General features: G+C 43.3%; 7 protein-coding genes and 1 pseudogene across 9 annotated transcripts; 7 read left to right on the forward strand and 1 right to left on the reverse strand.

The window, feature by feature from the left end:
* Positions 1-15260: 15260 nt before the first annotated feature.
* Positions 15261-23487, forward strand: pck1 (phosphoenolpyruvate carboxykinase 1 (soluble)). Its single transcript, XM_079510004.1, has 10 exons — positions 15261-15363; positions 16735-17019; positions 18357-18541; positions 19172-19375; positions 19837-20024; positions 20165-20327; positions 20787-21011; positions 21440-21571; positions 21681-21776; positions 22143-23487. The coding sequence occupies exons 2-10, from the start codon at positions 16796-16798 to the stop codon at positions 22598-22600; spliced, it is 1875 nt and encodes a 624-aa protein (XP_079366130.1). The 5' UTR covers positions 15261-15363; positions 16735-16795; the 3' UTR covers positions 22601-23487.
* Positions 23488-24189: 702 nt separating this feature from the next.
* Positions 24190-36896, forward strand: ccndbp1 (cyclin D-type binding-protein 1). The gene is made up of 11 exons (XM_079510005.1): positions 24190-24424; positions 24885-24944; positions 26983-27062; positions 28405-28486; positions 28671-28767; positions 29448-29521; positions 29907-29983; positions 30218-30477; positions 35287-35347; positions 35529-35575; positions 36565-36896. Exons 1-11 carry the CDS (start codon positions 24325-24327, stop codon positions 36674-36676), a joined length of 1050 nt encoding a protein of 349 aa, XP_079366131.1. The 5' UTR covers positions 24190-24324; the 3' UTR covers positions 36677-36896.
* A 5558-nt stretch (positions 36897-42454) lies between these two features.
* tgm8 (transglutaminase 8) lies at positions 42455-71020 on the forward strand. The gene is made up of 15 exons (XM_079510222.1): positions 42455-42516; positions 44261-44440; positions 45953-46222; positions 47050-47168; positions 47445-47573; positions 48156-48330; positions 48600-48735; positions 61272-61381; positions 61928-62043; positions 66144-66270; positions 67893-68080; positions 68398-68572; positions 69694-69857; positions 70425-70558; positions 70780-71020. The coding sequence occupies exons 1-15, from the start codon at positions 42501-42503 to the stop codon at positions 70952-70954; spliced, it is 2214 nt and encodes a 737-aa protein (XP_079366348.1). The 5' UTR covers positions 42455-42500; the 3' UTR covers positions 70955-71020.
* On the reverse strand, positions 58587-59363 carry LOC306929233 (nicotinamide/nicotinic acid mononucleotide adenylyltransferase 1-like; the record flags this gene model as incomplete). The annotated part of the gene is made up of 1 exon (XM_079509675.1): positions 58587-59363. The coding sequence occupies one exon, from the start codon at positions 59361-59363 to the stop codon at positions 58587-58589; it is 777 nt and encodes a 258-aa protein (XP_079365801.1).
* Positions 63558-65735, forward strand: LOC306929234 (N-alpha-acetyltransferase 35, NatC auxiliary subunit-like; the record flags this gene model as incomplete). Its single annotated transcript, XM_079509676.1, has 1 exon — positions 63558-65735. The coding sequence occupies one exon, from the start codon at positions 63558-63560 to the stop codon at positions 65733-65735; it is 2178 nt and encodes a 725-aa protein (XP_079365802.1).
* A 2200-nt stretch (positions 71021-73220) lies between the features above and the next one.
* Positions 73221-89269, forward strand: tomm34 (translocase of outer mitochondrial membrane 34). Of its 2 annotated transcripts, XM_079511293.1 has the most exons (9): positions 73306-73459; positions 75266-75332; positions 75869-76024; positions 80302-80398; positions 81327-81479; positions 82988-83142; positions 84039-84186; positions 84825-84951; positions 86444-89269. In XM_079511293.1, the coding sequence occupies exons 3-9, from the start codon at positions 75889-75891 to the stop codon at positions 86543-86545; spliced, it is 918 nt and encodes a 305-aa protein (XP_079367419.1). In that variant the 5' UTR covers positions 73306-73459; positions 75266-75332; positions 75869-75888; the 3' UTR covers positions 86546-89269. The 2 variants fall into 2 exon arrangements, with proteins under 2 accessions (XP_079367418.1, XP_079367419.1); XM_079511292.1 differs by lacking the exon at positions 75266-75332 and having other exon boundaries at positions 73221-73459.
* A 4952-nt stretch (positions 89270-94221) lies between these two features.
* LOC306929076 (E3 ubiquitin-protein ligase Itchy-like) lies at positions 94222-103737 on the forward strand. Its single transcript, XM_079509467.1, has 13 exons — positions 94222-94282; positions 94503-94631; positions 95435-95507; positions 96560-96631; positions 97176-97264; positions 98647-98806; positions 99253-99386; positions 101418-101558; positions 101678-101798; positions 102124-102228; positions 102943-103039; positions 103223-103295; positions 103466-103737. The coding sequence occupies exons 1-13, from the start codon at positions 94251-94253 to the stop codon at positions 103563-103565; spliced, it is 1326 nt and encodes a 441-aa protein (XP_079365593.1). The 5' UTR covers positions 94222-94250; the 3' UTR covers positions 103566-103737.
* Positions 103738-110856: 7119 nt separating this feature from the next.
* Positions 110857-118487, forward strand: LOC306929414 (alpha-2Db adrenergic receptor-like; annotated as a pseudogene). Its single transcript, XR_013792541.1, has 3 exons — positions 110857-111605; positions 113449-113631; positions 116429-118487. The product of XR_013792541.1 is annotated as an alpha-2Db adrenergic receptor-like (transcript).
* Positions 118488-126210: the final 7723 nt, after the last annotated feature.

The following is a 126210-nucleotide window of genomic DNA, read 5'->3' on the forward strand; positions in this document are numbered from 1 at the left end:
GAGGGACCACCACCCTGACTTCGAATCAACCTGGGGACCACTATTGTGTTGGGTGGGGATATGGGCTAAGATTAGTGCTTTTGTAAGTTAACACTTGCTATGCATCCATACATCCCACTGTTTCTCAACCGTTGACTACTACTGGTAAAATGTCCTAATAACTCAACCAGACAATCCGGTGCACTTCCCCCTTCTTGAGATTCTAACTCCCTTTTTCTGTTGAATTTCTTGAACTCCAACTTGGATGGACTCATCATGGGTCACTAGGTAATTCAGTTCACGGTTTCTCAACTAGTGGAAAGAACATTTAAAACAAATCAACAAATCCTACATTACTAAATGCATGGCCAGGGACCATATGATCCGATCGGGACAACCCTACTTATAATGCTTAATACCATGCCTAAAATTGAAATGCCAGGTTGAAACACAAAGGCATGGATTTTGTAACCTGAATACGACCAGGGTGCTCAATAGTTCAGATGAAAAAAAACGTCAGAGACCTTTACAATATAGATATAGGCCTACAGTATAATGAGAGAGATAGAGATTTACAGGTCGAAATATACAAGGCGACATACTCATAGACATATAATATAATATTTTAAGTGTTGCTTTACAGTGTCATTTTAACTGTGTTAAACAGTGACCCATTCCTATCCTCAGAGTTAAATGAACACTGCTGTGTTGTGTAACAAGCATGTGTGGACATCCTCTATGTTTAGGTTTCCTTTATTTTTCTTCTTTTTTGTTTTTTTGTCTTTGTCTTTCTCCCCAGTTGAGTAAATTGATTCCTCCCACTTGCTTGCCACATGCTGTTGTACTCTACTGGCTCACCTGTCAGTGAGGAGCTCCCACCGGGAGGACATACAGCGCCCTACTCCTCCTGCTTAACATTCCCTGCCGACAGGCCCCAGCCCGTACAGCACACAACCCAGTGAAGGACCCCTGGGGGTCCCCCCCATGACCTCACGTTGAGAACCAGTGGTCTAATTTGTCAGACCTGTCTGTTGCATAACTGAGAGGAATATACACTGACTGTCTGACTGCTGCAGAAGGGCAGTGTGCCTGCCGCCGCCTGGGCAGTATAGCAGCTGGCACAGTGCCCAGCTGGCACAGTGCCCAGCAGTGTGTGCCCTCTATATGCAAGCTATCTTATCACCCGTCTAACCGAATCCACTCCTCATGATACATGTTGACCGGGTCAACATGTTGTCGGGTGGAAACTTTGTGTGTACAAAATGGTAACTTTTTCAGGGAATGGAATTGTCTGTGTTCTAATGGATGCAATGTAGATATTAATTAATCACAAGCTCTTGTTAATACTTTTCATTGGTTCAATATATTATAAAACCCACAGATACACTTAACCCAGGGGGCTGGAAAAGAGAAATGTAGAGTTTACATAGTACACATAGTACATGCATAAACTTTCCTTAATGATTATATCTGGTTTCAGTATTTATTCATGATGTATTTTCACTATTATTATGGTTATTGTAGCGGCCAATTTGTATTGTTGGGGAGGGGGGCGGGGTGGGGGTCACGAGACACGGCCAAAGCATTTCTGGGGGTCCCCGGCCAAAAACGTTGAGAACCCCTGACTTAACCAACCAACGTAATCAACCAGCACTCACAATCCTTCTGGTGTTTTGGGTTTGAAGCAGGAGGTGTCACAAATGCATTCGTTTGGGTATGTAGGTGAAAGAAGAAAGTATAGAAGCTTTTCACAGTTTTTCGAAATCTTTCTAAAATGGCAAAAAAATAACAGATAATAAGCTCACAATGTTAAATGAAGTAGGGCATTTGTTATAACAATTCGTTATTGTTATTCGCTATTTGCCTATACTTTTCTGTGCCACTGTCTGTCATAAGACGAAGTAGGGTATTCATTTAAGAAACAAGAACCCTCACAAAAAACATGCAGTAATCCTGGTCTCTAAACTACCTCCCCCTGGCCAGCCGGGGTGCCTGATGGAGGGGAAAGGAACTGGTCAGAATAACGTGTTCCTTCCACACGCTACGTCCGGCCGGAGAAACTCTCCCCTGTCAGGTGAAAAGAAGCAGCTTAGACTCCTCATGCATAGACGGAAGCATGAGGTCAGTCCGCTGATAAAAATAAACAAGAACCCAAAAGGTAAAGTGACAAGGTTTCTGCCCAACAGCAATGTACAGTATACAGTAATGTAGCCTATGTTATTTGAAAGAAATAAAATAATCTTTATTTATACTAGAGATGTCCCGATACTGTATCGGTATCGTAAAAGTATCGGTATCGGCCCTTATTTGTCATATCGGGTCATATCGGTATCGGCGAATATGCCAGTCTAACCACCGATCCGACACAGGGGTAAGGGGTTGACACTATGGCAGGTAAATAAAATGTTTTGGCATGTGGAGTTTGCTTTCGAGTTTCCCTATGATTGAGGAGTCTCCTATAAACACAACATGAGATATATAGCTACAGTAGATAGCTATAAACACAACACGAGATCACAACATGGTATCGGTATTCGGTATCGGTATCGGCTAACACAGAAATTGTGGTATCGGGATCGGGACATCCCTAATTTATACTATACTAAAATACAATATATTTTTTGACATTGTTTACACCCGGTCACGATGGTATTATCATCATGATCGGGTGAAAACCATATGTCCAAAATCATTACTTTTCAGGAAATGAAAGGAAAGAACTTTATTCCAATGTATCCAATGTAGTTATTATTTAGTCAAAAGCTCTTGTTGTCTGGGCACTCAATGCAGCCTGACAGCGCATCACGTTTGAGTCCCGAGCCCGACTGCCTTTACTGCCGGTTTCTATCTCTCTCTCTATCTGTGTGTGTGTGTGTGTGTGTGTGTGTGTGTGTGTGTGTGTGTGTGTGTGTGTGTGTGTGTGTGTGTGTGTGTGTGTGTGTGTGTGTGTGTGTGTGTGTGTGTGTGTGTGTGTGTGTGTGTGTGTGTGTGTGTGTGTGTGTGTGTGTGTGTGTGTGTGGTCTTATGAGGTGACATGGTCATATAACCACTCAAAGATAGCTAGGCCTTACAGCTGACTTACTGACTTCATTGTCCTATCACAGGTTTACAGGTGTGGAAAAAGTGTGTGAAAAATTGCTCTGTTTAATAAATAGAAGCAATATAAACGTCAACTTGTAAAGTCCATCACTGCGGAGACATGATTTTGATTACTTTGTGGTGCTTCTGGCTTGGCTGAGCGCTCCAACAAACAGGGGATTTTGTCCTCTACTCATGGTGTCTGTTCAACTGTAGTCCAGTAATAATGTAATTTGACCTCAATCTAATTGCAAAAAAACTCATTGGGCTCACAGCCCAAATGTGCTGACATCATCACATTTGGGCAAGTTGCTATGGCCGAATTTAGCCCAATGAGTGTGCAAAACTAATGCTTGGAATGGATTCAGCATGAAAAACCCCTAGTTTGACATGTCACATGCTACTTAAAGCATAAGGAAATTTAGAAAATATTGCCTTATAATAGGATGTCAATGGTGGCCATACTGTACAGGCCATTTTAAACACTTTCCCCAACACTTTTTTCTGTTATTCAGGATATATTGAAGATGCAAAATCAGCTGAGTTTGTTTTTTTTGCAATTCGATTGAGGTTGATCCTGTATTTTCCATAGATTTATTGTACTACTGGGAGGGACAGCATGTTCTTTCACACTCCTGTCAGGTGAAAAGAAGCGGCAGGCGACTCATGTGTATTGAAGGACCTTCCCCTGACCAATAATAGCATGGGTATTGCCTGTAGCCTAGGTGGCGGTCTGGGCTACACTGTATACTGTAGCCTAGGTGGTGGTCTGGGCTGCACTGCACATTCAAAAACACCCCATTATGAAACGTTCCATATCTTATCTCTCTTCCAATTTAGGTGGAAAAAGCATATCCCTGTAGTTTAACTTTGACCTGTTCAGATAAGATACAGGACACACAATGAAGATTGTTTGTAACTGTACTGTATGTCTGTATGTCACAATTATTACATAATTAATTCCCTTATTGCGGTTATTTGAGAAAATCACTTGAAAGGCTATTTCTGCTATTTTTAACACATTTTGAGTATAAATAAAATGATTAAATATGGTCTATTTTGGCCATAGTACATTATTTATTTTGAGTACCAATCATTGTCAATAATGTCTTTGTATTTAAGCTATTTGTTCATGCGCATGCATGTCTAAACACTTTGTGTGTGTAGATGAGAGGAGATGAAGTTCACATACCAGTCTTGAGCTCCAAAATGTTTATTTAGGGAAGAGATACAACGTCTCAACCCCTTTGGGTCTTCATCATGAGATTCCTGAAATGTTCAGGTTGATTGATTGATTGATTGATTGATGTATTGATTGTCTTATTAACAGTTTGCCCAAAAAAAGCACAGAGGTACAGTTCCATACAAAAGGATGCTGAAAGGATAACCCAGAAAGGGATGGTTCAGATTTTTTTAATTTAAGCTGCATGAAATACTTACCATTAATATAATGGTTGCAACTGTATTGCCCGAGTCCAGTGGTGGAAGTTCTGCTCTGCTTTTGGTGAAATATGAAGTAGTTCCGGTCATTTTGTGGGGGGCACTGTCTGGGGCCACGCATACCCCTCTATCACACAGAACTATGTGTCCATATCACTACGCCCAAAACATAGTTCCTGATAGAGGGGTCAAAGTTGAACGAAAGTTGTGCTAATATTTTAGAAATAGGTCAACAATACAAATTATTATTTTTGTGAATTCATTTACTTTTACTGCGTGGCCCCAGTGCCCCCCACAAAATGACCGGATCAAAGCAGAACTCCCACCACGGGAATCGGGCAATCAATTAATACAGTTGCAACCACTATATAAATGGAAAGTATTTCATACAACTTAACTTAAAAAAATCTGAACTATCCCTTTAAGCTACCTCGACGTATGTTAATGCAACACCTGTGGGTGTAGCCTATATCCCAAGTGTTCATTTAACTCTGAGGGCCCTATTTTGCTCCAATTACCCTCACTCCTTATCCCTAAATGTATTTGCCATTTTTTACTATTTAGATTTTTTTTAAATAGTTCAACTAGCCGATCTACATTGACATGTTGCGAGCTTGTAGATCAGCTATTTGAACTATTTGAAAAGGTTTTTCAAAATAGTTAAACATGGTAAATAATTTTAGGGATAAGGGGTAAGGGGTGGCACAAGATTTAGGGCTAAAAGTAAATGATAAACAATATATAGATGCAACACTTTAGTAGTACAGTCAGTACTACTATATAAACACTCTCAGTGCTCAGTGGAGTCACAAGAAGGAACTTGTGTGTTGGACCCCCATTTTGCAACCTTTTGCATTTTGCAGCTTTTCTCACAGAGTGGTCAGTGTGGGAGCACTCCAAGTGCTCCCAGGGTGCAGCGTTCTCAATTTTCTTCATATCAACAGCTCAGTCCCTGCAGGCTGCCCATACCCACACCTGGAGATCCACATGCCACCTAGTCTCTCAAGACAGACTGTTGGCTCACGTCAACTCAAAGGAAAAGGGTGCGCTGTTTTTCCTTTATTTGCCGATGGGTTCTCAGATTGCATGGCACCAGGGAATAACTCACTTTAAGGAGCAGGCCTCAGAGAGGAGAATACAGTGACATGTACAAAGGACCATTTGGTTAAAGTTATGCCATGGAGTCTAGACACTAGTCATTTGCATCATATTTTCATATCATATTTTATGATTTATGACGGTGATTTGCAGAAATTCTGGCATGGGATGCTGAGAAACAAAATTGAAGAAAGAAGGAAAAGCTTTGTTGGAAATGAACATCATTGATGTGCCAACAATACATCAGCAAAGAGGGAGGAATTAAGCCTGGACTGTGGATAGTACAGAAAATGATTGACCTGTAGCAGCAGGTCTGGATGTGTTAAAATCACAGTACCTGAGACTGAGACAGACCTTCGCTGTGTCCAAAATCATTACTCATTATATAAACAATGTTGAGTTTGCCATTTGGCATTGTTGTCCGAATGTATAGTGAGTTATACACACTGACACAATACATGTTTATGTTACAAATACAATGCAACATAAATTACATTTGAAAATGTCTCATTTCACAGCAAGAAAATATAAATTCTGCACAGTTCAGTTGTCATCTGGGGATGTCTTTGTCTTACACACATTTTTAGATCGTCATCAATCAAAATATGTTGACTACCTAATAGGTTGCTTATGTTCACTTTATGATTTTTCTTTCTTCTTTCTTTACACAGTTTATGACATTGTAAAACAACAATAAACAGAAAACCCACAGAGAGCTTAATTATCCAAGGCCAAGCAGCACACGCATTGAATTACAGTAGACCGCTCTGTAAGCTCTGGTTACATATTTTCTTCAATATACTGAAGAGTCTGTTGTTTCCAGATAATCATCCACTACAGATTTACTGGAGGTGGAAGAAGGCGGGTCCGATTCCAAGTCATTGACTGTACACTACAGAGAGACAAGACACCAGATAATGCATTTGTACAGTATAGGAGATTAACCAGCATCGTACGGTGAAAAACAGCCAGGGTGAAGGTCCATTCCTCTGCTGTTGTTCCAGAGACAGAATATTATCAAATAATATTAGATAATTGACATCGGGTGACAACAATGGGTTACAAAAATGATAAAAATGTAATTACATTTTTAATTAACAAAAGTTTTCACTCAAAACACAGGCCGTCTGCATGGTCACTTATGCAGAAGGTCTGAGACACGGGCGCGTTATATTATATTATAATATTATATTATAATAAGAAAGTTGTATGTAAGTACATGGAAACTAAATATTTGTTCTGTTTCATGACGACTAGCCCTTTGGGCCCTGGCCTTCTCGAGAACGATGCATGCCCCACCCGGTTATGCAATACCAGCTGTATCCATTGTCAGAATACCCATTGTGTCCCTTTTATGCTCGTATATTGAGATCTCTGAATGTGCCTGTCCTTTTCCCTTTCATGTCTATATGGAGATCCCTGATGTCATCCCATATATTGGCATATCGATTGGATCAGTGGTTCTGGACAACCAACCATAGGTATGGGCAGTTAGTTATGCACAACCCTCGGGGCCTCGTGGTATATGCATGGCAAGTTTGAGATGACACGTAGAGATTTGGAGAAAAAAAAGAAGCGCTTCATGGGTCCTTTATATAAAAAAAACTGCACGTAGAGATTTGTCTTGTATTTGTTTTACTGAGGATAAGGTTAGAAATACGTTTAGTGTTAGGCTGACGTTCTGAGGATAAGTTTAGGAATAGGGTTAGGTTTTGGCACCTTTTTACCGTCCTAGATTAAGGGTATGGAATAATTGTAGGTTTTAGGCATAGTTTACTGAAGTTACGTTTAGGATTACCAGATAGAGACCTCTCAGAGTTCGCTGGAATTGCGCCCAGGGCAACTGTGTTTTGAGGCGAGCATTCTGGTATTGGCTGGTATGTGGACGTTAATTCCTCCGTTCACTCCAAATGTGCCAGACCTCTGACTGTTCCAGGTGTACATGGAAGAGGTTTGGTTTTGTGCCAGGCTGTTGTGTCCTCTGTGGAAGTGCGTCATACAGATTCTGGAATGTTTGACTTCTGACATAAGATAAAACCACACAATACTGATATATCTACTACTACTACTACTCAAATGTCCTTACAGCTCAGTCGGCAGTTTACGTTCTGTGTGAGGCCGCATAACGTCACCTCACCCAGATCATGGTGTTAGGTAACATGCCCTCCTCCTCTAGGGACACAGATAACACTAGGTTTGGAACAAACACACAAAAACACACACATTCTCCTCCTGTTTTCAACGCTTTGTTTTTAGCCACAAATGGTTTGGCTCTCATGACCTGCTACTATTACAGTAAGACAAACGAAACAAACAACAGCACAACAAGCTTCTGAGTTTTATATAACTGTATGCTGAATATGATCCTCACACATTACATTAATTTTGATAATTCTGCTTTTACACACTTACTTTAACGAACAAAACATTATTTTAACTAATAATTATTTCACGCGCACTCGCGGGTATGGCCCGGTACGGTGCATGTGCGTGCACGCTAGAATCCCAGCGTCTGAAAAGGTTGGGAAACAGCTGGTGTCTTACTGAACTGAATGCAAAACACGGCGAGCAGACAAACAAACCACAGTGTGCTCTGGAAACCAGTTGGTGTAAATGTCAATAAGCTAAACATGGTATACGGTCCTTTAAAATAGTGGTAGAAAGAGAGAGAGAGAGAGAGAGACAGAGAGAGAGAGAGAGAGAGAGACACACACAGAGACAGAGAGAACATCATTATAAACAGAGCAATTACCATTAAACAATTTTGAAAAAGTATAGGATACTGTATAACAGCGTGTGTACACATCATTTCTACCCCCTTTCAATTGTACATGCATTATATAATATTGTTTTGATTGTGTTGTTCCACTTTTCCTGTAGTTTGGCAATATTAAAGTACATATGTTTTCTCATGCCAATGAAGCGAGAGAGAGAGAGAGAGAGAGAGAGAGAGAGAGTAGAACTCTGTAATGTGTATAGTGTTTGTTTACTCTGATCATACATGATACTGCTTTGAACGTATTCTGTGCACAGTGTGACGCATGACAGAGAGACAGATTGTGAAAGACAGACAGACAGGCGGACGGACGGACGGACGGACGGACGGACGGACGGACGGACGGACGGTTGAGTAGGGACATTAACAGTAGCAGTGAGACAGGAGGACAGCCATTGTTCCTACTCTTGTTTTTCTCTTTATCTGTGATTTATGATCTGAGCACTGGAATGAGGAGTTTTGTCTTGATACATAATGTTTTCAAGAACTCCTGGAAAAATACCACACAATACACAATCACTACATTTCTCCATGTAGAGCTGTCAATTTCAGTGTTTTAAAACTGTTCTTCACAAACTCAGATATTTAACCCATTTAGGACTGAAATGTTATGTTGCTAACTTGCAGCACACACAAACTTATAGAATCTCATCTGTACAATCATATTCAGATGAGATGTCTTCCTATCTAAATGCTGCTTCTGAGCAATTCCATTTTCCTTTATGGTGGGTGATGGGTATTTTCTTACATTATGATTTATTGTTTAATATTTTATGTTCACATCTTATTACTATGTTAAAAAAGACCTTGTAAATCTTCTTGTATCTGGTGAACAGGACTGCCCTGTCACACCGTGATGTCATATCAATATTTGCGTGTGTATTAATTCCACTATCAGCTGTCGCCCACTCCAGATTGTCATTGTCATTATACCAAAAGGGAAATAAGATTAAATGGAAAAACATGGAAAACAACACGACAACAACCTTGCTCTTAAAGATGAGGATAAACATACACTCTCACCCTATGAGATAAATGGACAACAACAGAATCCTAATCACGGAACGTGATTAAAGTCGAAAACAGGATTCAGACCATCGGACGCCCATGACAGCCTGATGACATCTTACACTGATGGGACCTTTCAACCTATTGAAATGTGACAGCTGAATCCTAATCAATGACATGTTTTTCAGTATATATGTTTGTGCAAAATGATATGTTGACATTCAGAGCACTTAGGAGAATTCTCTCTCCTCTATCCTTTACCCTTGTACACGCTCTGAATCTGAAGAAAGAAACTAAAGAAATCTGAGAAATACTTTAAGAACTTGTGTCTTGTGTCAAACATTACTCTAAGTTCATCTTTTGGGTTTTTGATACTTGGTGTTCTCACTTTTCCAGTGAAGTCTTATAAGGTCGAGGTATTTGCTCTCTTGGCTATTTCCATAGCCTCAGCTATATATCTAACAGTGGGTATTACAGGCTTTTTAGCTTTTACATTGTGCCGGCTGCATCCTTATCGAGTAACCTGCTCAATTTGGTATGTTTATGAACCTTTTATTATAAAAGCCATGTTTCTTCTGCTTTCATGTTTAGTCACCCTGGGGAAGGCTGTGTGTCCCACAACACGTACAGTAGGTGTTTTATTTTTTAGTCTTGCCATGCAGTAGCCAATTAAAAAAATAAATCTTCCCTTTTTTGCCATGTAATATTATATACTTCCTGCACTTTGGCTATGTGAAAACGGGGTAATTGTCACTGTAACAGGTACGGTCGCCCCTTTTCCATCTCGCCCCACTACTCTACCTATAGCTTGTTCGTTCGTTCGTGTAGGGCTACACAGGCAATTTGGACATCAGCCAAGAAGTGGTATCATCGTCCAGTTCAATTCGGCCGCTGACTCCATGTGGTGACTTGAAGATTGGGCATTCATTGATGATGTGTTCAACAGTCTGTGGTTTTCCACATTCGCAGAGATCAGTGGCAGACACTCCAATCATGTGCAGGTAGAGTTCGGTCTTAGCTACTCCAGAGCGAAGTCTGTTGAGGTTGACCCAGGCATTCCGTGGCAAGTCACACACAGGAGGGCTGGTTGAAGGAGAGTTGATGAACTTCCTCAACGTGTATGTGGATGTGGTATTTGGACCATTGGTTGTTCCAGCAGTCAGGAATCCATCCAGGGTGTGGAGGGCTCGTGGTAAGGAGTCTCCTAGCCTCGGTGGAGAAGTGTTTGTGTTTGAGTCTCTGGTTGGCATATTCAGAAGGCGGGGGAATCAGGCTCATCTGCACTCTTGCAGGCCAGTTTCAAGGTCAAGAAGTTTCGACAGAGTTCTGGAGGTGGGATGCCAGACAGTATGGGGAGAAGCTCAACAGGGGTTGATGGCAAGGCACCACTGATTACGCGGTGTTGAGCACAACATCAATAGAGGCTGTATGGCTGCTGTGACTCCATGCAGGGGCTGCATACTCAGCCGTGGAGTATGCAAGGGCAAGGGTGGAGGTGCGCAGGGTGGTGAAGTTTGCACCCCACCCGTGCCAGCAAGTCTCTTTAGGAGGTTTACACGGGCAGCAGTCTTTGCAGCGACTTGTTGGATGTGTGGCTTGAAGGTGAGGCTTCTGTCAAGTGTGACACCAAGGTACTTGGTGTCCTATATAGCTGTAAATAACAACCATAATTCATGTTGGTGATTATATAAAAGGTATTATAATATATATGTATCATTGTTAAGTTCACTCTGTATATCCACGGGCATAATAGCATGATGATGCCATTACAAAACATGGGCTACATGGAAGAAATGTGTTTAATAAAACGAAATTAACTGCTAGAAGGTCCTAAATTAACTTAATTAAGCAGTCACCGTCTCTGTGTCATGTTATTCTTTCTTAATTTTCCAGAGTATAGAGATCGACTACTATACAATTAAATAAATCTGTATACAAGATAATTTCAGATTTCAGAGAGGGAGGGAAATACTAAATTAACTGTTAACTCTTAACTGTATACATTAAAACATTTTGCGGGGGCGAGTTGGTAAAGTGGCGAGTCGTTTGGTATTCATTGTCACAGAGCATCTTGTTTTGGGTAAAAAAATAGGACTCACATTTCCATTTTTTTATTGGCACACACCAAAAAGGAACGATTATGCGCTTTGGCTATGCAGCCTTCATCAGATCCCATCTTGTTTTGGGATTTGTAGGCCTACTCTTTGCCAAAAAGACATGCTCCTTTCCTCTGTTTTCTCTCTGAGTGTTCCAGTGTTGTGATATGAACCAGTTTAGCTTGTATGGGTGTTATGTGTTACCTGTCTCTGTGAGCACTGGCTACTCGTTTAGGCCGGCAGAGTCAGGGGTGAGGGGTTGGGAAGAGCGTGTTCTCTCACGAAAAGGTCCCGCAAGTTCAATCCTCACCGCAGGACATTGCGTTACGTCAGCAGTCATGAGTCAACGGTCAAGTTTGTCCTCTCACGGTTGTCTTTGAGCGAGACTCTGACCCCTACCTGCATGCCTACCTGCACAGCAAACACCTCACTGTTTGTGTAAAACGGTAACCTTATGGTAAGCTCATGGTAGTCACATTGTGAGCATGTAGATTGAGATTTTTCTGTATTTTTTGGGGGGAAATTAAATACAAACTTAATACAAACTAAGACTAAATATATATAACAAATAAAAAATCACACCCGTGTGAACTGAGTGGTGTAAGGTCTTATATAGCCTGATCAGCTCTGATCTGACGTCATGTCTGACGTAATGAAATCACACCCGGGTGAACTGGGTGACCGTAGCAACCATGCTCATTTTCTGGTACGAACAGACAGACAGACAGACAGACACGTAAACTAACAAAGCCAGTCGTAGGAGTGGTTTACACCACTCAAAAACTAGATTAAAATGTTAGGGAGGGACTATGGATAAGAGATAGAAGAAGTAGAACTAAAAGCTTGGGTGTTGCACTCTTAAAATAGTAAAATCAACAGGAAGTTAACATTTTTATTAAAAAAACACAGCACTGTTTGGGTGATGCTGATGCTCAATATTGTCTGACCAAATTTGTTTGTGTTCATTTATGTGCTAAAAGAGTGACTTTGAGAGCTGTTTCAGTGTGCAATGTGCAAAGTCATATTTTGAATTATGAATTTCTAATCAATGGAGCAAATATTTTTGATTTCCTGTCCACAGGGTTACATCATGACAAGTTAACTATACAACTTAAACTTCATAAAGGTCTTGCCCTTTAACATTGTTTCTTTCCTTCTTTTTTTTTTTTTTAAAAGCCAATGGCGCTCACACACACACACACACACACACACACACACACACACACACACACACACACACACACACACACACTTGTGCAACTTTTGTCCATGCAGCCTAGGACAAGCCCCCTTCAGTCAGCCAATGATGAGTTGGCAGCCGGCCAAGGATCGATGGTCATAACGTCACAGTGTGTGTGCAGGACAGGACAGGCATGATGCATGATGTGGCTGCAGTCCAGATTACATCATTGTACCTTGCTAGTAGGTGCATGGGCTGCGAACCCATAGTGACGAGTTGAGTTTTAAAATGACCAAGTATTGAATGAAAAGGTATTTTTCCCGTTTCTTCATAAAATTGCTAAATTCAACGCACAAGTAGTAGCCTGGGCAGCATTCCTTTTCTGGTTTATGATCCGGTCGGGAGCGGATGATATCTTACGTCATGTTGTAGTCATTGTTTTGTATAGTCATCAGGCCGGAACCCTCAAACCAGAACGTCCTTACCCTCAGACCGGAAGAATAATACTTTCCCAATAAAAGCGTGACTCGCTCTCTCTTAGCCTGCGATGAGAATAGAATATCCACATGGGATAACAAAGCTATACAGACGCTAAATAGTCTCTGGAAATCACACTCACATTTATATCATTTTGTATTTTAGAAACTATGCCATCAAGGGTTTTATTGGGAAGATATTATTCTTCCGGTTTGAGAGAACAAATTTCCCATTGACAATGAATGGAGAATTTTCGTCATATGTAGACGAGCAAATCGGCTATTTTTGTCCTACACAAAGATTAAATTCCCATTGACAAAGAATGGATGTGAGTTACCATGTGGGGGTCCCCGGGGGGTCCGTGTGGGGGTCCCCGGAACATCCAGAGCCCCAGGAACGGCCCAGGGCTCGTACTGTAGTGTACTCTGTGCCACTTTACTCTGTGCTGTACTGTACTGTACTGGCCACTTTAGGTGTTGCAGCTTTCCGTGCTCGGACATACAGACACAGAGACAGACATACGGACATACGGACAGACAGACGGACGGATATAGCTCCGTAATATCACCGGTGTGAAGTGAAGGGCTCTCTTATCATAGTACATCATCATACATCATCTCATTCCGGCCAATCACAACTTGCGTCCTCTTCGTCACCAATGTTGCTTCGTCATCAATGTTGTCGTCAATAATTTACACTATGATGTAAAATTGTCCATTCATTGTCAATGGGAAATTCATGTTTGTGTAGGAGAAAGTTTGTGGACACACACTGACTAAAAGCTGCACATTAGGGGCTATAGCGCCCCTCAAAAAACATATCTGTAAAAATAACAGGGACCCTCTGGGCTGATTAAAATAGGAAAGGTCAGGGGGCAGGCCTCTTTAAGAGGGACTGCGTGCTCTGGCATCATCCACGACCCAGGGATCAATAAAGGATCTACCTTGTTGGACATAAAAAGCCTTTTTCCTTTAATGAGTATGACCTAACATTTAAGAAGACACCCATGACTGCATGGGGGTGGTATAGGCATGCATGCTTGTTTGGGATGGGTATAGAAGGTCTGACTAGGTTATTGAAGTTAACACTCACTACCACATGGAACAAAGTACTGCTACAGCCTATAGGCTACAGCAGACTACAGGAGACAAGAGACTCCCAGTAACGTGAAACCCAGATTTATAGGCTAATAAAAGCATTGATTAAAACCACATAAAAACGTAGGTTTATTCATATAAGACCTGATCATCATTTCTTCAATGTGTTCATATCACTTTATGCTTAGAGCATAAAGTGATATGGTGATAGAGCTGCCAACTAGGGATCATATAGGACTCCTGCGTTCTCATTTCTCCTTACATCTGGCTATTATTAAAACGTTTCTGGGGGAGGACCCTGAGGGTACAGAGATGTTCACTTAAAATGATGAATGGTTATTATTAGATGGGTCTTATATTGCTTCAGTCATCAAGTCATGTTCTGTATTTTTGCGTTTTAATTTCTGAAACTGTACCCATCATTTTCCAATGCAAGCCCATATAATTACCAAACTCCCAAAATTCACCAAAACACAGCTAGGAAATTACATAGAATCTGTTAAAAAAGCTTCTGGGAGAGGACCCCCAGCTTGGGGATCGAGTCCCCCCCGCCCCCCACAAAACTATCTCCCGGATTCTCACAGTCCGATTTGGCAGTACATGTTCTCTACCAGACTAGTAAAGAAGAGTCAGAGAGAGTGTCAGACACACTGACAGAGTTATGGACGAACTTGGCATTGGAAGAACTTGACAATGCACAGCGCGGGCGGGGGGGGGGGTCAGTCAGGACTGGAGTGGACATAAGCTTGCTTGCGTCACACGTGTGCTCGCTGCTCGATAACCCTTAACGACGTAAATTTGTCAGATTAATTATTAACTAAATGCGATATGCGCGTGTTGTTGTTTTTTTCTTCATAGGCCTACGAGTACGTTCATGCAAATAACACCCAGCCTGACCCAGGAGGAGTGTACACGTCACACGAAGAGTGCGCGGCCGTGGAGTGCCTCCCCCCCAACCTCCTCCTCCTCAGGGGGACATCCAGTGCATAAAAGCAGCGACCGTCAGAGCTCTTCTTTGCATCCCAACTCAAGCAACAAGCAGCTTGAATAATCCTTAAAAAAAAGAAGCAAATAAAGGACCTCGACCGATGAGGTTTTAATAGGCTACTACTCCGCCGCTCAAACAATAACAAGGTAATTATTTGTTTAGTTGTGTATTTATTATTTATTTACTGATGTAGGCTAGTCTATTTCGGTTGCACTTGCTATTATGTTTTATTGTTCTGTTCTTAAAGATGCGAGGTTGAGAAATTGACAAGTTGGTGGTTCTCTGATCAGTGATTCTATATAGGCTATATGGTATATGCTATATTATATTGTATTCATACAGTTTTAGTGAGAGGCAGAGCAGTGACCAGGTAGAGGAATATAGGCTATAGGTGAAGGTTATATATAGCCTCAGCAAGACAGAATGTGTGTGAATGAGAGGAACCCAAGAAGTGGAACAGTGAGGCAGGGAGTAGAGTAGGGTCAACATTTCAGAGCAATGGAGAGTGTGGAAAAGAGGTGAAGAAACGAGTGCAAGCAGGTTGGAATGGGTGGATAAAAGTGTCAGGTGTGTGTGTGTGTGACAGGAAAGTATCAGCATCATCACACCTGACACTTTTCTCCACCAATTCCAACCTGCTTGCAAGACGGTGGTGAGACCAGCTATGTTGTTAGAAACAGTGGCACTGAGGAAAATACATGAAGTAGAGCTGGAGGTAGCAGAGACTAAAATGTTGAGGTTATCTCTGGGAGTAACAAGGATGGATAGGATCAGGAGGGACAGCGCATGTCAGATGTTTTGGAGATAAAGCCAGAGAGGCCAGACTGAGATGCATCTAAAAGACCACCGGAGATGGTTTGGACATACAGTACAGAGGAGGGATAGTGAGTATATCCATAGAAGGATGTTGAGATTGGAACTGCCAGGCAGGAGGTAGTGAAGGTGGACATGAAGTTAGTTGGTGTGAGAGAAGAGGAGGCAGAGGACAGGGTGAGATGGAAGCAGAAATGTCACCCTTGCAGCCTAGCCTTTTTTAATTTTTTTTTTTTTTTTGTGGCTTTTGACTTTATTTTATATTTTATGGAGGGACAGAGTAGGCTGACAGGAAATGGGGAGAGAGATGGGGGGGGTGACATGCAGTAAAGGCCGTCGGGATCGGGAGTCGAATCCGTGGCACACTGCCAGACTGGACCGCTGAGCCACGGCCCAGGCCCAGCCTAGCCTTTTTTGAGGGAGAATAATGCATTCACATTAGTCTCTCAGAATTAAATTGGAATAAAATGTATTAGATGAATGCTCTGTGCATGCAGGGATGTTATTTCATCATCCATGATGAAACATCATAAGCTGTTAATGTGAGTCCTTGAAATTAAAAAGTTTGAGAACAACTGACTAACCTAAAGTTTTTGTTTTCCCTCCCATCTCTTATGATCTCTATCTCATCCAATTCTCTCTCCTGTCCTCCTTTCCTTTCTTTGCCCCCTTTCTAAAACCCTCCTAATTCCGGCCACCTCCAGTTTTATCCACTCCAAGCTCTCCACTCCTCTTTCACACACATACTCTCCATATAGCTCCAGAATGCCTCCCCAGCTGCAGTCTCAGAACCAGAGTGGTCCCAAGGTGGTGCAGGGGGACCTGGGCTCCCTGAGCACGGCCGTCAGGGACTTTGTGGAGGCCAACATGGTGCTGTGTCAGCCCGATTTCCTGCACATCTGTGACGGCTCCGAGGAAGAGAACCAAGCCATCCTGGCCCAGCTGGAAGAGCAGGGCATGATCAAGAAGCTACGCAAATATGAGAACTGGTAAGATGATAGACAATCAATAGACAATCGAATAAAATGAAGCATAAATAACCAGAACCGGATAGAATTAAGCACTTAAACTATACTTGACCGATGTCCCCCAGGGGTCTATCATTATTGGCTCCCTCCTTTTATTCCCTACAGTACACAGATTTGTGATACGTACGTTGCGTTGTGAGCTTGTGGATCTGCTATTTTCACCAAATGTTCAACCTTTCTGACATGTCCATGCAGTATATAATAGGGACACTGTAGGATAGAATAGAAGAGAGCCATGAGCCCAAAGTCAAAGTCATGCCAATGTACAGTAATGCAAATGTTATCTGCATATACAGTAGTAGTAGAAAATGGAAAGAAAAGGTTGGGTATATTGCATAATTATTATTTGGAACCAACATTGTTTCAAAAGCTATACCCAGTCAGCAGGTCAAAAGAATGTATCCCAACCACAAAAACAACATACCTGCAAAGGTCATGATTAGTGGTTGGGCTGGTTCTGAATGATACGGTACACTTATGTAATGTCTGCAGCAAGGGAACAGCGTGTTTTCACTATACACACATTATTAAAAAGAAATGTGTTATATGAAAATATAATTACACATTAAATGAGCACACCTCCCTCCCTTCCTTTTCTCTCCCCCTGCCCTTTATTTGGCAACTGGCATGCTTCACTTCACGCCACCAAATTAAGAAGTTTAACAACATTTATTAACAAAAATAAGAATGCATGAAACGATTAACGAAACGAATAATGAACAGAAATGAAGATGACCCACGACGGGTCATCTGGCCATTCAGCTGGTCATCGGGTAATTTAAGCCGAGGTGGGGAGGCTTCGGGGATCCGCCGTGGCTCCCGGGCACGACGAACCCCCCTTTGGGACCTGTAAAAAAGGAGAGGTTAGAGAGGGAGTATAGGATGAGAATTAGGGTGGAGGGGAGGGATGACGAAAGCGAGAACAGAGGGAGAACCGTGGGTTGGATGGGCTTTTATATACGGGTTATATAGTTCATAAAGTTAACATAACTAAATGCATTTGAAATGAAATAAAAATGACACTTTTCAGGATTCCAATTTGAAAATATAAGATCTACATTCTACAAGCTCTGATGAGGATTTGAGCTTGCAGATGAGCTATTTTTTGCTACTTTTGTGTGACATGGAATGACAAAGTAGGGTATTTATTACCAAAAAAGTTAAAATATGGAGGTTTCTGCCTGACAGCATAATATGCAATGTGACCTTCTGGAGTGAGTGTGGAAATATAGTGGCCCTCTCCCATCATCAAAGTTGCCCATCACCCCTGCCTTAACTACTCGTCTCCTCTCCTCCAGTTGGTTGGCGAGGACAGACCCCAGGGACGTGGCGCGGGTGGAGAGTAAAACGGTTATCGTCACCCAGGACCAGAGGGACACCGTGCCCCTCCCCCGAGGGGGCGGAGTCAGTCAGCTGGGTCGCTGGATGTCCCAGGAGGAGTTTGACAAAGCCATGACGGAACGGTTCCCCGGGTGCATGCGTGGTAAGAAGACTGACTGATGCAGATACATCCTGTCTTCACGCTGAAGTTCATTCTATGCTTTCTTTTGTCAGTTGAATTTCTAGAAATCTATTGTTTATTGGTTTAACCACTTTGTACATGGCATCCCTATTTCGGGCATGTACATATGCGCATAAATAGAAACTCTCGTACAGTGTCATCAAATGCAAAGAAATCTGAGATTCTTTATTGGGAAAATACAATATTTCGTTCCTGAGACCTTCATCAGATTACCTAGTTTGGTCCTCTCTTCTGTGGTTTTGTATAGGTTGTGCACTTATGTCTAATTGGGCACAGTATGACATAATAATAGCACATTATCCGGACACCAATTTTGTCCAATAAGGAGAGAGAACTCATACAGGAATCAGGATACAGGAAAAACAAGTGAAATTGGAAGTGATGACACAAATAAATGAGCAGACAAATTGGAATTGGAAGATGATGGCCTGAACAAAGGCCCTGAACAAATCAACGATTACTATCAGATTATAGAGCTTTAATGTATACATTTTTTGTATTTGTATTTTATACCGCAAAGATCACATACAGCACCATCAAGGGACATCAAGTTGTTATCTCTCTCTGTAACTCTCTCTCTGTCTTTCTCAGGTCGCACCATGTACGTGATTCCCTACAGCATGGGTCCGGTGGGTTCTCCTCTCTCTAAGATCGGTGTGGAGCTGACAGACTCTCCGTACGTTGTGGCCAGCATGCGGGTCATGACACGCATGGGGAAGGCCGTCCTCAGCGCTCTGGGAAGCGGGGAGTTCGTCCGCTGTCTGCACTCTGTGGGATGCCCACTGCCTCTCAATAGTAAGCTAAGGCCGCCTGAATTCTGTCTCTGTCTCTGTCTCTTTCAAACCGTTGTTCAATGCCTGCCGGACACAATGATAGCACTTATGTATTTGTATTAGTTGTTTCAGACTGAGGTAGTGACTGTATTTGGCTGCAGACCCCCATCTCAAAAATATGTTGTGCCAGGGACCTCCAGAAGCAAATATTTGAGTATTGTTTTGCTTTAAAAACGTTTATATTCAAAGATTTGCAAAATAAATCATGATTTTCAAAAAAATCAAAAATAGCACAAGCTTTTATATCTGCTATTTTTGCATATATAAAATATTGTTAAAGTGGTTAAAATGATTGTGATGCTATATTAACTAGTGTAGCTGGGGACCCCCTGATATCTCCCCAAGGACCCCACTTTGAGAATAATAAAGATTCTATGAACTGATGAGTTGTTCTGACCCCCATGTCTCTCTCTCTCTCCACAGAGCCTCTGGTGAACAACTGGCCGTGTAATCCTGATCTGACTCTGATCGCTCACATCCCAGACCGCCGGCAGATCGTGTCGTTTGGCAGCGGCTACGGAGGAAACTCCCTGCTGGGGAAGAAATGCTTCGCTCTGCGCATCGCCTCGCGCATCGCCAAAGAGGAAGGCTGGCTGGCCGAACACATGCTGGTAGGACTTGTCTCAGTACAGTCTGTCTATCTGTATCTATATCCAGGAGTATCTGCCTTCCCTCATTAATCTATGCATCCATTCATCCATCAGCATATTAATACAATGTTAACATATCACTCTCTCTCTCTCTGTCTCAGATCCTGGGAGTCACCAACCCAGCCGGTGTAAAGAAGTACATGGCAGCGGCGTTCCCCAGTGCGTGTGGGAAGACCAACCTGGCCATGCTGTGCCCCACCCTGCCCGGCTGGAAGGTGGAGTGTGTGGGGGACGACATCGCGTGGATGAAGTTTGACGACCAAGGTGAGGATTTTTTAACGATTAGACCGGCGATTCACTGGTTGGGCCGTGAGGAAATTGCAAGTGGACCTCCAAATAATTGACAAACACTACGATTTCATTTATTTATTAATATAAAGAATGTATGTATGTAAGGGGAAAAAAAGGAATAAATCATGACTTGAAAATGAGTTTTCAATGTGATGGCGATAAATTGGAACTTGATCATTAAAATAAATAATTCTCTGAAAATGGAAGCGGTCACGGGGACCACCCATCGGATCACTCAACATGTCAGCCACATGGCTGAACGCTTTTGAGATTTTAAAGTGGGCTTTTGCTGTCCATTGGCTTTGAGGCAAAAACAAGATAGATAAAACAAGATAATATTGATAAAACAATAAATACACAGAAATCCAAACAAGCGCAAAATAATAAATTAACCTCATCTCTTGTTCCCCTTCTCCTTGTTTCTGTTGCTAGGCAACCTGCGGGCCATCAACCCAGAGAACGGCTTTTTCGGCGTCGCCCCAGGCACCTCGGCCAAGACCAACCCCAACGCCATGGAGACCATCGTCAAGAACACGGTATTCACCAACGTGGCTGAGACCAGCGACGGGGGCGTGTATTGGGAGGGAATGGACCAATCACTGCCCGAGGGAGTCACCGTCACTTCCTGGAAGAACAAGCCCTGGAGCGCTGAGGATGGTAGGTCCACCTGTCAATCTTAACCACAGTCACCGTTTAATATTTTAGACATGTAATACATTGTACACATAATCACACGCCTAAATGCCCAAAATAGGGACATCAGGTTAAAAAGTGATCATGTGATCATGATACATTCGAATGATTAAAAAAAGAAAGAAAGAAAAAAATAATAATGAATAAACAAACTATGGTATTACTGAATGCTTCATTCTATTAGTGTACCTGTCAATAGAGTGAATTATAGCTGATTATTTCACAAGGCTTCTCACTCTCTCTCTCTCTCTCTCTCTCTCTCTCTCTCTCTCTCTCTCTCTCTCTCTCTCTCTCTCTCTCTCTCTCTCTCTCTCTCTCTCTCTCTCTCTCTCTCTCTCTCTCTCTCTCTCTCTCTCTCTCTCTCTCTCTCTCTCTCTCTCTCTCTCCTCCAGGTGAGCCCAGTGCCCACCCCAACTCTCGGTTCTGCACCCCCGCTGGCCAGTGTCCCATCATTGACCCCCTGTGGGAGTCCCCTGAGGGCGTCCCCATCGAGGCCATCATCTTTGGAGGCCGCAGGCCTGAGGGTGAGCAGAGACAAGACAATAGAATGGAATAACATAGGACACATTTGAAGGTGTGGAACATAGCAGCTTATTCTCAGGTCCTTATGTGTGTGTATGTGTGTGTGTCCAGGTGTTCCTCTGGTGTATGAAGCCTTCAGCTGGCAGCATGGAGTGTTTGTGGGAGCAGCAATGAGATCTGAAGCCACTGCAGCAGCAGAATACCAAGGTCAGTACCTGACTCTAGTCTGACATTATTTGCCATCAGTCAGTTTACTTAGTACTTGTTTACTAGTCTCTGAAGCCAGGCAACTTCAAATGCTACTTCCACATAACAGCGGACCACCGTTAGGTGGAAGCATTAAAAATCGTGTGAGCCAAAAGTCTGTCTCTCTATTTTACTTACAATGGAATGGAATTTGTTTGCTGTGTTAGGAACAAAACATTGAGTCACGAGATACTATTGCATCTTGAATTCAGATTCGAAGCTAAATTCAGAAACACTCATGTCAACAATCTATAATCTATGGAAATATAGTCAAAAGTGTCAAAGATATCTCAGTATTAACAACCTCTCTACCTCCTTTCCTTCCAGGCAAGGTCATCATGCACGACCCCTTCGCCATGCGCCCGTTCTTCGGATACAACTTCGGCCACTACCTCTCTCACTGGCTCAGCATGGCCGAGCGGCCCAACGCCAAGCTGCCAAAGATCTTCCACGTCAACTGGTTCCGCAAGAGCCCCACCGCCGGCTTCCTGTGGCCTGGCTTTGGCGACAACATCCGCGTGCTGGACTGGATGTTCCGCAGGGTGAGCGGCGAGACCGGCGCCATGCCCTCCACTGTGGGTTACCTGCCCTCCGCCCAGTCCCTGAACCTCGAGGGCATGAGGGACACCGTGGACCTGGAGCAGCTGTTCTCACTGGACAAGGAGTTCTGGCAGAGGGAGGTGGAGGACGTGAGGAGGTTCTTCGACACCCAGGTCAACGACGACCTGCCCTGCGAGGTGGCCAGACAGCTGGACCTACTGGAGCACAGGGTCAACCAGATGTAGAGAGAGAGGTTAAGGGGAAGATACATGGAGTAATAGGACAAGGACATTGTTTCTCAAATGTTTTAATTTCAAGGCCCTAATGGTTTGCATTAGGGCCACAGACTCCCATAACTCTGAGAGTGTGCAAATGGAACCAAATCCATTGGTTCCAAAAAATAGCTGATATGCAAGCTACAAGATAATATATATAATTAAAAAAGAAAATGCCTGCAATGACAAAACCAATAGTGGTTGCCAGAGTGGAAATAGTTAATGATTCTAGAATAAAATGTTAAAAGTTCTAGATGGAATTCAATATTGATAATTGTAGAATATGTTTTTGTTTTGTTTGTTTGTTTGTTTGTTTGTTTTTGACAAAAGGGCTCTATTTTTCAATTCTTTCAAACATTCATTGTGGCAATTCAATATTTCAATTTCACTGAGAGAGAACAATATTTTGGTTTCTCTGATGGTGTTTTATTGTAGTTAGTTTAGTAAAGGGACTTCTATGAGTCACTGATTCAAACAGACAGCAGTCAGTGACATGTTTCTCTAACCTACTGGACATTCTCCAGATGATTTATGTATCTCTTTTCTTAGTTATTGTTCCAATGCGTTGCTTCACAGTTCAGACCTCAAGCCTGCTGCTATTTAAAATATAAATTATTGAAACGCACAGTATTTCTATCACAACTATATGGATTTATATGGTTGTCAGAGAAATAATAATGCCAAGGGGATCTGGGTTCAAATGTTGAATCTGGAACATTTTTGGTTTTTCTTTACTGTTTTTGTTATTATTTTATGTTAATTTATTTTTATATTGTATCGTTTTATTTCATGTTTCTGTATAGTTCTCCAAATCTCCAAAGAGGGGAAACAACAAGAATAAACTTTATTTAAATGTATTTTTGACTATTTTTGTCATTGCCATTGTCTGTGGTGTGTGTGTGTGTGTGTGTGTGTGTGTGTGTGTGTGCGTGTGTGTGTGTGTGTGTGCGTGCGTGCATGCGTGCGTGCGTGTGTGTTGTGTGTTTGTGCACGTGCGTGCGTATGTGTGTGCCATTATTACACATGCCATGATAGTATGAGTAATTGAAATACATTATAAGAATAAAATGATGGCACTCCATCGATGTCGTTGGAGCAGTCTGAAGGTGAATAATATCAAAACCACATAGAAACAGATTTTTGTGGATCCGATTTTAACATAGGTGGTTTGAAAAGTCTGATTTCTAAGGATGTATCCAACAAATGTACGTGAAATACATCAGCAATCAGTCACTGTATAGCTGAGAGTGTACAACTGTACACAGAAATCAAAACACGGATAAGGAAAGTAGCTCACATGGTAGCTCTGTCATTTCTCTACCGTTTCGGACGCGGGGCGGCTCGCCGGAACCGGGCCGGCACCCTGGGTGCGTTCCTGTGGGTCTGGAACCCCCACACGGAGTTGCTCCACTCACTTCACACGGTGTGATTTTTTTTAGAAGAATGAAGAATCAGTGGCATGCAGCTTTCTTAAACCTGTTACAAATTCCAGTGCCTCGGTTCTTCCACAAGATGGCAGCAGTGTAGTGCAGTTGCAGAGTTGCAGTAAAAAAGAAAATTCTACGTGTCGCTTTAATTTCCTTCCGACTAGATGTGGTGTAACAACTGCAACGGTCCCCAATGCAACGTTCCACAACAACAACACGCACGTCCACCAGACGTCTCCTCTCGTGTGTTAATGTTTTAGCGTGAGGATGAGTGGTGCTAATAATGGTGATAATAGTCGTGGAGATGTTCGCGTTCCTCTGAGGAACCTGCTCAACTCCATCCAGTGTGTCAGAGACACGGTCAGAGGTAGGACACGTTTAGTCACAAACAGCATGGCGTTCACATGCATGCTAATGCTAACGCAAATCTGCTAACTAGCTCTATACAGTTTTTAGTTTTTAAGAGGGCCTGAAATGTGTGTCTGTCCATAAACAGACAAACAAACTAATAAATATATGCATTCATTTCGGCGGTAGTTGGTAACCTTTACTAAACCATTTGACAGTTACTAGACTGCTAAAGGACCTTTAGCAGTATAGTAACTGTCAAATGGTCCTGAATCAAATCTGTCTGTCTATATCAAGTCTTGTCGGTCTTCCTCTCTCTGTCTGTCTGTCTTAGTTGTCTTGTATATATTAGTTCTTCCATAGCAGGATATAATGACATGGTGGTCTTTGTAAACACATTACAGTGTTGTTCAGACTCTGTGGTTCTCATAATAATAATAATTATAATGTTTTGGTTGTCTGTGTATTTTTGTCCACAGATGGCGAGTCCAACGAGTCTGACGGAGCGTTCAACCTCTCCAACTTCTGGGATACGCTGAGTTGAGTTGTTTTCCTGTTCATTCTCATTGAGCATGATCAATCATAGACCTAGAATGCCTGTGATCATTTAATTAACTTCGTAAATTTTCATGTATCATAGGCATAGAACGGTCGCTACTGTCCCTGGTTGAATTCAATTGTGTGCGGCCTGAATGTGATAAATGCTCCGTTTGTACTCACCCATTAAATAATTCCAAAAACGTGGAGTGAAATATGGTCCTCTAGTTTTATATCCATGTGAAAGTTCTGGCACAAAACGTGTATTTAGTAAATCGTCTTTCTCTCCGGGCGAGGGGGGACTGGAATGATCGATGAACTGATTTTAGACTTCATCACCAATTGACAAGGGAAACACAAAAGTTTGGGTCACACAATTGGCAGGTGGTGTGATTAATTACCCAGCACCTATCGCAAGGCACCTGCCAATTGTGTGACCCAAACTTTTGTGTTTCCCTTGTCAATTGGTGATGACGTCTAAAATCAGTTCATCGATCATTCCAGTCCCCCCTCGCCCGAAGAGAAAGACGTCCGTGTGCATCTCTTGAAAAAGTGGAGATAATTTACTAAATACACGTTTTGTGCCAGAACTTTCACATGGATATAAAACTAGAGGACCATATTTCACTCCACGTTTTTGGAATTATTTAATGGGTGAGTACAAACGGAGCATTTATCACATTCAGGCCGCACACAATTGAATTCAACCAGGGACAGTAGCGACCGTTCTATGCCTATGATACATGAAAATTTACGAAGTTAATTAAATGATCACAGGCATTCTAGGTCTAGATCAATCATTACTTACAGTGGCTTATTTATCAAAACATTAAGACCTTGGACCAGTGGTGTCATGGTGTTTTTTTTTTACTGCTAGTACCAGTGGCGTTTTAATGACGTCACGTGCACGTGCGTGCGTGTGCGCGTCGCAGAGCACACAGAACAGCTGATATAGCCTAAGCCTATTGTTAAATAGTGTATGAGAGTTTTAGACACAAACACAAAAGTAGACTTAAAATAGTCAGACTTTACTGCACACTAGCAAAACTAAAAAGTTTGCTTTGGACGAATGAATCTGTTCTGGAGGAGGAGGCATTCTTCTTGTGTGCAGAACACCACACAGCAGCAGCAGTAGCCTACTGGAGCCATAGCCTACTGCTTTAAGTGTGCATGCTTACCGTGCGCTCAGGTATAAACAGTTAAAGCTGTCCTGTTGTTATGCAAAGTAGTATCCATTTGATTCGGCACGGTACTTGTGAAAATAGGGGAGGGGCGCGCCAGTAAACCTAGACCACTGGGTACTTTGTGCGTCTTGGACAGTCTGGTGACGTGAGGTTGATTAAGCGTGCACGCACATGCACAGTTTTGTTCCGTCCCTGCGCGTACACGTCAAAAAATGACTGGTACCACGGCGTGGTACTGCGTTCTACGAGCATGACACCACTGCCTGGGACCGATTCTACAAATATCTTCTAAATCCTGACAGTTTATGAATACAAAATTCAAGATCAGATCTACAAGCGCATAGCGTGGCACGCTGTGAGCTTGTATATCTGCTATTTTTGAATAGCCAAAGTATAAAATGTGGTTGAAGTGGTTTGAAATCTAAAATGACACAGATGCTTTCCCAAGTGTAATGGATAAACCACATTCAACCTCTATTTTGGGCCTGTCATTATAGGTGAAAACTGTCCAAAAATAAATACATTTAAACATTTACTAAAACCTTCAAAAGTGACAAAAAGCTCACAGTGCATTTCGATGAGCTGTAGATCTGCAATGTTTGCTATTTGGTCAACAGCAAAGTATATAGGGTTTATGTTTTTATCATTGTCTCATCATTGACATTACCTCATAAGCGTGTGTTGTTCCCTCACGTCCTCTCTTTTGCCCCACATCTCCTTTCCCTCCCTGGAACGAGGGAAATGAGATGTGTGTTTCTATGTTGTAATTTTCCGTAATGTGGGCTGACCTTGTGGGCCGTCCTTTATGTCTTCATGTACAATTGTACATCAAAGTAAATGTCTCTTCTGTTGTCAGACCAGGCAGTGAAGACTGTGTCCCAGGAAGCTACTAAACTCAGCCTGGCCTTCTCCAAACCCCCAGTGCCATCACAAGAGGTCAAGAGCAATTAGAGCATTATTATTATAGTAGTAGTAGTAGTAGTAGTAGTGCTACTACTTACTGTAAGTCGCTCTGGTTATGTGTGTCTCTAAATGCCTGAATTGTAAATTGTAGGTAGTTAAAACCATATATGTATATAAAGGCTAGATGGCTCAAGGCTGGAATCTCTGACGTAGTTCACCTGGCGGCCATCTTACTTCGGGGCTACAGTACAGTATGTTCAATGGCAGCTCAAACAAAAACAGTCATAACTCACTCAAATGGGTTGGTTTATTACAAACGTCAACGTGGCTATGATTCAGAACGCTTATCTGCTTAATTTTGTTTTTTTTATATGACCGTCGTATAAAAGCATATAAGGATGCAGCCGTCTCTGACGTTTATAACAAACCAAACCGTTTGAAAATAGGTTGAAAATTGAGCAAGTTGTGGTTATTTAAAAGTACATGCCCCATAGACACAATGTTATGTGGCCCCGAGGTAAGATGGCCGCCACATAGCAACGTCGCTCTCCATTGGCCAGAGCGCGGGTGAGCCATCTAGCTTTCTTATATATCTATGGTTAAAACGGGTGCTATAGGCCGGTAGCCGACAGGCACAGGTCTAGTAGTTTAAATGTCATTTGTGATTGCAGTTAGTAATAAAAGTTAAAGATGGAGTGCCATGATTTATTTCCACCCTAAAATTTGATCATCAGTTATTATAACTTTTTCCAAAAAGTGTACAGTATTTGTTAAAATCATGCTTTTATGTGGACACGCCCACCAGTTAATTAAGTATGCCTGGTTTGCCTGGTGGGTGGTGATGGGTGGTGATCCACCTGAACTGAAGCCGCACCCACAGCTGTAGTTGTATGATAAAGGGAGTTGTTAGGGGAGGGGCTGATAGTGTGATGTCACTATATTACCGTTTATTTCATTGGCCCGTTTGACTGTCAAGGGTTCAGCCTCCAGGAAGAAACCCTAAATACAAAGTTAATACAACATTGCACATAAAAACGACTCCAGTGTGTCTAATGAAGTACTGTCACCTCATAGACACATGAAAAACTGGAAAAATACAAAAATTGTGGCACTCCCTCTTTAAATGATCCAATACAATTTCTGGGCATCTCTGGGCTGGCAGCTGATTGATCAATCGGTAGTTCGGTCATTGATTTGGCTTGATGATACCATTGTACAGTACTAGAGCATTGAGTTTAGCAACGAGTGATTATGCTTAGTATTAAATGTCCGATATCCCTTGTTTTCATTCTCTCTACCTCCCTCATCCCCTCCATCCTCCCTCATCCCCCCCCTCCATCCATCACTCTCTCCTACCACCTGTCCCTCGCTCCAGGATGGTGAGAAGTTGTCCGAGTCCATGCAGAAGAGCATTCTAACTTTGTCTACTGTTTACTATTGGCTTCCCAAAAGTCAAGGTACGGTAACAGCTTTGTATAATTATCTGTCTAGCTGTACAATCCAGTGTTTGTCACACTTTAAGTTGATTCTACGAAACCGGGCAGCTGGCGTAGCCGTCTGGGCACCAGTGTGTCGCGGGTTTGACTCCTGATCCCGACGACCTTTGCCGCGTGTCACCCCCCATCTCTCTCCCTATTTCAGGTAGTAGTCTGCGACGAGCGATCAGAAACGCCACAGTAAACGTATTGCGGGGAGTCATACAGCTAGTAGAGGTCATCCTGAGTTCACCCCTACAGAGGTACACGCGTGCGCGCGCACACACACACACACACACACACACACACACACACACACACACACACACACACACACACACACACACACACACACACACACACACACACACACACACACACACACACACACACACACACACACACACACACACACACACACACACACACACACACACACACACACACACTGAGACTCACCCCAGACTGGGATCAACTTATTTCGCAGTTTTGGTATCCAGTCCAGAGTGGACATAACGGTGCATCATCGTATCCAGTCCAGAGTGGACATAATGGTGCATCATCGTATCCAGTCTAGAGTGGACATAATGGTGCATCATCGTATCCAGTCCAGAGTGGACATAACGGTGCATCATCAAGCATGGAAACCAAAAACGCGCTCCTCCAAAATGACTCCCCTCGATGACAAGAATGAGTCATTTGACGAATCTGACAAGTTTCTTCAATTACTCCATGGAATATGTTGTATACATCTTTTATTCCAAATCGTATCGCGACCGGCGATACTATAATAGACTAGCTACTTGATTCGGCATTCGCGTGGGGGAACAAAATGCTTTTTATTTACTCACCCCTTTTCATTGTGCTAGTTGGAAAGCACTTGCTAACTTTGTTTTCAAAATTGTCTGTCTGTCTGCCTGCATGTCTGACTGTCGTACTCCAGTCTGTCTCAGGAGCAGTTGAACACAACAGGAACTGTGTGGTCAGCATGTGACCGCTTTGGGCAGCTGCCTCAAGGTCAGTACATCAAACGGACCAGAACATGTTATTATTCATTGGATTCTTTCACGGAAATGATTGTATTATATTATTGAGGGGCGCTAGCCCCTCCTATGTCCAGCTGTGTAAACACAGTACACAAACATTGAAGTGTGTGTAAAGTGTGTACACAAGCATGTGTAAACATTGAAGACAAAAGTGAGGACGCAAAATCGCAAATTGTGATTGGCCAGAATGAGATGATGTATGATGATAAGAGCGACCCTCACTTCACACGGGTGTGATTATATAAAAAAAATATATATATTTTAAACATTTAGTTCATGCTTGCTTCAGTCCAGGTAACTGTCTCTCTCTCTCTCTCTCGCTCTCTCTCTCTCTCTCTCTCTCTCTGTGTCTCCAGATAACAAGGCAGCAGTGTTGCTGGTCCTGTCTTCTCACATAGGAGTGGTCAAAGATGCCATAGAGGAGATTGAACAGGTGTGTAAGAAAGAAATTAATTACGCTATATTTGCCATTTTTGAATCATTTTTGAAAATGTGTAGAGACTACTGTACAGTTACAGGAAACCAATAAGCCTCAGCTTTTTCTATGAATTGAATATGAAGGACCCCGTCACTACAATGGAAACAAGCCTTACCCCCTTTTTGAAACTAGCTCCCAATCGATGCTAATGTGCCCTCTCCTCTCCTTCTCTCCTCCTCTCCTCTCCAGGCTCTGCTAGAGGTCAACGACCCCTTTGGCGACGTCATGGACGACGACATGGAGGGGGCAGGGCCTCGGGATAACCAGGACACCTATTGGTCGGAGCAGGACCGGCGTGTGATTGGTCCGTGCCAGGGTCTGATGAAGGCGTCGGCGGCCTGTCTTCGGAAGCTGACGGCGGCGGTGAAGAGAAACGGTGACGCCGCCACCGCCCAGAACATCGAGCAACTGGACGACCTCGCTGATGTCACCAACCACATCAGTCCTGTGTGGGTACCATGCAGCATGCACGCACACACTTCAATTCAATTCATGAGAAAACATACGTTTACATTGCCAAAGCAAAAAGTGGAACAATACAATCAAAACTAAATGTATGTACAATTGAAAGTCAGTATATATATATGGGGGCACGGTGGCACAGTTGGTAGTGCTGTCGCCTCACAGCTAGAAGGTCCTGGGTTCGATTCGCGCTCGGGATGCTGTGGGTGCTGGCGCTGTGTTTCCTCCTCCGTGTCATCAGTGCCCATACCCGAGGGCCCTGGCAAAGGGCCCTTCTGTGTGGAGTTTGCATGTTCTCCCCGTGTCCCCTAGGGTAGGTACCCTCACAAAAAACATGCAGTAATCCTGGTCTCTAAACTACCTCCCCCTGGCCAGCCGGGGCACCTGATGGAGGGGAAAGGAACTGGTTGGAATAACGTGTTCCTTCCACGCGCTACGTCCAACCAGGGAAACTCCCTAACCTCCGCCAGATGGGGCAGCAGAGAGTACACTGGGTTCCCCCCCTCCTGCTCCCATCTGGGAACTCTCAGGCAGACTCGATGCTCCGGCCACCAAACGGCCTGGCCAATCAGCGGCAGCTAGAGGCGGGATCAAGGCATACACAGTGCTGCCTTGATCCCACCTCTAGCTGCCGCTGTCGGATGCAAAGGAGCAACTTGGACACTCAGGCATGAAGGAAGCATGAGTTCAAGTCCGTTGCTCTCCCCATGTCCCCCATATATGGGGACTAGGTTGGCGGAGGGTGTGTAGAGCCCAGGATCACATTAGATAATTGACACGGGGGTGAAAAATGGGTTACAAAATCGTGGGATAAAAAAAAATAAAGTCAGTATATGCAATAAATCAATTCCTATGTACTGAGTCCACTCGATGCAGATCGTACAGGGATTATACACACTGATTAGTAGTCTTGTTATTTTTGCGCCGGGTGTGTGCACGACCTGGTGGTGGATGGTCTATAAAATGGTTTAATCCCACGGCAGCTTTTAACATTGGTTCCGGTTGCTATGGCAACGCCCCACCGCTCCAGCTATGGGATTGAAAATATAATCACTGTGTAAAGCAGTTGAAAGGAGGATTTTCAAATGTCCATAAATCGGAATCCAGGAGAGCTGTCCTTGGTGGATCTTCTGCCATCCGAATTTCGGATTTAATTTGTGCCTTTGTACCGCGCCGCTCCCGACTCCCGATTCTGACGAAAGGTAAACAGTGAGTGCTTGTGCCAATGATACTAAAGTGTGTGTGTGTAGTGAGTGTGTGTGGGGGGCAGGGCGGCGGCAGGGCTGGACTGGGACAAAAATTCGTCCCGGTCATTTTTGCACAAATTTGGCCCAGACCAGCTCACCACAACCAGCACACAGATAGCAGAAACTATACCGCACGCTCCGTCGAGGAGCGGGCGCCGGGCGGTATACTAACCGCTAACAAACAAGCCCTAATACCACCACTTTTACAGAACATAAATGATACAAACCAACAGACACAACCCTTTGTTGCTCTCACAAGAATGATGCTGGCAAAAGGATTCAAGATAGAGGGTTTATTTGTCACTCACTGATACAGGTACAGTGAAATTATCATGATGGCACTGGCAGAATGGCAGCAGGCCCGGACCTTTCCCGGTGGCCTGCCGCCTATTGGCCCACCGGGAATATGCCCAGTGCGTCCTATGGCCAGTCCACCCCTGGGGGGCGGGCAAACTCCGACCCTTAAAGTGAACGCGTATTTAGCCAATGCCTTAGCTCTCGGCTTGGGCATTGCTGCAATCTGCAGGCCTCTAGTCTCATGACTAATTTATGGACATTACCGAGGCTTCCAAATATGAACACAAGCATACATTTGTAATCAAGCTGTAATAATAATAATAGCTCAAATGTATATACCGGTATAGCGCTTTTCTAAATACCCAAAGCGCTTTACATAAGAACACTAGGAACAGACTTTATTCAGACAAAACAAAGCAAAACGGATACAACATCAGTGTGAAGTATATTCTGTACCTAAGTGACCCTGTGTTGTAGCAGCGGCGATGAGGGAAGAAAGGAGTCAGGCAAGAGGATCCTAGTCTATGAATTCTGGTCATTTTATTGAACAGAGTTCTCTCAGTTACAAAGCGCCACGGGCAGAAGGCCCTGCGACATTATGGAGTCACATCTGAGCAGATCTCAATGTGAACACATTACAGTATATACTAACTTCAGAGTCCCTCCTCCATGGGAACTAGCAGACAGCCTCCGCTGATGGGAGCCAATCAGAATGTTTACTCACAGGATGTTGTACGAACGTTTGTTTTCTATTGTTGTATTGTTTATTGGATCTTGTTTAGTCGATACACTTAATTGTTTTAGCTCATGCTCATTTGATTTAGCTATTTTGTCTCATCCGGTTAAGGAAATAGGTAGCTGATATATTGCACTTTTACCTTAGCGCTAGGTATACTCTTGGTTGCTTGTTTTTGCAGAAAATGCACTAAAGACTTCTGGTGATTAGTAGTTTTTGTTCCCTACCTATGTTGAATACACTTATTGTAAGTCGCTTTGGATAAAAGCGTCTGCTAAATGACTGTAATGTAATGTAATGTTCCTGTGAGGGTAGGAGGGACTAGCAAAATGGCTCATGTGACTACATTATATATTTTACCAATAAGACAAATGAAATACCTGTACTATATGAAGTATGCAGAACATTGTTTAACACATGTAATGAAAAAGGTAGGATGTATTCTTATCTCCAAATGATTAAGCACAAATACTGTATATTTAGACTCTTCTGAAGAAGAGCAGAGAGTTCTCTCAGCACAGCTGTTAAGGTTTCTTAGATAAGTTACCATGATAGAATCTGCACCCGGACCCATGGGCTGCTTGACTGCATCCTGACAAAAGGCTTTGTTTTTACAGGCTTAATGGTAAATAAGTAATAACTGATGTCTTCTTGAGGGATCTCACAGTCTAAGCAAGTTACCACAACCAAACAGTATGGGGGATATACAGCTGTCTTAACTTACACCTCCTGTGTGTCAGCCATATGTGTCTAGATCTGATCCATCAAGTGCACGGTTAAAAAGATAAAGGGATAAACGAGAGAAGGGGGGACATCTTAACCAGACCTCAGCTGGGGAAAAGCTATCCTGAAATGGTGGGTTTTGAGTGAGGTTTTGAATAGAGGAGAGAGGGAGCAACTGTAATAGCGTCCTTAAGGCGTTGGTACTCGAACCTTCGCTCGTTAGGGTTGGCACTCGAATCTTAATTAATGGGCTTGAACCATTGGTTTTTTTAATTTTTATTATTTATTTATTTCCCCCTTTTTTAACTCGAAAATATTTCTTGGCGAGAATGCGATATGCATAATAAGAGTACTATGTTCATGTTGTGTTTACATGTTACATGTTTAGAGGTTATTAATAATCAGGGGGGCACACAACCGATGCGCCAGTGTGCATACGTCGTCGAAATGTTTTCTGCGCGTAGATCAAAGGCATGCAAGGCGCATTTGCGCACCAACAGCTGAGACGGTTATGTAGAGAAATCTGACAGGCATTCAAAAGGAACTCAAATGTGATGTTAATGTCCTGTAAATAGACTTAGAAATAAAACTAGTGTTGACTAATCATTACATGTGGCTCTTATTTTGAAGAGGAAGTTAGGCATAGGAAGTCCGTTTCAGTTGTAAACAAGCTACTATGACACTTTCCCAAAGTTACGTGCTCAGGGCTCGAAGGTTATTTTTAAAATGAATTAGAAACTAATGGTTCGAAGGTTCGCTCGAAAATTCCTGCCGAAGTTCGAGTCCTAAAAACAGGGCTAGGGTACAGCCCCGGGTCTAAAGTAAAGCATTAAACAGTTGAATATCTATCTAATAATTTAGCGGACGCTCGCTCGCTGTCTATTTCGCTCGGTCGCTGTCTTTCAGTCAGTCAGTCAGAGTACTTCCTTAGTATAGAGCAAGACAGCTGCTCGCTTTCTGCGCCTCCTCACAACGCCACGACGCACGGACCGCCTCACGGAACCTAGCGCCGCACAGCCCTGTCCTCCAACCTCAATCTGCCCTGCATTACACAGGCCAAACATTCTAACTAAAAAACTGGTGACCAGTGTCACCAGTGAAATTCATGTTGGGACGGACACAGATTAATACTGGGACACACTTTTTGCGCAACAGACCCACACGGGGAAAACAACTCGGACCCTGATACTACAGCTACTCTTGCGTCAGTCGACATAACTTCTTCTTTGGGGAAGCATCGCGGCCAACGTGCGGGTTCCGTGGCACAGGCACCTGAAAGCCAGCTCTGACAGTTGGACGGGGGCATGTTAACGTGAACGAAAATATTCAATAACTTCCATTTATAGGCAGAATATCACCACCAAATTTACATCACACATCAATGGTGTACTTATGATTGTACTACAGCATTTACTTGCAAAAGAAACGTTTAATTAGCCTACTTTTGTGCCCAACCCAACTTCCCAACACCATCTGTAAACAATCCCCCCCCCCTATCACATTACCCACACTGAACATTATTTGCTGTTCATATATTCAGAACGGGTAAGGACTAGTCTATTCAACTTGTTTCTCATGCTCATAAAACACTCGTACTGTTGCCAGCTGTGAGTGTAGACGGGATACTCGTCCTTATCTAAACAGATAACAGTCTACTCTAAGCCCTGTTTCTCAGCTCACAGTTTATGGAAAAGCTGATCAATGCTAAAGCAATATAACGATATATAACAATATTATTTCACTTCCTCAATGGTTAATGAATGTAAATCTCTCTCTCTGTCTCTCTCTCTCAGTGTTGATGACCTGGCACTGAGTCTGTATCCTCGTATGGACTACTGTGGAGTGGAGGACAATGTACGCAAACACACACACACACACACACACACACACACACACAGTTCATGTTTGTGCACAAGAATGCAAGTTGCAAGCGTAATACCCTTGATGTTGTCCATTGTTATGCAACCTGTGTTCTGACATTAACGTTGATGTGTGTTTGAAGTCCAGTCTCATAAAAACGTGTTTCTTTCCACAGGCTTCTAAAGTGGCATCAGTGTTGAAGAAGGTTCTGGACATCACCAGGTGAGGACACTGGATTATTTACACCTACAGGACGCGGCTGTTAACGATCATGACATTTTAGTTGGCAATTAATTGCCTACTATTGTCCAGTAATTGATGATTTAATTGTGGTGTTGTCATTGAACATTGGAGCATGTGTATACATAGAAATTACATTCTTGTTTCCCTTTTTAAATTTGACAAATTGTACATATGACAAATAACTTGACAATAATAAATATACAAAGAAATGACTATTGATCCACTAAGACCTGAGGCCATTTCTACACATGCCTTCTGAAGCAGCAAACGTTTTTGTAAATTACTAACCCACCTAAAAGAGGAGACTCTAGTAAAAAATCTATGTACTGTATAATCTCTGAAAGAGTTTCATCCGCAACACAATTGTATACAATATGTAGTGGTCCCTAATCTGTCTCTCAGCTAAGAGGTCCTTGCGCTGAAAATCATTGAAGACCTCGCTCTATAGCAATGATTAGTATCAGAATATAGCTTTAACAAACTTAAAAAGAAAACATCAGGTCCAGTCATGTGTGGTAAGTCTCTCTCTGTCACTGGCCAAGTCACGTAAAGCAGTGGTTCCCAAACCTTTTCATGTCAAGGACCCCCAAATTGACACTAATTACCCCCGCGGACCCCCATTTGAAAATATATGCCAGGGACCCCCATAAGGAAAGATTTTTGCGGCCCGTGATTCTCAACCCGTTAAATTTCAAGGACTCCCAGTTTGACATGCATTAGACTAAGGACCCCCATTTAATGACATTTCTATCTCTGGGACCCCCAATTTATATTGTAAAATAAATGTAAATTTAACATGAGAGTGTACAAATGTACAAACACATTTGTACACTCTCAGAGTTACAGACCCATAAGGGTCCATTTTGGTTACAAACTATCATTTAGTTCCAGGGACCTCCCTCAAGGACCCCTGGGGCTCCCCGGACCCCTCCTTGGGAACCACTGACGTAAATCTCTCTCTCTCTCAGGTCCAGTCATGTGTGTGGAGAGTCAGAGCTGACCTGGGTTGAGTTCCTAGAAGGAGCTGCCGATCACAATCTGCAGAAGACCAGACTCCTCATCCAACAACCAGACAGCTAGCGTGTGTGCACGTGTGTGTGTGTGTGTGTGGGGGGGGGGGGTCGTGTGTGTGCGCAAAAGCAAGCCAAGTGCATTAATACAGGAGTACAAATGTGTTTTTATGTGAGGAATGCAGAGGAATATGAATAAAAGTGTTTTACACTTACAGTATGTGGAAATCCTTACTAATTAATTTACAGACTTTCAGTCTAATCATTTCTAGCAGAAATTAAAACTCAAATTATTCAGATAAAACACCCTAACTCAGGTTTCAGTAATAATGAAAGAAATAATGATAGAAATGCTTATTTACAAGCGTGTTGTGATGGAGTGATTTCAGGAACCAGACGTAGACCAGAATCCTCATTGAAGCACAGGTTTAAAAGACGCTGTGGCGAGTCGACACAAGGTACAGAGGTCATTGCCGAGGTTAACGGAGTGAAGAACATGCTTTTATAGCTAGGGCGGCCCTTGCCTTCCCTTTGAACCTCCTAACTACATCACATGCTGAAGAATGGATAAGTTAAATTTGGATGCTACTTGGTTGCTACATGTCCTTCCCAGCATCCTGCTAACATATGGTGCCACCCTCTAGCTTGTGTTGTCAGCACAGCTTTTGTTACTAATTACTCCTGGTGGCAGAGGTTGCTTACCCTGATAAAACATGCCATAGGGTGTATGTATGTGCCTATTCTGATTATTACGATTATTACCCATTTTAGAAGAGTACGACGTCATCTGCTGAGAGCTAAGACCTTGACTCACACGACATTAGATACAGTAACACACACACCCGCTCTAGGGATGCACATCCTCTATTCAGGGTTCAGAAACCAGTTAGAACATGTTTAACGGCCTGGGCTCAGTGGTCCAGGCACCTTGGCTGGTAATCCAGTCTAGCAGTGTGCCGCGGGTTCGACTCCCGATCCCGACGGCCTTTACTGCATGTCTTCCCCCCCATCTCTCTCCCCATTTCCTGTCAGCCTACTGTCTGTCCCTCCATAAAAAATATAAAATAAAGGTGAAAGCCACACAAAAAAACATTTAAAAAAAATATATTGTTTAACAATATTAATCAGCTTGGCTACATGTAATGATTGAAGACATACCATATGATTATATATTAGACAAATGAACAATAATGATTCAATTAAATTATACAATTATGCAATAAGGTCTGGAAAAAAGATAGGCGATACGGGCACTCAAAGTTAAAAAAGAGGCAGGCCTTTATTAAATTAAAAAGGCAACAGCCAACATGTTTTGACCATTAACTGGTCTTCATCAGGGTGAGAAAGATCATAAGGTCATTGACTGCAGCAAAACACGTGTATACTACAGCAGAAAACACTTCTGTATACTATAGCAGTAATAGTAACGGTAGCTAGTATACTAAAGCAACACTAGCCTCACATCAGCAAGACAAATGTGCTTTGTATTATCAGAAACAACAATTTCCCTGTATATTTGTTTATACTATAACGGCGGTAGTAACATGGTAGTACAAGTATTTGCATAAAAATAATATACTTATTAATTAATTAAGTCTAGTGTTAATGTAAGAATATCATTGAAAGTTGTTATATCGGTATCAGGGGGTCGATAATATCGACTATCTATATCGACTCAATATAGATAGATATACTATAACGTTCTTGCCACTTGCAAAAAACGAACATGAAGGAATTTCAACAAAGGGATTCAATATCAGATGAATGACGCTCAAGAGAAAGGTAATCCCTAACAGAACTGAAACCTGTTATGCACATTAATTGACACACCACCTCCCCCTCTCTCATTTTTGTTGATTCTGAAAGCCATGTTTCTGAAAGAGTAATGACTGAAAATGCGTTATTCAGTGAAGATAGATAATGTATAAGATGGTCATACAGTACTTATTTGTTGGGAGAACCCTTGTCAAAATGTGTGGATGCTTACATGAACCCCATTCACTTAGAGACCCATCAGACCTGATCGTCAAGCTACAAGACTATACTGGCATATGATATTGAATCACTATGAAAGAATCGACCAAATGACTTCATCATTAAGCTGGCCTCAGTTGTTATGAACAATAACCTTTTTATTTTTGAGAAAAACATTTACAAACAGACAAAGGGAGTGGCTGTGGGTGCAGCACTGGCCTCGTCATCAGTAGCAAATGTCTACGGACAGTTTGAAAAGGAATGTGTGCTGAAGCTGTACCTGTCTAGTCCTAGGCTACCACACATCTGTATGCTTCCGATACATGGATATTTGATTTCTGTTCTGTTCTGTGATCCTATACAATTTATTATAGAAATTCACAATGGAACATAATGTGCCTGAAACCAGTTTTTTTGATATTCTGATTAAGAAAGACTGATACATTCTATCTACAGAAAAGACAGACAGACCTTAACACTGACACAATGCTAAGACATTTGTCTTCCAGCTGCCACCCAAAAACTCTTACGAATAAGACCAGTGAGTCAGTTCATGAATATTTTACCAATGAGTCAGTTATGCTCCAGTAGATCTGAATACATTACCAAATTACAGAATAGTGAAAATAGCCGCGTTGTGAGCTTGTAGATATACTATTTTCACTAGTTTGTGTACCGCTCAAACATCTCATTTCTCCTTTGGGTCTTGCAGCTAAAATGTTTGGGAACCACTGCCATAAAGGAAGTGATATGCAATGCCAATGTCCTTGTCCTTGTTGTCCAACTGTATATAGGAAAAACCTCTCTCTAATTGAAAACCAGATAACACCCATACCTCTAGTGTTAAATAAAAATGAATTTTGATGTATAATTATTAACCCAACAAGTTCGAAGGACCAGGCACTAACGCCAAAATGCAGAAGACCCCTCTTGCAAGTAATTAGAATATTATACTCAGACCATATAGGCGTTCAAAGCCATAAACCATTAAGATAACGGGTAGAAGGTAGAAGAACGTGGAGTTCAACCATTAATTTAGTTGTGGGAAGAGTAGTTGTATAATGTAATAGAGTAAATGTACTCAAGTCAGAATGTACCTTTTATCGTACAGGGATGTACGATAAAGGCGGGGACATAGCGAGCGTCTATCACTCTGCTGAGCGGTGGGTGTGGTCTTCTTGGCTCCACTCTGTCTCGTCCCCACTGGCTCTCCTGGGCATAATGCTCACCTGGCAGCTTCTTCTTCTTTCGTTCGCGTTTAATGGCGGTTGGCATACCTTTAGAGGTGAATTACCGCCACCAACTGAACTTGTGTGTAAAACTTTATACATAAAATAAAATAAACCAAAACCCCGACTAGCTCCCCTTCCCCTTTAGGACAGATTGCCGCTCCTGCACCATGGCTTGATTGTTTGATTTATTTATTAACAGTTTGCAGAATTACAGTACATTTCAAGTACAGCTCAATACAAAAAACTGTTAACTGTGAGTGGACGACACCATAAAGCATTACACTTGTTTACACTGGATGCACCTCTCCGGTACTTCTTCTTCCTCACATTTCCTATCAATACATTCTGTCTTTCGTCTTTCCACATCTCCTGCATCTACTGGCTCCTCTGCACAAGCAACATGGCCATATACTCCTGGCAACAGAAGCACCTGAGTGGCGCTTGTTCATATGGCCTGACTCTGTAGCTGATATATCCTAGATAAATTCTTTCAGGCAGTTCCCCTTCGAACGTCACACAAATCAAATTACTTTCCTCCTTCATCCCGTCTCTGAACCGTGTCATCCTCCTAAACTCAACCACACCATCAACGTCATCAAACAATCCTAGAGACTAGAGTCAGTGGTACTCCACTGATAACTCCTTTCCTAAGTTGCTTCTCTCCCATTCGGAAACATGATACATACAGTACAGCATCAGGTGTATGGGTGTGGTGTGGGGGAAATTAACCTTCCAGATTAAACTTGTGATGCTGTTCATTGCAATTTTATAAGCGAGCAGCGAGCAGACATTACATTTAATTGATTATGGGATTATTTCCTTTATAATGGTGACTCACCCAGGCAATCCGGTAGTACCGGTAGAGTTTCCCATGGGATTCTTTTCTGTGGAAGTTCTTGCATGATGTCCGTCTTCCCAGTAAGTAACATACAACATTGATGCATCATCACACAGGGATCACATGCAATACCTTAATGGACCATTACACTTTAATCTTCAGTTCATTCATCAGTTCAGTTCAGTTGTCATGTTGTAATTTATTGGTAATTATTTCCATCTGTCATTTCATTCTTAGCATATTATATGTATAGTATAGTTCTGTGCACATATGTAAGGTTTATCCTGGATTCATTTAAAGTTGTGAATCTGCTATTTTCTGTGCAGGCAACTGTCCTGTCACTCAATGACAGACAGGCCTGCACCCTCTGGTTGGTCAGTAAATTGAGACTCTTTCTCACTAAGGGCAGACTCTCGGACCCAGATGACATCATTGAGAGACTTAGTTTGTATTTAAGCAGTCAATTTCTGTTTAGTCAGTGTGATTTTTACCCCTCGTCATTTTGGATTTAGACTTGTTGGGCTATATCTCCAAATTGCATGTGACTTTTCCATGTATTTCTGTAATGGTATGTCTCGCTGGGAATAAATGTATCCCACCTAGATAATTTGACAAAGTTTCTGTCTCTGTTTATTTGCGTAATCTTTACCATTCAAACAGAGAACTATTACAGTAAATTCCCATCAACAGCTCTACACCTGTTTCTGTGTCACTGTCACATCAAGCAGCAGCACGGTCATAAAAAGATGTTGCACAACTGAAATCATCACTCATCATCATTCAACACAAACCACTCTTCTCATGGTGAACCTATAACTATTAAGAATTATGAGACACTCATAGTACTGACACATACAGTATACTGACGCACATGTTTTAATGACTACCGGTAAAATGTATTGCATAAAATCACTTTGGCAATATTGTTTCAAACAATGCCAATTAAGCCAATTGAATTCAATGAATTCATGTGCATTCTATCTCTTCCTTCCTTCAATTTCTCTCTTTGTTGCATCGAACGCATTCTATCCTTTCTCTCTGTTCATTCCATTTATGTGTTGCGTTTATTCCCTGGCTGCACAATATAACCATGGAATGACAAGCCACGTTACAGTTAACACAGGACTCTTATTAAGCACCTTGCTCACTGAAAATTATTCAATGAAATGTAAATCAGGCTTCAGTGTCCCAGTGTACAGACTGTACTGTGTGTGTGTGTGTGTGTGTGTGTGTGTGTGTGTGTGTGTGTGTGTGTGTGTGTGTGTGTGTGTGTGTGTGTGTGTGTGTGTGTGTGTGTGTGTGTGTGTGTGTGTGTGTGTGTGTGTGTGTGTGTGTGTGTGTGTGTGTGTGTGTGTGTGTGTGTGTGTGTGTGTGTGTGTGTGTGTGTGTGTGTGTGTGTGTGTTTTTTTTCCCCTCTGATATTTGTCTCAACTCGGGACACAAAACTGTGACCGTCCCAGTCAAACCAGGACGTTCAGCTACCCTAGAAGCCCACAATAGTTTAAGCACTTAAAAACCTTGTCCCTACTTAGTTGACTGGAATACCCCAGGCCAGGGCTGGTTGAATACCCCAGGCCAGGCCAGGGCTGGCCTGAGTAGGAAAGCTACAGGGTTCATCTAAGTCACCTCTTCACCCCAGAACCTGTGTGCCTGCATTGAAGGCACACAGGTTTCTAACACTGCAACATAGATTTGTATCATGAATCACATTCTAATGAGACGGGTTGGGCAGGTATTTATACGGCTGCATGACAGCAACACTACCAGACACAGACACACACACCTACTGTACACACTGTACACACACTGCTGCTCCCTGTGACTTCCACCGCAACACACTGAACACAGACATGGCTGTGGATCTGAGTAAGTAAATAAACAAATTATTATTATGAATTGGCTATTTGAATTGATTAAAGTTGCAATCCAGAATTATTTTTAATTAATACAATTTGTTATCTGTATGGTGTAGAGTTCATACAGTATAACGTTGCTGTCGGGTGAAAACCTCATATGTCCAAAACTGTTACTTTTCAGGATTCAGATGCATTTTGTGTTTGTAGATCGGCTATTTTTGCTACTTTCTCCCTACGACCCTGGTGTATGGTAGGACACCCACTGGTTGGCAAGTAGCCCTGTCTGAAGCACATGAACCCAGAGGTATCCCGCTAGATATTTGGTCTCGCATGCAGGAGAAACCTGGGTTTTAATTCCAGGCGTTTCCGTTGCAATTAACTCTCTTTGTTATGAGAAGATATTACGGACGGCAGGTTATAACTTGATTGATTTTTACAGCATTTCAGATCTGCTGCTTTAGATGGTGGAGGATGAAACAGTGAGAGAGACGGACACAGTCCGTGGAGCTTGAAGATTAGCTATTATTTTTCAAAATATGTTTTAATACATTTTGAACATTGATGGATGGCTGGATGGATAGATATACTTTACTTAATTATTTGTTTATTTGCATTCATATTACATATGAATGCAACGTAAATACACCGGATTAAGAAAATATGCTAGTTTACATCTGCTATGATCCGCAGTCCCCACACAAAACATAAAAACCAAACAGGCAGACAGTGAAGCACATTACATTAGGAAACAAAGCATAAAAACATACGAGAACAATGTGCAAAGGTATGAAGTACCTATATGGTATCTATATGGTTAAGCAGCGTTTTTATAGGGCAATACAGATTGTAAAGTAACTTGTCATAGGGTATTAAATGTTGTTTGTCCAAAGGGCAAGTCAAAATCCTTGCAGAATAGACTATAACGTGTTTTCTAGTGCTTATCACTCTGTAAATGTTTATTTTTACGGCGTGGCTGCAGAACTAGCCCAGTGGTAAACTTAAAAGTCAAAACATCAAGGCACACTGCATTCCTGTCTGTCTGTCTGTCTGTCTGTCTGTCTGTCTGTCTGTCTGTCTGTCTGTCTGTCTGTCTGTCTGTCTGTCTGTCTGTCTGTCTGTCTGTCTGCGTGCGTTACCAAACGTCCCCATAAGTATAGTAGAATTTGAGAAATTAACATTGTGAGGAATGAGGATCATTTTCCTGCTCCTGAGTCCGAAGCTAATCTCGGAGACCAGACGTTTTATATGTCAAACTGCCATAGGCCAAGGAAGACTCTCATTAACCAGTGGTGGAAACTGGAAAGTAACATATATACTTAAGTACAATTGTGAGGTATTTGTACTTTACTTGAGTATTTCCAATTTCTAATACTTTCACTTCTACTCCACTACATCTTAGATCCAAATATTGTACTTTTACTGCACTATTTATTAAAAAACTTAGTTTTTTAATAAACTAATACACTTAATAAACTATAGTAACTAGTTACTATAGTTTCTTTGTAGATTTAGATTATTATTACAAAATATACATTAACCAATTCAGCCATGTATACATTTTGGCCATTTGTAAATAGCCGATGTGACGCATTGTGAGCTCAGCTAGTTCGGCTATTTCAAAAGACATTTTGCACATTTTAAAAACTTGTGAAATATTGTATTGACACTTTTACTTAATTAAAAAAATGTGAATACTTGTTCCACCACTGTCATTAACACACTGGTATAACTCTTGAACCTCTTGTCTTGTATAGGTCGTTCAATGTTCAATAAGGTGGACTTCCACTGTCAGACCAATAACTCCTCCCACCACACCAGTGACATCACAGATGACCAGCTGATTGTGCGGCGTGGGCAGTCGTTCGTCTTGACCGTTGACCTCCTGCGACCTTACAATCCTGACACCGACCAGCTCCGCTTTTCTGTTCAAACAGGTACCGCATGAACTTAGATCTGCTCTTTTATTTTTGTTTGACATGGTTCTTCACAGGATAATATGGTATTGGTATTACAATTTGAAATTGAAAAATAAATTAGTTTTCACAGTTTTAGAGCATATCTGTGGTCATAAGAGATATAATTCACTTTTTTTCCCCATGGTATTCGTATTTTCATGTCAAAAGTCCCTAAAAGTCCAATCTCTCTTCCTGGTATGTCAAACAAATGTGTTACTACATCATCAGGTCTGTATTTCATCAGGTAACCACATTCCACCAATTACATCAAGAAGATAGATTACTCTATTTTACTGTTGTGATAATTCAAGATGATGGCCAGGCGGTGCATTACAAAAAACAGTACACTAAAATATTATAAAATATAGACTGTATAAAATATATATGAAAACATTTTAGGTGAGAAATAGGCAATGCAGTAACAAATGGGACCCCACCCAACATTTGGGAAACAGTGGTGTTGTGCACAGTCAGATGAGATTAGACTGTGATTGGCTGAGACACAACCAGCCTCTGTTTTACGAGTCAGAAATATCACAATGAAGGTTGCAAAAAAAGGCCATTGAAGCTTGACCTTTTTTGTGTGTTTTTCGACCTTGTGTGGTTGTGGTTCCTCACAGGATTTGAAGAAATCTTTTCAGACTCCATCTCAGCCCTTAGCACTCCACCTGGTTATGATCACCATGCAGACTAGCTCTGATCCATAGCTCTAATGTGTTAGAGCCATGGACCAGAGCTACATGCAGACATACCTTGGTCAATAAACCTGTTTTTGCTTGACAAAAAAAGATAGCATGCTATTTAGATCTAGACCTGTTATCCTATGGTTTCAATGTGATATACATTTGTTTTATGAGTATATTGTTGTTTAGACTGATGCTGCAAGGTTCTTGGTTTTCCTGTGATCCTATAGCTTACTGAGGCACTACAGTGTAGCCTAGTGTAAACTATAGTGTAGTGACTACACTGTCTCTCTGCCTTTGATGTACAGCATGTGTTGCTTACCTTGCCTGTTGTAAATTGCTCTGGATAGCTAAACGCCTCAATATGCACAGCAGCCATATTGGAAAGAAATTGGGCCTCTTCCATATTTTCTTCACAGGTGTTACCATTACCAATGAAGGCTCAGTTCCATAATTCCATTTAGTGTAGCTTTGTGGTTCTCAAACATTTTAATTTCAACAAGGAGCCCATAACTCTGAGTGTAGAAATGGAACCAAATGGACCCGTTACACAACCCTAATTAACCCAATCAAGGGACAATGAGGGTCCCTCGACCCCAATTGGAGTCTCACTACTGGTGTAGCAAAGTCTTTCCAGTCAGCACAATATCAGCACCCTGACTCTGTTTGACCAGAACTGAATACAGCCTTCATTAGAATCATTGGTAACACCTACGAAGGAAGTGAGGAAGAGGCCCAATTTATTTACAATAGGCTGCTATGCATAGAGCCTTTAGTAAATTGTAAACTTGTATTGTAAATTGTATAGTTCCCAGGGGCTCAGAGGAGCTCGGCACGTGGGCTGTGTTTGGTATCCGAGGCCTTGAGGGATTCTGCACCAGTAAGGCCAAATGGAAGGCAGTGCTTAACAAGGGTTCTGCCCTTCAGCAAGGCCGCGTGGTCTTGGATGTGACGCCCCCTGCTGACGCTCCCGTAGGGTCCTACTGCCTGTCTGCAACCAGCGAGAAATTCATGTCCGCAGCCGAACGGGAAGTCATCATGGGCAAGCTGGTGCTGCTCTTTAACCCCTGGTGTAAAGGTACAAATGGAGGGAGGGAGACACCTTTGAACTTTAACAGATCCATTAATTGTCTCATTAAAGGACATCAAGAAGGGGCACTCGGGTGCACTACTGCTGAGATTGTGGGTTCAAATCCACCGTGGTGCATTTGTCGGACATCTATACGAATACCATTGGCCCGTGTTCGGGGAAGGGAAGCTGGGCGATGAGGGTGTTTTGTGCATAGATATATATAAGAAAGGCTAGAGGGCTCACCCGCGCTGCTGGCCAATGGAGAGCGACGTCGCTACGTGGCGGCCATCTTACCGAGGGGCAGCATAACATTGTGTCTATGTGCATGTACTTTTTAAATTTCCATAACTTGCTCAATTTTCAACCGATTTTCAAACGGCTTGATTTGTTATAAACGTCAGAGACGTCCGCATACTTATATGCTTTTATATGACGTTCATATAAAAAATAACATTAAGCAGATACGCGTCCTGAATCATAGCCACGTTGATAACGTTTGTAAAAAACCAACCCGTTTGTGAATCTGTCAAGATTTGAGCGAGTTATGACTATTTTTGTTTGAGCTGCCATAGAACATATTGTACTGTAGCCCCTCAGCAAGATGGCCACCAGGTGAACTACGTCAGAGACTCCGCCTTGAGCCATCTAGCCTTTATATATGTCTATGGTTTTGTGTACATAGATAGATGAATAGGTGTGTGTGTGTGTGTGTGTGTGTGTGTGTGTGTGTGTGTGTGTGTGTGTGTGTGTGTGTGTGTGTGTGTGTGTGTGCATATTTTCTTGTTTCTTGTGGTTTGTGTCGATTGACTGGATGTTTATTGTGTTGTGTGTAGATGATCCAGTGTATCTTCCTGAGGAAGCCGAGAGACAGGAATATGTGATGAACGAACATGGAATCATCTACAGAGGAACAGACAGATACATTTCTGCTATGGCCTGGGATTATGGACAGGTAAACATTACATTAGATGATGGGGTTGGATAGAGGACAGACAGACAGACAGACAGACAGACAGACAGACAGACAGACAGACAGACAGACAGACAGACAGACAGACAGACAGACAGACAGACAGACAGACAGACAGACAGACAGACAGACAGACAGACAGACAGACAGACAGACAGACAGACAGACATCTGATAATGAGAAACAATGATAATGAGAAACAAAACAAAACGTGTTAAACTTTATTAAACTCAATATTTTGTCTCTCTCGCTGTCCAGTTTGAGGAAGACATGGTGGACATTTGTCTGAAGTTGTTGGACGTCAACCCCAAGTTTGAGAAAGACCCCGCTGATGACCTCTCCGCTCGCTGTAACCCCATCTATGTCAGCAGAGTGGTCAGTGCTATGGTAAGGCAAACGCAAGGTAGGTAAGGCAAGGCTTATAGCCCCTGCTAGCCTGTAGTGTAGACCAGTAGCCTCGGAAACCCAGACGTTTTTATAGACCAGTTGCTCTCAAAGGGGGTGACGTGGCATTCTAGGGTTTATCAATGTCACTTCAGATTAACCTCTTAAACCCTCTATACTTACTAGTACGACAGACCTAAAAAGATCAGCTAAAATTGGTGAATCTTCCCCCCAGAATAGTGATGCTGGGTTTCAAGTGGATAAATGTCATTTAAGTTCATTTCAATCGTCGTAATATCCTAGGGTACAGTTTACAGGTAACTTTTACTTTAAAATGATGAATACATAATGCATTACTACAATCCGATAATATTATTCTGAATTCTGAAAGGTCATTTTACAAAATGAGTAGGCTACTTTAATTTTTTGTAATAAATATATAAATATATTTTGAAGCCAATACCTTTGTACTCATTACTCAAGTACAATTTTGAATGCAGTACTTTTACTCGTAACAGAGTATTTCTACTTGTGTGTTATAAGTAAAAGTACCAGTCTTCTACTATTGTGTATTTATTTGTGCAGATCAACTCTCTAGATGACAAAGGAGTGCTGGCCGGCTCTTGGAGTGATTATTCCGGTGGCGTCCCGCCCACTCATTGGAACGGAAGTGTCGAAATCCTGCGGAAATGGCGCAAATATAACTGTCAAGCGGTGAAGTACGGGCAGTGCTGGGTGTTCGCCGGGGTCATGTGCACAGGTAAAGAACCCATGAAGCTAATGTGAGCTATAGTGTTTAGTTACGCAAACTCCATTCACTTCATGGGGCCAGTCCAATGGCGGCTCTTAGACTTAGGCTCCATAAGGACAACCGGAGGTTTATGGAATGCATTGGAGTCTATGGGCTTGCGCGAGTACATGGACCATGTGACCAGGCTGTTTTCTTGACAGACATATGACATAATGACATGACAACAGGGCTCAGTGCTTGTTCTACTTATATAAGTCTGCGTTTTTGTTTTTCCCCAGTGATGAGGTGCTTGGGAATTCCATGTCGTGTGGTCACCAACTTCCAGTCAGCCCACGACACAGACGGCAGCCTGACCATTGACGTGTTCCACGCAGGCTACGGAGTTCGGCCCAGGGACTCCAAGGACAGTGTTTGGTGAGTTCATACTCTCATCGCACGACGGTGCCGCATGCAGACAAAAGGTGATCTCCAACTAAAAGCCCTAGCTGTCACCCTGGCACACTACAAACAGACCTAGTTATGACGACCATGCAGACAGTTTACCCTGGTCATTTTGTTCTTTGGTATAGGCTTGTTTTTTCTAACCACAAGGTTACAACGTAATTTAAATCTCATGTTTATTAGACAGAAACTAGGTTAATCGTTTACCTGGTATATAGTTTCAATGTGCTTATTATTATTTAGTAAATTGTTGTTTAGTCTGATTATAGGTTCCTGCATGGATTACCTGTAATCCTACTTTACTGAGGCACTACATGCACTGTCTCTCTGCATTTTATATAACTATGTCCTTACCTTGCTTATTGTAAATCGTTCTGGATAAAATCGTCTGCTAAATACCTAAACTGTTCTACGTGCATCATCAAATGCACCCATTGTTTTCGTTTTTTGTTTTCATTGATAAGGTTACAGTAGCTTGACAGGAAAGGGGGAGAGAGGTGGGGGGAAGACACGCAGAAAAGTTCGTTGGGCTCGGGACTCGAACCCACGACAGACTGTAAGGCTGGATTTCCGGCCTATAGGTGCCTGGACCGCTCACCGCGGCCAGGCCAAATGCACCCATTATTTACAACGGATCTATTTTTGGAGTGCCGACGTATGGCACAGACCACGTGTGTGTGCGTGCATGTGTTTTGGTACGTACTTCGTTTAGGGTTACACAGATACAATAGAGTGCTACAGAGGACTGTTTCTTTTCTGACAGCTGTCCGTTCTGCATGGAGGCTCAAAGCAAAAGGCGATTATTATTCCTCAATAATATAAACACAAACATTGAAGACAAAAGTGCGTAAATGTTACAGGTCTGACGTGGAATGAATCAGCCACTGTATCATTTAATTATTTTGATTTATTTCTGAAAAACAGAAGAAAGGGCACACTGTTTATCTCTGCTGCACATTTGCACAGAACACCACGTTGCACAGAACCCCACATCTGAAGTATTCACTTCCTGTTTAGCTGTGAGTGTGATGTGTGTTTTTTACAGACACCTCAGATAATACATTACCATCCATTAATTAATAACCACATTACAGAAAACAAATATAAACCTCATTAAAGATTCCCCAAACATTCTTAAGTAGTATAAGTAGTAGTAGTAGTATCTTCAGTATAACTCTTAGCCATAACAATCATAACATTTTAACATCTCTATTTTTAAACACCCTCGCGGATTTACCCTTCTCACATTTCCACAGACCAATTATTCATTTTCCCTTTCATTCATATCAGTAGGCTACATCCCTATTAATGTATTAACTCAGTGGACTACCAATACAATTACCATACAGACACATTCTGATTACATTGATCATTCCTACCATCATGTTGCATCAAACTACACCTGAACTTAAACAGATAAACAGACTGTTCTATTTACTATTACACTATTCTACCTTTCTCATTACATTTACCTGAAAAACAGAAGAAAGGGCACACTGTTTATCTCTGCTGCACATTTGCACAGAACACCACGTTGCACAGAACACCACATCTGAAGTATTCACTTCCTGTTTAGCTGTGAGTGTGATGTGTAGCTGCGTGTGTAGCTGCTAGTGTAGTTCCCTGCAGTGTAGGCGCCCCCTACTGTCAGGAGGTTGTTAGGACCTCTCCATTAGTGAACAGGAGACTATTCAATTCAATTCTCATTTAAATTCAGAGTGCTACACCCTCCCCCACTAGAGAAAGAAAAAAAACACATCACTTTTTTTTAATACACTTCTCAGCTACCTTGGGTTTACTTCTCTCATTTTCTTTTCAGTCCATAGTCATTCACAGTCTCAAATACACTAGAGTCTCTGTGGTAAGGAGTGACTGTGTGAATTAGTCCTTGCTGTGCTTCACATCTGCCATGGTCTCCAAAATCCATTCGCTGCACTCTGGTTGCAGGATACTATCAGACTCTGTACCCCGGCCCCTCGTTGACCCAGGGATGGCTGTCCTAAATTGTCATAGGTCAAGGTCAACGGTGCTCTCCTATTCCTGGTAGGATACAGTCTTTGATCCTGTCTGTCCACCGAATCAGTGGAGCTGTCCTGTCCTTCCCCATCTGAAGATTCTTCGTCAGACCCGGTTGATTCCGGGGCTATTAGGCTGTCCGTCTCCAGCTCTGGCTCACTTGTAGATTCCTCTTCCCCTCCCGTTGCCTCAACATTACCTTCGTGCCTGCCGTTATCCATATCCATGTCATCTAGCATGGTGGTCATTGAACTGTTTTCTTTTCCCACTGGAATTACAGGAATGAGAACACCTTCATACTCCTCATCTGAATCATCTTGTCCCTGATAAGTTGCCACATGTCTTTGCTGAAGATGCCTTCTTTGATTCTGCCTTTTCTTTGCATCAACGTCTCGACTCAGTGGGAGTGAGTCACAAGGCAAAAGGAGATTCCTGTGAACTATCCTGTTCCTTCCTTTTCCATCCTCTGGTCGGATCTCAAAGACGGGACTGTCTTCATTTTTCTTGCCCATGACAACATGTATTTTGTCTTCCCAATGGGATCTTAATTTGCCTGGGCCACCTCGCTCATTAAGGTTTCTGATGAGGACTCTGCTTCCCGGCGGTAGGTCTGTGCCATACACTTTCCTGTCATAATGGCTTTTCCCCCTTTCAGCATGTTTCTCTACTGCTCTGGATGCGATCTGGTAGGCCTCTGTCATTTGCTCTCTCCATTTTTGTACATATTCCGCATGTGTGTTCTCTGAGTTATCTGGATTCAGGTTGAACATTAAGTCAATTGGAAGTCTTGGGGAGCGCCCGAAAAGTAGGTAAAAGGGGGAATACCCGGTTGCCTCATGTTTTGTGCAATTATAGGCATGCACTACTTTGGGGAGGGATTTCGGCCAATCTCTTTTCTGTTCTTCAGGTAGACACCGTAACATTGACAGCAAAGTCCGATTGAACCGTTCCACCTGCCCATTCCCTTGGGGGTGATACGGGGTTGTCATGGAGTTCTGGATGCCACACAGTTCATGCAATCTTGCCATCATTTTGTTATTGAACTCAGCACCTCGGTCATGGTGGAACCGGGTCGCGAATCCAAACTTAAGCACAAAGTCCTCGAACAATTTTTCAGCCACTGTTTTGGAAGATTTATTCTTTGTGGCATAAGCCTGGGCGAACCTTGTGTAGTGATCCATGATCACTAAAATGTATTCATAGCCCTGTCTGGATGTCTCTAGGTGCAAAAAATCAATTGACACCAACTCAAAGGGGTAAGTTGACTTGATTGTTGTTAGAGGGGCTCTAGTGGGTTTATTCGGCTTCCTACGCTTAAGACACTCACAGACTTCAGTCACATAATGCTCAACATCACTTTGCATTTGAGGCCAGAAGAATCTCTCCCTTACTAGTGATATAGTCCTCTCAGCTCCCAGGTGCCCCATCTCCTCATGCAGCTCCTTGTAGACGCAGGGGAGAAACTCCCGGGGCAGCACCAGCTGACGTCTTCTGGGGGTCTGACGATAAAGGATTCCTTCAGTGTCCAGGTGGAGCTTCTTCCACTCTCTCAGAAGGATGCCCACCTCTCTCTGTTCTCTTCTCCTTTCAACATTTGTGGGTGGTTGGCCTCTTTTGAGATACCACAGGGCCCGTCCAATGACTTCATCCTTTTCCTGAGCAGTCTTTAGCTGTTTTGTAGGGATTTGTGACAATGTTGAGCAGACTGTGTCACCACCCAAAGTCTCTAAGACTACTGGGCTGATCCAGGTGGTGAGGGTCTCCATCTGTACTGACACACCCTTCAGCGCCGCACTCACCGCATTAACTTGAGTGTCTTCTGTGTACTCATCCCATTTCTCTATTTGCAGGGGCATCCGGGAAAGGCCATCAGCATCACTGTTCGCCCGGCCAGGGCGGTACTTGATGTTGAAATTGTAGTCAGCCAGTTCTGCCACCCAGCGGTGGCCGGTTGCATTCAGTTTGGCTGAGGTTAAGACGTAAGTCAACGGATTATTATCCGTGTAGACGGTGAATGATGAGGCGTGGTAAAGGTAATCTCTGAAACGCTCGCATATTGCCCATTTCATTGCGAGGAATTCCAATTTCCCGGAGTGCAGATGGTAATTCTTCTCAGCTGGGCTCAAGGTTCTTGACCCGTATCCAATTACCACCATGTCCCCGTTTTGTCTCTGGTATAATACGGCCCCTAAACCCTCCTGGGAGGCGTCGCAGTGTAGTACGAATGGCTGGGAGAAATCTGGGTAGCCCAGCACTGGAGGGTTGGTCAAACAGTCCACCAATTCCTCTAATGCCAGCTGGTGTTCTTCTGTCCAGCATATGGGGGTACTACTGGCCAGCTGACTGTGGTGTTTCTTTTTGGGACCTTTCTTTCCACGCACGGGTTCAATTGGAGCTGCTGCTCCGGTCCTCCTGTCTGTATCACTTGGCTGACACAACAGCCCATATAGGGCTCTGGCACGGCGTGAAAAGTTCTTTATGTACGGCCGGTAGTACGACAAAAAGCCTAATACTTTTCTCAACTCTCCCACGGTGGCAGGCCTCTTTTCTTTCAAAGCCAGCACTGGCTCAATGTCTGCTGGATCCATTGTGTAGCCCTGCTCTGACACTAACCGGCCTAGGAACCGAACACTCCTTCTGAACATTTCACATTTCTTGGCCGTGAGTTTAATGCCAAACTTTTGGTAGCTCTGTAATACCATACGGATGTGGTTCAAGTGTTCATCAAAGGAGTGACTATGGACCAGGTTGTCATCCAAATAGGGTAAGCAGATGTCATCTCTCATCCCCTCCAGGCATTCCTCCATGGCCCTCTGGAATTCCGCAGGTGAAGAGCTCAACCCAAAGGGTATCCGGGTCCACTCAAACAGGCCCCAGGGTGTGATGAATGCGGTTAATGGCCGGCTCTCCTCATCCACGAAACCCTGGTGATAAGCCTTCCCCTGGTCCAAAACTGAATACCAGGAACTCCCACATAGACTGTCAATTAAGTCCTGGATTCTGGGGATCGGATGTCTGTCTGGAACCGACTTCTTGTTTAACTCTCTGTAATCACAACAGAGCCGTAGTCCTCCATCTTTTTTTCTCACTACCACCACTGGAGAGGAGTATGGTGATCTTGACTTTTGAATCCACCCCCTATCCAACAGGTCACGCAAATACTGCTTTACTTCCTGATGCAGTGGCTTAGGGATAGACATGTATGTTCTCTTCACAGGGGTGGGATCATGGAGAGTGATATGTATCTTCAATGATGGAATACATCCAATGTCATGCTCATGACGTGAAAATGCCTTACATTCTTCCCTGAGCAACTGCTGTGCTTTCCTCCGCTCCTCTTCAGGCAGGTGGTTTAGTTGCACTGGGGGGTCCCATTTTTCTTCTGGGGGCCCGTCGTCTCCGGTCTCTTCTCTGTTACCACTGATCGCTGGCGGATGCTTCTCTTTGTCTGTGTCTTTATCATCACTGGCCCCAAAAGTGCTGCGCAAAGCCGGATATAATCCGCTCACTGGCTCTAGGTGGCCCACCTGCATTTTCCTGTCTAATGTCAGTGTGTGTTTTGTAGAATTCATCACTGGAATTCTGATACATGATGATTTCCCCTTCTGTAGAGTGACAAGCATCTCGCCACTGCTTAGCCCCTCAGGCCAGTCTAGTCCTCCGTTTGGTACAAAGAGCATCACCTTCTTATCTTCTAAAATGCCAGCGTGTGTGCGGCCCTTCACAATGGCTAGTTCCCCAGGTGGTATTTTAATGCATACATTTCCCACTTTCACTGGCGTATGTTCATGTTTTTCTACAGGGGCGATGAGTACTTCTGCCAATTTTTTTACATCTTTTTCCTCCAGGGTGAAGACTGCTCCAAGGGTGGAGATTAACTCTGGTGTTACCCCCTCTTTCAGTATGCACTCAATCACATTAAACCCAATAATGGGGTCTTCAGCCACTTTTGGGTCAGGACTTACCAGAATGGGTACTTGTACAGCTTTCGGGGAATTTTTGGTTTGGCCAAAGCTGATTTCTATTTCCACCCACCCACAAAAAGGTATCTGTGTTTGATTTACAGCTAACCCACTGAGTTTCACTGGTCCCAATAAATCACTGAGGGGTCTCACTTGGGTGTGTGGGAGAAATGTCTGTCTCCAATCTTCATTCACCATACAAGCTTGAGCACCAGTGTCCCACCAGGCCGTGACTGGGGTGTTGTCAAAAAAACAGTTCACCATGCATTTCTTCCCTACCACATCCACTAATGTAGCTTGACTCTTAGGGTTCAGGAAGCCTATCCGGAGAGTCTCAATTTGTTCTTTGTTGCTTGCAGGGCCCATATCCCCTTCCTGCTTTGCGTTTGTAGTTTTTGCTCTCATGGGGAATGTGTTCTGAACTGCAGTGCTCCCCTTCTCAGCAGTCCTCTTCAGTTTCCCTGGTTCGATCTGGACTGGCGACACCCCCATGCGAAGTGCCCTACGTCTCCACACCTGAAACAGTGGTCACATGAGTCCATCTTTCCTTGGGTCATGCATGTCTCACAAGCCCTAATCTGCCTTCTTCTCATCAGCTGCCCAGGCTGAGATGTGCCACGTTGCCCCATACAGTCTTTCAGCAGTTCCCGAATCTCTGCCATCTCTGCTCTCAACTCGTGCACCACATCTTTAGTCGCAGACTCCCCTCTCTTCTCTGTTACAACTTTTGTCTTCCCCGCCACACTACTCTGCGGTGGGGACTCTGACTGTTGCCTATCTCCTCCCGATTGGATGGGACTGTAATTGATGGTCAGGTCTGTTTGTAGTTCACTGGCGGTTGCTGCCCTCATGTGGACGGTTTTCTTAAACTTATGTCTCCTTTCTTCTTCCAACCGTGAGGACATGTTCAGTTGTTCAATCAACTCTTCATCTGTTATTGCTGTGTTCTCAAGCACATGCCTCATATCAAATTTCAGTGAATCACTTTGCAGTCCGGTGTACACTGACCTGAGGAATTTCTTTTGGACTAGTTCTGCTCCATACTGTTCTTCCCCCTCATCATCTGTGGTGGCAATAAGACGGTCTTTGAGTTCAATGGCTCTGAAGAGGAAACTTTGTGCTGTCTCTTTCGGCTCTTGCAGGAGGTTGATCAGCTGATGATATAGGTCAGAGGGGCTTTCCACTTTGAAATGGCCCTTCAACACGATTTTTAACTTGGGAATTGTGAGGTCTCTCTTAGACTCCAGCATGCTTCGCAATGGTAGGCCAGGGCTTATGGCTCGGATTACTGCTTCGATGATTTCTGAGTCTTTATAGTGTTTCTTTAGACCCCCGTTAATCTGGTGGAGCAGGTTGGTGTAGCTCAGCCTCTCCTTCTGGCCGCCTTCTCCAATCTGACCCCAAATCTTAAACTCCTTCTTTATAGTCACTTCTGGGGCGAGTCCAGTCTCCTTTTGAGGGGTACTATTGTCTGCCAGGCTGTCAGGCTGGCCCAGCCTCTGACTGAGTGACTTTATCTGTTCCCCCATCTGGTCTCTGGCTTTCTGTTGCTCCATCTCTAGATTGACATATCTTTTCCTCAGCTCCAACAGCACGTCCTGTTCTCCCCCACTGCCCTTGAAGCCTTCTATTGTGTTTAATAAGTCTTTCATGAAATGGCACGCCCCCTCTGCGTCCTCCTTCTCGGCCACCTCATCAATGGTAGCCTCAATCAGCTTGACAAGGCCACGTCTGCTTTGCTTCGCTGCGTCCAGTCCCTTGCACTTTGCCTGCAGGCCGACCTGGACCAGTTCTTCTTTCTGAAGCTTCCCCAATGCAGCACTGGCCTGTTCCTGTAGCTCCTCAAGCTCCATTTTCTGGGACAGGGTAATAGACGAACAATCTTGGTCCTCTTGTTAACTTTGTTACTGAGGTTGATGTCCGGATCCCGGGTTTCGGCACCAAAATGTTACAGGTCTGACGTGGAATGAATCAGCCACTGTATCATTTAATTATTTTGATTTATTTCTGAAAAACAGAAGAAAGGGCACACTGTTTATCTCTGCTGCACATTTGCACAGAACACCACGTTGCACAGAACCCCACATCTGAAGTATTCACTTCCTGTTTAGCTGTGAGTGTGATGTGTGTTTTTTACAGACACCTCAGATAATACATTACCATCCATTAATTAATAACCACATTACAGAAAACAAATATAAACCTCATTAAAGATTCCCCAAACATTCTTAAGTAGTATAAGTAGTAGTAGTAGTATCTTCAGTATAACTCTTAGCCATAACAATCATAACATTTTAACATCTCTATTTTTAAACACACTCCCTCGCGGATTTACCCTTCTCACATTTCCACAGACCAATTATTCATTTTCCCTTTCATTCATATCAGTAGGCTACATCCCTATTAATGTATTAACTCAGTGGACTACCAATACAATTACCATACAGACACATTCTGATTACATTGATCATTCCTACCATCATGTTGCATCAAACTACACCTGAACTTAAACAGATAAACAGACTGTTCTATTTACTATTACACTATTCTACCTTTCTCATTACATTTACCTGAAAAACAGAAGAAAGGGCACACTGTTTATCTCTGCTGCACATTTGCACAGAACACCACGTTGCACAGAACACCACATCTGAAGTATTCACTTCCTGTTTAGCTGTGAGTGTGATGTGTAGCTGCGTGTGTAGCTGCTAGTGTAGTTCCCTGCAGTGTAGGCGCCCCCTACTGTCAGGAGGTTGTTAGGACCTCTCCATTAGTGAACAGGAGACTATTCAATTCAATTCTCATTTAAATTCAGAGTGCTACATAAACACAAACATTGAAGACCAATTGTGATTGGCCAGAATGAGATGATGTATGATGACATATGATCGTAAGAGCGCCCCTCACTTCACACGGGTGTGATTTTATTTATTTAGTCTGGTTGTTTATGCTTCCATTAATGGGAATATTTGACACGTGCAGTCAGGGACACTGGTCGATGGCGTGTTCAGTGTGTCAGAGCCTTAACAGCGTGGCGTGATGCATGGAGCGTGGAGTATGAAATTGAACTCGAGACAAAAGAAAGGAAAGAGACTTTTTTGTACTGTATTGTCCCGTCTCACATATATCCAGTCTCTTTTTCTCCACTGTCATGTCCGTGCACAGTTACCTGAAGAGTAATCATTAATGACAAAAGGTGGCAGTGATTACAAAATTGCACCCGTGTGAAGTGTGGGGCGCTCTTATCATCATACATCATCATACACCATCTCATGGGGTGGCGGTGGCTCAGGGGTAGAGTAGCTGGATGGTAACCGCAAGGTTGCCAGTTCGAACCTGGGCTCCCCCAGAGTTAGTGTCAAAGTGTCCTTGAGCAAGACACTGAACCCCAAATTGCTCCTGATGTGCTGGTTGGTGCCTTGCATGGTTTCTTCCGCCATTGGTGTATGAATGTGTGTGTGAATGGGTGAATGTAATGCACAATCTATGTAAAGCACCATTTATTTTTGTCTTCAATGTTTGTGTTTGGTTTACACAAACACTCAAAACTGGCCATTCATTATCAATGGCATTCAATGTTTGTATTAGGACAATGTTTGTGTTCACACAAACCCTCAAAGCTGGACATAGGAAGGGTTAGCACCGTTATATAACGATTACCCTGTGGTCAGGTAGCCCACGTGTAAAGTGTCCGTCCACCACCGTGGAGTACCGGGGTCTGAATCCATCACAGTGCATCCGACACATGGCTTGGCCAAGGGAGATATTAGGCTTTTTCTTTGGTCTTTCAGGCAGATGCGAGTCACTCTCTGCTACATGCATCTTTGTGCGGAGACTTGCACCTTTTCAGCTTGAGGAGACGTCCATGTTTCTCTGCAGAGGTTCCAGGTCAACATCGGCGTTTTTCTGCTCGCTCTCGGCGGTGTACAGGTTGTTCTCCTGGATGTAGCGAACCACGGGGTCTGGCGTCAGGTACCTGACACTCTGTCCCCGCCGCAACGCTCGCCGCACACGAGTGGCCGAGATCTCGTTTGTCACCCATTGGCGGACCACGTGGATGTTCTTACGATGCCTCCATAGAGCGTCAGATTTGTGGATGACCTCCTCAGCATCTGTCTCGTGGCGGCTGATGCAGACCACACCATAGAGACCTAGGATCTCAGCCACGTCCTCCTCCTTCCAGAGATTTGGAGTCTCGAAGGAGTCCAGGACGTCTGCCCCGCACAGCAGCATCAACCGTGGGCTTTGCTCCTTCTTTGCGCTCTTTCTCCTTCTTTGAAGCTCTTTGTTCTGCCCTACCGCTACCTGTTCCCTGCAGTGATGCCGCGCTACTTTAACCGTCTCCGTCCACTTAGGCTGTTCGCTCTCCCAGGGGTCTACTGTGATCCAGTCAGAGTCTTCTATGGCCAGTTGGGCCATCTGCACACGGTGGCGGGCTTCTATCAGGCCCTTCTTCTTATAGCCGTCACCCACTGGAGAGATGATGCCTTTCACCACCTTGTATGGGCCCATGTCTTCCAGATAGTCTCTGGCCATCTCGAACATCCTCAGGTGCATGTTGGTTACGGGGTTGAAAGAGCCACAGGACAGCAGCACTACTTTGGTTGGATGCTGGGACTCCATTGTCTTTGGGCTGATTCTCTGCTCTAATGGCTCCTCTTCTTGTGTGACTTATACGTACGTACTTGTGAATGCCCCTGGAGGAATGTCCCTAAACGGTGTGAAAGGCAGACTAACTTTAAAGCATGCTACGCTTTTACCTTTGATCTGCCTCGACCCTCATGTCATCACTCTGACACCAGTCTCATTCATGCAGTTGTCCAAATATGGACTTCCATTACATGATACTGGCATCCAAGCACTCTGATCAGAATATGGGGTAACCATGACAACCTAATGTCAACAAACATTTAAAGAGTCAAGTACAGACACACACACATGTGTCTCTGTGTCCTTTCACTCATGCCTATATGGAGTTCCTCACTGACATCATCAATATATCATTTGCCCAAATATTCCACAATGCTCCACATTTGGCCTTCAAATACTCTGATTTACCCTAGAAAGTATGTTTTACCAATGACCTGTTTTACCCTTAGCAACCGCCTATTATACCCTAGCAAACATGTTACCCTTAGCAACCACCTATTATCCATACCACACTGTTTACCCTTTTTTACCCATAGCAACCACCTATTATACCCCAGCAACCACTGCTGTATCAATTTATCATATCAACCATCCGTTTCCCATTAGAAACTACCTATTGCACCAGAGCACCTACGTCGCACCGCCGATCAGACCCATTTCTCTGAGTCATAGTGGCGGCCTGACGGGGGCTTTGTCAGAGTACCCATTGTACAGTTTGTCTGTGCCCCATTTCTGCAAATATATGGAGATCTATATCTGTCAGTCATTGTTCCCGTCATGATTGACATCAGTATATGCTCATATATTGGTTTGTGCCCATATCAGTCGGATCTGCGGTTCTGGACAACCCGCTTATCCAAACGACTCAACGGTGGGCACCACACTCCCACAACCAGTGTATAATATATGTGGCAAGTTTGAACTCGGTCGGTCCCATATATACAGATGACCATATATGGGCATAGCGGTCTGACGTGGCAATGGACAACCGGATCTCCATAATATGCCTATGGGTGTATCAGGTTTGTTTGTGGTTATGTCTGAGTCATAGTCGAGCTTGTTTATTGTGGTTATTATGTCTGAGTCATAGCGATGTGGATTTGTTTATGGTTATACAGCAGGTTGATGGAGGTCGTGGGCTAAAACTTTGCCCAAAATGTGCATAGACTGGTCATGGAAGCCATGTGTCGTTACTCATTATTATGGGTCAAAATAACATGCACACTGACAGAAGGACGTGTCCTGCTGTTTGGATGCAAACATATTTCCTTTTTGAGCGGTGCTAACCGCTCCAACATCACGTGACAACATCTATTCCTTTCCGCCCCCTGTGACGTCATGTGGGTCAATACATCTTCATCATCATAATATAGGCACCGCTTCACACAAGTGTGATTTATTTGAATTACAAAGTAGAAGTAGGACATTTCCAAAAAAGTGTGGTTGCTATAAAAGGTATGATAATGATGTATGATGATGATGTCTTGACAAGGGGCGGAATAATCTGGTTGCCCTGTTTAGTTAGGCAACCACACTAATGAGTCATGACATTATGGGCAGTATTATGCGTGTCTTAAGTACCAGGTCTTATTACTTAACTTAAGACCCGGAGGCGTGATCGATGCCATTTGGCTATTCTGAGTGGCCAAACAGCATTGACCATGCCTCCAGGTCTTAAATTAAGTAATAAGACCTGGTACTTAAGACACACATAATACTGCCCTAAGTGTTGATGATGGTCTGACTCTGAAACGTCCTTCTGTCAGTGCGTTATTTGTGGACTTTAATGCCGGCCTCTTGCACCCATGGCTTTAACTTTGGTAAGTCTCGAGTTTAGAGCACAAACCTTTTAAACGTATTGTTGTTTATTGTGCCATGCAGGAATTTCCATGTGTGGGTGGAGGCCTGGATGAAACGGCGAGACCTGAAGGAAGATGGAAGCTATGATGGCTGGCAAGTTCTGGACCCAACCCCACAGGAGAGGAGCAAAGGTATACTTGTCTCTGAAAGCATTAAGCAATGCATTGAATGTCCTTCTAATCCAATGCAAGAAAGGGCCATGATTTTTCCATTCCTTTTTCCTTTCCTTTCCTTTCCTTTCCTTTCCTTTCCTTTCCTTTTCTTTTCTTTTCTTTTCTTTGTGAGAAATCCCTTTAATACTTAATTCCTGAGGTTAATATTAGCATCAAAACAATATTTTAAATGTTTTTTATTAGCACAATGTATTTCAGTTGTACATTCCATAGGGCTGGACTACAAATGGACAAATCAACTTGCGATAGGCATTGTACCCTTAACTAAAAGGGGACCCCCTGGAACGCCCTCAACTTTGAAAACCAATGTATTAGGCCACAACTATAGAGCCCACATTTGATACCATGCTTTATCTCTGGGACTCCCACACACACTGCAAATGTGATTTACCGAGAGTGCACAAATGGAACCAAGAGGACCCATAAGGGTCAACTTGGTTTCATTTCCTTGAAATTAGAACCAGTGGAACATTGGACTATTAATGAGTTTGTTCTCTCCTGCAGGTGTGTTCCGCTGTGGTCCGGCTCCCGTCGCAGCGATCCGTGCAGGACACACCGACCAGAAATACGATATTCCGTTTGTCTTTGCTGAGGTCAACGCTGACTGCATTGACTGGCTGGTTAGTAAATGGACTACATTTATATAGGCCAGTGCTTTTCTCCTAAGCACTTTACAATGTAATTCACATTCACCCATTCACACACCCATTCACACACTGATGGCGGAGGAAACCATGCAAGGCACCAACCTGCTAGCCAGGAGGAGCCGGGAATCGAAACCTGGAACCTTCGGGTTCCAAGACTATACCTATACCCTACACCCCCTGAGCCACTGCCGCCCGCTGCTCCCAAAATACGGAATTAACTCCCTAGAACTGCAGTCCCAATCTTCCGCTGTAGTCTGAAGACTCACCTCTTCAGACTCCACCTTAGCCTGGAGCACTTGCAAAGGCTAAAAGTGTAATTTAGATAGCATAGCATGTTATGTAGACCAGTGGTTCCCACACTTTTTCATGTCAAGGACCCCCAAATTGACACTAATTTGCCCGCAGACTCCCATGTGAATTGTGAAGAGATATGCCTGCAGGGACCCCCCATCTAGGGCGGATCTAGCAGTGATTCTCAACCTGTTTCATTTCAAGGACCCCCAGTTTGACATGCATTAGTCTACGGACCCCCATTTAATGGCATTTCTATCTCTGAGACCCCAATTTATATTGTAAAATCAATGTTAATTTAACTCTGAGAGTGTACAAATAGTACCAAATGGACCCGTTTGGGTCCATTTGGTTCCATTTATAGAGTTACAGAACCATAAGGGTCCATTTGGTTCCAAACTAGTATTTAGCTGGGGACCCCCTGGAACTCCCTCAAGGACCACTGATGTAGACAGATGCCAGGTACATTACATTAAATGTACAGATTATTGATTTTCTTATATATTGGTGATAGGTTCTTGGTCTACTTATGATCCCAGATGACTATTTCTATGCATTTGATGTATTAACTAGTGCTGTCCTCGCTTGCTGTAAATCACTCTGGATTAAGAGCATCTACCTATAGCTGAAATGCCTATATTGCCTAAATTGTAAATTGAAAGGAACTGTGTTCAGGGAAGTAGTTATATCAGTGCTTCTCAAAGTGGAGCCTTGAGGGGGCTCCAGAGGGTCCCCATGCTAACACAGCATCGAAATCAAGAGCTCCGTGGGAGCTTATAGACCTGCTATTTTCCAAAAGTCTAGAAAAGGTTATAAACTTTTTAACAACACACATGTAACAACACAGATTTTGTATGGGGTCCATGCCTGGCACAAGATATTTCCAGATGGCGTATGTGGCCAAATATACTTAAATAGCAAAAATAGCCAATATTCAAGTTCATAACACGTTACATCGCGACGCGTTTTGATCTTGATGTCTCACAATCCAAATATGGATGTCTTTAACTGCAAGTGCCCAAATATGGACAATTGTACATTCTCCAAATTAACTCAAGATTAATCTACATCACTGCGAGAACTGTATAAAAGGAACGAGACAGCCCTCTTGGAACAGTAGGTTAAGCTCTGTAATCAGTCCTTTCGAGAAGGGCTTTAAGCTGAATGGCTAAACGATTAGCACGCTGTTAGCTATTATGGTGATGAGGTCGTCGGTTGAGGATGATGATAATGATGACATTGATGCTGGCCTGGGACTGGGCGTTGTCCCCGAGAAGACGAAGAATAACGCCAAGTGGGTTGATGTCACTCGTGTTTTCAAGGGGGCATGTAAGGAACTGAACCTTGGCGAGTTGCTCCATGACAAATTGTTTGGCCTGTTCGAGGCTATGTCGGCCATCGAGATGATGAATCCAAAAATGGATGCCGGAATGATCGGGAACCAGGTCAATCAGAAGGTAGTTCTGAGCTTTGAACAGGCTGTCAAGGCCGGTGCCATCAGGGTAAGGGACCTGGGCCCGCCTCAACTGATCGGCATCATGGACACATGTTTCTGTTGCTTGATCATGTGGCTGGAGGGCCACTCTCTGGCCCAGACCATATTTACCTGCATGTACGTGCACAAACCAGACTTAATAGAGGACCCAGCTCTCAAAGCCTTCACCCTGGGAATCCTCAAAGTCTGCAGCATCGTTCAAGAGAAAGTCATGAAGGCTGCTGTGTTTGAAGAGGAAGACTTCCAGGCCGTGACCTATGGCTTCAAGATGGGCGATAATGTTGCGGACCTGCGGGTTACAGGCATGCTGAAAGACGCGGAGGATGAGTTCCAGAGGCGGGTTAAGAGCACACGCTGTCGACAGGGAAAGCAGCAGCAACGAGACACAGAGGTCGAGCTGGAGCACCAGCAGTATTTGGCACTTTTCAACAGAATCAAGTTCACACGCCTGTTATTGACCGCACTTATCGCCTTTTCAAGGAAAGAGACCAGTAGCAGCTCGATGGCCGAGGCCCAGAATCTGATGGCTCAAGCGGCTGAGCTCCTACCAGCCATCCACTCCAGCATCCAACATGGTATCCAATCACAGAATGATACTAAAGGAGAAGATCAACCCATCATGATGGGCTTTGAGCCGCTGGTCAATGAGAGACTGCTGCCCCCCACCTCCCCACGCTACATCAAGATCATCAAGAGAGAGGAAATGGTGGCCTACTTCACCAAGCTCATAGAACGTATCAAGAGCGTCTGTGACGTCATCAATGCCACCAGCCTGCACGGCATACTGGACTTCTTCTGTGAGTTCAGTGCGCAATCTCCCTGTGTGCTCTCCCGATCTCTGCTTCAGACAACGTTCCTGGCAGATAATAGGAAAGTGTTTGGTACTCACCTGATGCTGAATATGATCAAGGATGCTCTCAGATACTTTGTCAACCCGCCTGTCCTCTCCTCCAAGTGCTGTCTCTTCAACAACCACCAGGCCAAGGGCTACATAGACTCATTCGTCACACACTGCTCCGTGCCGTTCTGTAGCCTCATACAGATCCACGGCCACAACCGAGCTAGGCAGAGAGACAAACTAGGACTCATCCTGGAAGAGTTTGCCGCACTGCAGGCCGAGGCAGAGAATGTGGACACTGCATTACACGACCTGCTGACCAAGCTGGAGCCTCAGAGGCAACACCTGGCCTGTCTGAGCAGCTGGACCCTCTACCACAACCTGAGAATCATGATCCAGTACCTGCTGAGCGGCTTTGAGCTGGAGCTTTACCGCGTACACGAGTACCACTACATCTACTGGTACCTGTCCGAGTCCCTCTACGGCTGGCTGATGTCCACCACAGAGAAGATTGCGGAGGAGCAGCAGAAAGGATGCAGCAGCAGCAAGAAAACCAAGAAGAAGGAGGTGTGCCCGCTCAGTAAGGAGATCACAATGTGTCAAGCCTACCAGAACATGTGTGCTGGCATGTACAAGACCATGGTAGCGTTGGACTTGGACGGGAAGGTGCATAAGCCGCAGTTTGAGCTGGACAGTGAGCAGGTTTGCTATGAGCATCGCTTCGCCCCCTTCAACAGCGTGGTCACTCCCCTGCCCGTACGCTACGGCCAGTTCAAGGAGATGTCTGATCTGAAGAAGTGCGACCCTCTGCCAGGTTCGGCTGACTTGTACCTCACAGCCAGCAAGCACTTTCAGCAGGCTAAGCTGGTCCTCGAGAACGTGGCCGGTCCAGACGCCGAGGTGAGCCGTGTCCTGAAGGTGGCCAAGCCCAACATTGTGGTGATGAAGCTGCTGGCCGGAGGACACAAGAAAGAGCCCATGGTGCTCCCACAGTTTGACTTCTCCGCTCACAAATACTTCCCTGTGGTCACAATTACATGATTCAGAAGCAGACTACTGGCAAATGAACACTCAGGATGTAACCCAGTGGTGGACAGCAACAAATTACATTTACTTTTTGAGCAGTGCTAGCAGCTCCAACACTTGACTGCATTGCATGGTCTATTGGTCTATTTCAGAATGTTTACTATGGACTATGGTTACTGTGTCATTACCTCATCTCCTTCTCTATATTATTATTAACCTCATAATCAAAGGCACCGCTCACTTCACACTGGATGTGATTCACTCCATTACATTTCAAATACAAATACCGTACCCAAATACGGTGTCTATGATGTGAACCTACTAACCTACTGAACCTACGGATTTGTTTGCTAGGGTTCAAGTGTTTATATTATCATTAGTATTATTATTACAATTACTGTATGTGTTTTTGTATACTGCTAGGTTATGGCCGATGGTTCAAAGAAGAACATCTATTCTGACACTTTGAGAGTTGGTCAAAACATCTCCACCAAGTCTGTGGGCTCCAACAAGAGGCAGAATATCACAGACAGCTACAAACAGAGAGAGGGTGAATATATGTGCACGCACGCATGCACGCACACACGCACACACACACACATTTTTGGGGAAATGTCTAAAACTCAATACAGCAATGCATTGATATTAAAAAGAACATTTGCATTTTGCTCTGACATTTGTACTTTTGAATACTTTAGTATTTTTAAAAGCAAGTTCTCCAGTACAATTTTAACCGAGCAACTTTCACTTGTTGAGTAATATTTTACCAATATTACATTTTTTATTGTAATATTGGCTAGTTGGCTAGTCAAAGAATAGCAGTAGTTAAAGCTGCACTATGTAACTTTCCTCTTCTACCAAGTGCTGGACATTGTACCATTGAGCTAATAGAGCCTGCCTGCTTGCTCAGGGATAAATTGAATCTCGACCTTCAGGTCAAAATTCTTGTCAAACCAGAAACCGGTTTGTGTCAATTAAAGGCCAGTTTTCAACTAGACACAAGATCTAAATGTCTCAATAGAAGAGCAGGGAGACAGAATGCAACCACCTCAATTGTATATCGGTAAGTTATTGTAACATACTCTACCAACCATACAGATGTACAAAGTGCAGCTTTATTACTATAATAACCCTGCCCTCTCCTAACCAGATCATTTCACTTTTACCCTCAAATGTATTTATTTTATGCACATTCTCCCCAACTCTGAACATTTCTTTCAGATTAATCTGATTTCAGATCAATTCATGATTGTATAGATTATCAAAGTCAAAGTCAAAGTCGTACGATTAGTGGTCACAGACGTTACCGCAGTGAAATTTGTTCTCCGCATTTGACCCATCTCGGAACAGTGAGCCGCAGCATGCACCGCACTCGGGAATCATTAGTTGATTTGACCCCCAATCCAACCCATTGATGCTGAGTGCCAAGCAGGGAGGCATTGGGTCCCATTTTTACAGTCTTTGGTATGACCCCGCCGGGGATCGAACCCCGACCTCCCAGTTTCAGGGCGGACACTCTAACCACAAGTCCACTGTCTGGTTTATGTGCTTTCTTGTCTGCAACCATGCATTTATTAATCATTTTCATGTAATTAACATGGATTAAAGTTAATAGTCTCGGATATTTCATAGAAGCAAAGGTTAAAACTCAATCTGTGACTTCTTCACCTGGTTGGCAGTATGTAGAACAGCAGGAACAATATTACTAAAACATCATGATTTTTTACATGTGTTGTGGGAATCAGTGCTAGTGAGGGAGGCTCCTTTTCATACTGTTTCACAAATCGCATATAGGACTTGGTCATATGAAACATTTTCAGCCGTGAGGTTTTATTTTGCTTTCATCCAGGCAAGTATAGGAAAACAAACATTTCAACCTCCCCAAACAAAATAGTGGATCTACAAACTCACAATGTGTCTAAATGTGACGCGTTGTTGTGAGCTTTTAGATCAACTATTTTTTAGTGAGAGAGTAACTTACAAAGTTACAGGCTACCATTCATTTTCAATTCAAGCAAGTGGCATGAACATACAAAGATACATCATCCAACTTTTGCAGCTGCAAAACAAAAACTGCAACAGCTACAAAGCTACACACATGTAGATTTCTATCTGTGCATATATACCCCCTATTTTCTTTTCTGAAATGACACCTGTGTGACCTCCTAACAGGTACCGACACTGAGAGAAGTGTCTTTAAACACGCCCTCACCAGAGATTACTCCATAGAAGGACGCCCCAGAAAACCAAAGGTGGAACCCGGAGATCAGCCTGGAACAAATGGAACGCATGAACCAAATGGAGCGGATGAGCCAAATGGAACAAATGCTCCCCAGAAGATTTCAATGAACATCGAGGAGGTATAGGGCAGGCTTCTTATGTATGATGGATGTACAAGCTCACAACTTGTAGTGTGTGAGCTTGTAGATCCGTTCAGTTATATTTGGGGGGAAAAAGTTTGAAAAAAAACAAAAAAACATTGTGAAATGGGCCATGAGTACTTTTACTCAATATATTTGTATGCCAATACTGTTCTTTAACGCAAGTAACATTTTGAATACAGGCCTTTTACCTGTACTGTAAGAGTATTCTATATTGTGGTGTTGGTACTATTCATACTTAGAAAGGAAAATAAAATCTGACTATGTCTTATAACATTGGTTATGCATTATTCTAGGTGTCCAAGCCCATCAACGGTCAGGACATCAGTTTGAAGCTGCAGATGAGCAGTAAGGACCAGGCAGCCAGGTGTTTCTCTGTTAACATCAGCACCCAGGTCATGAGGTACACCGGTGTACCTTCTGCTAATGTCTACTCCCAGCTGAATGATGTGACTCTACTGCCTGGACAAGGTAAACTAGTCTGTCCCAATACGGTCAATTCACTAACAAACAGCTGAGTAGAGAGGTGACACAGGCCGGACACTGCCCAGTCCACACCAATGATTAATGATTTGAAATCGCTTCTTGCAACCACTTTCGTTTCTTGGCTGAGGCTGCTGCTGCTGCATGCAGCGTGGGTAGTTTGGGTTCATAAGATGTCATTGGACAGGCTAGTGAGGCTACACAAGCGGTGTACTGTGCTCTGTACTGTACTTGGAAAAAATCGCAGAGGCCGAAACCTTGTTTGCTTTGCCACTTGTCGATCTCCAATCCTAATGTACACCCACTGTAAAATCTTCATTGTTAATTTAAACCTCTGAGAGTGTACAGTATGCCGTGTTTGGGTAGCTCAGTCGGTACTCGGTAGAGCACTCACCTTTCGACCACAAGGCCATGGCCATGGCCGACTGCCAACTCTGCGTATGAGTAGCACAGCTTGGGTGTGGCAAGTTGTGCGGTTAAGTACTGGGAACTGATAGTACTGTAGGTACAGGTGTTGCACTCCAACTCAGCAATCCATCTAGCACATTGTGAAAAGGGGATATGGACTCCTGTTCTCTGACTGAAACCCTCAATAAGCCTCTCCGACCGGTTCTTTTTTTATATAACATGTAATTTGACAGTTGTTGTGACAGATCATGTGTGGTCTTGAGTGAGAGTGCGTGATTGTACTCATTCAGGTGTGTCTCTTGCTCAGTGGGAGTTGGCAGCCCTGCAATTATTGTGCATTAGCAAACGTTCTTGCCGCACACCTGAAATAATTTCGTTTTTCTGACACACTGTGCTGCTCCATTCAGCTAAACGGATCACAGGGGATTTAAATCCTGTAATCCGTGTCAACTCTCCCAGTTCTGAGCTGGTTTGTACACTTGTATGATCGGTTTCTTATGATCGGAGTTAAGTCCAATAATACTTGTGCGAAATAAAATGAAATGAAAATGAAAGTGTTAATTGAATTGAATTGAATTGAATTGAGTCTGTCTGTCTGTCTGTCTGTCTGTCTGTCTGTCTGTCTGTCTGTCTGTCTGTCTGTCTGTCTGTCTGTCTGTCTGCCTGCCTGCCTGCCTGCCTGCCTGCCTGCCTGCCTGCAGACATGTCCGTGCCCATCCTGGTTCCAGCCTTGGCGTACAGGAGCCACATGCTGAACTGTGACAGTGTGAAGGTGTCCGTCATTGCCACGGACAAAGAACAGCCAGATGCCATCTACCTGACGGAGGTGGACATCACACTGGAAAGCCCTCCCATCTCTATTACTGTTAGTAGCCTATTACATTAGTTACTACTAAAACTGCCACTAATCAGTGGTGGTGTATACTCAAGGTTTCACATGATGAAATTTCAGAAATTGACAGAACATTTCCAAAAATATATAATATAGTGGCTCTACAAGCTCATTGTTGCTGCATGTTTGTAGCTAGCTGGGTGTAGTAGTTAGTAGTTAGTAGTTTCAGACATTAAACCAATTAAATGGCCAATACTTTCACTCTGAACTTGGTCTCCTCTTGGCTGAAAATAGCTCGCTTGTCAGCTTGTATATCTGTTATTTTTGAGGGGCGCTAGCCCCTCCTATATACAGGTTTGTTTTTCCTTAAACAAACATTAAAAACACCATTGACATGAACAGAGTTTGTTGTCCATGTTTGTTGTGTCTGAGATGTATATATAGCGCCCCTCACTTCACAGTTCACACAGGTGTGATTTTTGTCTTAAGTTCTCCTCGGAATAGGGATGCTATGGTTGGTTAATGTAAAGGAAAGACATTATCACATGAGGATTTGGCGGCCCCCTTGGTTTGATTTCTGACCTAATGGTTTGTGTGTAGGTTCCAGAGCAGGGCCAGCATCGCAGAGAGCTACCTGTGGAGATTGTGTTCAAAAACCCACTTGATGAGGTGCTGAGGAACTGCACTCTGACTATCACTGGCAGTGGACTGGTCAAATATGCCATTCAGGCCAGGTCAGTGTATGTGCAAGTGTGCATGTGATACCAATCCCCTTTGTGTGTGTGTGTGTGTGTGTGTGTGTGTGTGTGTGTGTGTGTGTGTGTGTGTGTGTGTGTGTGTGTGTGTGTGTGTGTGTGTGTGTGTGTGCGTGTGTGTGTGTGTGTGTGTGTGTGTACACAATGTATCTGCATACAGCATGTTTATGAGAATGTATTGTGTTGTTGTGTATGTTCAGATTAGCAGAGCTGGGTCCAGATCGCCAGGTGCACTTTAAGTTCTTCATCCTTCCCTACAAGTCAGGAGTGAAGACTCTGCTGGTGGACTTTGACTGTTCCAGCTTCAGAGACATCAAGGCAAGCTGCACCATCCACATTCTACCAGCCACACCCTGGGCAGGCTGGGGGATGTGATCTGCACCTTCTACCACTTACTGTACACTCTTGAGGATGCACCTTCCACCACACACACCCCTGACGATGCACCTTCCACCTTCTATGACTCACACACCTAACGATGCACATGCACCTTCCACCTTCTACACCCCTGAGGATGTGATCTGCCCTGTCCAGGTGTCCACAGTCTCCACATTCTACCACTCACCCCTGACGATGCACCTTTGTGATCTGCGTAGATTTCTATCTCTGGGACACCAATCTAAGAACATTCTTATTGTTATAATATACATGATTAGTATGGTCTAAAAATGACTAAAATGAAGGAATGTTTAAATGTTTGTTTTTTTCTTTTCTTTTTTTTTTGCATATCCAAACTAATCGCCTGATTCACTTCATTAACTTGATCACAAAATACTTACAAGCTTTCGGTGGACATTTGCTTACAAGCTTACATTGGACATTTCTATACTGACAGGTCTGCCAGTACCAATTAAAAAGTGAAGTGGGCACTCATCATACAGACATCATATATCACATTCTGTGCTCAGCCAATCAAATCATCACTATGATACACAGACACACACAGCTGGGCATAGGATGGGCTAGCACCCCTCAAAAATACACTATTCACCACCCTGAGAACTGCAATGGTGTGTCATAATAATATAGGTTGATTATTATTAAAGCTTCTTAAAACCCCATAATTTCCTAGCTTTGTGTATGTCCAGCATTTATTTGAGCCAGTACTACAAGTTAGAGTTCAACCAGCAGGTGGTGCTATACTGCCATCTTGTACAGCTTTAGCTACACTGCTACAGTGGTCTCTGATGCTTCAGATGTAGCGTTTGGGTTTCATTAAAAATTGGGTCAAATTCGTACTCTCTTGTGTCAATCATAACATTTCTAGACACTTATATAAAGGCTTCATCCATGACTCATTCATTTATGGCTTTTGTCTTTTAACTTCTTTTGGGGGCCTCCCACGCCGGGTCACAGACGAGGTCAGAGGAGAAGGATGAGGCATATAGCTCACTTCAGGGCTGGCTGGTGGCTGGCCAGTGTACCAGTGCCACTACCACTACACAGTGTCACCCAGAGTAGAGATGGTGGCGTGGCGAGCAAATTATTATTTGGGGAAAGAGGCGCACCACAGACACACACTGCGGTGCAGAGCTAACAACACTGCAGACTGGAATAGCTCAAGAAGACCCTGATGCTAGACTGTAGGCAGGAGTCTAGAATCACACTTTAATTTATAATGTGTAAAATAAAATAAAAAGAATGATTCAAGTAAATAGGGGGAAACTTCATCAAGAATCTTTGCTCTCCTTTTTCAAAAATAGAAACCCAACTGCTCTGCTCAGTCATGAAGCGAAAGCGAAATAGAACACCAACAGTCTGTCACTACTAGCTGTCAGCTACACCCTGCTACACTTGAACCACAGGAAATAGATTCATTTGGCCTTCAAAATTAGAGTTTCATAATAATAATAATTACAGGACGTGCAGATAAACAGTTAACAGATACTGTATCACTTAAATGGCAGTGTTATTTTTTATTTATTTGGTCTTAGTCTTTTGAATAACACACCATTTAGTCTTGGTCCTACTCCTATTTAGTCTTCTGAAATTATTTAGTCTTGGTCTAGTCTTAGTCGACTAAATATCAAAAACTTCGACTTAGTCTTTATAGTCTTAGTCTTAAAATGAACACTGTTAAATGGTGTTACTGGTGTCATCATATAGGCTACATGTTTCTCAGGTTGCGTTACTGATGTGGTAAAGCATAATATGTCCACCCTGTTACGCTATAGAGGAAATTGATAAATTTTCATTCTAGTAATTTCCATCTTTAGCATAAAATGTGGCCCCTGTTGTGTTCAAAATGTGTCCCCGTGTTACAGTGTAAATAATGGATATGGAAATAATTTGAATAATGTATTAAGCTGGACATTTTTTTCTGACAGCTGAACATGCCCTCTTTCAGAAACAAAAAAGAAAAGAAAAAATCCTGTAAATGTTTGAAAATGTTACCCAATTTTCAGCGGCTGTCACAGATTCTGAGATGTGTTACTTACACCTTTACAAACACATTGGTGAAGACATGGCTACTGGTAAGGAATTTATTCACAGATTGGACATTTTTTTGATAATATTTATTGCCTGACTAATGACTATATTGGCCTGAAAAATGTTGAATACCCCTGGGGAGCTGGATGAACTAAAATGTGACTTTTACTTTGAAGTACACCACCGGAGGTCGCATACTCGCATTTTCGTCTGTGTTTAACTAGACAGCCGCCACTCATCGGGGAGAAGAGAACTTACTGGAGCGAGCTAGCAGAACGTCCATAAATGTCCCTGCAGGTCCATGTGCTTCCAGACAGTGTGGTGACACGTGAGCAGAGGACCCAGCACTGATGACAGGAAAACAACGACCCGTAGATTGGAATAATTTCGCAGCTCACGCGAAAGAATATGGTTTAAACCTCGAAGAGGCGATACACGTCCCCACAAGCGGTAAGTGCAGCTACTAGCGCACAGTCACAATGTTGCACCAAACCCGGTGACCCGTGGGAATATACCCCCATTGGCTTCTTCTCGCTCTAATAGACACAGTGACAGAGACTCAAAAAGAAGATAATACACTTGAAACGCCAACTAAGTGTTATCAGATCTACCACGGTTATTTTTTTGTGCGGAGTCATTTGCTCAATCGTAAAACGGCAACACCATTCATTAGGTCACCACCTACGGCATGATGTCGGCTTGCTAGCTTGGTTGCTAGCTAGCTGGATACTAGCTCGTTCGGCCCACAAAGAACAAACAAAAGGCAGACAACTTTCCGATCATAAATATGAAAGTGAAATAAATCCAATCATATACCGTTATTGGCCACCTTAACCCTGGCTTCCCTATTTTGTGCATGTCATTATATGCTAATATACAAATACAAATAAATCCTTTGGAAATAGCAAATCACCAAGCCCACAACGCGAGGCGATGCGACGCTTTGCGGGCTTGTAGATTTTAGCTACATTTTATTAGAGAAAAAATGTTGGAAAAGGGATTTCATAAATGAATACATGGATTTCAAATGGCGCTCAATTAAGTGGTTAAACCCAACAAGCCAGAGCTGGTTCTAGCCTAAAGCTAAGTGGACGGGTTCACATCAGATTAGTGGAAATATGGTTCATAATAATAGCATATTAAATGCTGGTCATGGCCGTTTTTCCTGGGCTGGTGTTAAGGTTATGCAAGTCTGATGGAAGCATTTTTATCCTGAAAATGAGTATAACTGTGGTGTCATGGATGGTGACTTTAGTACAGATTGAGATGTTACAAATGTGCAATTCATCATACCGACATGTACACTTGACACAGTGCCCCATGAATATGTAGAAGACAGTGGAACAGATGTGTCAATCTATAAATATACATACTGTACTAGTATTGCATTGTGTTCAGAGAGGCATATTAGTATAGGCATTCGAAAAAGGGGTCAATCAACCTCAAACAAATTCCAATAGAAACGCTTTCAACTTTTTTGTTTCATAAATATGTTCCCAGTGGTGGAACATAATTCAAATTTCAACATATTGAAAAATGCTAAAATAGGTGATGGTACCATTAACAACCTATATAAGGCAAAATGTAATCCTCATTTAAGTAGCATGTGACGTGTCAAAATATGGCGTTTTCTAGCCGCAATTTGCAACTCTAGATCTTTTTATAATAGGATGCATCTAGAGTTGCAGTTCAGTGACATACGACGAGTGCTTCCAAACTCCAGCACTTAGAAAAATAATCACTTACACAGAATTTCTTGACAGAAAGTAGCTCATAACATGAAAAAAAAGCTTGGCAGATTGAAAGAGGATAATTCAAGCTTGGCCTAGAGCTGCAATGATGGTGAGTTTAACGTCGTTTAATACAAGTAGATCGCAAACGCAAATTGGATGAGTAGGGAGTCAATGGAGGGTATTGCAACTCTAGTTTCATCCCATTATAAAAACATAGAGTTACACATTGCGGCTAGGAGTTTTCATCATTCTGAATCCATTGCAAGCATTTGTCTTGGGCTAAAAACGGCCATAGCCACTTGCCCAAATGTGTTGGTGTTTGGTCAAAAAAACAATAATAAAAATTGTTTAAAAAGTCGAGTTCAAAAGAGTACTTGTAGTAGTAATAAAGTAATTACTATTAAAAAAACATTTACAGATGTAATGTGGTCATAACTGAACAAAATCCTCTGTCTCTCTGTTTTTCTCTGTTTTTAAACGGGCCCATCCATCTAAAATGGTCTTTGTGTGGTGGATTCTAAAGGTCCTCAGTGTAGTCTTCTCCTTACGGAATCAACAATCATCAACAAAGGTTTATTTGTGTCATTCAGGTACAGTATAAGCAGGGAAGTGTTGTTGTGGCATGCTCTGCAAGACTGCTTACAATCTTAATGACTGACTGTACCTTGTGCGGTTTACATTTCTAACTAATAACCTATTCATTCAATTAATCAATCAATCAAAAAAGTCCCATTTTGGGCTAGGACATGAGAACGCACAGATTGTTGCTTTAACATTACTTATAAAGAGAACATTACTGCAACAAAGAACTGCCCTTGGCTTCAGAATGAAAAGCTATGCTAAATATTGATCACAAGCAAAGCTCTGGTTATGAAGAAGAGGGGGGAAATGGAGGGCCTACAAACCCCTGGGGGACACCTTTTTAACAACGGATATAGGGTTTCAAGTGGTTAACTTGTTGATTAAATGGTATTTTCTGTGTACCATAAACAAATTATTGGCCGGCATTGTAATCGTTTGCTCTCCTTTTTTTTCCTCCAACCTTGGCATGGCTGCATGGGTGCATAGTTGCAATGAAGAATCCCCGCTTGTGCTGTATCTGATATTGTTTTTTGTTTTTTCCCAGGTGTTTTGTATAAGAAAGAAATGCCAAAGAAGCGCAAGTCTCAGGCGTGGGACGAGCTGAAACAGGCTGGCAATGAACGTTTTAAGACAGGCCAGTATGGAGAGGCCACTGAGCTATACAGCCAGGCTATCAAAGAACTGGAGAAGACGGGTAAAGGTAAATGTTTGTGCATGCACATTATTAGACCAGCTTTGCTTTGTCTTCCTCTTTGTCTGAATGTTGTGTTGTCTTGTTTTGTCAATGACTCTTTTGGTTTTGGATTTCATATTTCAGTTCTGTTTTTCAGTTCAACTAGTTTTATAGTAAGTTTTCAACTCGATGTGAATTTAATAATTCTGTCTAGAAATTTAAATTCTTATATTCTACTAATGATGTAATAGTTTTAGCATTTGCTTTTGTAATCTAAGCATTTAAATGTTTATTTTTTGTCATAGGTTTTTATTGAGAACAGATTATAAATTGTTGTAGATTAAACAGATTAAAAAAAAAAAAAAAAAAAATACAAGGACAAAAAAGAGAAAGAAAACCCTCAACGCTCCCACCCATACTGCTCTGTGACACTGCATACTATAGAATAAAATAGTAATTTGAAAAATGGAAAACATCTGAAAAGAAAATGGCGTACAGTCAACCATATCAGTGGTATCCTGTCTATTAATTGTTTCTACTCAAGTAATGGACAAGGGGCAGCCAAACCTTATCAAATTGTCTCTCCCTGTTTCTCAGGAAATACCTTATTCTCTCAAGATGAAGTGTACTAGTCATTTTATTTAGCCAATGCTTAAATGCAGGAGCCTCCTCCTTTTTCCAGTGAGTCAAAATTAGTTTTTTGCTGTAATCAGACCATATGAGAAGAGTTGTTTCTGTGCTCTCGTCTATTTAAATGTTTCTAATACAAACCCTTTTGTATGTAGTTCAGCTCTCGTGTACAGTATAGAGCACCGAAGTCTGTGCGTCGTTAATGATGTCCATTCATATTTGATACAGCCAGTTTCTGGAGAAAATGGAATTAATGTGGCCGCACTGCTAATATACGTCACGCCCAGCTGTCAACACATTGCGTTCCTGAGATTCCTCGTTGACGTAAGCTCAGCTGGTGGTGACTCGACTTGTACTAACCACGAAACATTAAATATCAATACAAATAAACGTAATTAACATTCAATTTCTGTTGTGCGACGGGCAGATGCAGCCACCCGCCTATACCGGAAATGTAGTCTCTGGGTTGTTTCACTCGTTTCTAACGCTTTTCTTGTTACTCTTTGGGTATATTTGTACATTTCCACCTTCAGTCGATGCTTCATATCCATATGAGTGAAAAGGCTGGGGTGATCGGTTTATTTTTCAAACACAGTTCTTATACGAGGCGATCTAAAATCCCCCTATGGAGATTACAATGCAAATAAAAAGTAGACGAACCCTCTACTGACAGTGACGTCAGGACTTCGGTGCTCTATTGATCATGAACTGGAAAGAACAAAACAATGAACAGGAATCCAGCTCTCTGTCTTCTTGATTCCATTATTAAAAGTCGACAACCAAAGCAATTTTCCCTAATCTTATATAGTTTTAGGTTGTTTTGTAGTTCAACTTCACATTGCCGTTTCAGTTGTAAGCACCCCTCATTTTTTATTTTATTTCTGTTGACCTGTTTTGTCAACAGACGTTTTTGTGCTGTTTTGGTGAATAATAATAGTTTCCCAATTCCATGTAGGAAATTAGTTATTGGACTATGGAGAATTGGAGATGTCATCTATAGAAAAACTGCTCCTTCTGTCCTCAAGCCCTTGGATGCAGTTTATCACTCTGCTCTGAGATTTATATCTGGTGAACCTTATAGAACTCATCACTGCATCCTATATGACGACAGGCAAAATAAACATTGGTATCTGTTTATTTTTAAAGCAATTGATGGGACTTTACCGTTGTATATTAAAGCTCTGCTGGATTGGAATCCTGTAACATATAGGACACGCTCCAGTCACTGGCTTATACTAAAGGTTCCAAATGTAAACACAGAACTAGGGAAAACAGCCTTTTGTTTTAGTGCCCCAACCACGTGGAATGACTTGCAGCTTAAATTAAAGATCTGCTCTCCCATCTATTATACAATTGAAAAGGTGTGCGCAAACGCTGTGCGCACGCACAGGAACAAAAGGCACCAGCTACTACGTCACTGACACACTGCAACACACACTGCAACAACCCACTAAACACACTAACACGTCACAGACTTACCCTCCGCGTCGATCCACGGCTATCTCCTCATGTCGCGCAGCACGGCCACACTCAACATCACCCGCGTAAAAATTGTCATTGCACTGCCACTAAAGCCGCCTCCCGTCCAGACTCACAAACAATGAGTAAATAAACACACACACAAACACGCCACAAGCACCGACACCCCCGCCTAATTTGTTGCCAGGTCTATGAAAACAAGCCCAGAAAAAATGCCATTCAACACGCTACTTACAACTCGCTTACCATTCGCGGACCTGGCAACACTGCATCCTGTTTTCCCATTGGCTACGGTTGCTACAACACGCATTTGCACTGCATGCTGGGAGCAACACAGCTTAATGTAGGGGTCACCGATTGCTGTGCTACATCCCCCTCATGTTCTCACCACCCTGTTCGGCTACACCACACACACTAACCTACACAATTCTCCACATGCAACACAGGGCCCTTATTGGCTAGCCCCCTCACACTTTCAGCCCGAACCCCGGAATGTGTATTCTTCATAACTCTGCATGCGCTGCACGCTGACACCACTACCACTGGTCCCGACCGCAGATCAGACAAAGGCTCGCTGGCTGCTCCGCTGTCTGCAGATAGACAGACAGCGGAGAACTATCTCATCATTGACATGCAGACAAAGTAGGCTGCTGTTTTCTTAGCTTTGTGACTGACCAATGAGAAGCACATTGTATTGTCTGCAAAGGAACTATGTGTCTGTCACAAATACAAGTTCTGTCCTGCAAGCCCATGTCATGTCAACACAGACAAGGCAGCTGTGCGCGCGGTGAGTCCTGCAAATTATAATGACCCAATATTATTTTGTACAACCTAGCAAAGCATAAGATATGATGGTTTGGAGAATAGGCTGGTCTCTCTTTTTACAACAGATAAGCCATTGCATACAGGTTCTCAAACTTTTTAATTTCAAGGACCCCCATCACTCTGACAGTCAAACCAAATGGACCCATAAGAGTCCCATTTGATTCCATTTCTACAGTATCAGAGTTAAAAGTTATAAAAGACTCCATTTGGTTACATTTGTACACTCTCACAGTTACAGACCTGTAAGGGTCCATTTGGGTCCATGTGTTACACTCTCAGAGTTACAGACCTATAATGGGTCCATTTGGAACCCCCTCAACGAACCATGAGGGTCCCTGGATCACACCTTTCAGAGCCACTGCTTTAAATAAATACATAACTAATATAGAGCATATTTGATCCATTTATTGTTAGGCTATAGATTCTTTTGACATCTCAATTTAACAGAACCGCCCACGCACGGCACATGCACGACGTGCACGACGTGCACGCGCATGTGCACATCCACATCCACATGCACGCGCGCATGTGGCCTCTTTTTGGTAATTCATAATATGGTATGCCTACACAGTTAAAATAATGCAAACACGCAAATCGCACGAACGACTGCGTCGACACCTGGCGTGGAACAAACGGGACGAACCGAGGCGCATATATGGATAAGAACAACAACACTACACGCGCGCGCGCGCGCGCACGCGCTGCAACACAAAACAGCTGCATAAAACGCGTGTCACTGTGGACTTATGTATCTGTGGACTTCTGTATCGCAACGCGGGGCAACGCAACTCTGGGATGAGCGGGCCGAAGGCCCGCGAAATTCTAGTTACATACGGTCAATTTAAATCTTTGATTACAGACTTACCCCCAAGTGTCTGCAACTGTTTGTAAACATGTATTCGATCACACAATGAGGAAAGGTTGCTGTTCTGTTTTTTTTTTTTTTTTTTTTGCTATGAAAATGTTGTACTGTATCTCGACAACACAGCAAATGAGGGAAACCTCAATGTCTCGAATAAATAAATGTTTGAATGAATGACCTTTTTCTGAGCTGTCTAATATACGTGGTCATATGACAATAGCCGCTCTATGGGCTTGTAACAAGTAGCATCATGATACATTGTGAGCTTTTAACAATTTCTGACAATTTCTGCCTATAATGACCTTCCTAAAAGGTTGAGATTGGTTAAGATGCCCCTTGCTGTCCATTCGTCTCTGACAGGTGTCTTTATGGATTGTATGACAGCTGTCTATCTTGTCTGTATGTGTATCACACATCTTTGATTTAGATAGTTGAGCGACAGTAACAAACAAAAACATTGAAATGCATAAATCTAGATGCATTGATATTAGTTGTCGTTGTTTTCCAGGTAAGAATCCAGAGGATCTGAGTGTTATCTATTCTAACAGAGCAGCCAGCTACTTGAAGGATGGCAACTGTACACAATGCATCCAAGACTGCAACACGTGAGACTATTTATTATCACTTGATTATTATGTCTTACCATTGATTTACAGTATCTTACCTGTCAGGGGCTACTGATGTAACTCTGGCTTTTATATCAGATGCTGAGGTGATGTTTAAGTCTTTACACAGCAGTTGCATTTATTTTGCATGCTTAATCAGCATTGACTTAAACTGCTGCTTATGTCATGAGTACATAACAAGAAAACACAAATATGTGTCGATGAAGTGAGGTAATGTTTCGGAACGAGGGTTGATTATTATTATTATTTTTCACCAAGAATAATACCATCAATCTGTGTGAAATATTGTCACGTTTATTCTTCACACTCCTGGTGTGTAAGGACCTTTTACACAGAATTAATAGAATACGCAATTTAAGACCAATGATAACGACAATTGGGTGCTCGGGTGGTGCAGAGCTAAAATACCTGCCCACCACCGCAGAGTCTGGGGGTTTGAATACACGCAGTCAAGCTTTAGTCAAGCGTCTACTACACAAACACAATTGGCCTGTGTTCGGGGGACGGACGCCAGGCAGGGAGGTTCATATTTCTCACTGCATATACCATATACTCATACGGGCTGCGGCTGCACCCCGTCGGTGGGGAGTGTTTGACGGATCCTCCCGGTAGGGGCTCCTCACTGGCAGGTGAGCCAGTAAGATACAACAGCAGTGACAACACACAGAAATGTGTGTGTGTGTGGTGTGGGCAGGAATCAATTGGCATAATGGCTAAATTGGGGAGAAAAGGGTAAAAAGCAAAGAATGTAATTGTAATAACACAACAAACTAAAGTGCTACCACTATTCTGTCATACTATCCTTTATCCTTGTCTGTCAGTCTGTCCATCTGCCTGACTCTTTATCTCTCCATCTGTTAGTGGGATAAATAAAATATCTCTCTCTCTGTCTCTCTCTCTCTCTCAGGTCTCTGGACTTAGTTCCTTTCAATGTAAAGTCTCTCCTGCGCCGAGCAGCGGCCTACGAGGCTCTAGAGCGCTACCGTCTGGCCTATGTAGACTATAAAACCGCCCTGGCGGTGGACAACAACATACCCTCCGCACATGACGGCACTGGCAGGTAGGAACCATACCGTATAGAGATACACCATGCACCTCACTGGAGAGGAGCCTGGGTTTCCTGCCTCTCTCAGGCTGCGTGATTAACCTCTTTAAGCCCTATCTATTTAATTGTATGACAAACAGCAAAAATGTAAGCTAGAAATAGATCTGCTTTAGATCTGAAACTATGTTTTACCAGTATAGAAAATGAGACCTTTCCTCCTCACAAGATGGCGATTCATTGAGTTGAATGGACAGGTGGTGCCATCTTGTGAGGTCTGCCACTATTGCAACAACACAGTGTGACGTCGCATTCTCTTTCTTGATAGGGACACCAGGTTGAAAGTGGTTCAGAAGAGAAGTGATACCAAGTATGAACTGGAGAGAGATAGAAGCATAGAAGGTAGTAATACTCCTAATAAAACTAGTCATAGCATGTAGTATTACAAAGAGCATTAGTGCACTGCTTGTAGTATTAGTTGGTTCTTGTACAGTGGTAGCACTCTCTTTTCAATAGTAATACTGGCTGTAGAGCCCTAGTAGTGGCAGTGGTCATAGTAGAACTGATGGTACCATTTGGGCTTGTAGTAGGAATAATAGTAGTAGTTGTACTAGTTGTGGCAGTAGTAACTTGTATTGTTTAATGTTAGCAGTAGTACTCTAAAAAGAGACAGAGGTTGTTGCTAAGGAGGTTTTTATGAGGTTTCTCTCCGTGACAACTTACTCAAAATTGTCTTATGTGAATAAGTGTATTATGTGGCTGCTAGGGTTTGTCTGTCAGTGCCAAGTGCCAACATGAAGTGGGACATGGGTCAGAGGTGAAGTCTCCAGGCAGTTCCCTTGTGATGTTGGAATGAGAGAAGTCCTTAAGAACAAAAAAAAATCTACAAGCTCACAAAGCTTGTGTTGATGGCCATATTTCTTACTCATTGTGTGTTGTGACTATTTTAATCCTATCCTCTTATGAACATGATTCTATACATATTCATATTCTGTGTCTCCTTTTTGCCTGTTGCTTGCTTTATTAACCTTTTATGACGAACTTATTTATTGTGAAGTATTTTAATTAATATGTCCTGCCTGTGAAGCACTTACTGCACATACTGCAACCCTGTATGAAAGGCACTATACAAATAAGGTTTATTATTATTTTCTTTACTCGTCAATTTGTTGGCTGTATGACTACCAAAACATCATATTTTTTTAATACAAGTTATTGTGCTAATTTTACGTTAAGTTTATGAAACCACGCTAGTGTTGGCAGATTAGGACATGGCCTAACAACATATTTCAGTCTTTAGATTTTGTTTTGCTTCCATCCATGCAGTAACCACTTGGTCCCTAGTGTCCCTTTTCTGGGCATGTCATAATAGGTGAACCTTCTGTGAAAATAGATCTATATGCTCACAATCTGTCATCCTGCAAAAATGTCTCTGTAGAAGAGCCAGGTAGACCCGACTACAACATGGCCAAACTAAGGACCCCAGAGTTAATGTGCTTAAAAGGCCTGTTTGTGTCTGTCTGCAGGATGACCAAGGTTCTGATGGAGATGGACGGACTATCGTGGAGGGAGAAACTACCTGCCATCCCCACTGTCACGCTGACCATGAAACAAGCCATGCTGAATGCCTGTCACGCTGCTAACACAGAGAACGGAGGAACCAGCAACAACACACCAGCAGGTAGGTGAAGAGACCTTGCAAACCACACCGCCGTGGTTTTCAGTGGCCACGCCACGCCCTTTTCATTTCAAGGAGCCCCAGTTTGATATGCATTAGTCCACAGACACCTATGTCTTATGTTTATTCATGGGACCCCAATCTATACAGTACACAAATCTCATTTAACTATCTACACCAGGGGTTCTCAACGTTTTTGGCCGGAAATGCTTTGGCAATGTCTCGGGACCCCCGCCCCGCCCCCTCCCGACCCCCAATATAAATTGACTGCTACAATAACCTTAAACCATTTTGGGCGGGAACCCCTTTTGGTGTTTTAAGCATTGTTATAATTTAGCTATTGAAAAATCTACAGATCTACAAGCTCATAGCGCGCCACCGCGCTACGAGCTTGTAGGTCTGCTATTCTTTTATTTTTTTTTTGAAAATAATTTGGGGACCCCCTAAAATAATTTGGCGACCCCCCGAGGGGTCGCGACCCACGGGTTGAGAACCCCTGATCTAGCCTGGTTAATAAACCAGACCGAATCAGCCGTTGGCAAAAAAAAAATTGCCTGCCAGCGGATTAGGGTCTGGCGAGGCTCAGTAGCACGCCTCTTTCCTACAACCGAGAACAGGTCGGGCCAATCGGGACACGGTATGCAATATGGGCGGGCTTTGGTACAGTGACGTTCAATGCTTGAGACCTTTGACTGACAGTAGCTCTGACCAATTGCGTCAAAGAGAAAATGTTTGAACCCGCCCCCCGGGAAATGAAATCCAAGTGGAGCCAGCCCAGACTAATATACCGCGACAGTGTTGTGTGATATTAGTCTGGCTTATTAGCCAGGCTACCCCTGATCTACACTGTAGACTGTTCCTCTAACATGTGCTGTGTTTCTGTCATCCTGTTATGTCAGCTCCCAGTGCGCAAGACCTGAAGAAAGGTCAATTGCTGAAGGAGGAGGGCAACGCTCTGGTGAAGAAAGGAGAACATCAGAAAGCTATCGACAAATACACACAGAGTCTGAAACACAACCCCACAGAGGTTGCCACATACACCAACAGGTAGTGGGTGCACACACACACCATCTAGGGAAATCATTTCAATATACTGTATACTGGGCTTGAATGGTGGAGACAACCAGCAGTAACAAACCTACGCTTACTGCTTTGGAAACCATTCCTGATACCGTCCCAATATGAAGTAATGCCCCAAATTGTGTGTGTGTGTGTGTGTGTGTGTGTGTGTGTGTGTGTGTGTGTGTGTGTGTGTGTGTGTGTGTGTGTGTGTGTGTGTGTGTGTGTGTGTGTGTGTGTGTGTGTGTGTGTGTGTGTGTGTGTGTGTGTGTGTGTGTGTGTGTGTGTGTGTGTGTGTGTGTGTGTGTGTGTGTGTGTGTGTGTGTGTGTGTGTGTGTGTGTGTGTGTGTGTGTGTGTGTGTGTGTGTGTGTGTGTCGCCCACCGTTATCAGACTCACTCACTCACGCATTAATAGCCGAGTCTAGAACTCAACCTGAAACGTACAGTATGTCAACACTTAACTTAATTCAAAATAAAAATTGGAATAGGATTTTTCTTAACTAGTGGCTGCATCATTGGAGTCAGTTTTTCTAATATTAACGTGTGTGTGCGTGCGTGTGTGTGATAATGATGTGACAACGTCTGTATGTGTGATAATGATGTGACAACGTGTGTGTGTGTGCAGGGCGCTGTGCTACCTGTCATTGAAACAGGCCAAGGAGGCGGTGCGTGACTGTGACCAGGCTCTGTGGTATGACAGCTGTAACATCAAGGCTCTGTACAGGAGAGCTCAGGCTCACAGGCAGCTGAAGGTGAGAACACACACACAGAGGCTCACAGACGCTTCCCACACACACACAGAGGCTCACAGACGCTTCCCCGTTTTTCCTACCCGATTTTGCACCAGTGAGGGGCGGGGGGGGCTAGGCGATGGCCCTAGTTACAGTTAATTGAATCGTTAAAACTCCTGCATTTATTCCATTAGATTAGACCATAGACCATTTTATGATTTTTATCAATGAAAACATTCTCTGAGGTAAATGAGTTGGTGTACATTTCCCATAATAGCCTATAGCCACTATAATGTTTTAGTTATTACATAACTTAATATGCTTGGCTGTATTCTTCTTGGAAAAATATAAAAAGATACTCCTATGGAAAGGCTATATTATTTTACTTATTTTGACCAATTAGTATAATTTAGTATAGCCGTTGCATACATTGTATTTGTAGGTTTATAATAGTTAGAGAAATTCGAAGTTGCTGTACAGAAAGTTAAAAGCTAAATACAGTATAACGCTAAAACATAGAGACCACACAGTAAAAAAGAAGACATAACAACAAAGCCAAACAAAATACACAGAACTCTCAAACGGAATTAAAAGCCAAGGTCTAAAGGTGTGTCTTAAGGTGAGATTTAAAGATCTTGATGGTAGGGGCCAATTAGCCCTTCACTAAATCCCACCCCAAAAAGCGATTGTCCAATGCCAATCCAAATGGTTAAGTAACGGTTGCTATGCAGGTCAAGCTTTCTTCGCTGCTAACGTGCCTATTGGACAAGGATGGGTTGGGGAGGGACTTAGTGAAGGGCTAATTTCACATGGGAGGGGGAGCACATGCCACAGTTGGGGGCTATGACAGAAAAGGCTCGGACACCTCTGGTCTTTAAACGGGCCTTTATTGTGACCTTGAGATTCAACTGGCCTGCAGACTGCAATGGCCTTGAGGGAGTATAACCCTTTATATGATCTATATCATATAAAGGGCTAGCACCCCTCAAAAACCATATACCGTCTACTAACCATCCAAGGTAGTTTCTGATACGCACAAGGAGGGGCTGGGGAATGTGGACTTCAATAGCCTTTTTCATGTCATAATGTGGCGTCCGAGGTGAGGTGATAATGACCGCTGGTCAAGGGAATTTTGAAGTAGTTAAATAGTGGTCTTCAAGGGTAGTCAAAGGGCCAATATTTTATTATATTTTTTCACGCATATACATGGTATTTGCTGTTATTTCATTCCGTGACCACGCGTGCCGCAAGTGTGGGAGGGAATAATTATGGTATACCCACCGAAAAAACCTAGAACACACCACTGAGTTCCCCCTTTCTTTGTTGGACAGCTGCTCAATTAGCCTGCTAGCCATCGTGTCCAGTGGTCCACCACGCAAGTGGCCAACAATGTTTCTCAATAGAAAAGCATGTGTAGACCAGAGCAATAGAGTAAGACCGAGTTACGACAACTAACGTGGTCACCAGGTTTAACGTGGTCTCCAGGTTTAACATGGCTAAAATGTTTTTTCAGGACAATAAGGCCTGTGAGGAAGACCTCATCCGCCTGCTGAAGGTGGAGCCAAAGAATACAGCCGCCCTCAATTTGATGCAGGAGATACAGAAGAAGAAGTGACGCGACCATACTGCCAGGAAGTGTGTGTGTGTGTGTGTGTGGGGGGGGGGGAGTCGAGACAAGACTTGTCAGATCATCGGGAGCAGCGGTGACACGATTTCAACCAATTACAAACAAGACTGACGGTTGGTTCTCGCAAAAGCATGTTCTATCCATTTATCGCTAATTGTCGGTTCTGGCTCCGGTTTGTTTTTTCTCCCAACGTTTTAATTTCAAGGACCCCCGCAACTCTGGGAGTGTACAGGTGTGGAACCAAATGAACCCTTAAGAGTTACAGACCTGTAAAGGGACCCCCCTCAAGGAACCTTTGGGTCCCTGCCTGGACCCTACTTGAGAACCTAATGAAATCCATTTGTAGAACTAGTTTGTCGTGAGTGTACAAATTGAACCATTTGGTTCCAATTGTACACTCTCAGAGTTAAATTAACAGGAGTTTACAGTGTAGATTGGGATCTCAGATTTGAAAAGATATGGGGGTCCGTGGCCTAATGCATATTTAACTGGGGGTCCTTGAAATGAAAAACAAAAAACAGAGAAACAGAGAATCACTTAGGCAGACGATCTCTGAATACACAAATTCCATGTGATCACTTATTTATGTTATTAAATAACAGTGTGGATAGTCAGTCCTAAAGAGTTGATAAACGAATGGGATTTGCCTGCATTTCAAAGAACAAAGCCATAATGCATCTGTGTCAATGCACCAGCATTTGACATCTGTGGTTGGTAATTTCCTACTTTGAACCCTCTTTGAGAGTGGATTGTTTAGATGTGACAATACACATTCTAGAAGTGCTCTAGCAGTATTGTAGAATTGTCCCTACCTGAGAATGGAATGAGGTTGGTTGCTACCAGACACTGGCTGAATGCTGTATCTGCTGTGTCACGCATGTGCGTTTACGGGCTGTGTCCACAGAAAGTGTGACAAAAGTAAATAACTAAACTGAATATGAAACAATTTCCCCAAACTGAATCAAATGTACAGTATGCTGTATCAAACTATGCAGCTGCAAGGCGATACAATGTTGTCATCTTTTTTCTTTTCTTCTTTGTACTCTTTAGTTTGTGCTGCCTCTCCTTTTTGGTCAAGCGACATTGAAGTGATTTAGGGGCGGTACCTGTCATTTGTTCTGTGTCATTGCCACTTCCAATGTGGGTAGAAGGCTTGTCCTAGGCTCACCGGTGGCAGCTGGGCTGGCTCATGCTAGGGAACCAGGTGACCATTGAAATGGCAAGTTTTTAAACTCACAGGCTAGTTGGGGATTTCTACCTGCACTTGTACGGGAAGTAAGCAATCCTGTGGGATTGCTTGCTTTTCACACGAGTTAGTCCCACATACGTTCCATCAGGACTGCTGCTGTGGGCATGCCTCCATAATGGTCGACATCTCCACGGTGGCTTTCTTTGCAAACATTCTTTCCGACTGCTTCTGCATCATCCTCTACTCAATGAGACTGATCTGTGCTGCACATGCGATCCAAAGCTTGAACCATTAATGGTAAACGTGGACTCCTCATGGTTATGATAAACTATCAACGTTGGGTGGTAAATGACCGGATTGTCTCACACAGTGAGACAAATACCTGGCGGAAAGGCTGGCAGCTCAAAAAAGGCTTTCTGTGAGCACGGCCCTGAGGAAAATGGAACAGTTTTAGAATTTTGCATAAGGGACAGGTTTTGATTAGATTTTCACGCCACCTTTCAGCCGACCCACACCCCTCCCATCCAAAAGGTTTCAGTGCTGAACCTGTGAACCTAAACACTTGTTTTCAATTTCATTGTGTCTTTTGAGTTGTGTCCCTGAAGTCTTTCCTACAGTGCCTGTCGCCAGCTTTACAGCTGCTCTTTTGAAGACACACAGCAGTGACTTAACCACATTAACTCTGGCAGAACTATTTTTGAGAGCAGAAATTCTCAAAGCAAGCTTATGCCTACATGTGTAATATGTATACTAGCTGTCTGTCGTGTGATGCAGAAACAAATAAATACTGTATATCTAAAGATCACAACACGTCACATCCAAGCTGCTAGCTATTTTGTGGTGCCAGAACTTATTGAAAGCTATTGAGAGAATTATGACACTGCTATTGGTCAGCCATTGTAAACTGAGAATATTTATACAATATTCAATCTTTTTTTGTGTGGCTAAAACAATGCACAGATTTGTGCTCGGAGATAATTAAAAAAAGAAGAGAGAATGGAAGTAAGGATCAAAGTGTCATTGTGCTCAATAGCTCTTGGTGACACTACATACTGTTTCTGATGTAGTCACTGCTATGTGGCTGCAGAAAGCATACATTTCCTTATGCAGTTCCTGCTTCACGTTATGTTTACGTTCTTTGTGTCTGTGAGTTTCTTCTGTTTGGACTCTTGTCATCTAACCTTGTTGTTGGCTAAACTCGGCTCAGCTGTTCCGACTGATCCACCCACCCATCCATGTGTGTGTGAAACTGAACTAAACTGAATGTAACTATCATTTTATTCTATTTTATTATGTCATTTATTGGGGTTCCTAGTTTAACGTTCACATGCACATGAAAAGGAACTGGGTGTCATAATCTGCTCTAGCCCTGACACATGACCTAAAATGAATGCTATTCTGTTGACTGGGGTTTACCTTGTTTGTGTTTCTGCTTGCCTAAAATTGACATAAGACATCTTATTGTTATTTAAAATGAAGCTGTTTAACCACGATGTCGGTGAAATAAAGATATTCCATTGTAATCTCATTTAACTGTGTCCATTTCTTTTTTATTGTTTATCAACGAATCGATGGAAAAAAAAACATGGATTTCTTTATATGCTTTTCCTTCCAGTGAGCAACATTCTGAATGTTTATGTAGTCTTCAGTAAAACAATACACATACTGTACATACACAGAAAACAATATAATAATAGTGACGGTAATCAACACAATGTTTATGTAGTTAGTTAATTATACAGTGTAGAGCATACCATCAAATCTAACATTTGAAAGATGTCATTGTGGGGTGGCGACAAGGAATGTGGAGGATGCTATTAACAGTAAAGGCATGTCAAACCTGTCGGGCAGTAAGTAGAGACAATGAGAAATAGTGTACTGTTAGAGTACTGAACTCCGGTTTGTTCTTTCTACAGAGAATATAGGCCTGTTACAGTATTGAACTGCAGCACAGTAATTATGTGCTATTTGTCTATCAATAAATACTGCATAATAAACACAGCAAGAAGGTTTTTGCTTTTTAAGTAGACTTAATTTTTCTATGAAGTCATCTGTGGCATTCCACTGTAGCATTGCTATACATTAGAATATTATTGAGTATTTAGATGGATTTGATATATTTATTTTTGAAAGTATGGTATGGCTTAATGGACACAGCCTTGTGAGACGGTGTTTAAAAAAAAAAAAAACTTTTCTTTCAACTGGCATGCCTGTAACACTTTCTTTGGGATTTAATCCAGTGGTTCTCAAAGTGGCCTCCAGGGACCCCCAGGGGTCCTTGAGAGTGTTCCAGGGGGTCCCCGGCTAAATGTGTTAATTACCCTAAGAATCTGTTTAATCATTTGAAACTGTGCATCCTACAAGCTTTCCAATACATTCATTGTGATGATAGCATATATCATTCATCACACACAATATTCACTATCACCATAACCTTTTCAAAAACCTCACAGTTGTATTTAAATAGTCTTTAAGCCTGAAATAAGTTGAGATGCGGACACTAGTATACGTTTTGAAGAAGAATGAAGCAAGGTCTGAATGCAGACAATACAGTGTACAAACATTATATAGGGCTAGGCCTACTGAGGAAATGTTCAAGTCATTCCATGGTTGTCAGATGCTTAGGTTAACATTTCATAACGATAGTGGACTGTCATCAGGCGACATCCTGAACTGCTTAGCCTTATTCTGGTATTGTTCTGTAGATGTTGAATGTCATGAACCACAAACAAGGCTTTGGCTGTTTGTGATTATCCATTTGGCCTTATTTTAACATGCTGCTGTAGCCTAGGGTTAGGGTTAGATATCAGTCTGTCAGATAAGCATCTGTCGATGAGGCTCACTGATCAAACTGTACCACATCAAACCTGTTGCTCAGGATTCCTGACTCATGGAGGTGGAGTAAACAAAATGAGAAATAGTTTCATTTTAGTAACAGTGTGCCCTGGCTACAGTATGGCTAGTATCGACACTCACAAAATTATCTCATAAGTGATCAGTGAAAAGGTAAGCGATTTTTAGGCTATTTTTAATAAAACAAGATTTTGTTAAAATGTTGAAGCTCTATATTGTGATATTAATAATCATGTGTTTGTTCGGTAACAGGGGCCTACCCAGATCCAGTCCAGCACTAAACAGTCCTACTTTCTCCATTCTCTAATGTTTTCCAGTCAGTCATGAGTTTCAAGGATGTCATGGGATTCATGCCCGACATTTTGGACTGCATTTCCCAGACAGCATCTGTACTGTACAAGCTCTGTATGGAGGTCAAGGCCAACAAGGACCGGTGCCGGTGCCTGAGTAAACGTGTGGAACAGTTGGAGAAAGTGGTCAGGAGAATCAAACGAGAAGACATCTCTTCCGAGTTGAAGGAGGTCCTAAAGGAGATCCAGTCCACACTCATGTCTGCTGTAATAGTTGTCAAAAAATATACCTTCAACAATAGCTTGGTCATGCGTACCATTAAGGTCTACAGCCACGTAGATGAGTTTCAGAGGTTGAATAACCGCCTCGATGAAGCATTTCAGAATCTGTCCCTGAATCTGCAGGGAGAGACTCTGTCTTCCTTTCATGCATTCATGAAAGAATTCAAAGAATTGAAATGTCATATTATACGTAAGAAAACAACTTTACAGTCAGTTGACATGTCTCATTCAATATAATAGTAATGTAATGATTTGTAAACTATAAAATTGTGGCATGTAGATTTTTTTTATCCGGATGTTTGCCCCAGAATAGGGATACTTCACTGTGGGTCCATTAGGTCACCCACCATAAAGTTTTATGCTAGAAATGTTGAGTATGGGTCCCTAGCATTTAGAAACTGCCGGATGCTAACTTGCATATGTTGAGCAATTTACATAATTGGCATAATATGTGACCATACCATTAACAACCTTTATAAGGCAAAAACAACAACACTTTGCTTTAAAGGTTGTGTAAGTGATATTTTTTCGTTAAAAAAAAAAGTTTTCTTTAAAAGGTTAAATCGCTATATTCTGAATTCTGATAGTAATTGCTATAGAATGTTTGTTTGTTCAGTAACAGAGGTCTCCCTGTCTCTCCAGCTCTTTAATAAACAGAAAAAAACATTTTCAGGTAGGCGACACAATTTCAACCAATCAGGTGAGAGTACTATTTATGAGCTTATTTTTTTTATAGTGTTCCAGTTTTTCCAATTTTGTCTGCTCATTTCTTTGTGTCATCACTTACAATTTCACTTGTTTCATCTGTATCCTGATTGTATCTGACTATCCTGTTCTCTAGCTCTATCCTGATTTTGCCATCCTAGTTTCGGTTTCTGAAAATGCATTTTCTGTTTAACAAAAAGCTGGGGAGAAATGGAGACTCATGTTACTGAACAAGTACTCTATAGCAGAGTACTATCTAGAGTACTATTTTAGTACTATCACAATATAGAGCTTTTTAACACATATTTTAACCAAAGAAAATCACTTACACTACCTTAAGTAGCATGCAATTTGTCAAACTAGGGGTTTTTCATGATTCTAAATCCATTCCAAGCATTAGTTTTGCACAAAAAACACTCCTTGGGCTAAAAACGTCTATAGCCGTCATCACAAATGTGATGAGATGCTACATTTGGGCTTTGTAACGGAGTAGTTCTACATTGCAGTATTGACACTTTTACTTAAGTAAAACAATTTATCGAGTACTGTTTCCTTTCCACCACTGCTCTACCTCAGCCTCTTCTAGAAGCTCCTCCACCAGTGAGGTGACTGAAGCCCCCGTTTCAGATGGCTCAGCTGGGCTGCCACTGCCCCCAAGGCGTGGCCCCAGCCCTGCAACCTCTTCATCTTCATCTTCAACGCGGCCGCCACCTCTGGCTCCTGGGTAAGAGCTACGTGTTTGAAATGGTATATTTTAATGGCTACAGTACATTCTTTCTCCCTGTATGACTCCATTAAACAACTTCTGTAAATGACTCCCATCAATATCCCTATGCTGGCTGTTTTTTGGGGCACAGGCTGGCACAGCCTATATAGGACCCTATCAGCGAAACCTTTTGATCATTGGCCATATTCACAGGAAATTATGATGCCGCAATTAGTTTCTGGGCGGGCGGAACAGAATTCGATAGATCACACCATTCTGTGCAACACTCAGGTGCCTTTCATATTAACACCTACTGTAATATACTGTAAAGGTCTGGATAAAGAACCAAATTGCTACATTGTTGCATTATTAATTAGGTCTGGTTTGTGTTTAAAGTGTCCTGTGTTAAGCAACCAAAAATTGTAAACAAATGACATGCAAGCCGTACAGGCCTTTAGGCTTCATTGCCATACACATTGCCATACACAACAATGGAGTGTGTGTGTGTGCGTGCGTGCTCCTAACCCTATGGGGAACATAGAACCTGGGGAACATATGGATGACCTCGTTTGGACAACTGATATAAAATAAATGTTTGACATAACCTTTGCCTTGGTGACGTATATTCTCAACTCATTTTCGCCCCCTCCCCCCACACCTGTAGATGGGAGAGAATGGTCGACCCCACCACAGGTCGGGTGTACTTTGTTAACCACATCACTCGAACCACCTCGTGGCAGCAACCCACACAGGAGTCAGCGCGTAATTATGAGGAGTGGCAGAACCAGCGCGGAGCCATGATGCAGCAATGTAACCAGAGGTTCACATACGGGGTGAGTGTGATCACTTCTGGCTGCCTGACTTACTGGCCAATGGGTGGTTTCAGTGTGCATGTTGTGGACCTGGGGCCATCGGGGAATGCAGGGGTAGTTTGAAAACCCACCTTTTCAGACTCCACCATGGCCCATAGCACTTACCCTACCCCCTTAGACAGCACTTTTTTAGACTTAGATAGCATTTGAAACAGACTTATAGCATGTCATGTAGACAGCACAATAACAGTACAGCATAGTATAATATATATGTATAGCTTATATGTATAGTGTCATTATATATAGATATGTTCTAGTTACGTTCTTAGCCTACGCATGTTTCTTGATAAATGCTGTTTATATATGTGATGTATTCCCATGCTTTTTGTTCTTGCTTAATGTAAGTCGCTCTGGATTAAGAGCGTCTGCTAAATGCCTAAATTGTAAATTGTAAATTGCAGGGGTGTTTTAGGGTTTACGTTTCACAGTTCAATGCAATTTTGGTACAGCAGAGGAATGAAGGCCACTTACAAAGTTCATGGTCTGAAATGGTTATGACCACCTTCCCCTTTCTCTGCCTAATAGTTCCAAGAGCAGCTTGCAGCTGCAGCATACGACGCACCTGACCGACTGGGGCCTCTACCACATGGCTGGGGTTAGCATCATTTACCATTAAGTGTTATACCCTGTTTTACTAACAAGAGCCTGTTATTAGTTGGAAAACAAAGAAGTGCTTGAGGTAATTGACTATGTTGTTGTAGAGTTGTTCTGTTTTTTTTTCATGACCTCCCCCTATTTCCCAGAGAAGAGAACAGACACCAGTGGCGGAGTGTATTTTGTTCATCACACAACTCGGATGACTCAGTGGGTGGATCCCAGGACACATGGGTGGGTATATTAATATCACATTTTGTTAATAATCCTTTGTAACATACATACCCTGTGCTAAAACGCATGTTCAAACGTTTAGTGGCAACATTCTGTTATTGATGTTATACGTGTGTGTGTGTGTGTGTGTGTGTGTGTGTGTGTGTGTGTGTGTGTGTGTGTGTGTGTGTGTGTGTGTGTTTGTGTGTGTGTGTGTGCGTGCGTGCATTATTATTTCAAGGGTGGTGTATGACAAGCCCCTGCCAAATGGTTGGGAGAAGAAGTTCATGGCGAATGGGATTCTTTACTTCGTAGACCATAATAGGGGAACTACCACCTACGTTGATCCTCGCACAGGGAAATCCTCACTGTACGTCTCAGATATAAACAGTGTTAAAATAGACATTTGGGGCCCTATCATGCATGTCTTAAGTACCAGGTCTTATTACTTAACTTAAGACCTGGAGGCGTGATCAATGCCATTTGGCTATTCTGAGTGGCCAAACAGCATTGACCACGCCTCCAGGTCTTAAGTTAAGTCATAAGACCTGGTACTTAAGACACGCATAATACTGCATAGCCTCTTGAGAGAGAAAAAGCCATGTCTTAGTTAATAGGCCAACATTCTGCGAAGATACTGTAGGCAAACATTTTTGCCTAGGATTTAGGAGTGAATTGATTATTAAAGCTCCCAACGCATTGTGATCTTGTAGATCAGCTATTTTCAGTGAAGAGATTTGGGGTAGATGGGGAAAAGAAGTGGACCAATTATACAGACCCCTGGGGGATTGAATACTTTATTAACAAGTTGGTAAACAGTACATGTAGTATACAGTCAAAAGTTATGCAAAAAACAAATGACACACAAAGACCCAATGGGCTTGTTTCCATTGTGCAGGTCCATATAGGTGTAATCTTCTAAACAGCAGATTCTGGGGTGGTTTAAATAACTTGCACTTGGCCTGGGTAGCCCGAGCCTGGCAGCGTGCCGCAGGTTCGACTCCCGATCCCGACAGCCTTTACTGCATGTCACTCCCCCATTTCCTGTCAGCCTACTGTTTGTCCCTCTATAAAAAAATATAACATAACATGCACTTGGAGGTTATGTTACGTATGTATATGATGCTGCTTTCTTTAGAAGAAAATAATCCTTATTTTGGTCATTTCCTACAGTGATAACGGGCCCCAGATTACCCATATCAAGGACTTCAAAGCCAAAGTGCAGAACTTCCGAAGCTGTTGTCAGGTAAGTGTCATCTGAACAACTCGCACATTCTGTTGGTGTCAAAATATGTTTCTGGTTCCTCAAATTCAATTATGATTTGTACCCCATTCAAGTACAGTATTGCCTATTTGTTCTAGTTAATAGGTAATATGACAGAAAGTATCATCTTCATATGGATACCTTTACAGTTTACAATTAAGTAATAACTATGATTCACCTAAGGGGGGCACCATAGCCATTGATTGACCCACTGTATGTGAGGATGTCATCATGTGAATGAAGTTTGAGTTGTTTTTGGGGGGGTTCCTTAATTTTTGTCCATATGCTTCCCCCATTAGATTTGTCTGTAAATGAAGCTCCAAAATAAATCTTTAATGGTTGCCACTGTTTAACCCAAGAGATGTTCTGTATTACTTTGTGGGAACAGTATCTTTATTGATGGGTTGTCATAATAATACACTTTTTTATATAGCTTCCATGACATAAATGCAGCGTAAAGTGCTTTACAGAGCAATAAAAAGAGAAAAGCAAAGAACATAAAATGGCAGCAGATCAGGTAGAACAGTGAGGACATGAAAAGGAGCACAGAGATTTTAAAAGCTCAACTAAAACAAGAGTATAGGTATTGAGATGTCTACAGAGGGTGCTTGTCTGAGGTGTAGTGGGAGTTTATTCCAAGCAGTCGGCGCGTAGAAGCAGAAAGCTGCTTCCCCGTATTTTTTAGATGTCATTTATTTAGGCACTAAGAGCAGGTTAGCATTGGAGGACCTGAGGTGGCAGTTTGGAACATATGTACTGTAGGCAGGCAGTCATAGAGGTACTGTAGGAAGGTGCAAGACCATTGGGAGCTTTATAAACAATTAAGATATATTTTTTAATCAATCCTAAAAACATCCGTAAGCCAATGAAAATACTTTGACCCAGGGCTAGCGGGAGTGATGTACAGAACTTCAGTACTCTATGGGAACATGGAACGCCCCAATCACGTGTACCTACAATATATTTCATAAGTTATGAGGTTTTCATGGCTCTGTTTCTCTCTCATTCCCTGTGCTTCTGTGACTGTCTATTAGCAACTGTCCCTGCCCCAGGACATCAAGATCACAGTCGCTCGCAAAACCTTGTTTGAGGATTCGTTCCAACAAGTGAGTTTTTCCAAGCTTGTATTATACTTTCTTTAATTATTTAATATTCATTACTTTGCACTTTGTTTTAGATTTCTATTTAATACTTTAAAGGACCACTTCAACCATTTTCAACTATCCTGTGCCTCAGAAGAGGCTTGTGGACAGTTCAGAAACCGTTCTACCAGTGACATCATCGATGGGGAATCCAAGCTAATAGAAACGACAGGCTTTCTATTCCTGGGAAAGTTAGCATGCTATAATAGAAGCCATTATTCTGGCGTTCATTTATTTATTAAGAAAACAAAGTAATGTGTTTGAAATGACCAAACCTGCCTACCAATGATGTCACTGGCAGGCGGGTTTCTGAACTGTCCACAACTCTCTTCTGAGGCACAGACCGAGTAGAAATTTTAAAATGGGTGATCCTTTAACCATTGTCCAATCAGCGCAGTAAACAAATATCCAAAGAGGCTGTGGCTGATGGATTCCAAAATTATTCAGTTTCACCATTTTAGAAGTTTAATTTCATACATTTTCCGTACTGTTTCTTTTCTCTTGAAAGATCATGAGCTTTCATTCACAAAATCTGAGACGGAGATTGTGGATATTTTTTTCTGGAGAGGAAGGCTTGGACTATGGGGGAGTAGCAAGGTACGTTACTGTATGAAAAACCAAGAACAACCAGGTGCTCACAAGAGGTAAAAAGGTAACTATAGTAAAATATGTAAATGAGATCAAGAGATCCCAAGACATTAGAAAAAACAACAAACAACAGACAATCCGAGCACTGAGGAGTAAAAAAATGAGAAGGTCTTCATCAGGGTGAAACATGATGGCAATTGCATTTTAAATACATAAAGGCTGGTCGTCTTTTTTTTACTCGGAGTGCCCGGATGATCGTCTGTTGTTTTTTCATACGTGACTGTATGTTGAGATGCTAAATGAATGTGTAGGCTACAGGCTACAGATTCTCAGATTTCCGCATGTCGGAACTTTGGTGTGTCGGATCTGTGTGTGCATCCCAAATGAATGATTATAATAGTTAAGGTGTGTTGCACTCATATGATGCTTTTGTTTGGACAGTAGCCTACCACTGATGTGCAACACAAGCTCTTCTATAACGAATCACCTCTCTTTTTTTATTGTCTCCACCAGGGTCGGATTAACCCCCACGAGGGCCCCTGGGCCGGTAATATTTGCAGGGCCCCCATAGCATGCGTGCACGCGACATTTTCGTGTTTTTCCGTGTTTTTATCATCTTTTTAACCTAAATTTAACAAAATCAACAGCCAATGAAGGGCCCCAGGAGCCCTTTTCAGGGCGTCAAACCTAGTACCTCACGGTCCAATTTCCCCGAAGGGCCCCTGAGAGCCAAGGGCCCCTGAGCCACGGCCCCACTGGCCCAATGGCTAATTTGTCCCTGGTCTCCACCAGCCCGAAGGCATGGGGAGAGAGTATGTTTTGCACTCTGTCCGTCCATCCGTGTGTCCATCCGTCCGTCCGTCTGTGAACAGCTAATCTCTGGCATGTTAACCCGGTCGATGCCAAATTTTGCACACACACTCCCTGGATGCCAACGATGAACCTCTGCCCCAAATTTTCCAGAATGGCCTGTTATAGCGCCACCAGGAGGCCGACTTTGGAAAAACACATTTTTTTATATTACTCCTCCAGATTCTGTCCAAAAATCCCACAGATTGTTACACACTATCTCTATAGTCATGTGCTCAAGACGGATCTGTCCGATATTTCATATTCCATAATTGGCTAACATTGGCTTTCAAAGTTTGCAGGATTGGCCCTTTTGAAACAAAAAGCCTTAAATCATGAACGCAGCGTGCAATTTACGTGAGATCTTTCACAGACTTTCCTACTAGGCTGAGGAATATATCCCACCCATTTCACATTGGCCTGTTATAGCGCCACCAAAGGTGGATGGTGTAAGAACAAATGGCACCCTTTTCACATTGGCCTATTATAGCACCAGGAGACCTGTGCACTTTTTCTAGTTTACCCTGTGCTCATCTTTACAGGGAATGGTTCTTCCTGCTGTCTCACGAGGTGCTGAACCCCATGTACTGTCTGTTTGAGTATGCTGGCAAGGAAAACTACTGTCGGCAGATTAACCCGGCCTCTAGCGTCAACCCTGACCACCTCAAGTACTTCAAGTTCATAGGACGCTTACTTGCAATGGTACACTGCATCATGTGTCATCTTATCACAAGGCTGATAGCTGCTGCTAATTAGAGTGGCTCAGATGTCCAGGGCTCCAGGCCCAATATTATTTTATCGAAGGATGAAAGAAAAGACTCACACAATTGGTAGACATTAGACAATAATGATCAATTCTTTTTTTAGATGGTTGTACTCCCAGATACTTGTTGTAAACAACAAACAAAAAACAACAAAACTATATGATATGTACTTCTAACTACAGTTGTTTTGAGCAGGCTATAACTTATCACACTTGTTTTGTGACACTTGTGACACTTGTTTTAACCAAGAACAGTAAACTAAATTATCTTTGCAATCTATAAAAAATACAGTAAGCTCATCCCTGTTGGCAATGTCATTGACAAGTTACTGTATTGTTGCGTCGGTAATCACAAACTAAGATGTCTTGCACTGTCCCTTTGTAGGCGCTGTTCCATGGGAAGTTGATTGGTGCAGCTTTTTCGCTGACCTTCTACAAACGTATCCTGAACAAACCCCTTGCTCTCAAAGATCTGGAATCTGTAGACCCAGAGTATTACCAGACCCTCACATGGATCAGGTAGGTCTGGGCGTACGTACCGATACATGGTGTGTAGCTAAATTATGCAGTGAAGTAATTTAACATGGCTCTGTAATTTAACGAGGCCAGTCTAGGCCTAAGCCTGATTTATAGTTTCATTGCGCTCCAGTGTCACACAATGAAAATAACAGCTTCTATGTTTGCTGATTGGTTATTTTTGGCACAAGACACAATGTGCAACTTGTGTATACATTTAATGTAATTTTATTTTGTTTCGCACATAGTAGTGTATCACAGTAGTATACAATTCTTATCAGATAATAATAATTAATTGTCTCCACCAGGCCGAAGGCATGGGGAGAGAGTATGTTTTGCACTCCGTCCGTCCGTCCGTCCGTCCGTCCGTCCGTCCGTGTGTCCGTCCGTCTGTGAACAGCTAATCTCCGGCACCGTTAACCCGGTCGATGCCCACTTTTGCAAACACACTCCCTGGATGCCAACGATGAACCTCTGCCCCAAAATTTCCAGAACGGCCTGTTATAGCGCCACCAGGAGGCCGCTTTGTGCAAAACAAGTTTTTGGACAGTACACCTACAGATTTTGTCCAAACATCACGCAAATTGGTACACAGTCTCTCTAGAGCCATTCAACGAAACGGGTCTTTCAGATTTCTCAGACTCCATCCTGATTGGCTAAGATTGGCTTCCAAAGTTTGCAGGAGTGCTCAGTTTCAAACAAAATGCTGCAAATCATGAACACATCGTGTGATTTCCGTGAAATTGTGCACGCACATTCCCACTAGGCCGAGGAAGAAATGCCACATGAACATTTTCAACTCAGCCTCATGGTGGCGCTATAACTGGCCGAAAAGTGTTTTTACCTCTAACTGCACGGATCTGTGGATAACTTTGTATGCCAACTCCCTAGAAGCCAAGGAAAAACCTTTGCCTGGAATTTTTCACATCTGCTCTTTATAGCGCCACCAAGAGGCCGACATATGTAAAACACATTTTCTAATATTACTCCTTCAGATTGTATCCAAATTTCACGCAAATCGGTACACATGCTCTCCATAGTCATGTGATCAAGACGGGTTTGTTTGATTTCTCATAATCCACCCTCATTGGCTACGATTGGCTTCTAAACTTTTCAGGAGTAGCCCGCTTTGTACCCATTTTGTACAAATCGCCACAACTACTCAACGCAGCGTCCGATTGTGGTGAAACTGTGCGTGCATATTCCCACTAGGCTTTGGAAGAAATGTTTTAAAATCAGCCTCATGGTGGCGCTACAACAGGCCAAGCCGCGACACACACACACACACACACACACACACACACACACACACACACACACACACACACACACACACACACACACACACACACACACACACACACACACACACACATTTATATTGCTCCTAAACATTTTGCCAAACATCACACACACACTCCTATCCTCCTGGTGGAGACCTGTGCCCAGAAGGGCACTTTTTCTAGTTTAGTCTATAATACACCCATGGGTGAAAAGGAGCAGGAAGAAGAAAAATAAATCTCATTCATTCTTGACCCCTTTTCGATTTAAAGAAATATAGGCTACTTGATCGGCAGCGCACATACAACACTAAAATTCACTAAAACTAAAATACAAATTTTAGGGCCGGACGGTTAGCTCAACCGTCTGGGCACCTAGGCTGCTAAGCCACCCTGACGGCGTGCCGCGGGCTGGAATCCTGGTCCCGACGGCCTTAGCCGCGTGTCACTCCCCATCTCTCTCCCCATTCTTCCTGTCTCTCTCTACTGTCTACTATCAATAAAGGCATAAAAGCCCCTAAAAACAAATCTTTAAAAATAAATAATAAAAATACAAATTTTAGAAAAAAAGAAAAACTCCAAAGTTAAATCCTATCCTATTTGTCGTCTTCATATTAAATAATTATTTTATTTTTATAAAAAAAAAATTAATTCATATGTGACAGGGTATGTTAACAATGCTGCTGATGGTGAATTGACATAGAAGGATGGCACCACGTCGTTAACAATGACATACTCATGTCATGTTTTGCAGAGATAATGACATCGCAGAGTGTGGCCTGGAGATGTACTTCTCAGTAGACAAGGAGATCCTGGGACAGGTAACCACCCATGAGCTGAAGCCTGGCGGAGGGAACGTTCTTGTCACAGAGAGGAACAAGCAGGAATATATCAGGTACAATCTGGTCTGACTCACCCATATATATATATATATATATATATATATATATATATATATATATATATATATATGGGAGATCTAGCTATCTTTGAATTGTCTTTATGTATATGCAGATTAGTTGCAGAGTGGAGATTATCCAGAGGAGTGGAAGAGCAGACTCAAGCTCTCTTTGAAGGCTTCAATGAAGTTGTTCCTCAGCAGTACCTTCAGTACTTTGATGCCCAGGAGCTCGAGGTACTCGGACCTGGCTTTGGACCTGGTTTATAATATGAATGAATAATGAACTTTATGCAATTTGCATACAAGCTATGATAGAATAGTGGTGTCCATTGCTCCATTCCAAAAAAAGATTGACATAAACAATTTTCTGCTTCTGCTTTCAGCAGTTTTCCTGTTCAACAGTGTTAAAACTTAATTGGGGAACTACGGGTATCTTTGACAACATTTGAAAAATCTGTTATTCGATGAATCGCCGTCGAGCATGAAAGCAATCATTAGAAATTACACAAGCAAACAAAAAGTCAGCACTCCGACAAAAGCTGTATTTAATGTCCCCTAGATGATGCTGTGTGGGATGCAGCAGATAGACTTGGATGACTGGCAGGGAAACACCATCTACAAACACTATGTGCGCAGCAGCACGCAGATCCTGTGGTTCTGGCAGGTTTGTACTACTGTAGTATAGAGACGCATGTGCGCACGCACGCACGCACGCACGCACGCACGCACGCAGGTCAGTGTAGGACAGCTCGTCATATTTTTACCCTTCTATATTTTTAAACGTACAGGTCTCTGATCTGAAGTTTTGCCGCTTATCTCCATACTTTTGGTATATATATTTTTGGTAAATTCATGCCCTTACCTATACTCATAATCATACTACAGTGTCATACAAAAGCAGAAGTACATACAGTACAAAAGTACATACAAATCCACAAGCTTGAATCGTGGCGTGAACCAATTTGCTTTGTTAAGCCTAAAGCCCAATATTGTATTCTCCTTCCTACAACTTAGTAATTACAGTCTCTATAACCTTAGGCCAGTAACATTATTATAATATTAACTACCAGAAAACTTGTTTTACTTAGTGTGGGATTGTGAATTTACCTAATCTCGTGCCTTACATATATTGTACGGCAACTGTGTGTACATCATCATACACGGCTTCTGTCACACCTGCCACTAGAAGAAACCTATTGGACAATGTTCCATATTAATTATACAGTAGATATTGACAGACAAACACCGCTGCGTAATGGACCGGAGGCACCGCTCAAAAAGTTCAAAGCATCACTTTCTCTATCACCCAGTTTCAACACAGATTTATGTACATTTCCAAGCTTTGAAAGCAATAATTAACATGAAATAATGTTCCCAGTTTGTCAAGGAGATGGACAATGAGAAAAGGATGAGATTGCTGCAATTTGTTACTGGAACCGGCCGACTTCCTGTGGGTGGTTTTGCTGACCTTATGGGTATGTTGTTCAACTGGAAAACACGCACGCACACAAGGCATGCATGTGCACGCACGCACGCACGCACGCAACGCACGCACGCACGCACGCACGCACGCACGCACACACACACACACACACACACACACACACACACAGTGTACAGTATAAATAATATATTTATTTAGTTTATCATTGACACAGGGAGTAATGGACCCCAGAAGTTCTGCCTCGAGAAAGTGGGCGAAGAGAACTGGCTTCCAAGAAGTCACACATGGTAAAGTTGTAGCTTATTCTCTCTATTAACATTATTTTAAATATCAAATTGTTCAGGATCCAGAATCACTTTAGACTCTAAAGTTTAGACTAGATCCTCCCTGAAGGTTTTTAAAAGCTGTTACATATTGATCTTTTGTTTTAATTTTCTGTGATGTTTGTCTAAACCAGCTTTAATCGTCTGGACCTACCTCCTTACAAGAGCTATGAGCAGCTGAAGGAGAAGCTGATGTTTGCCATAGAGAACACAGAAGACTTTGGCCTGGAGTGACAGCATGGTAGGCGGAGCAGGATGGAGAGCCTCCTATATACATACAGTATATTCTCAGTGAAATAATACAAAGTTGTATTCGAGCTGGTTTGGTTCTGGATCTGCCCACAATGGAACTGCCATCCACCTGTAGTCCTGTACTGCCAGCAAACATGTCATTCTCATCAGCTGTTATACTACTGCACTGCTGAAGTTAGTTGGATGACTTTGCCGAGTTTTGGTAGGAGTGGGTGATCATTATTTTGGCTTCCCCTTTTCTCCTGTTTTGGTGGTTAGGGTTAACAGTTGTTTTTGGTCATATTATGTTGTGTAGTTTAGTTAGGGTAAACTTTGTTTAGTTGTTTTATTATTTCATAATAACCAAAGATCTCTATGTGCCCAACTCTGTTCTGGGATCTTGCCCCTGCGCCTTGAAGCTGGTAGGTATAGAGTAATATAGATAGAGAGTAATAGAAGAACTGCCCTTTGTATCATGCAATTTTTTTCAATTTTTATCATGTCAAAAATTGTTTAGTAGGTGTAGAAAACTGGATCTGATATGGTTAAGCAAAGCAGAGAGTCTGGTTTGGATTTTCGAAGATATTCCCACTTGCTGAATACTTAGAGAAAGCGTGGGTCAAACGGACAAAGAAAACATAATGATTGTGATTTATATTTATTTCTGTTTTTGGGTATAGAGGGTATGCGCATGCATAAAGTGAATGGCAAATCCAGTGGCAAATCGAGTGGCAAAGTGACAGGCAAAGTGAGTTTAAAATTGTTTAATGTCGTTTAATGCAATTAGATATGACTTTTCTGTTTGGATGTAGGTGCTGTCAAGGCCAGAAAGTAGTTTTTAGCCACTCAGTAGGCATTCCTGCATAACTTCCTGGTTTGATGATGATGTCACGTGCAACGTCGTGCATACCCTCTATTAACCAAATATTTTCTTTTCTCTGTGTAGTTTCTTTGTTCAGGAAGTGAATGTGATATTGTTGTCTCCACCAGGCCGAAGGCATGGGGGGAGAGTATGTTTTGCACTCCGTCCGTCCGTGTGTCCTTCCTTCCGTCCGTCCGTCCTTCCGTCCGTCCGTTATCAGCTAATCTCCGGTACCGTTGGCCCGATCCATGCCAAACTGTGCACACACACTCCATGGATGCCAACGATGAACCTCTGCCCCACATATTCCTCAACGGCCTGTTATAGCGCCACCATGAGGCCGATTTAGGCAAAACACATTTCTGTAGATTACCCGTACACATTTTATCCATACATCACACAATTCGGTATACACTATCTACATAGTCATGTGATCAACACGGATTTGCACCATTTCCCATCTTCCATCCTGATATTGGCTAATATTGGCTTCCAAAGCTCACATGAATGGTCCGTTTCGAACAAAATGCCACAAATCACAAAAACAGTGTGCAATTTCCGTGAAATTATACACGCACATTTCCACTAGGCCGAGGACGACATGCCACTCATTATTTTCCAAATCAGCCTCATGGTGGCGCTATAACAGGCCAATTCCTGTTTTTAGCTATAACTGCATCAATCTGTATACTTATGTATGCGCACTCCCTAGAGCAGTGGTTCTCAACCTGTGGTACGCGTACCACCGGTGCTACTTGAGCCCCCCCAGGTGGTACGCGGAATAATCTTGAAAAACGGTGAAGTTTGACAGAACGGTTGAGAAACGCATGCATGTGAATGCATGCAGCGATTCCAAAAAAAAAAAAAGTTGTTTTATTATTTATTTTTTTACTCTGTCCCAACTCTGTCTGCCCAGTGTTCCCCCAGTACCTGCCCAGTGTTCCCCCAGTACCTCCCCAGTGTCCCCCCAGTGCCTCCCCAGTACCTCCCCAATGTCTGCCCAGGTCCTCCCCAGTGCCTCCCCAGTGTCTCCCCAGTGTCCCCCCAGTGCCACCACAAATGCCTCCCCAGTGTCTCCCCAGTGCCCAGTGTCCCCCCCAGTGCCTCCATAGTGTCTCCCCAGTGTCTCCACAGTGCCCAGTGTCCCCCAAGTGCCTCCCCAGTGCCTCCCCAGTGTTTCCCCAGTGCCTCCCCAGTGTCTCCCCAGTGCCACCACAAATGCCTCCCCAGTGTCTCCCCAGTGCCCAGTGTCCCCCCCAGTGCCTCCATAGTGCCTCCCCAGTGTCTCCACAGTGCCCAGTGTCCCCCAAGTGCCTCCCCAGTGTCTCCCCAGTGCCTCCCCAGTGTCTCCCCAGTGCCCAGTGTCCCCCAAGTGCCTCCCCAGTGTCTCCCCAGTGTCCCCCCAGTGCCTCCATAGTGTCTCCCCAGTGCCTCCCCAGTGTCTCCCCAGTGTCCCCCAAGTGCCTCCCCAGTGTCCCCCCAGTGCCTCCCCAATGTCTGCCCAGGGCCTCCCCAGTGTCCCCCCAGTGTCTCCCCAGTGCCTCCCCAGTGTCTCCCCAGTGCCTCCACAGTGTCTCCCCAGTGTCCCCCCAGTGCCTCCCCAGTACCTCCCCAGTACCTCCACAGTGCCTCCCCAGTGCCTCCCCAGTGTCTGCCCAGTGTCCCCCCAGTGCCTCCCCAGTGTCTCCCCAGTGCCTCCACAGTGCCTCCCCAGTGTCTCCCCAGTGCCCAGTGTCCCCCCAGTACCTCCCCAGTGTCTCCCCAGTGCCCAGTGTCCCCCCAGTGCCTCCTCAGTGCCTCCCCAGTGTCCCCCCAGTGCCTCCACAGTACCTCCCCAATGTCTGCCCAGGGCCTCCCCAGTGTCTCCCCAGTGTCTCCCAAGTGCCTACCCAAAAAAGCATCAATAACCGCTAATAACCGCAGATTTCCGCCAAACGTGCACACGCGCTGCGCTACTATCTCTGTAGTCATGTGATCAAGACGAGTCTGTTGGATTTCTCAGATTCTACACTGATTGGCTAACATTGCCTTCCAAAGTTTTCAGGAGTGGCCTGTTTCGTTCAAAATGCTGCACATGTCCTGCTCATCCAGAATTCTATCCTCAGAGATGCTATGAGTGATCTGGCTCTGCATTTCCTCAACAAAATGAAGAAAATTGTTGCAAAAAACAAACAAACAAAACAACATGTTTATATTACTCCTATACATTTTGCCAAACATCACACACAGTCCTATCCTCCTGGTGGAGACCTGTGCCCAGAAGGGCACTTTTTCTAGTTTATTTATGTTTTTGTTTGTCTTATAATTCAGTAAGGGATGGGTTTTTATGACAAGACACACACAAAAAAAAGAAAAACTAGAAAAAGTGCCCCTCGGGGCACAGGTCTCCACCAGGGCAGGTCAGGTTGTGGCCTCATGGTAGGGCTGTCCCCGACTAAGGATTTGTATAGTCGAAATTAATATGAATAAATTTGCTGTTAGTCGACTGATAGTCGACTGAACACCCCCCCCCCCCCCCCCCTGCCTGTTTTTGCAGCGCCGTTCGCTACGCGTTGAGAGCTTGTAGATCCGTCTATTTTTGCAGCGCAGCTGCGTAGCTGCGCAGCCAGGGTAACAAAATAAAAAATAAGTTACAGGTGGAGATGAAGTGAAGTTGGAACGGACAAGCAGCTGCAAGCCCAGCTAACATCACAACCACTGGCTGGTGACAGTGTTGTTAGCCGCAGCAACATGTAGCCTGCCCTGGTAACTTCTCCTCCTCCCCGGAGAACTCTTGCCTCCCCGCACCGTCGGGGAGGCTGATCCACAAGCTCTCAAGGCATCGCGTCCTGCCTGTTTTTGCAGCGCCGTTCACTACGCGTTGAGAGCTTGTAGATCTGTCTATTTTTGCAGCGCTGGTGTCGGGGTTCGTTCACGTTGTCAATAAAAAAATAACCTAGATTACAGGCGGAGATGAAGTTCAATCAGTGGGTTGAATCAGTAGCTACGCGCTAAGCTAACGATCCCCGACCCTACACTAACACTAGCAGCCTGTTTTTTATTTTCCCCCCGACTTCACGGGTGGCGCATTGGGATTGTGATGAGACACGAGACAGCAGTGTGCATTCTGTTGTGACTGTATATTATTAAACTGCATGGGTCTGGACTCCGGAGCATAAACAACATGTAGGCTACAGTACAGTAGCCTCCCTCGGCTCGGTCCCTCCCAGCCTTTACTCTGGCTGCCAGAGTGTTCCCCGATGCTGCGGTGCGGGGACTGGGAGCATACCATTATAACGGAGGGGGGGTTTTCCACCCGTCCCGACTGTTTTTTTTTTTTTTTGGTGAACATCGACTGAGAGGTTGTCAGTCGACTGAGACCCGTTCCGATCGATTAGTCGACTATTTGACTAATCGAGGTCAGCCCTACCTCATGGTGGCGCTATAACAGGCCGCTCTGGAAAATGTGGGGCAGAGGTTCATCGTTGGCATCCAGGGAGTGTGTGTGCAAAGTTTGGCATCGACCAGGTTAACGGTGCCGGAGATTAGCTGTCCACAGACGGATGGAAGGACGGACGGACACACACACACACACACACACACGGACGGAGTGCAAAACATACTCTCTCCCCATGCCTTCGGCCTGGTGGAGACAATAATGTATTTCGAGTGTGTGTGATTTGTCATTTCAAGGACCACCCAGTTTGATATATGCATTAATTTGATCTCTGGGATCCTGTTGCTAATTTACGGGTCAATTTGGTTTCATTTGTACACTCTGAGTTACAGACCCATGAGGAAGGCTCCATGGGGCTTAATGAGGCGGGCTCTGGGCTCACACACATACACAGATGTTTACTGTCACCAAAAAGCCCGACCTTGTACTGCATAAGGTGCTGTTTACTTTGGAAACTGAGCCTTCTGGGGTTTCCTTGAAATCCAGAAAGAGTTTTCGTTTCACATTCACATCCATTCTATATCCCATAAGCAGCTCAGCAGGAATTTCACAATGACCCCAAAGTGGCCAGCATCCTTTGTGTTTGTCCGTTTGTGTGTGTGTGTGGTTGTGCACGTGCGTGTGCTAAAGCCCTGCAATGGCTGTGCGACTGCCGAACACTGCACTGTGTAACTAAACCTATATCGTCTGTGAGCTTCTCAGCAACAGGTATTATCGCCATTCGTCACATCCATATTATGTAGTATATCAGTCTAAGAAATTCCAGGAATGTGTTGTATGGCTATGAATAAATACACACTGAAAACATACCCCAAGATACTTAGGAGATTAGCCAGAGAATCGGAGTAGCTGGGGCGGTATATTGCAGTCGCTGTAACGCACTGTTGTGACGATAAGAGAGCTGAGAAGGCAAAGCTCTCTGTCTACCGAGCAATATTCGATCCTATTCTCACGTATGGTCATGAAGTGTGGGTCATGACCGAAAGAATAAGGTTGCGGATGTATACAAGCGGCCAAAATGAGTTTTCTCAGACGGGTGGCTGGCATCTCCCTTAGAGATAGGGTGAGAAGTTCAGTGACGCGAGAGAGACTCGGAGTAGAGTTTCTGCTTCTTCGTCTGGAAAGGAGCCAGCTTAGGTGGTTCGGGCATCTGGCTCTCGAGCGTCTCCCTAGGGAGGTCCTCGATGCACGTCCCATTGGAAGGAGACCCCCGGGCAGACCAAGGATCAGATGGAGGTATCATATCTCCAAAATGGGCCGGGAACACACCCCAGAATGAAGTTACTAATGTTGCTTTGGAGAGGGAAGTCTGGAGCTCTCTGATGGAGAGAGAGACCCCGCGTCCCGAGTACGGATAAGCGGTTGAAGATGGATGGATGGATGTAAACATGCCATAAGGTCTACATCAGCAAAATGTGTGAACTCTTGGATAATGCAAAGACAGAATACAATCGAAGAGAAGTTTGCCACAGTTTTGTTTAAAAGGCTCTTTAGACTGATTGATCACATCGATCAGCTGATGTTATACCGTAAGTGCGACGATGGCAGTGACCCATTTGGTTCCATTTGTACACTCTCACATTAAATTAAAACTCAGCCTGCCTAAAGAAATATAGGTCTACTACACCAATCAATCAACCAATCAACCAATCAACCAAATAAATAAATAAATAAATAAATAGATAGTTCTTCAATGATTGATTGAAGAATCAACATCAGCTGAATGATTGATTGAAGAATCAATCATGAGTTGAAATATAGTGAGCAATGTCATCTTTGCACATTATTTTACAATTTACAATTTACAATTTAGGCATTTAGCAGACGCTCTTAATCCAGAGCGATTTACATTACACATTGCAATCTTATAATACAAATAGTTCCTATAAACAGCTTCCTTGTTTGAGCCATTAAATGCTAGTTGAATTTGAGGAAACCATGCATGGACACAGAGAACAGGACAGAAACGGGAGGCTGAGTGAAGAAGATAATCCACTGAACAGACAGCAAGATGTGTCTGTTACAGCTGATGTCTTTCTGTCCCTCTGCCCCCCCCCCCATCTCTTTCACACACACACGCACACACACACACACACACACACACACACACACACACACACACACACACACACACACACACACACACACACACACACACACACACACACACACACACACACACACACACACACACACACACACACACACACAAATTCCCCCCTCTCCCAGACTCCCATGCACCCTCCCTCTCTCGCTCACACACACACACGCGCATGCACACGCGCACACACACACACACACACAATCCCGCCCCCCTCTCTCTCCCATGCACCCTCCCTCTCGCTTTCACACACACACACACACACACACACACAATGCCCCCCTTCTCTCTCTCTCTCTCTCTCAAGTTTAGTCTGGGTTGGTTCTCACAATGATGTCACTCTCTCTCACTTCACTCCTGCATGCACATACACATGATACATACAGTCATCCAGCAGTGTAGAGAAGTGTGCGTTTCCGAAGCGCGCATGTTTACAACTAAAATGAATAATACGCACGGCGGAGGGATAGAGGAGGACTACCCGTAGCCTGGCGCGGGCAGACTCATAGCGAGGGTTCACTGATGTTTCCTCCCCGCATATGCGGGGAAGAATCTTCAGTGAATCCCCGCTATGAGGCTGGCCAAGCCAGGCTAGACTACCCGTACCCGGGCTAAAGGACCATATCGATGCCCCGGACCCGCCACCCTCTCCGGAGACAGAGATACAGAGAGAGACAGAGAGACACAGAGAGAGAGGCGCCTCTAACAAACACTTGGCTAGCCTCGGAAACCCAGACGTTTTTATTTCCAGGGAGAAAAAAAATGTCTGGGTCCGAGTCGTCGATCACTCTCTGCTGATTTCTGATCGTCTGCACCTTTGTTAAATTGACGCACACACACACACACACACACACACACACACACTCCTCTCTCTCTCTGTCGCTCTAATTAATTAGTCTCATGTCCAGCAGCTGCGCACAGTTTCTGCCGGCGGATCCTGCCGGGAGCTGCCTATGCCATAGAAAGCATAGGTGAGCTCCAGGCTAACACTTGACTATCTCGTGAACTCTGGGATGTCCAAACAAACTTATTGCTGGATTATTGGATATGTTCGGAATTACCTCGGTTAACTGACGCGACGGGACTTCCCCAGCAGCAGCAGACCCACGGTTTGGGAAGGACGTGGGCGACAGGACGGTAATTGGTATTATTATGACATGTGAGGACAGTGTAGTGTAGTAGGATACGTTCACAATGGACCCTCCAACGCAGCTAAACAACCCGTCGATGGAACTAAACGTCTCCAAAGAGGAGAGCAGCAACAGCAGCAACGCCACGGGGCTCGGCGCGCCGCTCCTCCTGCACGGCGAGGCTGCCGCGGCGCTCATCATGCTGGTGGTGGCGGCCGTCATAATCTCCCTGACCATCGTGGGCAACGTGCTGGTGATCGTGGCCGTGCTGACCAGCCGGGCGCTCCGCGCGCCCCAGAACCTGTTCCTGGTGTCGCTGGCCTCCGCCGACATCCTCGTGGCGGCGCTGGTCAGCCCCTTCTCGCTGGCCAACGAGGTGATGGGCTACTGGTACTTGGGCAGCACGTGGTGCGCCTGCTACCTGGCGCTGGACGCGTCCAGCATCGTGCACCTGTGCGCCATCAGCCTGGACCGCTACTGGTCCGTGACCAAGGCGGTCAGTTACAACCTCAAGGTAGGCCTACCTCTTTTTACCTCCTTTATTTATGATGATGATTTCCTGTTTTTTGGCTGTAGGCCTATAGAAGTGTACATTTGTATGTCTCTAAATGTTATGATGAATTGAACATGGTGAACCCTCTTGTAAACAAGCGTAGGCCTATAGTGTTTTATTTATTTGGTCGTCTACTCACAGTTGACAGTTTTTGTACTGAGTTGTGTTTGAAATGTACTGTAATTCTACAAACTGTATACTTCAATCAATCAATATACTACAACTACATGTCATTTTTGAGGGGCGCCAGCTCCTCCCTCCTATATACAGCTTTTGTCCCCACACGTCTCATATTTGCCATTGACAATACAACGAGAAATTAGGTCATATGTGCCTCAAATATGACTACATTTGTGGCAACACAAAACATTGACAATGAAGGGAAAATGTGTCATATATGTAGACGAGCAAATCGGCTAACCAATCACATAAATTCAGTTCATGAGATGATGTATAAGATCGCCCCTCACTTCGCACGGGTGTGATTTTTCTTGTGGAAAAGACTGAGACCCCCCCCTTGGTCAGGGGTTCATTTGAGGGACAGAAGTAGGCTGGTGTGCACGCCGGGACAAGTGGGTTAGCAAATATTGCCTATCTGGCGTCTCACATTTTGTTTAAAAATGATAATTTTTGTCACGGGTGGTATGGCTGACTTGGTACTGATATTTCTAATGTCATTTTAACAGGCTTACAAACACATATTGTAGGAAAAGAGACAATGAGAGAGCGTTACAACAGAAAGCCAATGATTAGGGGACAATTAGGGCATTTGAACACTGATGCCTGCCTGTCACAATGTGGGACACGGTCTCAATTTGCAGGACGCCTGAAAAGTATTGGAAATGAGAGGGACTGTCCCACGCAAAGGGGGACATCTGGTCACCCTCTGGACCCCCAAATTGACACTTATTTGCCCACTGGCCGGACGCCCATTGGAAAAAGATATTCCAGGGACACCCCCCATAAGGGAAGATTTTTACGTCTCTGGCAGTGATTCTCAAACTAATTTTAATTTCAAGGACCCCCAGTTTGACAGGCATTAGGCTACGGACCCCCATTTAATGGCCTTTCTATCTCTGGGTCTGCATGCGGGACCCACACTTTATATTGTAAAATCAATGTTAATTTAACACTTTAACACTGAGTGCACAAATGGAACCAAATGGACCCGTTGGGTTCCATTTGTAGTTCCAGACCCATAAGGGTCCATTTGGTTCCTAACTTACGATCATTAAGTTGTAGACCCCCTGGAACTCCCTCGAGGACCCCTGGGGGTCCCCGGACCCCACTTTGAGAACCACTGCCCTTGGTTGTACGGCTGTACTGTGTGTGTGTGTGTGTGTGTGTGTGTGTGTGTGTGTGTGTGTGTGTGTGTGTGTGTGTGTGTGTGTGTGTGTGTGTGTGTGTGTGTGTGTGTGTGTGTGTGTGTGTGTGTGTGTGTGTGTGTGTGTGTGTGTGTGTGTGTGTGTGTGTGTGTGTGTGGGCTTCAAAATGTTCTTTCTTGCCTTGATCTCCCCCCTCTCTTCTTCCCATTCTTCGTTTTCTTGGGGAGAAAATAACACAATGGGAACTACCGGTATGCACAAAAACCAATTTCACCCACTTTGTACTTGTCAAACTGTGATGTGACTATAGGGACGGCCCCCTCTGGTGGAGGCTTAGCCCCCCCTCCCCAGAAACCAGACTTCTATGTAAACCAAACTTCATTAGCCCCCACTCTAAATAACCAGCCCCCCCCCATAGTCCCCCCCCCAGTCACATTGGGTCGCTGGGTGTGACAATAAAGATGATTGTGATTCTGCAGTCCATGATCGGCGTGGTGTGGCTGATCTCGGCGGTCATCTCCTTCCCGCCGCTGCTCATGACCAAACACGGCGAGAGGGAATGCCTGCTCAACGACGAGACCTGGTACATCCTGACCTCCTCCCTCTTCTCGTTCTTCGCACCGGCCCTCATCATGATCCTGGCCTACTGCAAGATCTACAAGGTAGGGATGTACAGCAGCTCTGGTCCATAGCCTTAACACAGCCGACGCGAATCGCGTATCAATACGTTATCAATTAATCAAACGTCGGGTGCGGATCACGTATCAATACGTTTCAATCACTTTTTTATAGCATACTTTCATTCATCTTTTTACCCACCCGGACAATGAAGAACCATCGCCCTATCATTGCTGCTTAGTCCCGCTCACGTGATCAGAAAAAAAAACCAAAAAAAAAAAACCCCTCCCCTCCTGAAAACAGGAGGGCGGGCCGCTTGGATGCGCCCATGCCGATCTAGTCTGTGTGTGAAAAGAATCAAATTTCACCTAACCTCGCCTCACCAGGCTTTCCTCCACCTATTGGCTTTTATACTCTATTCCCCCCTCCCCTCCTGTTTCTCCTGCAGGAGGAGGGCCTTGCGAGATGGGGGCTCATGTCTCGGAAAAAAACATGAACGGAACGCTGTTACGCTGCCTAACACATGATCTGCAGATTCTGCACCAGATCGGCATTGCTGCAACACACATGGACAGATGCATGTTTACTTCTTCATACTGTAGCGACCAAACGATCCCCGAGCCTACAATACTACGAACTAACAAACGAACTACAGTATCGAGGGGCCGCCATGACAACAGACAGTCTACCGTTGGTGGATCACGTATCGCCATGCAGAGCCGTCATAATCGGAGATCGCTCAGACGTGTGATTGTAACGCTTTTTTATTCATTATAATTGTAGTGATAAGACCGCAATGAACGCGTCGGGGACGTAATCGACCCGGGTGTAATGTATAACGAACTTTTCCGCGTCCTAAACCGTGCATGCCCAGGCATGTTCCCTATACTAGCTTGAAAAACAAAATCAGCTCATGATGACAACGCGTCTCACCGTTATACTATAGTTCTGAACCGAACGGTGGAATGGGACTTTTTATAGCCGTACGATCAAGACTTTTGCTGCCCAATGTGCCCATGACCCCCCCCCCCCCCCCCCCCCCCCAATGTTACTGCGATCAAAACAATGAAAGCAGTGAATCATCATCATCATCTAAAGGATGCAGAGTTATGAAGGTTTATAGTCAGACATTGACAGGCAGATATAACAATAAACACAATAAATATGCTATACATCCTATACACCGAATGAAAGCCCTGAATGTGTACTTTTACGAGGAAAAGAGTAAACATTGATCCCATGTACAGTCTGTCATAAATTGGTTACTGGGTGGATGCACATTGCGCCCACCAGATATAACTGCAGAGAAGACATGGACCCGAACTCAATATTCACAGTTGCGCGGTGCAACTGTAGAGAACAGTTGCACCGCTCACTTCACAGGGGTGTGATTTTTATTATTACAGTAGAAGTTTACAGACCAAACTGTAAATAAAAGGTTTACATGACTTTATGCCTCAGTCCGTATATAGCGAGCTGTAGTGAATAAGTACAGAACAGTTGCAACGCTCACTTCACAGGGGTGTGATTTTTATTATTACAGTAGAAGTTTACAGACCAAACTGTAAATAAAAGGTTTACATGACTTTCTGCCTCAGTCCGTATATAGCGACCTGTATTGAATAAGCAGAGAACAGAATATGGGACAGAGTTGCACCACTCACTTCACATGGGTGTGATTTTTATTATTACTACAGTAGAAGTTTTTTTCTTATGAAAGCAGAGAGTCTTCTGTTTCATACGGTGTATATAGTATTTATATGTCGCTATAGGCCTTATTTTGTGAATATTGAGGAGTTCACGTCCATGTCTTCTCTGAAGTTATCTGGTGGGCACAAGCTGCATTCAATAACCAATTACTGTCTAACTGTACATGGGATCAATGTTTACTCTTTTCCTCGTAAAAGTACACATTCAGGGCTTTCATTCGATGTATAGGATGTATAGGATATTTATTGGGTTCAATTTTATATCTGCCTGTCAATGTCTCTGACTTTAAACCATCCATAACTCTGCTCGCTGTTCAAGATAACCACTTCCAGGCAAATGCAGGTGTTGCAAAAAGGTCAATATCTCCAGAATGGAACATGGTAAAATCAAAATGTATTTTTTAAATTGAAGTGGACAAGTTCAGCTTTCTTTTGATGTATGCGTGTGATTCTCGCTATAAGAGAACATTTTGCTGTGGGCCCCCGAACAAGGCCTTTGTGCAATGTTAAACGGTAGCAACATCCAAATAGGCCTGTCGAGATCTTGTAGCAATCAAAGTGTTAATAAGGACTTCTACTTAAGGCTACGTTACTTACTGTCCTTCCTGTCGCCACATGGAGACTCCCCAGCCTGGCGACTCCCCAGCCTGGCGACTTCTGCAAAAATAAAAAGAACGATTTCGCTACTCACCAATACAAAGACGGTTTGCGCTCTGAGTCCCCCACGCCAGAAAAAGCAGAAAAAGCTGATATTGTCAATAGAAAATCCCATTGACATGATTTTTTTTCTGGCCAAAAAGTGCATTTGTGTGGAGCGCGTCCACTAGGGAAAGTAGGCTTACACCACCACAAAACGGCTCTTTGTATTGGTGAGTATAGCAAAATCGTTCATTTTATTTTTGCAGGAGTCCGTGCACTTGCAGTGTTCGTGCACTGGCAGGAAGTAGAGAATAACACAGCCTAAAGGAGAAGACATTTGACCGATATCCAATATAATTAATTACTGTTATGGCCGATAACCAATGACGATATGATCTCATTCTGTATTAAAAAATTATAATTATTTTGTCCATTCTGAAAAAAGGCTTATAAGCACCGTTATTGAAATGTTGGCCCATATCCCAACAAACAGCTTGGAGGCCTGGAGAGGCAGCCGTCGCAGTCGGAGACGTGCTTCATGCGGGTGGAGGTGGAGGAGGAGAGCCCGTGCAGCAGCCAGAGCTCCGGCAGCAACACCGCCAACCAGCAGAGGCACCGCGACGAGGAGGAGCTCGACGACATCGACCTGGATGAGAGCTGCTGCCCACCGGACAGTAAGAAGCTCGGGAGCCCCTGCTTCGGCACCAAGCGGCGGAAGGTGGCGGAAGGTCTCTACCTGGTCTCCCCCTGCTGCCCTTCAGGGTGGCCGCCGGGCCCGGCGGCGGCTCGCCTGCACCTGCAGATGGCGGCGGCCAACAAGAGCAAGGTGGCCCAGATGCGCGAGAAGCACTTCACGTTCATGCTGGTGGTGGCCATGGGGGTGTTCGTGGTGTGCTGGTTCCCCTTCTTCTTCACGTGCAGTCTGCACGCGGTCTGCAGGGAGAGCCGCTACATCCCCAGAGCCCTGTTCAACGTCTTCTTCTGGATCGGATACTGTCTTCTTCTGGATCGGATACTGTAACAGCTCCGTGAACCCTATCATATACACCATCTTCAAGAGGGATTTCAGGAAGGCTTTCAAGAAGATCATATGCAGGACGTGTAAACGCACGTAAGCCAAACGCATGGACGAAGTGAAATGGCCTTATTATATAGAACAATTCTCTTTTATTCAGGATGGAATTATTATTCTGCATGCCTTTCTTTAAAGGGATAGTTCAGATTTTTTTAACTTAAGTTGTATGAAATACTTGCCATTAATATAGTGGTTGCAACTGTATTAATTGATTGCCCGAGTCCTGTGGTGGGAGTTCTGCTCTGGTTTTGGTGAAATATCAAGTAGTTCCGGTCATTATGTGGGGGCACTGGGGGCCACGCAGTAAAAGTAAATGAATCCACAAACCTAACGTAATTTGTATTGTTGACCTATTTCTAAAATATTAGTGCAACTTCCGTTCTTTTTTTACCCCTCTATCACACAGAACTATGTTTTTTGTGTCCATATCACTACGCCCAAAAAATAGTTCCATGTGATAGAGGGGTCGAAGTTGAACGAAAGTCACGCTAATATTTTAGAAATAGGTCAACAATACAAATTACGTTCGTTTTGTGGATTCATTTACTTTTACTGCGTGGCCCCAGTGCCCCCCACAAAATGACCGGAACTACTTAATATTGACCAAAACCAGAGCAGAACTCCCACCATGGGACTCGGGCAATCAATTAATACAGTTGCAACCACTATATTAATGGCAAGTATTTCATACAACTTAAATTCAAAAAATCTGAACTATCCCTTTAAGGCTGTAGACATATGCCTATTATAGGCCTGCGTATGGACGCGAAAGTGAACTTATTCAATGTAATTAGTATGGTAGCCTAGAAGCCTATAAAATAATTATCTAATGTTGTGCACAGATGTTTAAATGTTTTGTGAACTGTAATAAAGGGGAAAAAAAGTAAGTATTAAAAAGGCAAATGTGTTTTGACGTCTTTAAAACGGTGAGCTGGTTTTGTATATGACTGTAGACCAGGGGTTCCCAAACTGTGGTGCGTGCACCCCTTGTGGTGCGCCAACGCCCTCTAGGGGGTGCGTGACATGAAAAGGGTAATGGCGGTTTTATGGTGTTATTTAGCACGCGTGATTTCTTTCTACGTCCGATTTTAGACAGAGACCCGCCCAGAGATGTCAGTGTTTGTGTTGATTAGCGTGTGTCCGTATTCGGTCTAATACTACAAAGGATAAAGCTGAAGGGAATAGTATAAAAAGTCCCTTTTTACAGTACAATAATGTTTCATGTTTATGTTGACATCTCTAGCGTGCTTTCTTATGGATACTGTTATTGACTTTGTCATAAAGACTCATAACATAAGTTCACCGTCATGAATCATGTCATGATTATGATTATGTCATGCGGCGACAGATAAATGTTGGTGTTTTAATATTATTATCGCTAATGTTTTAATATTATTATCGCTAAGCTTCTCCCTACTTCCTCTACTCTAGTTCTGACAGCAGCAGCATAGCTAGCCAATAAGAGGGTTCACGGCCAACCAGAGGCAGGCGGGCCACGCGGGGCGTCACCAAGGGCGGGTCTCTGTCTAAAATCGGACGTAGAAAGAAATCACGCATTTAGCACAAACTGCAAAATCCGGTAAACCACTGTTGTAAGGAGATGTATAGAGCAGCTGCAGGAGTATACAGCAGCTGCATGTCTCTCAGTGCATTTGCCATAATCATATTAAAAAATGTATCATTTTCAGCCAAATACAACAAGACTTAGCATTGGTGGGTGCGTCAGCTAGGTCAGGAGGTAGCGGGGGGTGCACAGCCGAAACAGTTTGGGAACCGCTGCTGTAGACTATAACTAATGAGTCCCGCAAACCTATTAGAATAAAGGAACAAATCTATTGTAGCCTCATTTTGAGTTTGAAATCGAATAGATTAGGCCTATAATGCAGAATAATCTGAGGGATGAGAGAGTTGGTCAGCAAGCAAATGTGCTTTCCTGTCTTGTTTAAAATGGCATTTCATTATCATACCTCTTAAATTATTATTGATTCATGTCAACAATGCAAGAGTAGGGCATAGTATAGCATAGCAACGCATGGCCTATACCATATGGCTCTGTCCATAGTGCTGAAATGACGCACGCACGCGTGTGCACACGCGCACACGGACGGACCGACCGACGGACGTCAGTAGCCTATGATCAAATCATTTGCAAATAAGTATTGCTTTCTATTCAGTTGTGTCAGTCAAGGTTTATAGATTTAATTTGGATTAACAGTTTACAGATCAGCAGGTTCACAGAAGTTTGTCAATATTGTATTTTATTACATTTTCTAGTATCTAAGCTCACTATACCCTTATAGCCTAGGCCCTATAGGGTATGTGTACCCTAGGGGCCCTAGGGTACACATACCACCATTTGAGAGACATTGGATTACATACGAGTAGATAAAAAATAATAAATAGATAAAGAAGATAAAGCCACTGTTGCTGCTCTTAGACTTTAGAATTGCTGGTTCAATAACGGCTCAATGTTCATTATGCACCAAGCCCATAATCCGCTGTTTTGTAACTCAGCATTAGCCTACTGTGGAGAAAATCATGTGATATTGGCAGCTCTCTTATCTTCTCTGAAAAGCTTTCTATATCAGGCAAATGTGATTCAACATATAGAAAATAACATCTATTCTTTCCCCCAGCTGTGAAGATACATATGGTTGAAAATGCTATGGTTAGGAGGGTTATGAAATGGCACTGGAAGGCTAATGTATGTACACAAATAGGAGCTTTATGTACCACGCAATATTGTGGTTGCCATATGATATGTATAGGGCATACAGTATTATGTGAAACATGGAATATGGTGAGGTTTACAATAGCTCTGGTCCATAGCCTTCTACTGCTTCTACGATTCTGCCCTGCAGTATAAGGATATGGGACTTTCGGTTTTAAATCTCAAATCGAAATCAGACCAGCCTCTCCTCTTTAGCGTATTTTAAAAGAACGTTTTTGCTACTCACCAAAACAAAGGTGGGTTGTGTCATTAGAAAGACTACTTTCCTTAGTGGACGCACTCTGAGCCCCCCACCACACGTATAAACTGTACTTTTTGGCCAGAAAGGGTTTTTTTTCTGGGCAATATCGGTAGAGGGCGCATTGGAGTAACAAAGTATTTCTTTTCCGGTGGAAACAAAATCCCATTTTGGCCAAAAAGTACCGTTTATACGTGTGGTGGGGGGCTCGGGGTGCGTCCACTAAGGAAAGTAGGCTTTCTATTGACACAACCCGTCTTTGTATTGGTGAGTAGGTCAAACGTCCGTGAGATTTCCACTAAAGAGGAGAGGCTGGTCTGATTTCGATTTGAGATTTAAAACCGAAAGTCCCATAGCCTTATACTGCAGGGCAGAATCGTAGAAGCTATGGACCAGAGCTAGGTTTACAACTTGTTTTCTCATGAGGAAGGCACGGTGGTGGGAAAAGTACAAGTTCCCCAAGAGACAACATCATAGAGGTGTTATTATTTTGTTTCCATTCTGTATAGGCAGTGGTGGCACAAGTACTCCATTATTGGACTTAGGTAAAACAGTAATCAATACTGCAATGTGGAAATCTGCGGTTCAAAATGCACTGGAGTAAAAGTACAAAAGTATTGGCACCAAAAGTGAAAAGTACTCATTATGCAGAATGTCCAAATTCAAGTTTTCAAATGTATAAACATCTTTTGAAAATAGCAGATCTACAAGCTCACAATGCGTCACATCACGACGCATTGTGAGCTAATGTATGTGGTTAATGTATGTTTTGTAATAATAATCTCAATCTATACAAAGTTACTGTAGTATAACTAATGTTGTCAAATAATTGTAGTGGAGTAAAGGTACTGTAGAGACGATTTCCTATATGGGTAGGCAGCTGTCAAAGGGCTGGCTGTAAGTTTGTGGGAGGGAGTCTAGGGCTGAGCTCACACGGTTAATGCAGTGTTTTTTGTTGTGAGTGTCATGGCCGCCCCCAATGCATTTCCAATGGAGGTCACATGGTCTGTTGTATGGCTTTCAGCTGTGTTTCGACTGCGCCCCTCCCCCTCACACAACACAATGTTGTGTCAAACCATGTGACCTCCATTGGAAATGCATTGGGCGGCCATGACACAACACAGCATTGATCCAACGAGCACGAGAATTGCATTAAAGGTGTGAGCTCAGCCTAAGGCTTGAGCCCAAGTGTATTGATTTGGGTACCTCTTTTTATACTGCTTATATTGTTATATTATTAATCTTCTTTCTTACTGACTGACTGGCACACTTCGTCGGTCTTTCCCTGACTGGAACACTTAGTTAGTCTCTTAAATCTGGCACTTCTGAGTTAATCTCGAACTTCTGGCTGTCTGAGCCATACTTTATAGGGTGACGTGACGTCGTAGCCTGACGTCACGCCACCGACCGTTTCCGTGGCAACAGGTACAATATTTGGATCTGAGATGTAGTGGAATAGAAGTATTGGAAATGGGAAAATACACTGGGGGGGGGGCCTATATAAATATAGGGTCTTCAAATCTATAGAGTGGTTATTAGCGTCGCAGTCCCGCCCCCTTGCATGGCCCGGAAGAGAATTTCCCATTCAGTTTTCCCATAGACGTTTCAGAAAGCATTTATTTTTTTATTTTTTTCAATGTATTTTTATTGAGGCTCTGAAATTTCACAGCACAACATATAAAAGCAATAAATACCACAATACGGACATTACATTACACAGACAAAAAAAACAAGACAAACGAGTACACCACAGTCTTGACATGATTGTACATTCCAGGTTACCAGAGTATTATTTTTATTTTTTTCAGAAAGCATTTATTTAAAGACCTTTAAGCCTCAGACAAAGCCAACTCGGCTCCTGACAAATCATGACAATAAACACAATTTTTTGGGCTGAACAAATAATTATAAAGAAGAAAGACTTTTTTTTCTTCTTTCTAATTATTTGTTCGGCCCCCAAAAAATTGCGACACTCTAGTTGCCAAAGGTAACCATCTTGTGATATAGCGGCGACTGGGATATGGGGCGACTGTGGCTCAGGAGGTAGAGCAGGTCGTCCAATGATCCATGGGTCGGCGGTTCGAATCCCGGCTCCTCCTGTCTACATGTCGAAGTGTCCTTGGGCAAGACACTGAACCCCAAATTGCTCCCGATGTGCTGGTTGGTACCTTGCATGGCTTCCGTCGCCATCGGTGTATGAATGTGTGTGTGAATGGGTGAATGTAATGCACAATCTATGTAAAGCGCCTTGGATAAAGGCACTATATAAATGCACCATTTACCATTTTATAGCCTACTGGGGATGCTATATAATTAGAATGTTGTATTATTATTGTCCATTTATGCACAGTTATGTTATCACTGCAGTGCTTATCGTCAGAATCGCGGAGAAGTTAATTTGGGATTATGTTATACTTAAGCTATTGAAAAATAGCAGATCTACAAGCTCATCTTGTAGATCTGCTATTTTTGAGAAATCGTGAAAATGTAGCGCAAATCTTTGAATATATATTCTTTCAGAGCGAACGTTTTTAACTCAAATCTTTGCTTCTGGGGGCGTCCCTGGAACAACATATTTTCAGATGGGGGTCGGCGGCCAAATACAGATAATTCTGGGGCTCCTTGACATGAAACAGTTTGAGAACCACTGACATAGAAACATGAGTTTTTCAGAAACTGTCATTTAGAAGGCATTTGTAGAATCGTCTAAATGGGTTAAATTGGTATTGATTCACAAGGTGAGTGTGTGTGTGTGTGTGTGTCACGGCTTGGCCTGTTGTAGCGCCACCATGAGGCTGATTTGAAAACTGTCAAGTGGCATTTCTTCCTCAGCCTAGTGGGAATATGCATGCAGTTTCACCGCAATCGGACGCTGCGTTGAGTCGTTGTGGCGATTTGTACAAAACGGGTACAAAGCGGGCTACTCCTGAAAAGTTTAGAAGCCAATCGTAGGCAATGAAGGTGGATTATGAGAAATCAAACAAACCCGTCTTGATCACATGACTATGGAGAGCATGTGTACCGATTTGCGTGAAATGTGGATCTGAAGGAGTAATATTAGAAAATGTGTTTTACATATGTCGGCCTCCTGGTGGCGCTATAAAGAGCAGATGTGAAAAATTCCAGGCAAACGTTTTTCCTTGTCCTCTAGGGAGTTGGCATACAAAGTTATCCACAAATCCATGCAGTTGGAGGTAAAAACACTTTTCGGCCAGTTATAGCGCCACCATGAGGCTGAGTTGAAAATGTTCACGTGGCATTTCTTCCTCGCCTAGTGGGAATGTGCGTGCGCAATTTCACGGAAATCACACGATGTGTTCATGATTTGCAGCATTTTGTTTGAAACTGAGCACTCCTGCGAACTTTGGAAGCCAATCTTAGCCAATCAGGATGGAGTCAAAGAAATCTGAAAAACCCGTTTCGTTGAATGGCTCTAGAGAGACTGTGTACCAATTTGCGTGATGTTTGGACAAAATCTGTAGGTGTACTGTCCAAAAACTTGTTTTGCACAAAGCGGCCTCCTGGTGGCGCTATAACAGGCCATTCTGGAAATTTTGGGGCAGAGGTTCATCGTTGGCATCCAGGGAGTGTGTGTGCAAAATTTGGCATCGACCGGGTTAACGGTGCCGGAGATTAGCTGTTCACAGACGGACGGACACACGGACGGACGGACGGACACACGGACGGACGGACGGAGTGCAAAACATACTCTCTCCCCATGCCTTCGGCCTGGTGGAGACAAAAAGAAAAAAAAGATATTTGGTATGGATTCCTGCTTGTTGGTGGTTCATTGGGAGGTGTCACATGTCTCATGTTGCGCCTCGGCTCCCCTAGACTTGGGCCGTAAAATAGCCCCCAAATGTGCAATGTATCACCTGTCAGAGTTTAATGAGCAGCCTATTTGAAATCCACCTGTGGATTTGAACCAGGGATCTCTCAGGGCACATTTAGGGGGGATTCACACTATCCTCGACTTGGCTCTCTCTGCAGTGCAGGATTTGATCCCACAACCGGGTTGTGTTATATGGTATTAAAGCTGCAAGTCCTTTCTTGGTGCATAAAATGCTATTTTGACTGAACAATCTGTATAGTGCACTAGTGCAGAGTAGTTTACACAATAAGGTGGCTATAGTTGGTCGGGTAGGACACCTACTGGTTGGCAAGGGGTATTGCATGAAGTCTATCTGCCAACATATGGGACCTGGTAGGCGTAGGCCAGGGTATACAAGCACAAGCAGTGGTGAAAAGTAGAAAACTGAAGTTCCGATCATTTGGTGGGGGTCTGGGGGCCACTCAATAGACATAAATGAATCCACAAAACTAGCGTAATTTAGCCATATAGCAACTTTCGTTCAACTTTGACCCCTCTGTCACATGGAACTATTGTTTTGTGCTGCTGCTGGTGTAGTGATACTGGATGCAAATAAAATCTAAAAACAAAACCAGACCAGAACACCGACCACGGGACTGCAACCTCTATATTAAGGGCAAGTATTTCATACAGCCTTAAGTGTATTGAGTATGTGGACCTGTAAAGCCCTAACCACACCAAAGGGTCACCATGCAACTCCTTGGGTCCAAGCGGTTGCAAGGAGTTAACGCTAAAACCGCCTTGAATGTAGCTGTATGTAGCTCCTATATCTTTAACAACATGCTCTTTTAGACTAAAACATTTGGTGCAGAGGGAAAAGGAGGGGGCCTGGTAAAGGCCCCTGGGGGTGTATATAGTATATAGGGTTTAAGCACTTATTAATGTGTTATTGCTCCAGATGCCGACCGCTGGAATAGAATATAAGCCCTCAGAGTCACACGGCACCTTACATCAAAAACCTCAGTGTTTGTTCAATTACTTCTCCTCATGCGTGTTTTATTGAATTTGAGCACACACACACACACACACACACACACACACACACACACACACACACACACACACACAGTTGCATTACAGCGTGTTTGCTTGCATGCTTGTGTGCGTCATTGTCAGACATAATGACATGTAGGCCTGCAATATCACAAACACACACACGTGTGCATGTTTGTATTACTAAGCTTGTGAGGACATCAGCGTTTTAGGGGCGATTTTATGAATGCCATTTGTAAAAAATAAAATAAAATAAAATAAAAACTGAAGCCAGAAAAAGCCGACTAGCTCATGAGAATATAGACGACAAAACTAGCAAAGTATAAATCAGGCGTCTAAATGCCAACACCAACCTGAATATTTTCATAATTGTAAGCCTAACTTTTTTACGCCATTAAAATAAATACAAATGATTTGGCCAGGAAAATGGTTGTCACAATGTATATTCCTTAATAGTTCTACTATACTTATATTTGTGTAATTACTCAAACAAACACACACAATAATCCTGTCCTCTGTGTAACTCCTCCTGTGTGATATATTGAATCAACATCTAAAATTTGTATCAGAAAAATTATCATGGAGGAACATTGTGAGAGAGAAAGCATGAGAGTGTGTGTGTGTGTGTGTGTGTGTGTGTGTGTGTGTGTGTGTGTGTGTGTGTGTGTGTGTGTGTATGTTGAAGAGCTATCATTGCCAGGAAGACCTTCAAAAAGAAGAAGGATAAAATGATGCAGCACAACAGTCTGCCTCATCATGCTAGATTGTGTCTTTGATGAGATGAGATACAGGTACATTATTTAATAATTAAGCATAATTATGTCTTATTGATTGATTAATTACCTGACAGATTATATCTATCTATCTATCTATCTATCTATCTATCTATCTATCTATCTATCTATCTATCTAGCTATCTATCTATAACGTGATGCTTAACTTCACATACTGACAAGCGATCCTCACGGATGGAGACAGTTACCATGGCGACTGGCGTACGTCATCCCATCCCCTAACTGGTGTGTGTGGGTTGCCATGGTTCCTCCTCCTCCACCTCCTCCTCCCCTCTGACGTCAAAGCCCCTGCGCGCGCGCTTAGCAAACCCCGGAGCGTCGTCGCCATGGATAGTAGTGGCGGGGGGGTGGGGTAGCGGTTCTCAGCGTGTGGTCCGCGGACCCCCAGAGGACTCGCTGAGGAAGTTGCAAGGTCCGTAACTGTAGAAATTGATCCAAATGGACCCGTTTAGTGTCCATTGTGTAGGCTCTCGGAGTTAAACTAACACTGTACATTCGCGATCTCAAAGATAATTAATAATAAAAAATATCAAACTGTCGGTTCCTTGAAATGTAAAATAGAAAAAGGTGTAT

Source organism: Electrona antarctica (genome assembly GCF_951216825.1).
Source record: "Electrona antarctica genome assembly, chromosome: 9".
Taxonomy (NCBI): domain Eukaryota; kingdom Metazoa; phylum Chordata; class Actinopteri; order Myctophiformes; family Myctophidae; genus Electrona; species Electrona antarctica.

Coding starts and splice junctions, on each gene's coding strand:
- pck1 (XM_079510004.1), top strand. CDS start 16,796: ATGCCTCCCCAGCTGCAGTCTCAGAACCAGAGTGGTCCCAAGGTGGTG. Junction 20,328..20,786: donor GATGAAGTTTGACGACCAAG/GTGAGGATTTTT, acceptor TTCTGTTGCTAG/GCAACCTGCGGGCCATCAAC. Junction 21,012..21,439: donor GCCCTGGAGCGCTGAGGATG/GTAGGTCCACCT, acceptor TCTCTCCTCCAG/GTGAGCCCAGTGCCCACCCC.
- ccndbp1 (XM_079510005.1), top strand. CDS start 24,325: ATGAGTGGTGCTAATAATGGTGATAATAGTCGTGGAGATGTTCGCGTT. Junction 27,063..28,404: donor CCCCAGTGCCATCACAAGAG/GTCAAGAGCAAT, acceptor CCCTCGCTCCAG/GATGGTGAGAAGTTGTCCGA. Junction 35,576..36,564: donor AAGGTTCTGGACATCACCAG/GTGAGGACACTG, acceptor TCTCTCTCTCAG/GTCCAGTCATGTGTGTGGAG.
- LOC306929076 (XM_079509467.1), top strand. CDS start 94,251: ATGACTCAGTGGGTGGATCCCAGGACACATGG. Junction 96,632..97,175: donor TTGAGGATTCGTTCCAACAA/GTGAGTTTTTCC, acceptor TTCTCTTGAAAG/ATCATGAGCTTTCATTCACA. Junction 103,296..103,465: donor CTTCCAAGAAGTCACACATG/GTAAAGTTGTAG, acceptor TGTCTAAACCAG/CTTTAATCGTCTGGACCTAC.
- tgm8 (XM_079510222.1), top strand. Junction 44,441..45,952: donor CCGCTTTTCTGTTCAAACAG/GTACCGCATGAA, acceptor TAAATTGTATAG/TTCCCAGGGGCTCAGAGGAG. Junction 61,382..61,927: donor CCCACAGGAGAGGAGCAAAG/GTATACTTGTCT, acceptor TCTCTCCTGCAG/GTGTGTTCCGCTGTGGTCCG.
- tomm34 (XM_079511292.1), top strand. CDS start 73,360: ATGACAGGAAAACAACGACCCGTAGATTGGAATAATTTCGCAGCTCAC. Junction 73,460..75,868: donor GATACACGTCCCCACAAGCG/GTAAGTGCAGCT, acceptor GTTTTTTCCCAG/GTGTTTTGTATAAGAAAGAA. Junction 76,025..80,301: donor ACTGGAGAAGACGGGTAAAG/GTAAATGTTTGT, acceptor GTTGTTTTCCAG/GTAAGAATCCAGAGGATCTG.